The 142,923-nt window shown below is 42.7% G+C and overlaps 5 protein-coding genes and 1 long non-coding RNA gene across 16 annotated transcripts; 4 read left to right on the forward strand and 2 right to left on the reverse strand.

The window, feature by feature from the left end:
• Positions 1–265: 265 nt before the first annotated feature.
• Positions 266–19,153, reverse strand: LOC100564639 (ADP-ribosylation factor-like protein 3). 5 transcript variants are annotated; one of them, XM_062970163.1, is made up of 11 exons: positions 19,106–19,153; positions 18,097–18,280; positions 13,064–13,176; positions 12,889–12,982; positions 7,748–11,121; positions 6,446–6,551; positions 5,010–5,153; positions 2,717–2,833; positions 2,346–2,396; positions 1,530–1,715; positions 266–1,239 (listed from the first exon to the last, which is right to left on the reverse strand). In XM_062970163.1, the coding sequence occupies exons 6-11, from the start codon at positions 6,461–6,463 to the stop codon at positions 1,192–1,194; spliced, it is 564 nt and encodes a 187-aa protein (XP_062826233.1). In that variant the 5' UTR covers positions 6,464–6,551; positions 7,748–11,121; positions 12,889–12,982; positions 13,064–13,176; positions 18,097–18,280; positions 19,106–19,153; the 3' UTR covers positions 266–1,191. The 5 variants fall into 5 exon arrangements, with proteins under 5 accessions (XP_062826233.1, XP_062826235.1, XP_062826234.1 ...); XM_062970165.1 differs by lacking the exon at positions 7,748–11,121; XM_062970164.1 differs by having other exon boundaries at positions 10,871–11,121; positions 12,889–13,176.
• On the reverse strand, positions 19,139–44,054 carry LOC103277907 (uncharacterized). Its single transcript, XM_062969368.1, has 14 exons — positions 43,721–44,054; positions 38,876–38,987; positions 37,952–38,130; positions 36,941–37,146; positions 36,082–36,219; positions 34,626–34,809; positions 28,540–28,630; positions 27,103–27,201; positions 26,016–26,106; positions 24,214–24,420; positions 22,682–22,790; positions 21,571–21,667; positions 20,383–20,477; positions 19,139–19,222 (listed from the first exon to the last, which is right to left on the reverse strand). Exons 2-14 carry the CDS (start codon positions 38,976–38,978, stop codon positions 19,139–19,141), a joined length of 1,683 nt encoding a protein of 560 aa, XP_062825438.1. The 5' UTR covers positions 38,979–38,987; positions 43,721–44,054.
• Positions 44,055–50,755: 6,701 nt separating this feature from the next.
• Positions 50,756–78,265, forward strand: rgs14 (regulator of G protein signaling 14). Of its 3 annotated transcripts, none has more exons than XM_016991552.2 (15): positions 50,756–50,995; positions 53,884–53,905; positions 54,533–54,687; positions 55,080–55,172; positions 57,997–58,140; positions 58,332–58,481; positions 58,619–58,730; positions 58,950–59,071; positions 63,704–63,781; positions 68,588–68,664; positions 70,058–70,184; positions 73,211–73,292; positions 74,648–74,706; positions 75,568–75,679; positions 77,245–78,265. In XM_016991552.2, the coding sequence occupies exons 1-15, from the start codon at positions 50,951–50,953 to the stop codon at positions 77,529–77,531; spliced, it is 1,665 nt and encodes a 554-aa protein (XP_016847041.2). In that variant the 5' UTR covers positions 50,756–50,950; the 3' UTR covers positions 77,532–78,265. The 3 variants fall into 3 exon arrangements, with proteins under 3 accessions (XP_016847041.2, XP_008103184.2, XP_062826236.1); XM_008104977.3 differs by having other exon boundaries at positions 50,757–50,995; positions 63,578–63,781; XM_062970166.1 differs by lacking the exon at positions 54,533–54,687 and having other exon boundaries at positions 50,759–50,995; positions 63,578–63,781.
• A 3,793-nt stretch (positions 78,266–82,058) lies between these two features.
• On the forward strand, positions 82,059–90,390 carry LOC103277906 (uncharacterized). Its single transcript, XR_505759.3, has 5 exons — positions 82,059–82,216; positions 85,454–85,520; positions 86,469–86,546; positions 88,278–88,334; positions 90,141–90,390. It is a non-coding gene; the product is annotated as an uncharacterized LOC103277906 (long non-coding RNA).
• Positions 90,391–104,874: 14,484 nt separating this feature from the next.
• Positions 104,875–131,847, forward strand: slc34a1 (solute carrier family 34 member 1). 3 transcript variants are annotated; one of them, XM_062970167.1, is made up of 14 exons: positions 104,891–104,992; positions 105,544–105,601; positions 108,752–108,932; positions 118,363–118,466; positions 119,687–119,809; positions 120,772–120,915; positions 123,681–123,792; positions 124,807–125,002; positions 125,771–125,866; positions 126,619–126,721; positions 126,872–127,039; positions 127,175–127,291; positions 128,943–129,067; positions 129,723–131,847. In XM_062970167.1, exons 4-14 carry the CDS (start codon positions 118,457–118,459, stop codon positions 130,275–130,277), a joined length of 1,749 nt encoding a protein of 582 aa, XP_062826237.1. In that variant the 5' UTR covers positions 104,891–104,992; positions 105,544–105,601; positions 108,752–108,932; positions 118,363–118,456; the 3' UTR covers positions 130,278–131,847. The 3 variants fall into 3 exon arrangements, with proteins under 3 accessions (XP_008103182.2, XP_062826237.1, XP_008103181.2); XM_008104974.3 differs by lacking the exon at positions 118,363–118,466; XM_008104975.3 differs by lacking the exons at positions 105,544–105,601; positions 118,363–118,466 and having other exon boundaries at positions 104,875–104,992.
• Positions 131,848–133,701: 1,854 nt separating this feature from the next.
• LOC100555911 (alpha-2Da adrenergic receptor) lies at positions 133,702–140,871 on the forward strand. Of its 3 annotated transcripts, none has more exons than XM_062970168.1 (2): positions 133,702–136,828; positions 138,118–140,871. In XM_062970168.1, the coding sequence occupies exon 1, from the start codon at positions 135,511–135,513 to the stop codon at positions 136,798–136,800; it is 1,290 nt and encodes a 429-aa protein (XP_062826238.1). In that variant the 5' UTR covers positions 133,702–135,510; the 3' UTR covers positions 136,801–136,828; positions 138,118–140,871. The 3 variants fall into 3 exon arrangements, 1 of the variants encoding a protein (XP_062826238.1); XR_010002676.1 differs by having other exon boundaries at positions 133,703–138,266; positions 139,706–140,871; XR_010002675.1 differs by having other exon boundaries at positions 133,703–136,891.
• The last annotated feature ends 2,052 nt before the right edge of the window (positions 140,872–142,923 follow it).

The following is a 142,923-nucleotide window of genomic DNA, read 5'->3' on the forward strand; positions in this document are numbered from 1 at the left end:
GTGGGCACACTTGGTTTGTGGTTAACATTGAATTTATGGAAAACGTTGGAGCACCCTCAGCTGGCAATTTTTTTTTGAAACCTCTGTACAAACTGAGTTAACAAATTATGCCAATTAAAACAAGTTGACTTGCATAGAAGCAATCTTGGACATGGACCTCTTTCGAATCTTGGTTAGTGTTGAAATCCAGTTGATCATACACATGATAAGAATGACCTGGATAACCCACGTTTTGATCAACCAACTCAGAAACTGACAACAATCCTTAGGCTACAGGCCATTTTATTGAACCAAGTATGCTCCACCTTAGAACAGGAATAGAAGAGTATATTAAGTTTTAGGAGGTGCAGTCTCTCTTCCTGATTTTTTTCCCCCACGGGTCCTCATGAGTAGAAAAGGTTTAGAAAGTGGAACTTCTGTTTTCTGGTCCTGAAAAGTGATCCATCTGAAGCTTTTCTGTCACTTGCAAGAGATTGTATGTGTATTTACATCCCATATTTTTAAAATTCTTGAATTTTCTGCAGCATTTTCAAAGCAGAGGGTAATGAGCACCAGATGAAATGACTTTCCTAGAGATTTTATTTGTAGGCTTCTTTCTTGTTGATTTTCTATTCCATTTAGGAATGAAGGAAATCCTACACAATTTAGCTTGAGATAACGTCTTCTGTTATTAGTTTAATATGCCATCAGTAAATTGTGAATTGAGTAAATGAAGGCTGTTACGACTGGAAATATTATAACTGCACCCTTGGAGCTGCTTTGAAAATACAAATGCATCAAAAGCATACATATAAGCAGCAAACATCCTCTCTTAATATGTTGATAGATGAGATCATTATGTTAAGCTTGTTATAGAGTGAACTGCATATCTACAGTAACAATATTAATTTTATGCTTGGAGTTCTTATTGTGATTTTTTAAAATTGCTTCATGTGTGGACTCTGTCACAGGGATGGCTGTTAGATAAATCCTGGAATTCTGGCTTGATTTTCCAGTTTAGGGTTTTTCTTAGACAAAATAAATCTTTTGATGTTGTTGATCAGGTCAGGTCTCTCATGGAAATGTTAGGGTAACGCCTTTTCTCACTTTGGATTTTTGGGTAATTTTGTGATTACACCTTTTGTTGTGCGCCTTTTGTATGCCTCCAGGAATTTGGTAGAGGAAATTCAATTTCTGTGCTCACCAGCACTGTCATTTCTTCCGGCTTGTGATTTGGCTGCAAATCCAGTTCATCCCATCCTAGAAAAATCAGAGGCAAAGTCAGTGGTTTCTACTACCAGGTCCTACTTCCAGCATTGACTAGTGTCAGCTCTAACTAGCCATACATCCATATACTGATCTTAGTGATGTTCTATTGTTTTATTCTCTAGAACCTTTTTTATCTCTCCCAAGCTCTGTCCAAAAGGAAAAGTTTATTTCTGGATAACAGCTGCCCAACCTCCCCAGCCAAGCATGTTTATTGACATGCGGGTTGGGGAATTCTGGCAACTGGAATCCAAACCATTTCCAACCTCTGATTCCCTTGATACCTGAACTCCTTCACCAGACAGGGCAGAGCAGGCTTGAATTTGCCATGGTCGGTCTCGATAAGTGTGCAGGTTCAGCCCTTCAGCAATGTCCGCTGCGGAGGATGCTGTTGCTAGATCCTGCTTGTTAGCAAATACTAGTAAAGGAACACTAGTAAGATTCTCATCTTCCACCAGTTCTGACAATTCCTGTAACATAGAACACAATAGATTCTTAACAAGTTCATCTGAAAAACAGAATCAGGATCCATTGCAAGTGGTTTGAGGTAATATTGTCGAGGCTTACAAATGCTTTCTTTGTTGTCACTGTTACCTATAATCAACCTCTGAAAATCTGATGACAAACCTCCAGCTTCATAGCACAATTGCCACAGTTAAACTGGAGAGCCAATATAGTATAGTGGTTAAGGCAATGGGTTAGGACTTGAAAGAGCTGGGTTCTAATTCCCAAGGCGCCATACATTTACTGGGTGAGCATGGGGCAGTTGCTTTACCTCAGACTGACTCACTTCATAGGATTATTCTGAGGATGAGAGCTAAGTATCTTGCCTTGAGTTTTTTAGTTGAGACAGAAATGTAAATATGACAGTTTTAATATCAAATAAACCCCGAAGTGGGGAGTTGTGAGGTGAAGACATCAGGCAGGCTTTGGGCACCTGGTTCTAGTTTGAAACTGTTAATGACAATGATTTCAATTTTTCAGAGAATCCATTGCCAGATGTAGAGTGCAGTGCTGTCCAAACTGCTGAATGAACAGACTGCATGTGTTTGTTCTGTAGGGTGGGATTACGGTACAAAGGGGTGGGAGGTCTGTCCTACCTGCCCAGTCTCCTCAAAGCGTTTCTGGTCGGCACTGTCAATAACATAAATCTGTAAAAAAAATAGCAACAAAGAAAGAAGGCTTGTTACCAGCTGTAATACTATTAGAGCTAAAGCTCTTTTGGTTCTCTTTACATATAGTTCCTTAAAACATATCTGAGACAGACAATCAAATGCACCCATCCATCCATGTAGAAATAAAAGAAACTAAGTAACTGGAAAATTCAGTTTATAATGGTCGCCTTATGTCTACCATTAGATTACATTGCCTGATAATACTGTTGGTCGTCCTTTAGATTTTAATTTAGCCCACTTGTTCCTACAGACAGGGTATTGCAGAAGGAATTTGGTCTGCTGGTCTCAATGCTCACCAGCATGTCTGTGCTGCCCAGATACTTCTTCCAATAGGTCCGGATGGCCCGTTGTCCTCCGATGTCCCACACATTAAGTTTGAACCCATGTGAGTGGACACTTTTAATGTTGAATCCCTGTGGATAGGAAGCAAAAAAAACTGCTAAGAAAGTAAATTGCTAGCCACTGCATAGTCAATTGCAGGCTGAATTTATGATGAGTTGTCATTTCTAATGTGGAGACCTTGTGAAGGAGAGAGGTGGAGCACATACGGATTATGCCATGTGTGGAGAACTTATATTTATTCATGTGTTTGGATTTCAATTGCCAGAATACCCTGCCAATATTTCCAGTGGTGTGAGAATGTGGGAATTTTAATATCACATTTTGAAGATCCTAACCCTCCCTTAGTCCACGGGAAAGCTTGAAATCTTATACGTAGGTACCAGCAGCATTTATGGAGGAAACACCTTCTAACAAATGAGTAGTGAAATTTTCAGGTTATATGGCATTTCCATATCTATGGATGTATCTTCAATCAATGTCAGAGTCTTACTTTTAGTGTGAGATCCTAAACACCTTTCTAATGATTTTCAGAAAGAAATCTGTAACAGCTACACTCATATCACATAAGAGCAATATAGAAGGGGATATGCATCATAATGTATATTTGTGTAGAAATGCACCCCAAAGATGAAGTATTTTGGCCACATCATGAGAAGACAGGAAAGCTTGGAAAAGATCATGTTGCTGGGGAAAATGGAAGGAAAAAGGAAGAGAGGCCGACCAAGGGCAAGATGGATGGACGGCATCCTTGAAGTGACTGGCTTGACGTTGAAGGAACTGGGGGCGGCGACGGCCAACAGGGACCTCTGGCGTGGACTGATCCATGAGGTCACGAAGAGTCGGAAACGACTGTGTGAATGAATGAAGAAGAAGAAGAACCCCACTGATTTCTGCAGGCCTGGATGTCCAAATGTATGCATCCCAATTCAGATGGAAGTTTTAGTGAGTTCCATGGGACTTTTCCTCAGTTACCGGTAAATCTGGATGGGACTGCATATAAATGACTTAGGACCAAATTATGTGATGGCATGGAAACTAATAGTAAACAAAAACTACCAAAAGCTTTATGACACCTTTAAAATGAATAGATTTATGATAGCACGAGCTATTGCAGAGTAGAATCCACTCCCTGAGATACATATAAGTAAACTGTAGTTACAAAAGCATTTGCTATAAGCTATCTGTTGCTTTTAAAGGTGCTTGTAGATCTTTGTTGTTTTACTGCATTAGAGAATTATCACTAACCTGGAATTGTTCTAACAATAGGCAAATTTAATTGCTTCTAATGGAGACAATGGAAAGAAAATGTGTGTTGCAAGGTAGCAAGGTAATAAAGGTTGGGAGTCTCTTATCTACAATTCTTGAGATCAGAAGTGTTTTGGATTTCAGGTTCTTTTGGAAACCTGTATGTGCATATATGTACACAATAGTCTATCTTGGAGATGGGAGCCAAATATAAAATTCATTTATGTTTCATACATCTTACATAGCCTGAAGATTTTATATATATAATTTTAAATATTTTGTGAATGAAGCAAAGTTTTTTTAAAGAATATTCTTATTTTTTATTAGAACACACAATTGATGTATAAAACTACAAATACCTACATCTATATAGTGTTCAAAGTTTTAAGAATATTGAATCATCAGAAAGCAAGTGTATGACTTGCTACTCATATGGGCAATTTGGGAGTATTTTGGAATTCTGGATAAGGGATGCTCAACTTGTACACAATTTTTATTTTTGCTTTATGAAATAATAACCCTCTTAGTAGCTGCCAACCAAGTTTTAGCAAAGCATTTCAGAATGGGAAAATAATTTGTGGAAAGAGAGTAGAATAGTTATTAATATATCTTCATCTTCTCTCCCTATTGCAAAATGGAACGTGCTTGAGTGAACCATATTGTGGCTCTATTATAGTTTGATCCTGAGATGTCAGGGGAGCAACCTTTTAAATAACTAACATTTCTCACTCAGCCTTTCCATCCTCAATGTTCTAGAGGTAAGCCAACCTCAAGAATCACTGGCCCAGAGGATCTGTGGTGCTGTGAAAGCCAAGAAGCTTTGGCTGGCTGTGTTCTGGAGAAGTATCTTTTTTCCAGGTGGTAAGGAAAAGTGTGACAGCTGTGGGAAGAGATTGGTTGGGTTCCTTCTTGTTAAGTATTTTACAAATTTTATATAGCAAATTGTTCAACCCATCCACCCTTCTTACTATGAAATGCTGATCTCCTTTGCTGCACTCTTACCTGTGTGGGAGTGATGGTGTTGACTTCTTCTGATGCCAGGCGCTTTAGCAACGTGGTTTTTCCAGCATTATCTAGCCCTAGCAGAACAATCCTCAACTCCTGTTCTTCAGAACCTTTCAGCTTTTGGATGACTGAGAGAAGCCCCTGTGGTGCAAAACAGAGGTTGAATGACCGAGGCTCCTATTTGTTAAATGACTGAGTCTCCTAATTGCTTATGTTTTATCTTTTGTACTGTACAGCGGCATTGAATTTTGCCAGATTGTGAGCCGCCCTGAGTCCCTTCAGGTGAGAAGGGCGGCATAGAAATGATGGAAATAAATAAATAAATAAATAAATAAATAAATAAATAAATAAATAAATAAATGTCTTTATGAGCCAGATAATGAACAAGTGAATGAAAACTTATGGGAGCATACTTGGGGTGTTTTTGTGTTCACTGTAGAAATCCTAGTTGCTATTTCCTAGACAAACAGGAATATGTTTTGAGCCTTTACTCTGTTTTGTAATCTGCCCCCTCAATAGAATCATAGAGTAGGATGAGACCACAAGGGACCCCCTGCCATGCACGAACACACAATCAGAGCACTCTCAACAAATGGTCATTCAGCCACTTTCTAAAAACCTCCAGAGAAGGAGATTCCATTGGACTCCAAGGCAGCATATTCCACAGCTGATCAGCTCTTACCATCGTTCTTCCTAATATTTAGGTGGAATCTCTTTTCCTGATATTTGAATCAATTGTTCCATATCATAGTCCCTATAGCAGCATAAACAAGCTCTCACTCCATCTTGAATATGACATCCTTTCAAATATTAAACCTGGTTATCATGTCATCTCTTAAGTCTTTTTTTCTCTGTGTGAAACATACCCAACTCTACAATTCTTCAGAATGGACTTTGGTCAGCGCCAGCCATGAGCAGCTCTAAGAATGGACTAAAATATCTTAGACATTAGCTGTCTCTTTTTGAAATTACTTGTATTCTCTCCACTTAGCTTTCCATCTGACAGAACAGAATCTGTCAGTCTCCATCAGTGGTGTTATAGCTCTCTTTCGTGTAGAGAAAATCGCCAACGCAAAAAAGTTGTCACCTCGCTCAAGAGCAACCCAGAGTTCGCAGAAGTAAAATCCTGAGTAAAAGAGAATCCCTCACTAGAAGCATCCCAATGAGGTTTCAACATGTCTAGAGGGCACAGAATGCTAGCTGACTATGATGTGGGGTTGCTGAACCAGATAGAAAAGGGAATAGAAAAGTATGTCATGGAAGATGACATACATTGACTGAGTAGAACTGCAAACTGAAGTACTCCCCACTGCAACGTTTTTACACACCCTAGATATGAACAACAACACCAACACTTTGTTGTGGAGAATGGGTTGGCAGCAAGTTCTGTCCTATACAGTTTTGTTATGACAAGGCCATGAGAATATACTCACCTTCTGCACTTCACCCATGGTCAAGCTATCTTCATCCTCCACAGAACCAGGTACAAAAGCTGCCTAAGTTGGTGGCAGCTTGGTCCCAGCTGCGTGACTGACATGCCTGGCTCCGGCAGAGAAAAGGAAGAGGATTATGACTCCAGAATTAGCTTGTGTTTCTCCATTTACCCAGGGTGTTCAGTAATACCCTAGGCAAATCCTCCCATGCCAGCTGTCGCCCTGGTGTGACCCAGTCTAGTCTTCTCTGTTGAAGCCACGGTGAAAGAGACTGTGCCCACCAACCAAAGTTAAACACATTCTTAGGTCAAACATCTCTCTCTTATACAACTCAGAAATTATTTCCATCTCAGTGACTTAATAATCTAACCCAGTTGGGAGCAGTTCTTGTATATAGGGATGGGATCTGAGCCACAGAAAAGAAACCATTTGGGTTGTATCTAAGCAACTGTACATGGTTTTCTGAAACTTTGCAGATTTTCTGATGCCAATTAGGATTGTTTTCAGCTTGTGCCTGTGAGCTCCCTCTCTTGGAAAGAATGTCTTATATTATTAATGTGTTGAGTGGCTCCTATTGTAGATGAGCCTGTAGAATATAAATAGCATTTGTCCTTTTTTGGGGAATTTATTTTTGCAGGAGCATACACAATCAGTGCCTAGATTTTCCACATCCAGCCACCCTCTGTGCATGTTTGAATTTTTGGATCTTTAAGAAATTCTGGGATTTAAAAATATTTAACAGGTTTATTGGAGGCCCTGGCTTTGTAGCTCTATTTTTATGTTAAACTCTTATTTTGTAGCCTAAGGAGAATGCTTCAGAACTGATGCAGACTCATTCTGCTTCCCAATCAAAGACTGTTGCTTTGGAGTAAGCAATAAAGGAGCCACATTTGCAAATAGTATGTTTCATTGAATGTATCTCCGTAGTGGCTGACTGGAGGAAAATGACATCCATTCACTGTATATGTAAAATGATGTACATCAGAGTAACTTCTTTAAAATCCTAACTTCACATATTCACTAATGAAGCAATTGAACTAGTAGAAAGTAATCCTACCCCCACCCCTTCTCCCCTTTCCTACAGTGTTTGTCCCTTCACCTCAAACCCACTCACCCCCCCCCCCCCGCACCCTACTCATGTGTCTTCCACCAACTTAACCCTACCCCTAAATTATGTTTGTTTGTTTGTCCCTTTGTTGAGAAGAATCACAATAAAAATCATTTTCAAAAAAAAGAAAAGAAAGTAACCTTGACTTAGAGCTGGATAGTTTAACGAACAAGACTCAGGACATTACTGCATACCTGACATTATTCTGCACCATTCCTATAAAACAGGAATACCAACAACTTACTTTTTGTACTTTAATACTATCACAGTGATGGGTGACTTTGCACTGCCAAGGCATCACAATCATGTGATGTCACCGGCTTTGTGAAGCTGTACTTCTGGGCGGGCAGCATAAATGCTCTTGCTGTGTTGCTTCCCTTCTTTGTTTTTTTTAATAATTACTTCTTACAGGCATTTTTCATTTTTTAAAAATGTATAGTGAGGGAATACATAAATGCATTTTAATGTCCCTGATGGCTTCATTGTGTGGGGATGGTGGACCAGGAACAAGTATTGCACCATGTTCTGCAGTGTGGATCATCACCAAGTGTGATGATCCTGCTACTGTGTCAGTTCACCACCTCTGTGCCGTAAATTCCTCAGTGGCAAGGGAAGGCAAATTCTATTTTAAGCTAGATTAGAGAAGGGACTGAAAATAAATTTCCCAGTCACAAAATGTTTATTTATGTAGCACTATAAAGGTAAAGGTTTTCCCTTGACATTAAGTCTAGTTGAGTCCGACTCTGGGGATGGTGGTGCTAATTTTAATTTCTATGCTGAAGAGCTGGCATTGTCCATAGACACCTCCTAGGTCATGTGTCGAGCATGATTACCTTTCCACCGAAGTGGTATCTATTGATCTACTCACATTGGTATGTTTTTGAACTGCTAGGTTGGCAGAAGCTGGGGCTAACGATGGGAACTCACCCCATCCCATGGATTCGAACTGTCAGCCTTCCAGTCAGCAAGTTCTGCAGCCCAGCGGTTTAACCCGCTGCGCCCTATATAGCACTATAGTGCAGCCTTTTTGGGAATACTGTTCAAACTCAATCCTGCCCTCTCAAAAAAGATATTGTACAGCTGGGAAAGGAGCAAGACAAAGAGGAGCAATACAATGATTAACTGACTAGACTGGTTTTATACTATGAAAGTGTGAGCATGTTCATTCTTTAACCTCCTCCTCAAAAGGAAAAAAATCTGGAGGAGGAGGAACATGGTGATTGCTTATAAAATTATAACATTTGGGGGGCAGAAGAAATTCTGTTCATGATAGTTAACAGCTTCCCAATTAAACTGACTGGTATCAGGTACAAAGGGATGCACTATGCATAGTGTTATGAAATTCAGTGCCACAAGCCATGCTGACATCTCTTGGATAGAAAATTAATTCAATTAACGAAAGGGGCTATCACTATCTATTAACCATAGTTACTAACGAATAGGGCCATATCTCACTTAAAGCCTCTGACACAGAAACTCCTTTTATACACATGATTTTTCTGCCTACATGTGTGTTGTTCCTCTCTGCCCTGTCTGAAACAGATTTGGCATTGGATGGATAGTAAAGGAAGACGGGAGAAACATAAGAGCAATCAGTAAAGAGTTGCACTGACAAATCCGTTCTAAACAGTACAACAAAACATGAGCTGAGAAAGAATAGGATTCTACTTTGGCTGTAGCTACGCATTGCAAGCTAAGCAGCAACTGCACCCCAAATTGCTTACTGAGCATACATGAATAGCAACACAGCCCCACCAGCCACCCCCAGCATGTTAAAGAAGCACAGATATGTACGTTTGGTTACAAAATATGGAAATCATAAGGAAAATGGATCAGCATAGGGAGTAAGCGGAAGGAGAGTTTGAGAAGGACAGACTTTCTGTATTGGGTCGCCGGAGGTATCTGCATTAAACAATATAATAAATCTGGGAAAGAATAGCTTTTTATTTTAGTCGATCCTGCTGTAGATGTGTACAATAGGCAAAGTGAACTGCAGCTGCTTCCAGAATCCATTGCTGAACAGCAAAACATACGTTTGAATAGTAAAAAGTTGCAAAAAGGATAAAGTGGTTTAAGATTGCCTCATTTCCTATCTCCAGCTTGTTTTTTTTTTTTAAAAAAAATCACATCAATTTGGCTACAAAAATGGAAAACATACAAAAAGTGGAGTCTGCTGAAAGAAAGAAAAACATATTTCTGGATCTATTTGCAAGCAGTTTACAAAATGTTTTTGTTCTTTGTGCAAGCAATACGTGGCCTTATTTACTGTATTAATATACCACTTTTCTCACCCCTGTGGGGACTCAAAGCAGTTTACAACATAATATTGGCAAAATTCAATGCCGAACATACATGTAAAATCAAATCATAAAATCTAAACAAGAAACATATAACTGCGTTAAAATCAATAAGACCATTAAACATAAGATGTAACATTTAGAAATAAAAACCTAGAATTAAAACACCTAATATAAACATTAAAATCACATGATCCAAAATCGTAAAACGTAATTTCATATGGTTCATTTCATATATGGCTTTTGTTAATTTTCAATTATAAATTGCTGGAAAATGTTGAACTTATTTTTGTGATGCCAAAACCCATCCCTATTTTTTTCCATGTTATTTCTGCTTCTGGCACTAATTTTTCTCGCCCAGGAATATATCTATTTAATTAATTAAAGTATACCTGTAGCAATAAATTGTTTGGATGGAGAATTATTTTTTCTAAACATTAAGTGCAGCACATCCAGAAAAGAACACTGAAAACTGTCTGGATATCATGTAGCAACTTGGTAAAACCTGGAACATTTACGACTACAGTACTAAAAGCTTTGATCACTCTATGAAAAATTCCTTAATTGCCCAAATGCAGACATTTAATGCTGTATGGATCTAGGTTCCACTGTTTCTTGGGAGATGAAAGTATAACATGTATCCAAAGACATCTCTGTGATATGAATATATTTTACAAGCTTAAGGCTGTCTGAAAATACCCAATTGCTGGCTGTGGCTGATGTTTCTGAAGTTCTTCCATCTCCCTCAAGCTCACTCTTGTTTAGTGTAAGAGAATCTGGCCCCAGGCTGAGCTCAAAATTGAAGTTTTGAGAGTATTCATACTGGCTTTTATGTACTTAGCTGGCATAATTTATTCTCATTACAAACAATGGATTTTCACAAAACATTTTTATTTTATTTTTTATGTGCTCCATGACAGCAGAAGAACAGAAGAAGAAAGATAGGCAAAGGGGACATGGATTTATGGGAAGGACAGGAATCATCACTGTGTAAACCTCATCCTTGGCTGGAAACCCTACCCAGATATTTTCTTGTTTCTGAGTATCTCATAGGTACAGCTACTCATGGGTTTGCAGGCTTTCTTGTGCAGTCAGCAGGTGTGTAAATGTATATTTTCACTGATGTTGATGCAGAGAATCCCCGACTTCAGAGTTTAGATAGGGTTTATAGCAGGAGAAGGAAAATGCGACATGAACTGGGCCTCAGGCTATGCCCCTGGGTGATAGGCCTTCCAGATGCATGCTGTACCATCCAGGGAGACTGACACATACTGGAGAGAAGCAAAGAGAAGAACAAGTCATGGGGTGGCAGCCTCAACAATCCTTGCCTGGATCTGTCATTGGGGACCAGTGAGGATCATTAACTACGCAAAGTCCTCTTCAAAGCTCATAAAAAGTTACTGGCTGAGGATTCTAGCTGTATTCCTATATAGTAATACCTTCATGTTCTGGAACTTTAGTCTCTCATCTAGCTGCTAGTCAGAAGGGAATAAGAGGTGCCAGCCTGAATTGCACTGTACTATTAGTACAAGTCATGTTTTAAGATCACTCCAAGGTATCTCATCAGATCTTCATGGTGGGTATTTAGGCTTCTCCAAAGCGTATATAGATTTACACTAAAGCAGTGAACTAGTAACCTGTTTCGTAAGGGACGTTTTCCTGTATGTAGGATATCAGCCCAGCCTACGATCTGGTCAGACACTAGGGGGCAGCATGATTCAAGGCATTCTTTTCCCAGGCGAGGTGCCCTGATTCTTGCATTATGTCCCTGGCAAGACTGGGCACCCAGGCTCCGTAATCCTTAGCAACACTGAGAAGGTATTGGCTAATTGCCACTCTGCTCAGAATACTGTTAGTATGTGATGTTTTGATTTCTTTATCTGGGAAGGCACCGGAGGCTGAGAAGAGCAGAACTGTTCAGTGCCAACTCCGTTTACTTTTTGGCTGAACATTTTAAAGCCCAGAGAAATTTTAGCCTTCTTAGTAATTTAATATTTACTCTTGAGGATGTTATGATTTTCTCTCAAAATCTTTAGCTGTTTGATCAGGACATCTAAATACACTCTACATCAGTGAAGACATCATGAATTGAAGGGATTTTTATATTTCTAATGCATATTAACTGTGATAGGGAAATTTGAGTTTGACTTTGATTTTTTTTAAAAAAGAAATTGGTATATTATTTATTTTGTGTTCTAAGTATCCAATTTTGGGCAGTAATTAGGCTTTCCACCCTGTTGGGATTTCATGTTCAATTTGGAATTCATCTTGTTGCCAACTGTTGTTAAGGGAACCAAGCAGATTCTGAGAAAAATAAAATCACTTGTTCAGTCCACCACATTTCTATGCTAATGAAGGCGGATGTTTTCTGTCACATGGAAAAATCACCAACAAGAGCAATTGAAGGCATAACTAATAAAAGTGTTCACATTTCTTTATTTTTTCTAAATAATAATTTTATGTTACAATTAGGCGTTTCTTGACTTTAAGACATAGTCCTATAGTGAAAGAGCCTAGGATATGTAAGAAACCTCATTACTGTACCAGGTTAGTCCCTGAATGAGGGGACTGCCAATGAATATCAGTTGCTATGAACTATATTTCAAAAGAAGAAACTGCAAAATCACCTATCAGGATTCTTTGCCTTAAAAATGTTATGAAATGAATGGGGTCACCATAAGCTGATAGCCAACTTAAAGGCGGGTAGGCGCACACGCACACACTACTCTGGCACAATGCAAGACATGCCACTGCCACAGAACTGCTTGAATATACCACTAATGAAGATGCACTAATATAACAGTACTGTACTTCTATTTACAATGTGATCTGTTTATGGGAATGTGTGAGTGACTTCCTGGGAGAATGCCAATGTGGTGCAGGAGGAATGGTCCTGTCCTGGTTCCCACTGCCCAGTACAGTGAACATAAGAAGCCTATGCCTCACATTGTAACACCATGCACTCGTGCATCAACAGCGTATACCCATTTCTGTGTGCCTGGAACCAGAAGTGAGAAAATCTCAGCTATTATTCATACCTGCTTCATTTCTGGTACATGGATGAGACTCTTGATGGAGTCTTGATGCCCCGTGTAAGCCTGCACTTGTACCCCAGAACATGGGTCATAAACTCTGTAAGGAGAAAAAGAGGCAGCCAAAACACATTCAAGATGGGCTGCCCTATCATCCCTTCCCATATGATCCCATACGTACCTAATGGTGTCATGGACTCCAGCAACAATGCAGCCATTGGCCTGATCAATGCAAAGGCAAGTGATTCCCCTGGGGGCTGTCAGGTCTTGTGTACAGCATTCACCATCTTCACTCTGTGTGTGTGAACCATATAAGTAACCTCTACCAAGAACTGCATGCCACTGAGTCGCACTAGGCCTGGAAGGCTTCAGTCTGCTGCAGCTTTTCCACAAGAGGCCTGAGGATTCCATCCAGCTCTGCTGTCTCTGGACTACTTGTGAGTAGGCAGAAGCCGTAGGCTTCCTTCTTGGCCAGAAGACATTTCCCCTATTGCACAGCAGGGGATCAGTGGAACCCACTGACGATTACATTTTGTCATACTGTTGGATTAGTAGAAGACAAAATGGAAACGTATGGAAAGCAGAGAAGTACTGACCTATCTCACTTATGTGACCTGCTGGGAAAGTCAATTTGTCTCATCTTACAACATCTAAAGACAGTAAATAAGAAACTTGACCTTCTTTTTTCCGCCATGTCCTTAATCATAAAGTATCCGATTCAGACCTTTTCCTCACAAAATGAAGAGGATGATGTGTTCTCATGTCTTACTGAAGGACTGAGCCAGTCTGATGGGGAGGGAGAAGGGAAGGAGAAGGGACCAGAGTTGCAGGATAAAAAAAGGGATGTTGATTTGGAGCCACCTTGGGAAAGAGGGAATGAGGAAGGTTCATATTGCGACGATAATCTGTTTGGGAAGAACTATAGACAGAGTACTGGGGACCCTCTGTATAAGGAATCAACTAATATATCTCCAACAGCTTGGTCAAGAGCCAGATTCCTTACATCAGCAACACCAGCTCTTGCAATTTAATAAGTTAGTATTTGAAGTTGTTGATTCTCAGTTAAATAGAGGTAGATGGTGTTCTCAGAGAGCAGTAAAGAGGTCCTTGGGCCAGATTCTGAGTAAACATCCTATGGAAATTAAGATCAATACCATGAACTGGCTTCATAGGGAGTATCAATGTAAAGACCATACCCTTCGTTTATTAATTACCTTTGAAGACCACTCAATAATTGAAGAGGTATTGGCACACAATGTGAGATTAAATCATTGGGGTAATTATATTAGGAGGGTCTTATATGACCCAGTGGTTCGTCCTCTGCTTACAGGTTTGAGACCAGCCCCCAGATAAAAACTAGCTTAAATATCACTCCTAGGTCTTCCATCCCGACCTCTAGTTTAGCATCATTAGAATCCTCTTCAGAGATATCATATAAAGCTCCAGTCACCCCTCATCTGGCTCATGTCCCTATCCAGGAAAACTGTTGTATTAATTTTTATACGCCTCCTCTTTTTAGTTCCCCTTCAAACATTTCAATTGATTCCCCCCTATTCCCCTCCCATGAAACCCGCCTTTTGGGAATCTCTCAGGTTGGGTTATCCCATGATCTTTTGGGCTTAAAGAGCTGACTAGCAACTTCTGACTGCTCTCCTGTTCTAGGGGGACCTGGGGGGGTGATGTCTGGGGAAATGACTGGGGTCGGGGGGCAGCCATTGAGGTGGTGTGGGGAGGGGGAAGGCGCGGTTGAAACCATCAACCCAGGGAGAAGCGCAGCAAAGTCCTTGCGACCCTGAGGAAAGATAGGTCAGGTAGCCTCCATGACAGACCCCCCGGGTTCAAGGTCTTGCTGTTAAATGCCAGGTCTGTAAATGGTAAAACAGCGGTAATACAGGATTTGATCCTGGGAAAAAAGGCAGACCTGGCCTGCATTACAGAAACCTGGCTGGATGAGCTGGGGGGAGTTAATCTTACCCAGCTCTGTCCACCAGGCTATGGGGTGTACCAGCAAGCCAGACCTGGGGGGCGGGGAGGTGGGGTAGCGGTAGTCTATCAGAAATCCATCCCCCTGACCAGATGCCCCGTTCCTCAATCAACCGGGTTTGAGTGTGTCCACCTGAGGGTGGGGAGCCGGGACAGTTTGGGGATTCTGCTTGTGTACTGTCCACCCCGCGACACAGCAGTCTCCCTGCCTGAGCTTGCTGAGGTGGTGTCTGGCCTGGTGTTGGTCTCTCAGCGACTTGTTGTCCTGGGAGATTTCAACATCCACGCGGATGCCACCTTATCTGGCGCAGCTCAGGACTTCATGGTTGCCATTATGACCATGGGACTGTCTCAAGTGATATCTGGTCCCACTCATCAGGCTGGACACACTTTAGACCTAGTATTTGTGACGAATGGGGGAGATGTTGGTGTGGAAGATCAAAACATCCTTCCATTGTCATGGACCGACCATCATCTGGTCAGTGTTAGACTTACCGTCACCCAAAACCTCCGCAGGGGTGGCGGACCGATTAAGATGGTCCGCCCCAGGAGACTTATGGATCCAGATGGATTCCTGATGTCTCTTGGGGAACTTCCTGTCATGTTGGCTGACGATCCTGTTGAGACCCTGGTTGATCTCTATAACACCAAGATGGCCAGGGCTCTTGACTCGATCACCCCCGAACGTCCCCTCGCCTTCCGCAGAGCCAGGTCGGCTCCTTGGTTCACCGAGGAGCTGGCTTTGATGAAGCGGGTGAGGCGGGGACTAGAGTGCAAGTGGCAGAAGACTCGGAGCGTCACCAACCGAACACAGGCTAAAGCCTCCATTAAGGCCTACTCCGTGGCGTTGCAGGCAGCCAGGAAAACTTTCTCAACTGCCCGCATCGCATCTGCAACAAATAGACCAGCAGAGTTGTTCCGGGTTGTTCGGGAGCTCCTTCATCCTCATGAGGGGGAGGAGCCCCTTGACAACTCGGTTGCTCGATGTAGCGAGTTCGCACATCATTTTGCAGATAAAGTCGCTCGATTGCGCTCCGACTTGGATGCCAATTTTGATACAGCTCCAATTGACGTACCTAGTGCATCTGTTGAGTCAGCTTTGATGGATTCGTTTCAACTTGTGCGGCCTGATGACGTGGACAAGATCCTTGGAGCAATGAGACCAACCACATGTGCTCTAGACCCTTGTCCTACCTGGCTTATAAAGCTTGCCGGGAGGGGGGGGGGGGGTTGGTCGATTGGTTTTTGAGGATTATCAATGCCTCATTGGAACAAGGGCAATTTCCATCTAGCCTGAAACAGGCAACTATTAGAACAATTCTAAAAAAGGCATCCCTTGATTCCTCTATTCTATCAAACTATCGACCAATTTCAAACCTCCCATTTTTAGGCAAGGTTCTGGAGCGAGTGGTGGCCTCTCAACTCCAGGGATTCTTGGATGACACCGATTATCTTGACCCATTCCAGTCTGGTTTCAGGCCTGGTCATGGCACTGAGACGGCTTTGGTCGCCTTGGTGGATGACCTCCGTAGAGAGCTGGACAAGGGGAGTGTGTCCCTGTTCTCTTAGACATCTCAGCGGCTTTAGATACCATCGACCATGGTATCCTTCTGGGACGGCTTTCCGGGATGGGCCTTGGGGGTACTGCTCTCCAGTGGCTCCAGTCCTTCCTGGAGGGCCGATCCCAGATGGTGAAGCTGGGGGACACCTGCTCGGACCCCTGGCCTTTGACCTGTGGGGTCCCGCAAGGTTCCATTCTGTTCCCCATGCTTTTTAATATCTACATGAAACCCCTGGGCGAGGTCATCCGGGGTTTTGGAGTTCGGTGCCATCTCTACGCAGATGACACTCAACTCTACTACTCTTTTCCACCTACCTCCAAGGAAGCCCCTCGGATCCTAGACCAGTGCCTGGCCGCTGTAATGGGTTGGATGAGGGCCAACAAGCTGAAACTTAATCCTGACAAGACAGAGGTCCTCCAGGTCAGTCGTGCGACTGATCGGGGTATAGGGTGACTACCTGTGCTTGACGGGGTCACACTCCCCCTGAAGGCACAGGTCCGCAGTCTGGGGGTCCTCCTGGACTCATCGCTGTCCCTTGATGCTCAGATGTCGGCGGTGGCCGGGAGGGCCTTTGCACAGCTAAAGCTAGTGCGCCAACTGCGACCGTACCTCGAGAAGTCTGACTTGACCATGGTGGTCCATGCTCTGGTTACCTCAAGGATGGATTACTGTAATGCGCTCTACCTGGGGCTGCCCTTGAAGACGGTCCGGAAACTGCAGTTGGTACAACGGTCGGCAGCCAGGTTACTAACTGGAGCTGCTTACAGGGAGCGGTCAACCCCCCTGTTCAAGCAGCTCCACTGGCTGCCGATAATATTCCGGGCCCAATTCAAGGTGCAGGTCATTACCTATAAAGCTCTAAACGGTTCGGGACCTGCCTATCTTCGTGACCGCGTCGTCCCTTATGAACCCACCCGATCGCTGAGATCCTCCGGGGAGGCCCTCCTCTCACTTCCACCCTCCTCACAACTGCATTTGGTAGGGACGAGAGAGAGGGCCTTCTCGGCCGTGGCCCCCCGACTCTGGAACTCCCTCCCCAGGGAGATTAGGTTGGCTCCCTCTCTACCTTCCTTCCGGAAATAACTGAAGACTTGGATGTTTCGGCAGGCCTTCGGAGATAGTCATTAATTAATCAGCCCCAGTGGGTTTTTAATAATTTTATCCTGTTTTTATTACCGTCTTACCATTTATGTGTTTTAAATGAAATTTTTATCTTGTATTGTTGTTTATATTGATATATTGTATTATTGTTTTATCTTTTTATATTGTGATTGTATTGTGTTGCTTATATTTTGTTCTTATGTTGTTTGGGCCACTGCCCCATGTAAGCCGCCCCGAGTCCCCATGGGGAGATGGTGGCGGGATATAAATAAAGTTTTATTTATTATTATTATTAGATCTCTCCCGTGCCCAACCCCATCTTCTGTTCAAATAATATAACACATTGCAAAACAATTTGATAATAGCATCTCTCCTGGCCCTTGTTTTCTAACAATTCTGAGACAGGATGGTTTGCTACATTCTAGGAACTCTTCCCTCATATTATTTATTTATCAACTATACCCCAACTCTTAAGTGGTTGTGTATTATTCCTTTCTCTCTACCAATAAATATATTGTAATCAACATATAGAAGGTGAGATGAAGTCACCAGCTGATTTAGCACTTACCCAGATTTGAATGGAGCCATCTTCAGCCCCAAAGACCCACTTGTCCTTGAGTGGATGCCAGACCAAGGCCACAACAGTGGCTTTGTGCCCACCGAGCTCAGTCAGGAGTACCAGGTCAGTGCAAAAAGGGTTGAACGCACAAATGAAAATTCGGCCAGTGCTACAAGAGAAAGCAAATTCCCTCCTGCTAGGGCCAGGAGGGTCTGAGCTGAGGATGTTGGGATAACAAAACCTTTGGCAAAATCAATATTTCTGAACCCAAACACAGTGACGGTGTCTCTGTAGGAGGGAGCTTGGCTTTTCCTATGGCTAGCAGTGCCCCTATTGTCAAGAGTAGGGCCTAGCATGACATTCTTCAGGCTGGAGCCTTTTTAGGTTAGCTCTGCTGATTGAGAGTGGCTGTAGAATTGATGATAAATAGGGCATGCCTATCAAATTTTCAGATGACTCCAAATTAGGAGGGGTAAATAGGCCACAGGATGGCATCAGGGTTCAATGGAATGGAGAGCTGGGCCACAAATGAATTTCTGCAGGCATAAATCTAAGGTACTACATAGGAAAAAAAATGAATAAATATAGGATGGCTGACATCTGGCTTGACAGCAGTACATGTGAAGAAGATCTAGCTAAACCCGTACGAGTGAACAGTCTAATGTGGCAGCCAAAACAGCTAAAGCAATTCTAGGCTTTGCCAATAAGAGTACAATTTTCAAATCAAAATAGTATTACGTCCAAAGTTACACAGTGGGTTTTCATGGCTGGGATTTAAACTATGCTGTCCTGCTGTAGAACTAAAATACCGAGCCGCACTGCCTTTTGGGGGAAGTAATAGTATAGTAATAGTAATAGTATTAGTAATAGTATTAGTAATACAACGGTAAGTGGCTGAACTAGATGACCCTTCAAAACTCTCCTAACTCTTATTCCACAGCTGCCTTATGTTTTATTTGAATTATTAAAACATAATAAAATATAATGGTTCCCATGACAGACAAATAGACTCACCCACCTTTTGGGGGAATAAGCCACATCCAAGATGGCCTCATAATTCCCAGGAGAAGTCATTTAGCAAGGAGTGGTTTCGTAGGTCCCAAAGACACAGTCTTCCATCCCATCCTCCAGTGAGCTACAACAAAATGCAGCAGGGTTAATTCCTACTTCACAAAACTCTGCTCCTTCCAGTGCCTCCTCCCATTCGCAGACACCTTGCCCACTCACAAGAGCTCTTCCTGCACCTGTGGCCTTCCCCCATCCCAAAGTCCTCGACTCTCAGTGAATATATTTTATATAATCTTCAGGTGACCACATCTCCTGCTTTACAGAGGACAGTGGCCTTGCTGAAGGGCTGACCAGGCTAGGTCTATTTTAAAGATTCAAAAACACATATGTAGCAAGAGCAGCAGGATGTGAAAAGTTGCCCATCAGCAGTGAGCACCTGGTCTTTATATCGAGCAGACACACACCAGTCTTTCTTACCTCTGTGATAAATATTGTAATTCTGGTTTAATTATAGCAATTCACTGCAAATTGAATTCTATATGTATCTGTGTAGCAAATGTAAATACAGATTGGGTATCTCTTGTCCAAAATGCTTGGGAACAGAAGGGTTTTGGATTCTGAATTTTTTTCAGATTCAGGAATAGATGTGAATATTTGCCCATCGGCAGTGAGCATATATATAAGGAAATATCTTAGATATTTTTGTGTGTGTCAGGAGCGACTTGAGAAACAGCAAGCAGCTTCTTGTGTGAGAGAATTGGCCATCTGCAAGGACTTTGCCCAGGGGATGCCCGGATGTTTGATGTTTTACCTTCCTTGTGGGAGGTTCTCTCATGTCTCTGCATGGGGAGCTGGAGCTGACAGAGGGAGCTCATCTGCGCTCTCCTCGGATTCGAACCAGCAACTTTCAGATCAGTAACCCAACCTTCAAATAAGCAGCCCTGGGGCACAAGGGTTTAACCCTTGGAAATTGGATTTACATCTAGACATTAAATTCATTTATGAGCCTAGAAACTTGACCTGAAGGTAAATTTATACACAATATTTTAAACAATTTTGTGCATGAAACAAAGTATTTTTTTAAAATCTTGAACCATTAGAAAGCAAAGGTGCCACTATCTCAGCTAAATGGACTCAAATGGACAATTTTAGATTTTGTATTTCAAAATTTTGAAAAAGAATGCCCAAGCTGTATTATACAAATGTATGTCCCCTTTCCCATAATGCATTTATCTTTCTGTAGGGGTACACTATATGGGACTTTCCCAAATTACGATTTTCACTTACCAAACAGGGGAAACAGATGTCAGTATAATCACCTGCCAAGGTGAGTGCTGTCACCATGCCTGTGTGCCCACAAAGGACCATTCTGCAAGTGAACCCTGTTAGAGACAACAGTGGCATGAGAGACAGTAGCAGAGCAAGGAAAGAAAACAGGGGCAGATTTTTTTTAACATCAGGGAGATTCCCAAAGAATCAGATCAATATTATTTAATCCCAAATAGAGCTAGTCTAGGGAGAAGACATCATCACCACTGGAAAAAGACTATAGGAGTTGTAGATCACCTTTAGTCCAAAGACATTGGAAAGCAAAAGGTTCTTCATCCCTTATTGTGCTAATATGTTTCACCCTGTTCCACTGAGAAGAGGTGCAAAAGCCCCAGGAGTAGAGGGAAAAACAGGAAACAATGGAGTTTCAAAGGTGTGTGTAAATAAATACTGAATAGTTACAGAATCAAAACATTTAATGGACCAGGGTTGGGAGTGCTGACACAACAAGGTGGATTGCAGAGAATTTGTTTTGCACCTCTGGTGAACACTATGTAGTATTAAGATTTGTTATTCAATGTTTGAGATATGACTATAAAGAGGAGGAGGAGGAGTAGCAGCAGCAATTGATAATTTTCAAAACAACAACAACAACAACAACAGTTTCAATTTATGACAATTCTATAAATAGAGACTTCCAGACACGCTACCATGACCAGCCCTGCTCAAGTCCTGCAGACTCATGAGCATGGCTTCTTTGACTGAGCCCATTCACTTGTGTTGTGGTCTTTCTTTTTTCTATTGATTTCCATTTTGTCAAACATTATAGTATTTTCTAATGAGTCGTGTAATCTCATGTTATGCTCAAGGTATTATAGTCTCAGTTTAGTCATATTGGCTTTTAGGGATAGAGCATTCTTGGACCCATTTATTTATCTTCTTGGCAGTCCTTGATATCCACATAAGTCTCTTACAGCACACATTTTTTTTAATCCTTTAAATTTTCTTCACTGTTCAACCTTCACAACCACACATAAAAATAGATCCCATTGCTAACTTTAAAAATATAACTTTCCAAGCCTTAGTCCATTTAAGTAGTTCTGAAGAAAAATACCTTTGAAATATGGTAGACCATTTTACATTTATTTCTGTGCACCTTTGAAATTCTTTCGATGGTCCTATCCCATCCCAAACCAATGTCTTCACCTGCCATAGAAGAGGATGAATGTTCTTGGGCCTCCTTATCTTGGGTGTGGGTTGAAGCCAGTGTTCTAGCATCCTTGTCCAGCTCAGATAGGCATTGCTACAGCACAAGAGGAAAGTATCCATTGTCCACATTGGTTGGGGAATTCTGAGGGTTGTAGTTATTACTCTTCCATATCTTTATTAAGAACAAAAAATTATGTATCTTTTACATAGGCCTGGACCTTTTCCTAAGATGTTGTTCCCTTTTCTAAAACAAGAAAAACAAAACCCAAATCACCATTGCCAGAGGAGTAGAGATAAAAGTTGGGTATTCCTAATGAATTTTTTTTGGCTATCTTTTATTTGCATATATCTACATAATGAGATATCTTAGAAATGCAACTCAAGTCTAAACACAGTTCATTTGTCTTTCATATATACCTTATTCACATAACCTGAAAGCAATTTTATAAACAATATAAATAATTTTTAAACATTGTAGGCATGAAACAAAAGTTTGTGTACATTAAAAGCAAAGATGTCACTATCTCAGCCACCCATGTGGAAAATTTCTTGTAGCCAAGCCTGTGCCTTGAGCTGATAATAAGTACTACTATATTCCACTTGCCACAACATAGTTAAAGGATCTACACTTACCAACTCATCACATTGAATCTATTTTTGCTTCTCTGTGCTGCCAGAACGTTGCCGGCACCGAGTCCCCCAAGGGCCATCAAATGACACAGGGCTACTTATGGCGGGGCTCTTTTAGGATCTATGGCGGCAGTGACAAGAAGTGGAGCCCAGAGGAGGTGGGTGGACACTTGACTCCTCATACAAGAAGTCAGGGAAGAAGCCGGGGACAGAACGGAAACATGTTGGCATGGGATCCCATAACCATCAGTGGTAAGTGTCAGCTTTACACTGCCCCACGGTTTCCCCACTTTCCTCTGGCTTACAAACCTCAGTGTGATGAGGTCCTTACTTTATTGCTATTGTTTCAACTGGACATGTGGTTGATGTTAAGTAACTTCCCTCCCTGCAGAATATCTCCAAGCCCTGCCTTCTTCAGACAATAATATTAAGAGAGTCAGATGATGGGAAGGAAACTGGGATAGGGGTTTGTTCTCACTTGGACATGGAAATCATCATATGGAGTTAAGCTCTCAAACTCCCAGAGATAAATGTTCCCATTTGTTGCCGACATTACCAGAATATCCAGCTGATCAACAAACAGGGCCCTGTTAAAAGAGAATTCCTCTTGTTAGAAAGAGCTTTACATTCATACTTGAATCCTTAGCACCTGACTTCACATATGTATGTGCTCACTCTTCCCCACTTGCTTCTGGATAGCCCACTAAGGCCCCTTCTACACTGCCAAATAAAATCAGATTATCTGCTTTGAACTGGATTATATGACAGTGTAAAATCATATAATCCACTTCAAAGCAGATAATCTGGATTATATGGAAGTGTAGAAGGGGCCTAAAAGGTAGTTCCTTAAATGGGGTGACGTCATCCTAGGAAAAAATATTTCTCAGGGACAGAGGAATCTGCTTTATAATCAGAGGTTGGAATGCTTACTTTTTGCACTATAACTCCCAGAATCCTCACGCCAGTTTAAAGTGTGGTAGTTCTAGATCATGCATGGGCAAACTTTGGCCCTCCAGGTGTTTTGGATTTCAACTTCCAGAAATTCTAGCCATCTTACCGGCTGTTAGGAATTATGGGAGTTGAAGTCCAAAACAAAGTTTGCTCATGCCTGTCCTAGATTACATGGTGCTTGGGCTCTATTGGCCAAGGTTAGATGGTAGTTTAGAAAAGTGAGCTTTGGTCTAAGTCACCTTACACAGTTTAGTGCATGTGCTAGTATTGTGCTCTGATTACTGCACACTGATTTATGTGACATGTGCTTGGGGAAAGCAGCCACTAGGAGCACCAACCCCGAGAGTAGGAATGTGGGGCAGGGGCCTCTGAGCCTCTAGGTAAGTAGTTCCCAACCTGTGCTCCGTGGAGCCCTAAGGGCTCTGTGTGCACTTCCTGGGGGGCTCTGCGGCCACTCCAGGAAAATAAAATAAATAAAAATAAACAAATTGTTTTAAAAAACAATTTCATTTCATGAGCATTGCACAATTGTTTAGATATATGTTTACATTTCCTAACTATAGACCCTTTCCCTCTCCCTGCAATACTACTCCTAAAAACAATTAACTTATAAGACATAGGGTACACCTAAGGGGCTCCACCATAGAAACTGATTCTAAAAAGGGCTCTGCGAGTCAAAAGGTTAGGAACCACTGGTCTAGGTAATCTCTACTTCACCTCCCCAAAGCCCCAGGCTGTATGACCAATGAAAAGAGACTGTGGCTGGATCTACATGGTCAAATAATGCAGTTTGAACTGCATTATAATATGGCCAGCGCAGAAGCATATAATGCAGGTTTAATTAATTAAACTGGATTATATGAGTCTACAGCCACATAATCTGGTTCAGTGCAGTTAATATGCATTCTGAAACTGCATTATAAGGCAATGTAGATTCAGTCTGTGGGAGTTGTGATCCAAAGCCTCTGGAAAGCCTGAGGTTCTCCAAGGGGATCCCTGATGTGGAAGTGACTTGATTTTTTTTTGATATAGGGTCTCCACTGCTCCCACAGATCATACCTTGTGAAGCCTATGATCTCTCTTTGTGTGCCTTTGGCTGTGCTTTGGGCTCTAGTGTAACTACTCTGGTGATCACGAGGGCCTTTTCTCCATTTTTGAGGAGAGTCTGGACGAGGTTGGAGCTCCTTCCTGCAACCCTTGTCCCTCTCCTGAAGCCTGGGTCCTTGTCGCTCCAGCTGGGCTTCATTGAGGCAGAAGGACTCCCTGCTGAAGGAAAGAGAGATACCCAGGGTGACATGTGATGTACATCCGTAGGTGTGAACAACATACTTGTAGCCATAGCTAAGTGTCTCACTCTAAAAGGAAGATCACTATTATGACCAAAAGAAGCGTAGCAGATTTTATCATTCATTTCCACATAGTTCTGGTAACTAATAGCAGCCTTCTGGTCAGACTGTGATTCTTTTCTTGTCATCAACAGCACTCTTCAGCCTAGGCAGAGCCTGGAAAAGCTAGTGGCCATGTTGATTTGGAGAATGGTAATCCAAAATTTATTTATTTATTTATATCCCACTTTTCCACAGAATTAGCACTGAAGGTGACTAACAGGATACACTTGACTCTTCACTTTTGTGGCCTTGACTTTTGCAAATTTGATTATTCATGGATTTGATTAATATATTCCCTATAGGAATCTCTAAGTCCTCTCATGGAAGTTGAGCACAAAGATGCACTGGAGAACCTAGAGATTCCTAGAGAGAGCTGTTTTCTAGGCATTTGTAGGTCTTCCAGTAGAATAAAATTACCATAAATATGGTCACGCTGGAGGACCTAAAGATTTCTAGAGTTGAAACAAATAGCAGTTTTAATTCATGGTTTTTCCACAGACCTAGCCACAGAGAATGTAGAAGGCCTACTGTAAATAAAAACAATTATAAATATAAATACTATAATAAATCTTTATTTGTACCCCGCCACCATCTCTCCAGGGGGACTCAGGCAGCTCACAGAAGCACTATAGTGCCACGTTTGAACCACAATATACAGTATACAAGTACACAACATAAAATATATAACATAAATATAAAAGCTACATTGTATGTAAAATCCCAGTAAAAATATAAGAATTATTTTAAAAAATTCCTAAAATGCAGTAAAACCTGTGAATAAGCTAATTATCTGCAATAAATTGCCGCTTGGCACAATCGGGTCATCAGGCACAGAATTACACAGGCTCAAAGGCCAGTTGGAAGAGCCATGTTTTTAAACTCATCCAAAAGGCTTGAAGGGTGGGGGCAAGTCTAATTTCTATAGGTAAGAAATTCCAGAGCCATGGAGCTATTACCGAGAAGGCCTTAACTCTCGTCCCCATCAACCATATTTGAGCTGGTGGTGGGACCGAGAGAAGGGCCTCTCCAGCACATTTCAATGCTCACGCAGGTTCATAGAAAGAGATGCGGTCTTGAAGATAGGTTGGATCTGAAGCATATAGGGCTTTATAGGTAATCACCTGCACTTTGAATTGGGCCTGGAAACTTGTTAGAAGCAAGTGGAGCTGCTTTACGAGGGGCATGGTATGCTCCTTAAAGTTCGCCCCAGTTAGTAATGTGGCTGCTGACCTTTGCACTAAATAAAAAACTTCATACAGTATTATGAAAAACACAGTTAAAGAAATTATAGTATCAAGACACAATTGAGCTTAAACAGTTTAAAGAGACTTAATTTTTTTAAAAAAGATGACGTAGCAAAAGAGTAAGTTTTCCAAGCCTTTTCCTCTGCTTACTAGTATTTCTAATACTGGGGACTTACTTGCAACTGAGAATGGCAGATGTTATCTGAGCTTCAGAGAAAATTATTCTTACCTGTAAATAAAGGGAGATATGTAGCTCCTTTCCCATTTTTGCATTGTTCCACTGATGTCCCCACTGAAGAGCAAAATAGGTTCCTTCTTAGCTAATGGGAAAATATTCAAAAAGTCAACTGAAACTTCATTGAACTTTGAGAAGCTAAACCAGGGGTCCCCAAACTACAGCCTGCGGGCCATAAGTGCCCCCCCCCATTTATCTGGCCCCCACGGTGATGGCTCCAGCCCCCTCTGCCAAGGAAGGTGCGTGTGGCACGAAGGAGGGAAAGGCACACACTTTTCCCTGCTCCCTCGCCCCTCACACAGCTTTCCCACTGCCGCTGTTGCGGAAGGCATGCATGGGGCAAGGGAGGAGGGAAAGACGGGCACCTTTCCCACCTCCTCCCTCACCTGGTGCGCGTCTTCCAATGTTTTGCTTGTGCTTTTTATTACGGCATTTTTATTTATTTATTTATTTGATAATTAATTATTAAGGGGTGCTTTGCTTGTGCTTTTGGTGCACAAAGGAAGAAGGGGGTGGACTAAACGGCCCAAGGGGTCTCTTCCAACCCTCTTTATTATTTTGATTATGATTATTAACATTGAGGCTGGGTGGCCATCTGTCAGGGGTGCTTTGCTTGTACTTTTGGTGCACAAAAGCAGAAGGGGGTTGGACTAGATGGCCCAAGGGATGTCTTCCATCCCTCTTTATTTTTATGATGATGATGATGATGATTATTACAGTATTATTAACATTGAGGCTGTATTTGTTCCCATTTTGTTTTTTTAACTTCAAAATAAGATATGTGCAGTGTGCATAGGAATTTGTTCATAGTTCTTTTTTTTTTTTTTTTTAATAAAAACCCCACTATAGTTCGATCCTCCAGCGGTCTGAGGGACAGTGAACTGGCCTCCTGTTTTAAAAGTTTGTGGACCCCTGAGCTAAACCAAGGAATAATTGCTAGCCAAATAAAGCAAAGATCACCCCCACCCTCCCCAAACTACTATCTGGTTTGGCCCAGATAGATAAGGCTCACCTTGTGGATCTTACTGGTCCTGATCTGTTGGAGTTGATGTCAAGTTGGAAACAGAGCCCGATCACTTACCATAGGCTAGACATTCAAGTGGATGTTTGCAAGGCAGCACTGTCAGGCAGCCCAATTCACTGTAGCGCCACACCAGTATTTGCTGTGGCTTTGCTGTGCCTGAAATGAGGAAAGGTTCTGCTTATTCTACCTGAAACCAACAGACTGTTTGTTGTTTGTTTCTTAAAATGATTTATATTATTCTGTAAGTTCTTGCCACACCCCTGGCTTTGCCATACTTCCAAGGAGGATGAATACCCAAGCTACAAAATATGATATTAAAAAGAAGACAACAGCTATATTCTTGCTTGTACAAAATTGTATGTATCCATAAATATGGGACAGCAGTAGAAACTCGTCTCTGTGTCCCAACAAGAAATCTGAGAAAGATTCAACACCATATTCCTACATGCTCAATTAAGCTAATAAACAGCATCACACTGATATCCCCTTTCCTCCAAGCAGTTCATACTAAGGCCAATGTTATGATTTGGTAATTTATATTTCTCACTGGTTGCTCAGGGAGGTATCCAAGAGGCCCTTCTCAGCACCAGCGGAAAAATAGCAACAAATGGCAGTGGCAATAAACAGTAGCAGGCAGTCCCAGTCATACTCTCAACTCAAATGCACTTCCAGAGAAGGCATCTTTGACATAGGCTAGTAGCTGCTTCTTTTCTCAGCACCTGGCTCTGTGGAACTTTTGCTTTAATATCACTTTGGGAAGGGTAATCTAAGAGACAAAGTTTGTCTTTTGGACAGATGGTTTCTTAAGGTAACCCATTCCAGATTTCCTCCTGGTGTGTCAGGAACTGAAGAAAGGAGAAGTAATAAATGCAGATGGCCTAAACTCAGTGATCTGTTATGCACTTGCTCCTGTTTGGCAAGAACTGAATAAGATCCCATAGTTTTGTTTTCATCTATTAGCCACACAATACCTTATGAATCAAGTTAGGCTGGAAGATAGTGACTGTCTACAAAGGAGCCAGAAAACTTGAATCCATCCCTCTAATCCAGATACGGGAAACTTTTTACTCTCCAGAACTCAATTAACAGCCACTGCCATTATTCTTCAATGTATACCATACTGGCCAGGGCTGATGGGAGTTAGTCCAAAGGGACACAGCTTCCCTTATGTTGCTTTAACTCAGTGGTTCTCAACCTGGGGTCCCCAGATGTTTTTGGCCTTCAACTCCTTTAATAGCTGGTAAACTGGCTGGAATTTCTGGGAGTTGTAGGCCAGAAACATCTGGAGACCGCAAGTCGAGAACCACTGCTCTAACTAATGCATCCCATTATCCTTCTTTTTTCTTCTAAGCTTATTTTTCTCCAAAATGCTTGAAAGGACTTGATATACAAATGAGAAAGGATGGTGAATCCAAAAGTCCTGCACAGATCATTGGGAGGCCAGATGAGATCTTACATTGCAGTTGAGGAAGGTGGCTTTATTAGGGTGCTCACCAATCACATGCCGCGAATCTGGCAGGCTGAAAAGCTGTTGGAGAAGGGGGCCATCTTTCTTCTGCTGGAATGTGGATATGAATTGTGAAACCTGAAATTAACATAAAAGGAATATAATACAGATGGCCGTTTAATAATCATTTCGCCTTGTTCCTTTCCTAGCATGCAGAATTATAGACAAGTGCCACATCATTTCCCCTGGGAGTTGGAGAAAGATCAAACACGAACTTATGATGGACCTGTGGGAAGCTGTTGTTTGAATGAATAGTTTACATAGCAGCAGGGAGGAACTCACAGAAAATTCAGTTTCTGGTGCTGGGATGATTAAGAGTTACAAAGAAATGTCAACTGTGAAAATATTTTGGAGAAATCTGAAGATCCAGGAATACAGTACTAGTGACATTAGAAGCCTTTGAAACATCTATCCAAGTGAAATGGCAAATGAAAAATCAGCTGTTCAGCATGCCCCCAGAAAGGAGGATACAACCACTTGGGAAACTACTTGAAAAGAGACATACTTTAATCTTAATTGTATCTGCCACCTGACATTTGAGAAAGGCTGCATCTTATTTTTTTCCAATATAAAATAGTTATGTATAATCCTTATGTTAGCTATGCCATAACATAATGATCAGAAAAGATGGGTTTGAGCTGCCGCAAAAAGCCACTGGTTGCAAGAAAATGCTTCATCTAAAAGCAATCTCTGCACCCTAGGTCATTTTAAAGATGCCATTTAAGTAATGAATAGGAAAGATGTTCCTACAATCAGGCTAGCTGACTAAAGATAGAGTCATCCTTGCAAATAGATTTTATAGGAACAGAGGAATTTGCCTTAGTAGGAATGCTTCTTTTTTGGCACTATAACTCACAGCATTCCCATGCCAGCATGACTGGATGACTGGTGACCATATAGATTATGAGATTCTAGGAGCTGAAATTTAGCTTTGAGTCGAAGAGTCGAAATCCAGTTCTGATACTCCCAGTCAAGCATATTATTTGACTATCTAGCCCAATATTGTCTGTTCTAGCTGACAGCAGTGATCTGGCTTCACAGACAGAAGTCTTTCTAATAATCTAGCCCGGGACTGTGGCGCACACGGGAGAGCAAGCCAGTGCAATTAACTGCAATGAATCACTGACCAGGAGGTCATAAGTTCGAGGCCCGCTCGGAGCTATGTTGTTGTTTGTCTTTGTCCTATGTTAAAAGGCATTGAATGTTTGCCTAATATGTGTAATGTGATCCGCCCTGAGTCCCCTTTGGGGTGAGAAGGGCGGAATATAAATGCTGTAAATAAATAAATAAATAAATAAATAATGTGTTACATGAAATCTTTTAACCTGATGATGTTGGGGATTGAGAAAGGCAGTGTACTGTATTGGTTTGGGTTTTGGACTATGGCTCTGGAAATCAGAGTTCAAAGCCATGCAGACTAAGTGATTGACTTTTGATAAGTCACACTTTCTCAGCCTCAGAGGGAGGCAAAGATAAACAGGATATGACAAGTTTATTGTAGAGTCACCATAAGTCAGAAAGGACTTGAATGCACATAACAACTGGGAATTGATCCTGGGGTCATCTATATTCAAAGGATGTCTCTTTCATGGAACTGGGTACCGTTCTCCCCCCACCCCCATCCTCCTTCGGATAAGCCATTGATTCCCCATGCATCATCAGCGGGCATGCAATAATAGGCTCAAGAATGCCACTGACTGCAAGCTCAATGCAGGCAGAGTAGCACAGATTCAAAGGTTTCATTCTAGAGGTCTGTAAATATCTCAGGCAAACAGGCTGCTAACACATACAGCAGGCTGAAGTGATTAAGCCTTGCTGGAACAATATGTTTTGGGCTGATGTGGGGCAATGGGTGGGGGGAACAGAGAGCTCGAATGTTACCCAGGCAGCTCTTTGAAGTGGTACAGGCCCATGAAAAGCTTTATCATTTGAGCCTGCCTAATGATTAAATTAAGCAAGAAAATAATTCTGCTCATGAATGCTCTTAACAAAATGTTTGGGAGTCTTTTGCAGATGTAACCAAGTAGCTCTTGTTCCCCATTATGGTTATGATTTTGCTCAAAAAACAAGCTGGAAATGCACGATATAAACTCTGTGGATCAGAGAGAAATAGAAAGGAAGTCTCCAAACTAGTGTGGAAATCAATTAGTGAAGGCAGCTGTGTATGCAGAGAAAAATCAACTGGGTGATGACTTTGATTGCTACTCACAAAAAAGGGAATGGAAGGAAAACAGAACATATCTCTTTGCAATGAGGTACAGAGAGAGTGGGGGGGGGTTACATATGCATGTATGCATAAATATGTCTGGTGTATATTTATTTATATTTATTTATTTTTCAAACTTATATGCCGCCACTCCCCTAGGGCTCGGGGCGGCTTACAAGAACCGGCTAAAATCAACAATTTAAAAACATCTTAAAACATCTTTAAAACATCTTTAAAAATATCTTAAAAACATCCTAAAAGCACCTTTTAAAACATCTAACAGAACTCAAAGGCCTGCCGAAACAGGTGTGTCTTACATGCCCTGCGGAAAGCCGACAAGTCCCGCAAGGCACGGACTTCAGGTGGCAAGGTGGTTCCAGAGAGATGGTGCCACTGCTGAAAAGGCTCTGCGTCTAGTTGCTGTTAGACGCAAGGCCTTAAAACTGGGGACTTCCAACAGGTCTTGGTCCTCAGAACGGAGGGATCTCTGGGGTTTGTAGGGAGTGAGGCGGTCCCTTAGATACATCGGCCCTAGACCATGTAAGGCCTTAAAGGTAAGTACCATCACTTTGAAAGTGATCCAGTGCTCAATTGGTAACCAGTGCAGCTGCCGTAAGATTGGTGTTATGTGGCATCTCATCGGGACTCCCGCAAGGAGCCGGGCAGCTGCATTTTGCACCAATTTGAGCTTCCGGATCACCGACACAGGAAGGCCAATGTAAAGGGCATTACAGTAGTCCAGTCTCGAGATGACCGTAGCCTGGATCACCGTAGCCAGGTTGTCCCTAGACAGATAGGGGGCTAGCCGTCTAGCCTGCCGAAGATGAAAAAAGGCGGTTTTGCTAACGGCAGAGACCTGGGCCTCCATCGTCAGTGAAGGGTCCAAGAGGACTCCCAGACTCTTTACTAGTGAAGACGGGCGTAGCGCTTCACCATCCAGGATTGGCAACTGGATATCCCCACTGCCCGGTCAGCCCAGCCATAGGATCTCCGTCTTTGCTGGATTCACCCTTAACCTACTGGAACATAACCATCCAATAATGGCCTTGAGGCACTGATGAAAATTGTCGGGTACAGAATCCGGTCGGCCTTCCATCTTTAACACAAGCTGAGTGTCGTCAGCATATTGATAACACTCGAGCCCGAAATCTCGGACCAACTGAGCAAGTGGTCGCATATAGATGTTAAACAACAGAGGGGAGAGAATGGCCCCTTGAGGCACCCCACAAAGTAGAGGGGACCTTTCAGAGACCAGGTCTCCCCTCCCCACTCGCTGTCCACGGTTGTGAAGAAAGGAGGCCAGCCAATTTAAAGCTGTCCCCCTGACTCCAACAACGGCAAGGCGGTGGGTCAAAAGATTATGATCGACTGTGTCAAATGCTGCAGTGAGGTCTAATAACACGAGCAACACCGACCCGCCCTGATCAAGCTGGCATCGAAGGTGATCCGTGATGGAGACCAGCACAGTCTCTGTCCCGTGTCCCGCACGAAAGCCGGACTGGAAGGGATCTAATCTGGCTGTGTTGTCTAGGAACTGTTGCAACTGCTCTGCTACTGCCCTCTCAATCACCTTGCCCAGGAACGAGAGGTTCGAAACTGGGCGATAGCTGGAGGGAACCGAACGATCTAAATCTGGTTTCTTAAGCAGGGGAGAGACCACCGGCTCTTTTAAACCCTCTGGAAAGACTCCTTGCTCCAGGGAGGATCGAGGGAGCAAGTGGTCGGTCTAGCTACAGCTATGAGCCTATCGACAGCCTCTGCGTCCAGTGGGATGAACCAGTCGAGGGTGGGCCCAGCAAGTGGCCATGGAGTCTCAAGTTCTCTCCTTGTATCAATTGTGGCAGGGAGGTCCCGGCGTAGTAGTGAGATCTTGTCAACAAAATAGCTTTGGAAGGCCTCGGCTGAAGGGGCCTGATCATCACTTTTTGGGACATTAGGAACCGTCATTAGAGATCTAATTATTTTGAACAATTTTGCCGGTCGTGAGCTGGCGGATGCTATCAAAGAGGCATAATATACTCGCTTTGCTTCGATGATAGCATGCTCATAGGACTCCATAAATGCCCTATAAGCTGATCTCGAAGCTCTGTCATGAAGTTCTCGCCACACGCCCTCTAGCCGTCTCTTTTCCCGCTTCATCGATCGAAGTTCCTCGGTGAACCAAGGAGACCGATTTCGGCGGGGTTGGAGAGGGCGTCTAGGGGCGATCTCGTCGAGTGCATTGGACAGCCTGATGTTCCATGTGTCCACCTGCACATCGATCGAGTTGCTGACAGGCTCCAGATCCTTCAGAGCATTCTGGAACCTACTAGGTTCCATAAGTCTTCTTGGGCGGGCCCAAATTGGCTTGGTGCCCTTGTCAGGTGGGTAGGCATGCTCCAGCCTGACCTTCAGGGCACAGTGATCCGACCATGGAACCTCTATAATAGAGGCTTGGGTCACTTGAATTCCTGCGCTGAAGATCAAATCTAACGTGTGTCCTGCCTGATGCGTGGGCCCAGTACTACAGAGCGAGAGTCCTAGTGTCTCCATGGTGGACACTAGGTCCGTAGCTGCTGCTGAGCAAGAGTCTGTATCAGCGTGGACATTGAAATCCCCAAGGACGATAAGTCTGGGGAACCTCAAGGACCACTCCGACACAGTCTCGAGCAGCTGGGATAGGCTGTCTGCTGGTGCACTAGGCGCACGGTACACCAGTAGGAAGGCTATGCTCTCAGGGGAATCCCACACCAGACCAACACTTTCAATGCCAAAGATGTCCAAAACAGGAACTTCCCTAAGTGAAAAGCCTTCACGGGAGAGCATAGCCACCCCACCCCCCCGCCTCCCGCTCCGCATCTGGTGGGTGATTACATAACCTGGAGATGTTATTTCCTGGAGTAGGATCTCATTCCCCTCTTGGATCCAAGTTTCTGTGATACACACTAGGTCAGCTCCCTGGTCAGTAAGAAAATCTCTGATAGTAGCAGTTTTATTCCTTATGGACCTAGCATTCACTAACACCAGGGTAGGAGGGGAGGAAACTGGTAGCCTGTCATAAGTGCACTTGGGGATAAGCCGCAGGTCAGAGGGGGGCCGAGTCTTCCGTCGACTCAGCCTCCCTCTAGTATTCAGCCTGCGCCTACCGTCATACCTCCCCCTCCCAGAGATCGTAGGAATTCCCATACACAGACCTACTTCTCTTGGGGGCTCTAGGGTAGAAACTAGGTGCCCAATGTTCGACTGGCCCCCTGAAAAGGAGATGGGGCATGGCCAATTAACATGTGGTCATGGATGGGGACCTCAGAGTAATGAGGGGCAGGCGTAAAGGCTAGATCACCCGGCCAGCATTGTGGGTGGGGGGGTGGTCTAGGGGACGCCAAGTCTAGGTTCCCTCGAGAGTGTTGGGATAAGTTCTTAACTCCAGCACACTGGGAGGTCACTCTCTCTTTTATGCCCACAGTTCTGATATTCAAATCCCAGGTTCTAGTGTTTTGGGCGAGTGCTCCCTCCTCCATATTTACAGATCTAGAACCACCTGGGGGAACATTGGCCAATTTGTGGGAGAAGGTGGTAGTTGCAGGTCTTGTCCAGCTACTGAATCCTGCTCCCCAGAAGATTCTAGTCTTAAATTTCTTTTGATGACAGCCCCGTCTCTGAGACCTGCGATTTGGAGGTTTACTGGTTCCTATCGTTGTATATTTATCCATGTCTGGAGTTTCAGGTGCTCCTTTCCCGACAAGAAAATCCGATGTGCCAAGTCATCTTTCACTCTTTTTTCTTTCACTAGTTGAAAGGATTGCAAAGCCCATGTGCTGCCAGTAGAGGGCAGAGAGATAATAGGATGCTGTTGGGACAGGGAAATAAATGTCTCCTTGAGTCACTCACTATTTCCCCAGACTGAGGTTCATAGAGGGTGGGCTGGGATGTGCCGCTGGCGATCCAGACGATGCCAACCGATGCCACATAACACAGTCCAGTAATGTTACCGGTGAAGGGACCAAGGCGCTGCATCAGCTGCCCATCTTGGGACCAAACGCCAACAGTCTGGTCAAAAGAACCCGAGAACACTCTGCAGAGGAGAAAAGACACAGAAGAGCATAATGGAGCTTGGGAAAATCCTTTTTTAGTTCCCAGAATTACTTCAATAAACATGCCAGCTGGAGAATTTTTGGAAGGATAGACCGAGGAAACATATTTTCCAAGCTTCGACCCCATCTTTTTTTTGCATCAACTACCATTTCATTAATCTCTTCCTATGCCCAACCTCTCAACATTGCTCCCTCCACTTAAACCATCACTGACAGCTTCCCCTTCCTCTTTGTGCTAAATATTATCTTTGCAGGAGCTGCTAGAACTATATATTTGCTACAGCCCATTTTCTACAACAAAATCCATTAAAAGAAAACAGGAACCCCCACTGGCCCTCCACTTCCCCATCATTGTGCCAATTCTCCAGGAAGGGAAGGAAATTGTGGCTGGTGCAGAAGATGAGGGGAAGAGGGGGGAAAGACAAGAGAATATACCAAACATAAAACTAGTAGCAAAAGGAGGAAAAGGAAGAGAAACACACAAACCCATAGCCAGATTAGCCCCACAGGGGGATAAGGAGATAATTCTAGTTCTAGTTAATCAAAGACTGTAAAAGAAGTCATGGGGTAATGTGGCTCTCCAGACAATGTTGAGCTGGGCTCCCATGGTTAGAATAGACAGGAGTTGAGTTCAATAATATCCAGATGATCCATGCGTTCTCATCCCTACTATATAAAAGGGACTAGGAATCTATTCAATCCACACCTAATTTTATAGTCCTTATATAACCAGTGATGGTAGCTCATACTTATCTTTTGATTGTTGTCTCAAGCTCTTCATTCAAGAGACTATACAGTTTGAAGAACAGGATTCATCTTTTGGTCTGAAAAAGTGAGTGCTGCTCCCAACTCTAATAAAACCTTTGACCATTTTTATATTTTCTAAGCTCTTGACCCTGAAAACAGGCTGCAAAACTACAGTACAAATGCAACCTTCACTTTATCAACACTTGCCAATGTGTAATTAGCTGTTGTTTTCTACTATTTTGGAGAATGGGAGCTAACTTTAGCAAGGGTAGTTCACAGGTGATATGAGAAAAGGGCACTTTCTGCCAAGGTTGTTAACACTTCCAGATTCCACACATATCCTGGTCTTTCTCAGGGATGGAGAAGGTATATTCCTCTAAAACATTACTGGAGTGCACCCTCATGAAGATCCTTTATGATTAGGTGTGCCCCAAGGCCGATGGGAGACACAACCCAAAAACATCAGCACCCAGGTCTATTTCCCTCACCCCACACCAAGCTTTTACCTGGTGGTTTCTTGGTGACGTACCAGGAGCAGATGTGTGATAGCAGCATTATGGGCACTTCGGATGCAGTGCTTGGTTGTCAGGACTTTCCTACCCGGAGTCTGATAGGTGTCAAAAATCAATAGCTTACCATCATATCTGGAAAGGAACATGGAGAACTGGTCTTCTACTGAAGGTGGAAATGAATTCCCAAGGTTTGTCCAAACCTCTCAGTAGTGAGAGAGGTTTTATTGCACAGGAGAAAAGTGGCTTCCCTTCAGTTCTTGTGAAGATATTGTGATGGTAGGAAAAGGTCTTTTTATCTGGAAGAGGCTTTGTTTTTAACATGCTGTTGCAAATGAACCTTTTAATGGGGGATGTTGTGTTTTATTTTATTATGCTCTAAATGTGTTTTAACTTGTTTTTTTAGCTTGTACTTTAAAAAAAAAGAACTGAGGTTTAATTGTGTTTTAACTTTGGGCAAGTCATACACTCTCAACCCCAGAAAACCCATGATACTGCCTTAGGGTTGCTATGAGTTGGAAATAACTTAAAAAACATACAACAACAATACATTAATAGTTTTTTAAATTGAACTATATTTTTAAACAGCTGTATGCCACCTTGATTTCCATGCTAAGAGAAAGATAAGAGAATAAATAAATAGATAAATAAATAAATAAATAGCTTTCATTTTATTGGTGTCTACATCCCCTTCTTACCCCATTCCCTTCAAGGGCTGTTAATGTTCTGCATGACATAAAGGATGCAAGACAGCAACATTTTGCATGATGGCTAGAGGCGTAGTTTTGCATCTAGCCCTTTGGCAGTCACCATTATTGATAGCAGAAATGGTCTCCTCCCCCATCTGCCAGCTTACCCTGCCGTGTATATCTGGTTGTCCAGGCAGGAGATGCAGGACACAATGTCTGTGTGCGTTTGCTCAGAATAGCCCTGGGCCATGTGAACCACATGTCCAGATTCTCTCCTTTCATCCAAGGGGAAAGCCACGAGACGCCCCTTGCTGCCACAAAGCAGGAGATGCCGAGCCAGGCTAATAGCCAAGGTGAAGATGGGGTAGCCTAGCTGGACAGAGAGGCGTGAAAGGTTAGGATCAAGCACATGAAGAGTCTACACAAAAGAAGGATTGTAGGGACTAGGAAAGATAATACAATACTCCCCGCACGTTTGTGATTTTGACTTTAAAATTTAATTATTCATGAATTTGATTACAATTTTTTTTCTAGGCATCAGCATGATCTCCAGTGTGACTCTATAATCATCTTATTCCAGTCAGGATGGAGACTTAAAGATTTCTAGGGAAAATTTAGGAACCTCTAGGTCCTCCAATATGATACTATGATCAGTTTCCAGCAGATGTTGACCATAGAGTCATGCTTGTAGGCCTACAAATTCCTAGAGGAAAAATAAGAAAAGTAAGAAAAAAATAGAAAATTTTAAATTTGTGTTTTTTCACTTTCATTGAGGTCTTGTGCTCCTAGCCTTTGTGAATGTGGAGGGCTAGCTAGCTGTATTGACACAGTACCTTCCATCCATTCCCCAGAAAGAATGTCTGGGAGGGGTTAGTAATTCTCTGAAGCTGGCAAGCAGAGCATCATAAGCATCTCACCATCAACCTCGGAGGCCCACAATTATATTTACAAGGAATATTGGCAGATACAAGCTTTTAATTATGTCGGCCACCCTGTGTCAATGGCAGAGAGGAGGACTGAGCAGATCTTGGTCAAAGGAGAAATCCCAATGCCCTGGGGAAGACTTAAAGTGCCAGATCTGGGCACAGTATTTCTACAGCATGTGATTAATTTTATGCAGATGCATAAAAAGCATCATGTACCACTATTCTGCTATTAGCATGAGGTGGGATTCTTACCAGAATACGGTCAAGCACAGTGCCTCCTGCAGCCCATACAAGCACAGAGCTGTCATTGGAAGCAGAGAAGAGCAGCCGAGCTGGTGCCCAGGACAGGAAGTGGGTGACCCAACCAGAATGCTCTTTGGTGCGCAGAGCCATGCGCCCGCTCTCCATGTCCCACCACTTGATCACTCCATCTGTCAGAACAGGAAGAGCAACACACTGAATAAAGGGAGGGGCTCATTTTAGGAAACACCTCAGATTCATTCCTTTTCACATTTACAGAGAGAAGTCCAAGGAAAAGACTGTCACATTTTGGCTGAGCGTCTTGTGATACTACCCCAGCATTTCTTGGTGAGACAGAAGCTAGACATGATATGATATGTTGAAGCCATACTTTCAATGTGTCCTCCCTGTTCCACAACCAAGTAGGAGATAGGATACTGCTGCAAGACTGGAAATATCATTCTGTCACTGCTCAGTTGTGGATAGCTTCAAGGTCGCGTTATACTCATTCATTTTAAAATCAGAATTTTCAGGCTCTGCTCAAATGTGCTTTCAGAAGAAGTACTTGGATGTAGGACTATGTACTGATCATATGGACATGAATCAGAAAGCAAGTTACTGGTATACATCATATTAGGAAATGCTAAGCTCCAGATGTTGTTGACTGGCACCCTCAATAAGCCCTAACCAAAACAGCTCCTGCTAAGATGTGATGAGAGTTGCAGTCTACATGTTCCCCATCTCAGATGTACATGGGGAATTGGTATTTTATACTGTGCTTTGTGCTGAGGACAGAGATGATGGATTACACTATAAAAATGAAGTTGTTTAAGATTTGCACAGTTGTATGAAGCAGGGATGGAAGTGGATTAGAATATGATGACTGTAATGCTTTGGAAAAAAGACAGAAAAACTTGCCCTCCAGCTAAGACTCACCTGCAAAACCAGTGAGGCACTCTCGTCGAGCCGTATGATAGCCCAGAGCTGTTATGGGACTGCGGTGGCATTCCTTTATACGCAGATGTTCTTGCATCGCCATCCTTGTGGTCTGAAGAGAATGGAGATGGGGAAAGAGGAAAAAGTGACTCTTCTGGCAAGTTTCCAGGTTTGTCTTTCTCAGAACCATTAAAACTAACAATCACATTATCTTCACACGTGGAGTTTTACTGAACATAATGTGAACATGCTGCAAATAATCATGTTATATTTAGACACCTGCAGTCTGGATGCTGGCATGGTAATCACCCAGCAGTAATGTTTCATACCGCTCCTCCACAAATTGTATTGTGTGGGATTTATTCCAGTGTTACTCAATCAAAGTCGTGGTCACTGAACCAGTGCCAATCTGCGAGCTCTTGGCTTCTGGTCTAGAAACAGCTTCCAGGAAAGAAATATTTGTAACCAATGGACATAAACATGGTATCAGTCCCTTGCCAGTTAGGAAAAAAATGGCCCCCCACATCAGCTTGCATGAGAAGCCCTGATCTCTTAAATGTGTTAAACATTTCTGGAATCCATTGCCAGATAAACTCATTACACTCAAGTTCGCAACATCAGTGCTTCTCAAGATATTTGATATGGGGGATCATTATGTTTGTATCCATTTGCTACAACTCTGCCTGCTTGCCTGCCTTCCTTTCTAAGATATCCACCATAGGCTAGCAGCTAACATTTTGCAAACTGGCACTGGTCCACAGACTGGAGTAACTTAGATGAAGAGCTCAGAAACCCATCCCTTCTTAAGAAAGGGGAAGCAGGGTAAAAGTAAGGAGTGGCAAAGTGGGTTTCCTCAACTACAGACCTGAATAAACTACATTGCACACAGTAAAGCAAAGGACAACAAATGGATCCTAAGAGTCAGACAGATGAGCAGCTGTTTCCCTGCCAATTTCTGCATCAATGGGATGGGGCTGTGGTGCTACTGGGAAGTCCAAGGAGCTGGGTTGAGACCCCAGGAGGGTTGGACTCAGCTCCTTCTAGATGTTCTGTACAGTAACCCCAGGTAGAGTTTTAACAGCAGCAGACATACTTGGGCAAAAGGAGACTATACATGTGTTTTTGTGTCCCTTCAAATCATTTCCAAATTATAAGGCTTTCTTGGCAATAGTTGTGAAGAGGTGGTTTGTCACTGACTTCATCTGAAGTTGAGAAAGTGTGACTTGCCCAAGTTCATCCAGTGGGTTTCATGACTGGGCAGGGATAATATCCCTGGTCTTCAAAGAGTCCTAAGCAACTCTTAAAACCACTATTAAGGTAAAGGTTTCCCCTGACATTAAGTCTAGTCATGTCCAACTCTGGGGATTAGTGCTCATCTCCATTTCTAAGTCGAAGAGCCGGTGTTGTCTGTAGACATCTCCAAGATCATGTGGCCGGCATGACTGCATGGAGCACCCTTACCTTCCAGCTGGAGTGGTACCTATTGATCTACTCACATTTGCATGTTTTTGAACTGCTAGGTTAGCAGAAGCTGGGGCTGACAGCGGAAGCTCACCCCACTGTCTGGATTCGAACCTTTCAGTCAGCAAGTTCAGCAGTCAGCGATTTAATCTGCTGCACTAGTGGGGGCTCTAAAAACCACTATAGCACATCTATACACATAATAAAAGTGAAAATATGTATGTATGTATGTATGTGGCTGGGGTGTCCACTTCCACAGACAGACTCCCACTTCCACAAATAGCTCTAGCTCCCACCACTCAGGAGACACCAATGGCCCTCTCTCCAATGACATTGCAGGTTATAGTGAGCACCATGAACATGTACAAGAGCCTTGCCAATGTCCTCCACAAACACAATACTGCTCACAACCCAAGTGAAGGCTTTCATACGGGGACAATTTCAAACTAGATTTTCTGTTTTTCCTCCACCACAGACATCCCAGTGTTTCTTACTCTCTTCATTAGTGTGGAATTTGCATGACCCCGCCCACTGTCTCTCCCATAACCCTTTGCTACTCTTTTCTATGGCATACAGCAGACAGAGGAATTGATCAGCACCTTAACATACTAGAGAGGTTTGGGGAGAATTCACCATGATTTATAGGAGTTGTAGGTACTGGGATGTATAGTTCACCTGTAATCTAAGAGCACTCTGAACTCCACTGACAATGGACCTGGAACTAACTTGGCACACAGAACCCCCATGACCAAAAAAAAGATACTGGCCATCTTTGGATTTACAGTGTTCCCTCACTATTTCGCGGTTCACTTTTCGCTGACTCGCTGTTTTAAAATAAACACTAAAATAATATTATAAATCATAAAATAATATCATAAATCTCTCTTTCTACTTCCTTCCTAAGGAGAAACCGAAGGAAGGAAGGGAGGGAGGGAGGGAGGGAGGGAGGGAGAAGCAGAAGGGAGAGAAAAGGAGGCTGAAGCAGCTTTGTTTTCACCTCACAAGGCAGCAGCAGTAGCGGGCGCGTCCCTATATAGCATCCCTACTTCGCGGATTTTCACTTTTCGCGGGTGGTCCTGGAACGTAATCCCTGCGATAAGTGAGGGAACACTGTATAGGAGTTGTAGTTCACCTACATCCAGAGAGAACTAGGAACCCAAACAAAGATGGATCTGGACCAAACTTGGAATGCATATCCAATATGTCCAAATTTGAATACTGGTGGGCTTTGAGGGGAATTGGCCTGGACATTTTGGAGCTGTAGGTACTGGGATTTATAGTTCGCCTGCAATCAATGAGCACTTTGAACTCCACCAAAGATGGAGTTGGACCAAACTTGGCACACAGAATCCCCATGACTAGTAAAAAATACTGGAGGTCTTTGGGGAAGTTGTAGTTCACTTACATCCAGAGAGCACTGTGAACTCAAATACGATCAATCTAGACCAAACTTGGCACACATACTTGATATGCTGAAATTTGATTACTGGAGAGGTTTTTTTTTTGGGGTGGGGGGTGGGGGGGGGGAGATCTTCCTTTGAGGGAGTTGTAGTTCACCCACAACCAGAGAAACTGAGACCTCCACCAATGATGGACCTGGTCCAAACTTGGTACATAGAACCCCCATGACTAACTCAACCTACTGGAGGGATTTGAGGGGACTGACTCACCATAGTGGGAGTCAGACAGCACATTGAACCCCACTGATGGTGCATCTAGACCAAACTTGCCCAAAATAACAAACTTTTGAGTACTGATGGAGTTTCTGGGGGTTAACCTAGCATGATGTGAACTGTAGTTCACCCACAACGTTATGCATTTTGTACAATTAAAGAACTGACTTTTTCAAATAAAGCCCGGGCAATGCTGAGTATCCAAGCTTGTCTATCTATCTATCTATCTATCTATCTATCTATCTATACACATAATAAAAGTGAAAATGTATGCTCACACAGACAGCCTCCAGTCTCCACAAACAGGCTATAGTTCCCAGTGCTGAGGAGCCACCAAGTCACTCCCTACCAGAACATTGCAGGTTACAGCAAGCACATCCCAGTGTTCCTTTCTCTCTTCATTTGCAAGCTCACCCATTGCCTCTCTCTTAACCCTTTCCTACCCTATCCTATATCACACAGCAAACAGAGGACTTGATCAGCAACTGAACATACTGGAGAGGGTTGTGGAGAATTCACCATGATTTATAGGTGTAGAGACTGGGATGTATAGTTCCCCTGCAATCTAAGAGCACTCTGAACCCCATCAACAATGGATTTGTAACTAACTTACCACACAGACCCAACATGGTCAAATTTGCATAATAGCAGAGTTTGGGGGTGATTGACCTTCACATCCAGGAATTATAGTTCACTCGTATTCAGAACCCATCTGATGACGGATCTGGACCAAATTTGGCACACAAATTCAAAATGGCCAAATGGGAATACTGGTGGATGTGGGAGGTGATTGACCTTTATTTCTGGGTGTTATAGTTCACCTGTATTCGTGAGCTCTCTGAACCCCACCAATGATGGAAATGGACCAAACTTGGTAAACAGATCCAATGCTGCCAACTTGGAGTGACTGACTTTGGCATCAGAGTTATAATTCACCCAGAGTATTCAGAGAACACTGAACTCAGCAAGTGATGGATTTGGACCAAACCTGGCAGGGCTGTAGCCAAGGGGGGGGGGTGATGGGGTTCACCCCCCCCCCCCCAGATTTTTCAGGTTTTAAAAAAATCTGCTTTACTCATGAATTTTAACTGGTCCACTTAAGTTTATCTATCTTGAGTGTCCACTGAAGTTTAACAATCGAGCCTGATTTCTAAATTATTTTGCGTTATGGAACTACTCTTCATGATTCGCTTAAAAAAGTTTCACCCCCCCCCCCCCCCCTATTTTTCCCCCCTGGCTATGGCCCTGCTTGGCACACAGACCCAACATGGCCAACTGTGAATACTGGTGGAGTTTTGGGAGGGTTGAGCCAAGAGTTTTGGGAATTGCAGTTCACTCACATCCTTGTGACATTTTCAAATGGGAGCATTCACAAAAAACAAAAGCAAAGACTGAGTTTTTTCCCCTAAGAAATAGCGTAATATATGATCAAACTGATATTACCTAACATCCAAAAGCAAACAACGACCTTTTCAAATAACCCAAGTAACCAAGCCAGTTATAAATAAACTACAGTATTAGAAGACAACACTTGTCTGAGGATGCAAAGTTGCAGCATCTGAAAGATTCTCTCCCTTGGCAAAATGGATCTAGAAGCCTGCGTCGTGTGGACGACCTTTTGTAGCGGAACCTACGCGTGTCACCGCTTTGCAGCCTCAAGGAAGGCAACCCCCCCCCCCCCCCGCCTTCCCGGTCCGCTTGCCAGGCCTGCCTTTGCAGAGGGGCCTTTCCCCGCGCAGCCGCTGCCTTTCCTCGAAGCCTGCTTTCCACTCGCTTCCCACGCCAGGCGCCCTCCCCGCTTTTTCTCAAACTTGCCCAGAAGTTCAGAAGAAGTTACTGCGGAGCCTCCGGCTGCGCCGCCCGGGGAGGCCAAGTTGGGTTCCTCGTTTACTTCCTGCGCCTTCTGTCGCCATGGAAATGAAAAGGAGGAAAGAGGGAGGAGGAGGAGGAGGGCGGGCACTCCTCCCAAATCAGCTTTTTGGAGTCGTGAGAACGGAGAGCGCCGAGAGCCGGTGTGGACGCGCCTCAGGCTGCCTGCCGACTGATGGAGGGAGGCCTAGTGGGTCTTTTCGGCAGAAGCAGCCTTGGCAGCCCCTTCCTCTGTCTGAAGTGTAGCCTCCTGCGCCTACCAGTAGCAGTCTCCCATCCAAGTGCTCAACAGGGCTGACCCTACTTAGTTTCCAACATTAAGCAGGATCCCAACTAAAAGGATTGAATCATAGAGTTGGAAGAGACCTTATGGGCTATCCAGTCCAACCCCCGGCCAAGAAGCAGGAAATCGCATTCAAAGCATCCCCGACAGATGGCCATCCAGCCTCTGCTTCAAAGCCTCCAAAGAAGGAGCCTCCACCACAGCCCGGGGCAGAAAGTTCCACTTCCGAACAGCTCTCACAGTGAAGAAGTTCTTCCTTAGTCCCATTTGTTGTCAGATACATCACAAGTTGAACTTCCCTTATCCAAAATGCTTGCACTGTATTTCAGATCTGTTGAGCTTGTGGAATCTCAGCCTGCCACATTCACTGGTGCCCAAGACTTCAGGGAAAGTGGAAAACCGCACCTGAAGAAATTACTATTTTTTGTTAACCTAAGAGAAAACCTCTGTAGGAATGTTTTGGTCTTCCAGCCTGACTCTGTTGTTGACTTCCAGTGGAAGTAGACCCACACCGCTTGCTTGCCAGACAAGTAGAGGCTGATAGACAATAGAGCAGGCATGAATAAACTTGGGCCCTCCAGGTGTTTTGGACTCCAACGCCCACCATTCCTAACAGTCTCAGGCCCCTTCCTTTTTCCTCCTCAGTCGCTCAGCCCCACCCAGGCATTACAAAGGGGCTGAAGTGATATCACCACAGAGAAAGTAGAGAGGGTTGGTGCTTCTTTTAAGTTCTCTTGAGATGAATGAATCTCTTGCCGGGTTGCTGTGAGTTTTACGGGCTGTGTGGCCATGTTCCAGAAGCATTCTCTCCTGACGATTTGCCCACATCTATGGCAGGAATCCTCAGTGAGGTCTGTTGGAAACTATGCAGGTGGGGTTTTATATCTGTGGAAGGTCCAGGGTGGGAGAAAGAACTCTTGTCTGTTGGAGGCAAGTGTGAATGTTGCAATTGGCCACCTTGATTAGCACTGAATAGCCTTGCAGCTTTGCATCTCTTGCCTTTTGATACTCTCTACAGAGAACGAAATGGTTCCTTTTTTGTAAGAGTTAAGGTACAATACTCATATTGACCCATGGATAAAGTAACCCACGTTTTTGGGTTGATTTTGTGATTGAAATTTCTAGACTTGCATACAGGGTAGTCGTCTAGTGGAGCCGGGCTTGCAGGATCACAGCGTCTGAGCTCCACTTGATTACTTTTTTCCCCCATTTCCTGGTAAGATGAGAGCATCTGCTACCCCTTTATATGTTCCTGTTCCTGCTGGACTGCAATGTTCACAATAGTAAATGGGGGCAAACTTACCCAGTAAATATGTTGTTCTCAGTTATCCATGCTACTGTGCAAAATAGTTTTGAATGTCCTGTTCCTGCATGGCATTTAACACATTTAGCTTACAAAAGACATATTCTTAAAAGAAATAAGAACGATTAGAGCTGGTTCACTGATATGAATCAGCAATCTGTTGGCATTTTTAGATTCTCTTTTGGGGCACCTCTGTTGGGGACTGACATGATCATGGACTTCACTTCAAAATTTACCATTATACCTCAGCCAATAATATATGGAAAACCATATTTTTACAATAACGGATTCCCCTGTGTTCATTTCTTGCTGTCTCACATCCTTGAATCATACGAAAGTGATGCTGTTGTGCATAACAATCATGGCACAAATCTCTGATCATCTGGAAAGACCCTAACCGATGTTTTGTAACTTGACTCTGCTTAATCAAATGCACGAAGTACACTGAGAAGGTGGCAGCTATATATACACACATACAATCAAATGATCCTTGAAGATACATAGCCATCTAAGCAATTTCAATTGTCTTTGAGAACCAAAGACAGTTGAAATAAAATACAGAAAGCATGCCTTGATTACTGAAGTACTAAAAAGGAATGCAATACACAACTTAAGCATTTTCTGGAATGTCAAGCATGAATACTAAGTGCTTACTGAAGCACTATATATAGACAGCACAATAGCCAAGTGGGAGGGAACCACCCACAATCATTGTCCAAACCATGAAAAAATTTCTGCAAGTTTCTGAACAAATCCATCCCTGCTGCTTCCTTCTCTCATTGCATTCAATGATTTACAAAGAGTGTGCATATTTAATGACAACCTGAAGGTACACTGATTGCAGTTGATGTGACAGGAAAAAGGGCATATGGGCTAAAAGTATTACAGAGTCCATCTTAGGTAGTAGTCATGTCATGGTTCTGACATGGTTCATACAGAACCAAATGAGTCAGATTATCTTCCTCAGGGAGTCTTAGCACTGAAGTCAAACATGACCCCCTCCCCAGTAAAAGATGGTAACTTATAGTTTTGCTAAGGACAAAGACATCAGGTTGGATAATAAGGGTTAAGTCTTGGTCAATTTGCAAAGACAACAACAACAACAACAAGGACCCTTCCCATGTTAGATAGTGTGTACATTCTAATCAAAGCTTTATGTCCTATATTTCATATATTTATAGCAGAAGGTAACTGGAAACCATATCACAAAAGGTATTTGACCTTTGCCAAGCCCAGTTTTTTTCTCCCCCTTTTGCTAGCCTTTGGCCTTGAGGCCTAGAGATGTAGATTTTCTCTTTTGTTTTAGAGCTGTTGACTGAGGTAAGAAACAATTAACTGAGTCCTTAGTTCTCAGGCAGAAGGTCCTTTGTCAAAAGCTGGGCAGATGAGAGTTTGCATTTCTGGGCTTTTGGTCTGGGGGCTAGCAAGAGAAACAAAAAAGCCCAGTGAATGATATATCTTATAATCTTGCCCTCATTTCTCAAAATTGAAATGTATGTTTCTGTCTCTCTGTATCACCTTGACACACATATTCCTATAGACTAGATTCTACTGCCCATTTCACTCCTTTTCCCTTGTCATTTATTTCCCCTTTTATGAACTTTTATGAACCCATAGGTATCAGGGACCCCCCTTTTCCCCTTCCTCCTTGCATGCACCCATTTTCCTTGTGTCATCCCTCAGGGTACCCCAACCTGCCCCTTCGCCTGCCTGGGCAGAAAAGGAAAATTCTGGGATTCCTCCTTAATTCCTTATGAATACGCGCCATCTGTGACCTTACTCCCTCGCTGGCCAATGGGGGAGATGGAGGTGCAGCAACAAGAGACCTAGACCCCAATCATGGAACTATCAATCAATCCATTGTCCAAGGTCCGGTCAAAGATAATCTTGTCATTTCCACATGTGTACTTTTTGTCTCTCCTATTGCACGAGCCCCCTAGTGGTTCCTCCTCTGCTCTGACATCAGAGCCAATCAGCGCAGAGCTGGCCGGTGGGCGGGAAGCTGGAAATTCAAAACTAGAAATGTATAAAAAATGCTGTTTTCACTGTAAATGTATGCCGGTTTATTTCTGCATCACATTGTGGCCGTCATCCTGTACCAGTTGGATAGAATAAAAGGCTTTGGCGCTCTCTGCTACACAGAACTTGGGTGAGATAATCTTTTTGACAGGGGAATTCTAATTTGCTTCTCGGAAGGCTCACCAGGTGTTGTACAACCCTTCTTGCAGGATTCGGTGCGAGTCTCCTTCACTAGAAGAGACCCAAAATTTTGAATTCTACTTCAGCACTTCCAATGGTATAATTCAAGGACAAGTCAGAGTGGTGTTTGTGCTTTGTATATTGAAATCATCTCCCTGTTTTAGGCCTGAATCCATTTTCTAGTCCAGGCATGGTCAAACCTCAGCCCTCCAAGTATTTTGGACGTCAACTCCCAGAAATCCTAGCCAGCTATTGGCTGTTAGGAATTGTGGGAGTTGAAGTCCAAAACACTTGGAGGGCCAATATTTGCCCAAGCCTGTTCTAGTCCCAGGTAGAGCAGACCCATTGATTCAATTGGATTTATGTAAGTGCTGACTTAGTATCCAGCAGTAAACCTAATGGATGCATACAAATTGAATTTAGGCCAATGCTTCCTTGTACTTCTGCCTTAAATCAGAAACAAATTGATGTATGCATGTTGCCTTCAAGTTGGCTGTTGACTTATGGTGATCCTATGAATCAGGGAAACCAGAGTCAAATCCCTGATCAACCATGGGATCGCACGAGTTCACTTTGGGGAAGACACACTCTCTCAGCCTTTGGGAAAGACAATGGAAACTTTCCTCTGAAGAAAACTTGCCCAAAATCCCAGGATAGGGTTGCCAGCCATACATTGGAGATGACTTGAAACCACAAGCCAGTTATTCTGCAACAATAAATCTGTTCATAAGCTATGACTGGATGTGAATTGGGTTCTACATTTTTACAGATGAACAAAAAAACAAACATCTCCACTAAAAACACTAATTACGTATATTCACAGACAGGCAAGCCTGAGAATATTTACAATACAAGGAGGAAACCCTTATAGAGTTTTTAATCCAGTTACCTGATGTGTCATCTGTATTTAGCCCACATATGCACAAACACCCTGGAGGTAACACAGAGTGCTTTGTGTTTGTGTGACGTGCAGCGCATCCATATAGCCTTGTACTGAATCAGAAATGCCCAACTGTTTTATTCCTATGAGTCATAAACACTAGAGCAAATTGCTTGGGTTACATAATATGGTTTTCCATACTTAGCAGGAATGGCTTCACACAGCCATGACAAACATATACCTCTCAGTCTGAAAGCTAAATCAGCTTCCTCAGAGGTATCCCCAAGAGGCAAGCTGGATGTAGAAGTCATATACCTTTTGATTGTAAAGTATCCACAAAAACCAGCCTGGTGTAGTGTTGTGAGACTACACTTTTGGAAACAAAGGTGTGATTCTGCGTTCAGCCATTAAAACCTACTGGATGACTTTGAACAAGTCACACACTTTCAGTCTTAGAAAATCCTGTAATAGCAAGCTTAGGGTTGCTATAAATCAGACATGACTTGAAGGCACACAACAATAACAATAAATACACAGAGATCCATCACAAGTAAAGCTGCAGGCAACCATTGTTTTAATTCACACCTTGATTTAATTCTGATAGAATTGGAGGTCACTTTTACACTGCCATATAACCCAGATCATCAAAATGAATAATCCACATGATCTGTTTTGAACTGGATTATATGAGTCTACACTGATATAATCTGGATTTTATATAGGCTGGAAAAGCAGGAACTGTTGTTTTAGGTGCCAACCCATTCTCAGAAATTGCTATCTTTTCCCAGTAGATCTGTCTGGCTGGAATGCAGAATTGGGACAATAAAAGGCCAAGTTCAGTCAACATACTTTCTGAGGCCCCTTCTACACTGCCATATAATCAAGATCATCAGAACAGATAATCCACATTATCTGTTTTAAATTGGATTATATGAGGGCCCTTCTACACTGTCATATAAAATCCATATTACCTGCTCTGAACTGGATTATATGGCAGTGTAGACTCATATAATTCAGTTCAAAGCAAATAATGTATAGAAGGGGCCTGAGTTACATTGGCTTGGTCTTTTTTTCCAGTGAAACTGCCTATCTGTTGGCTGGGAGGATAAAATGGATGTGTGTGCAGAAACTATGAGTCTATTCATGCTATTCAGGCCCTATCTTCACTGCCATATAATTTGGTTCAAAGCAGATAATCTGGATTTTATATGGCAGTGTAGAAGAGACATCTATTATAGTGCTATTATTCTACTTTAACTGCACTGACAACACTGTATGGAATCCTGGAATTTGCAGTTTAGAGAAAGGATGCAGTTATGGCTATTAAAATTGAATGATAGTATAGCACTATACAGTTGGCCTTGTGTTTCCATGGATCCTGCATCTACAGATTCTACCACCCATGACTTGAAAATGTCCCTCCCCTCAAAAAAATATCTTAAAGCAATCCTCAGTTTTGCTATTTTACATAAGGGATACTATTTTACGATGTCATTGCATATGATCAATTTTGTTATCCACAGGATGTTCTGCAACCTTAATCCCAGCAGTTACCAAGGGCCTACTGTAATTGTGTAGTGTGAAATACCACCATGTAAGCCTCAAGAAATGAAGGATAAATATGTGATATGTGATACATAAGTAAATACAACTGACACTGTATTGAACAATGGTACACGTGGTATCACGTCTGTTCTTGACTGGCTGGACTAGAGACACTATGCAGACACAATAGCCCCAGCTTTGTTCCAGCCAGTTAATTGGTGTCTCTCTAGCTTGGTTGCCACAGTGGGAGGATTATGCTACAAAGGCCTGTGTTCCTGATGCCGTGGGTGATCCCTCCAGGCAATTACATGTGTCTGTGTTGAGACTTTGTCCTCATCGTCACCTCGTCTCCAGGCTTTCTCTCCTTCTGCTGCAATTTTGCCTGAGCATGCCGTTTACCTTGTCTTTGCCTGTGTTCAATTCCTTCCCCCAGGGCCCTGTGTTATGGGTGGCAATACATTTGCATGGCTTTCTTTCAGCTCCTGATGTTCCAGGTTTCTTATCAGGCAGAGACACAATCCTGCAGGGAAATGTATTGCACCAGCCTTGGACAGATGACAAAGCCTTGGGCTGTGGGTGCCTGTGTGGGGCTGGGCTCTCAGAAGGAGGGAGTCTCTTTCCAAACCCCATTTTGAGCTGTGGTTTTGGTTTCCATAGTGACACTTCCTGTGGTAGAGAAAAGAGGTAGTGAGTGCGGCACTGTGAGTGTGGCAGGCAGGCAGCTGCGCTCCTTCTTTCTCTCCTGGCCGGCCGCCGCCGGGGATGCTCTGAGAGGGCTGTGCTGCAGCCTCGGGGAGGGCCTTCTCCAAGGGAGGCCGGTGGTCCTGGCTTCCCGGGGCTACCTGGGACAGCAGCAGGAGGCATGCCGGGAAAACCCAAGCACCTGGGCGTCCCCAATGGCCGAATGGTGAGTGAGAACACTTTGGCTGCTACTTGGGGATGGCAAGGCCAGAGGTCACAGCTCTCAAGCTGAGTGAAAAGTCATTTTGCCTTCTTCTGCCCCAGTAAAGGATGCTTCAAGAAAGCAGCTCTTCCAAAGTCTGCCCAGTCTTGGCATCAGGAGACTGGGGACAATTGTTTATCCAGGAAAGAAGAGCCGCTTTTACTGGCTGGGTGCCCACTGGCACTTTCTAGGCCTGTGAAAGCTTTCCAGGGCCTTTTCCTTTCCAGGATTACTGACAACAAAGAAGGCTGCTATTATGCTGGGGAGATAGGGATACTTTCACATTCTTTTAGCTGGGTTACATCTAAACTCTTTTGTCCCACTTCCTTGGAGACAGAGGACATGGAGGGGAGGGGAAATCCTTCTGCCTGCAGTTAGTGTGTGCTGCAGAGAGGTTACTTGGAGGTTTTGTTTTTGTCACATTGGGTGTGAGGGTTTCTGTGGCCTGTGAAATCACAGTGCCTTTCAGGGACTCTGGCTTGCTCTGAGCTGCCTTGTTGTGGGAGCACACTAGCGCAAGGCAGGCGTGAGAGCCTCTGACATGGGGTTGCACAACTGAGCATGACTCGTAGCCAGGAAAGGGGAGGAAGGGCTGTTTGTCAGATTAGATGGGCTGATAACATGGTGTGCAGGAGTCTCGCATTGTAGTGAACTCAACAGAAGGAAGAAGTTGCAGTTTAGATGTTTACAAGTTGGCAGATATTTTGGGTAGTGGCCGTGTTGCAGAAAAAGAGGGGACTTTGTTCAGATGGAAGGTTAATGTGAAGCAGCCCTAATAGCCGGGCTAGTTGTTAGAATGTAAGGGTAGCCTTTGGTTGATGTGGTTCATGACCAGATTTCCTTGGACTGAAGTTCAAAACATGAAGTATTAACTTTCTGATAGGCAGCCAGGCATTGCATGTCTTGGAAATGTCGCTCTATGGTTTAATTCAGCTTTGTAGTTTAACAGAGGTAGGCTATACGTAGCCCTTGGGCTATAGCTATGGCTTTCTTCTGGCTGTCTCTGAGGCCCAGAAAGGGTTCTTCTGCCACCACCACATATTTGTGTTGACAGAAAAATATCAATTCTTGTAGTGGAACAAGGTGTCCACAAAGCATATGTCTAATTTAAGATAACACTGTATTCCAGAGAGCCAGTGTTTTGTAGTGGTTTCAATGTTAGACTGGAATACTGTGAGACCAGGGTTTGAGTCCCTGCCTGGCCCCACTAGCAAGTTAAGGACATTGGGCAAATTGTCAGAGTAAAATCCACCTCTGAACAAATTCTGCCAAGAAAACTCCATGACAGGTTCACATTGAGGTGCCATATGTGAGAAATGATTTGAAGCCCCTAGACCTCTTTGAGAAGCACAGGTGTCCTCCATTCTTTTCATTTTAAAGCCCCTTTGAAAGATGCTCCCCTTTCAGCGGTCAATATACCATAGACTTTTATTGGCATGCAGAGTTGGGTTGGCAGTGTGGCCAGAGCTAAGATGCAAGTTAGAATAGATATGCACTGCCCTTTATATCAGGATCTGATCCCAGATTATCTGCTTCAAACTGGATTATATGAGTCTCCACTGCCAGATAACCTGGGATAAACAGATAATCTGGGATCAGATCCTAGGATATAGGGGCAGTGTGGAAGGGGCCTGAGTGAAATTGGCCCAAGAACCCGCTGAAAGTGGCCATCCATGCAATAGAGCCATCTTAGACAGGTCCTACCATTAGGCAGTCATCTCAGGCAGATTATTTTGAAGCAAATTGTTATGAAATTCATTATTAGTGTATTATTATTAGTGTATTTTATCCCCTAGGCCACCGGAGCCTCGGTGGCCTAGGGGATAAAAGCCTTGTGACTTGAAGGTTGGTTTGCTGACCTGAAGGCTGCCAGGTTCGAATCCCCACCCGGGGAGAGCGCGGATGAGCTCCCTCTATCAGCTCCAGCTCCATGTGGGGACATGATGGTAAAACATAAAAAAAAACATCTGGGCGTCCCCTGGGCAACGTCCTTGCAGACGGCCAATTCTCACACTCCAGAAGCAACTCTGGTTGCTCCTGACACGAAAAAAAAGTGCTAAGGAGGATGAAGAGGGACCTGTAGGACTCAGGTGCCTCAAAATTGGCTAGCTCATTGGAACCTAACCTCTGAGGGTCAGAGGTATCATCTGCTTCTCTGCCTCAAGCAACAAAGTGTTTTGGGTTGTTTGTGGAATCCTGGAGAAGAAGGAATTGCTAAAATGGAAAATATCTGTGTCATTGTATTAGAAAGGCCAAGGTACCAGATATATTATATCACAAGGCTTCACACAAGTTATTTTCAGACCCGTGTGATTTGAAATGGCCCTCAACCAAGGAGCCTTGTACATCCAGGAATTATGACTTGGTTTCTTCTTAGCAGTAATATAATAGCTATTTGTATACTCACCCCAGTGTGTAATTTGATTGAATAGACTGGGGTTTTAACAAGGCTGGTCACTGTAACATGTCTGAACAATCCCTGTCTATGTTCCTAGAATTCTACCATTGCATAGGAAAGTAATACTTAGTGACAGATATCTTCTTGATCATGCCACCTGAGATGAGTCCAGGAATAGGGGCTAAGCAAAATCTGTGGCTCATTGCCTTGTCTAAGGCACTACTGCTTCCTATTTCTTGCTGGAGGTTCTAATGGCAACAGACTTTGCTAGCTGATGAGATGAGGCATCACCTGGCACTTTTCCTGAGGCTGAGATCCTTGTGAAAGGAAATGACCTGGAGCCACACTTGCAAATAATCCAAATGCCTGACACCCGAGCAGGGAATATTATCCGTACTATGTAGGATTATGTCAAATTGTGCTTTCTTTTATGCCTGTTGTCTTTCTTTTGCAGGGCCTGGCTGCGTCAGATGGGGGTAAGTAAAGCTTCTGGCTTGGGAAATGGTGGTTGATTTGTGGAGTCAGATGCCTTTTAATGGCGGGTTAATGAAGTGGAATGCTATGGTGGCTGGCAAAGCCAATTCAGAAGAGAAAGACGTGGTCATCTCTCAGTCAGTCAGACTGATACTTTGAATGTCATAAAACAGCATTGTGCTCCTTGATGATGGAACACAATTTGCTCAGAAGATCCTGGGATGTTTAGTTGGGGTGGAACTCAGGACATCAGACGGCTATGTCCATTCACTGGAAAGTGAATAGCAGCCTTGGTCAGTCAACATTACTAGTAGACAGAGGTGTGAGGCCATCTCAGGAAACAAGAAGCTGATATCCTTTACTGAGGAAGCAGAGCATAATGTTTCACATACAATACTCACTTTTGTGCCCCAATCCTGGCAGCTGATGCCTATGCCAGTCCAATTAGGTTTTGTCAATGGAATGGAAGAATGGAAGAACTGATGTCTTCCCATCCATCACCTCAGGCAGCATGGCTTTTGGGGGTTAACCATGGCTCTGAGTATTACCAAATTGTGTAGGCCTTGAGTCATACCATCACTGCAACTATTGGGCCTGTGAAGGAACTGAACTATCTCTCTGTTTCACAGAGTTAAACAGCTCTGGGGTCCGGGGCAGTAATGACAGTGTGGTCAGTCTGCCAAATACCCAGAGTATTTCTCACTCCTTGGGGCACTCCGTAGCCCGCTGGGCTGAGTCCTTTGAGACACTGCTGCAGGACCGACTTGGTGTTGCCTATTTCACTGTGAGTTTCATACTGCACTACTCCTTGTTCTGACTTCCCTCTGCACAGTCCTTGCCTTGTACGTGACACTTTCCTTGACTGATTTCTGCTTTGCTGTGTACAGACCCCCTATAGTACTGTTTTTTGTTTGTCAGGTGAACAGTGCCATCTCCTCTCTGCTTTCCAGTTCTTCTAACCTTGTTTGGATGGCAGCAAGTTTTCCTCTTTCCTTTCCAGTTCCTCCACTGACTGAAGCTATCTGTTCTTATCTGTAGTAGACATCATTGCCTGTATGGGCTGGACAACTTGCACTGTTAGCAAACAGCCTGGTCTTGGGCCTGTGACTCCTCCTGTCCTAAAATACTAAATTGGGACAGAGTGGGGTCATCTTTATTCTTATCATCTTTTTCTAGGAGTTTCTGAAGAAGGAGTTTAGTGCTGAGAATGTGTATTTCTGGCAAGCCTGTGAACGGTTCCAGCAGATCCCAGCCAGCTGTACGGAACAGGTAAGAGTATTTCCTGGGCAGTAAGTAGGAGAGAACCAAATTCTGCACCAAGAGGCTGCATTATGTATTAAAAGGGGAAATACATATAGCTTGGAAAGGAATAAATCAGGTTGGTTCCAAGCTGAGACTTAATCCTAATAAGACAGAGGTCCTCCAGGTCAGTTGTGCATAGGGTGGCAACCTGTGTTTGACTCCCCCTGAAGGCGCAGGTCCGCAGTTTGGGGGTCGTCCTGGACTCAGCACTGACACTTGATGCTCAGGTGTCAGCGGTGCCTGGGAGGGCCTTTGCACAATTAAAACTTGTGCGCCAGCTGAGACCGTATCTCAAGAAGTCGGATCTGGCCATGGTGGTCCATGTCTTAATTATCTCTAGACTGGATTATTGCAATGCACTCTACATGGGGTTGCCTTTGAAGACAGCCCAGAAATTGCAACTGGTCCAGCGCTTGGTAGCCAGGCTACTAACTGGAGCGAATTACAGGGAGCTCCATTGGCTGCCGTTTATTTTCCGAGCCCAATTCAAGGTGCAGGTTACCACCTACAAAGCCCTAAACGGTTTGGGACCCACCTACCTTCGTGACCGCATTTCCCCCTATAAACCTGCACGGTCGCTACGCTCGTCGGGGGAGACCCTCCTCTCGATCCCACCACCCTCACAGTCGTGGTTGGTGGGGACGAGGGGGAGGGCTTTCTCCGTCGTGGCCCCCTGGCTCTGGAACTCTCTCCCCAGGGAGGTTAGGCAGGCTCCTACCCTCCTTATTTTTTGGAAGAGCTTGAAAACTTGGCTGTTCCAGCAGGCCTTTGGTGACTGATCCCTTAGTTTGGGATCGCCCTGTTGCCTATTTTATCTTACTGCATTTCCCACTCCTTTAGTTGGACATAGTCTCTTTGTGTACGCCTTCCCTAGCACTATAACGGGACAATTGTTCCTGGTACCTACCTCTCCCCCAATTACAGCTGACACTACTCGCACTTTCTTTGGCCCAGTTCTTTTTAGGAGCCAACCCAGGATTTTATCAAAGTATGTTGTATATGTGATCTTATTTGTTTTATTGATTTGTTTTTATACTGTTGAGTTTTATATTGTCTGTTCTGCCTGGGCGAGTCCCTTTGGGGAGATGGGGTGCAGGGGTGGGGTATCAAAATAAAATTATTATTATTATTATTCCACACAGCCCTATATCTTAGAATATCAAGGCATAAAATCCCACATTATCTGCTCTGAAATGGACTATATAGCAGTGTGGGCTTAGACAACCCAGTTCAAAGCAGATATTGTGGAATGTTCTTCCTTGATATTCTGGGCTATAGGGCTGTATGGAAGGGCCCTTTGAAGTGAGTTTCTGCACAAGATTCAATACTGCAGGCAGGTGCATTTTGCAACTATCAGATGTAGAGGAAAGGTGAAATGCTAAGTTGTACTCAAGTGATTCTCAGAGGTTATCTGCACAACAGAGTTGTATTGGTTTCGTATCACATTAACTGCCATGGCTACAGACTATGGAATCCAGAGTTTAGTGAAGTACTTATGATTCTTGTTGAGACAGCTATAGTGTCTGTTTCTAAGGATTCTAAGTACCCCACAAATTACAAGTCCCAGGATTCTTTAAAATGTAGCCATGTCAGTTAAACTATCATCAGACTAGAATGAATATGCATGCAGATACATACCTGCAAGTTAGTTTCAGATAGCAGGACTATACATTGCACTTAAACAAAAACAATTTCTTTACCAAGAAAATAAAATTTAAATAATTAGTTTTCCAGAAGTCTAGACTAAAATTTTGATAATATCCAGCCAGTATGGATTCTGGTAAGGGATGAGGGAAGCTGTAGTTGAGTAAATCTGGAAGGAACCATATTTTCAGGTCACTGAAAGTGCAATACATGATACAAATATGCATTTTTGCCTATTTTTTTCTGCTGCTAGTTATAAAGGAGGCAAAGAAGTAATGAAGTGCACCAAACCCCTTCCCTTCAATGACAGGGATTATTCATACACTTTGAAATGTATGTACCTACACAGGCAGAAGGGCTAGGGATGTCATTTTAAAAGAGAAGAATTTCCCAGAATGCTAAATTCTGCCATCAGATTAATGCTGGTATACTTTTTGAAATCCCTTCCTCAGATATATCCCTGTTGAATGATATTAGTGTAGAAGATGAAGGGCCTTCTCATTTATAGAACTATCATCTCTGAAATGTTTTCCCAAATAAAATCCTTTTGATACTAGGCAAGGGCATTCCTCTGCTAGGTTTTTTAGATGATAATAATAATAATAATAATAATAATAATAATAATAATAATAATAATAATAATAATATATTTTTCTATCCCGCCACCATCTCCCCGAAAGGACTTGGGGCGGCTAACATGGGGCGATGCCCAAAACAAAACAGAATAAAGCAATTACAAAGAATATCAAAACAAAACAGTAATAACATAAATCAAATAAAATAAACAATGTAAACATTTTAAAACACATAAAATCAGAACAAACGAGTAATAATACAACATCAGCCACTGGAGATAAAAGGGGTTGGGCATATAAAACACAATATCCAAAGCTTAAAGTGCATAAACAAATGATTGAAAATGTAAGGCCTTTCATTTGTACTGTATGTAAACTCTTATTGCTGTTTCAATTTCTTTTGTTGTGTCAGCCATAAACATTTTAAATAAACGGACACATTCCAATTGTTCTCCTCTTACGTTTTGTATTTAGGAATGCAACATGGATGGCACTTGTATCATCTACACTAGTACTTCTGCTTCTTCTTTATAGTAACATTCTGTCTCTCATTCCACATGTTTTCTCCATAGCTGTCCCAGGAGGCGAGGAAAATCTACAATGAGTTCTTGTCAAGTCATTCCGTGAACCCAGTCAACATTGACAGACAGGCTTGGATCGGTGAGGAGATGTTGGCTACTCCCACCCCAGATATGTTTAATGTCCAGCAACTCCAGGTGAGAATAATCTACTATCTGTAGACTGGGAGTGGATGTGTTTGTGCAAAAGAGAAAAGGGCCCAGCAAGAATGAAGCACCACCTGTTCCTCTAATTAGGAGCACTGCTGCCACTTCCATCCATTATTGGTGGTTAAAGCCCAAATTGTTGCAGAGATGGTAGTTGACTAACACAACGCTTCTTGCTTCAGATCTTCAACCTGATGAAATTTGACAGCTATGCCCGCTTTGTCAAGTCTCCACAGTACCAGGCATGTGCAAAGGCTGAAAGCCAAGGGCAGCCCTTGCCGGAACTGAGGCCTCATTCCCAATGTGGCAGCCCCCCAGCTGACCTTGGCAAGGTACAAGGTCTCCTTTTCCAGCTTGAGGGTGTAGTAGCTGCAAGGTTTTGTGGAATTTAAGGGATTTCTGTTTCCCATTTCCTCTTCTTTTGGCTCCAGTATGCCATGAGTTAATAGAATTTCTTACTTTCCTCTAGAAAACAAAACTAAAACCAGGGAAGTCCCTGCCACTGGGTGTGGAGGCAGTGAGCAATGTGCCCAGCAGGAGTCCTCGGAGATCCTTCCGGAAAGGGGAACATTCCCGGCGAGGTGAGTATATGCAGGAAAACTACCATTGTAAATTTGAGTTTGGGGTGACACCAGGGGTGCTTCATGATTGGTCTTGGAAACATTACTATTTTGGACTACACTCCTAGAAAACCGGCAAGCAACATGATCATGAGGGTTTCTAGGAGCTGTAATCCCAAATTCCAGGCTGGTCTCTGACCAAGGGTTGCTGCGTTTTATAGCCTGGCTTTTCTATCATAGAGGAGAGAAATGGCAGTGAAGGACCATCCCACTGGCGTGAATCCCAAGGCTCTCTGAATTCCTCAGCTAGCTTGGATCTGGGCTTCCTGTCTTCCTATGCAACCAGCGGTTCCCAGTCGGAGGTGAGAGCTTCTGGAACCCATGTAGCTTAGACATTTGGGGTGCCACCCGCCAGCTTGATTGGTGCTCCCTGCTGTACTGTGTGGGCGCTTGGTTCTTGCTTAACATTTTGCCATGACTGTTGCTCCATGGGTCCTATGCAACCCCCACACAATCTATAATGAGCTATATGACTGTGCAGTGTGGAGGAGTTCTCTGCAATGTGGAAATCTCTTCATCTGCCACTGGCAGCTCTTATACAGCTGATACAGACCTAGTTCCACCCCACATGAACACCTTTCCCCAAAAGAGTTGAAAAGATTTGCTTAAATTCCCCTTTAGAGTCCCAGCTGGTGGGGATGAAGCTTTCCCTCCTGATTACAGTGGTGGATGAAAGGAGAGCACACATAGGGTGACATTGTCTTAAAAGAACTAGCACTGCCTCTTTTGCAAAATGGAACAGAAGTGAGGATGTGTGCATTATATATTGCTCTCCAGTGTAATTCTATGATATTAAAAGGTAAAGGTTTCCCCTGACGTTAAGTCCAGTCATGTCTGACTCTGGGGGTTGGTGCTCATCTCCATTTCTAAGCCGAAGAGCCGGCGTTGTCCGTAGACACCTCCAAGGTCATGTGGCCGGCATGACTGCATGGAGCGCCGTTACTTTCCTGCCGGAGCGGTACCAATTGATCTACTCACATTGGCATGGTTTCGAACTGCTAGGTTGGCAGGAGCTGGAGCTAACAGCGGCCGTTCACGCCGCTCCCGGGGTTTGAACCTGGGACGTTTCGGTCTCCAGCTCAGTACTTTAACGCACTTCGCCACCGGGGCTCCACTTCGCCACCGGGGCTCCACTATGATATTATTCCAGCCCATTTATAGTTGTAGGGTTTACCGTGTCCATGGTTTCAGGTATCCATGGTGTGTGTGTGTGTGTGTTGGAACATATCTTCCATATATGCAGATATTGTACTGCATTCCAGAAGAACAGATGCATGGTTTCTGTGAGTTTTTTGGGCTGTGTGGCCATGTTCCAGTAGCATTCTCTCCTGACATTTTGTCTGCATCTTCAGAGGTCTGTTGAAGGTGAGAACACTCCACTTGCCTCACCTTCAACAGCTCTCTGAAGATACCAGCCACAGGTGCAGGCAAAACATCAGGAGAGAATGCTACTGGAAAATAGCCACACAACCTGAAAAACTCACAGCAACCCAGTGATTCTGGCCATGAAAGCCTTCAGCCACATATAGAACAAATGCAGTTTATCAGGATAATCCCAAACCTGCTTATTCAGAACTAAGTCCCACCAAGTGAGATTTAATTTTGCCAATTAAATATATTCAGGACCTCTCCTTTAATTTCTTAAAACTGGAACATGTGCAAGGAATAAAGTACAAGGAAGAATATATACACAGGACTGTCTGCAGAGATGGGGATGATTTCAGAGAACTAGCTTTAGAACAGCTCAGAATAATAGTGGTAGATTCATCTGGCAAAATTCTCAATGTGATTTCTTTCTTTTCTAAAATGTATATTCCACTGGGACCCAAAGTGGGCTACAGCTTTAAAAAATACAATAAAACAATTTGTAGTCCAAAGTTTTTTTTTAAAAAAATAACCAATCCCACTAAAAGATACTAATTTAAAAGAATTTTAAAACATTTGAAAGATAATAAGGAAAATAAAAGATACAGCACAAATGTGAAAGCGCTTCTGCAACAGCCAATCATCAGCTGAGGCTCTGACTAGAGGAACACTGTCAAATTAATGCCATTTGACATCACTTAAACAGTCATGGCTCAATGCTATGAAATCATGAGAGTTGTAGGAGCCCCCAGTGGTGCAATGGGTTAAACCCTTGTGCCAGCAGGACTGCTGACCAACAGATCAGCAGTTCAAATCGGGTGAGTTCTCTCTGTCAGCTCCAGCTCCCCATTCGGGGACATGAGTTAAGCCTCCCACAAGGATAGTAAAACATCAAACATCTGGGCGTCCCCTGGGCAACGTTTTTGCAGATAGCCAATTCTCTCACACCAGAAGTGACTTGCAGTATTTCAAGTTGTTTCTGAAATGAAAAAAAGATAGTTGTAGTTTGGTGAAGCACCATTACTGTTTGTCAAAGAAGGCTAATGACCTTGTAAAACTCCCATGATTCCAAAGCATTAAACCATAGTTAACTATGTTAATTCTACAGTGACTTTTGTAAGGGTGCCTTTGGCCCTTCCTTGCAGGTCCCAGCTGCCATTGCACTAGCCGGAAAAGAAGCAAATAGGGATACCTATTGTACTGCATAGGTAAAGGTAAAGGTTTTCCCCTGACATTACGTCTAGTCGTATCCAACTCTGGGGGTTGGTGCTCATCTCCATTGCTAAGCTGAAGAGCTGGCATTGTCCGTAGACACCTCAACGTCATGTGGCCGGCATGACTGCAAGGAGCGCCGTTACCTTCCTGCTGGAGCGGTACTTATTGATCTACTCACATTTGCATGTTTTCGAACTGCTAGGTTGGCAGAAGCTGGTGCTGACAGCGGGAGCTCACCCGGAATCGAACCACTGACCTTTTGGTCAGCAAATTCATCAGCTCAGCGGTTTAATCTGCTACGCTACCGGGAGCTCCTAGTACTGCATAAATGCTTTTATAAAATCAAATAAAACTCCATCTATCTGCAACATTCTCTTGTCTTACATTTGCTCCCATGCCATAGAAAAGGAAATGAAACCAATAAAGGTTTTCTTTTCTTAGCCCTGTATACAGATAGGGTCAGTTTCCTCCATTGTGATAATGTCTCTGGTGAATGCAAAAGGCAAAATGGCTGTGTGGGACAGGGAGAAGATTTAGGGTGCTTCTGGTCTCGATTACTGACTTTGGAGTATGAAAATATATGAGTACTAGCTGTGCCCGGCCACGCGTTGCTGTGGCTTAGTCTGGTGGTGTTGGTCAGTCTACATTAGGTTGTATTTATGCTGTGGCCTCCACCTTCTTTATACTCACATTAGTAGTAGTATTTGAAGTCTGTTACCTTCTTCAATTTTTGTGTTGATTGATAATTGCTTGAGATCCCTGTTGTCTTTGGTTTGTTGTTAGTTGTAATGTCTGATTCTGCTGAGTGCGGTTTATATTTTTATTGTGGTACAATAGTCCTTTTTTTGTTTTGCCTGTGTAGGTGTTTATTATTATTGTTGTTGTTGTGGTCATGAAGGTTGGATAAGTTAGATGCTACTGTATTGTTTTTTGGAGGCCCAGTGTAGCACTGACTGGCCTCTCAGCCTCAGTGCCTGGCTGTTTCTTGCCTGTGATGGTGTTGATTCTTATTGTTTTTGTTGTTGTCATTGTTATTATTGTAATTGTTTTTTTGGAGGCCAAGTGTGAATGTAGGGATTGGGGAGGTGGATGAGTTGTGTTGTCAAATTTTGTATTTGTTATAGTCACAATGCGTTGTTGTGAGTTTTGTGGGTCCGGATTGTGGTTTTGTGGTGTAGTTGTGTTGTTACAACCGGGAGAAAAGGCTTTTGTGTTGTGTTGTCAAGTTTTGTATTTCTGGGCGTTTAGTTGTGTGCCAAGTTTCGTATTTCTGGGGCGTTTAGTTGTGTTGTTATAGTCACGATGCACTGTTGTGAGTTTTGTGGGTCCAGTGTGGTTTTGTGGTGTGGTTGTGTTGTTAAAATCGGGAGGCAAGGCTTTTGCATTGTTTTGCCAAGTTTTGTGTTTCTGGGGCGTTTAGTTGTGGTGTTATAGTCATGATGCATTGTTGTGAGTTTTTTGGGTCCGGATTGTGGTTTTGTGTTGTGGTTGTGTTCTTACAACTGGGAGGCAAGGCTTTTGCGTTGTGTTGTCAAATTTTGTATTTCTGGGGCGTTTAGTTGTGTTATAGTCACGATGCGTTGTTGTGAGTTTTGTGGGTCCGGATTGTGGTTTTGTGGTGTAGTTGTGTTGTTACAACTGGGAGAAAAGGCTTTTGTGTTGTCAAGTTTTGTATTTCTGGGGCGTTTACTTGTGTGTCAAGTTTCGTATTTCTGGGGCGTTTAGTTGTGTTGTTATAGTCACGATGCATTGTTGTGAGTTTTGTGGGTCCGGATTGTCGTTTTGTGGTGTGGTTGTGTTGTTACAACCGGGAGGGAAGGCTTTTGCGTTGTGTTGCCAAGTTTCGTATTTCTGGGGCGTTTAGTTGTGTTGTTATAGTCACGATGCGTTGTTGTGAGTTTTGTGGGTCCTGTGTGGTTTTGTGGTGTGGTTGTGTTGTTACAACTGGGAGGCAAGGCTTTTGCATTGTGTTGCCAAGTTTTGTATTTCTGGGGCGTTTAGTTGTGTTGTTATCGCATGATGCGTTGTTGTGAGTTTTGTGGGTCTGGATTGTGGTTTTGTGGTGTGGTTGTGTTGTTGTAACCTGGAGGCAAGCCTTTTGCATTGTGTTGCCAAATTTCGTATTTCTGGGATGTTTAGTTTTGTTGTTATAGTCACTGCGCAAACAACTTTATCATTTTATATATATAGATTGAAATACCAACTAGTGTAATAAGCTCTCTTTCCAGAATCACCGTAAAAGCCTGACAGGCCCAGAATCTGAAAATCAAAACCAGCCCATCAAGTACTGTTGTGTTTATCTGCCTGACGGGACTGCTTCATTAGCTCCAGTGCGGTCTGGTCTCTCCATCCAGGATATGCTGTCTGGAATATGTCAGCGCCGTGGCCTCCATCTACCGGATGTCAAGATTTACCTTGTGGGGAATGAAAAGGTATGTGTGCATGCCTTCAAGTTGCCTGTCAACTTATGGTGACCCTATGGACTTTATAAGGTTTTATTGGGCAAGGAATACTCAGAGATGGTTTTGCCAAATCCTCCCTCTGAAATATAGCCTACCACACCTTGTATTTGTTCGCAGTCTCTCATCCAAGTACTAAAAGACCCACTTTTTGTAGAGGAGAAAAAGAAGGTAATATTTTAAGAAAAAGCACGACTGCAGGATCCTAAGAGAAGGGAATGCTGTGCTGTGTTTACTCATTGGTAAAGTAAAAAGTGTTTGGAAGTCCAATATTCTGTCAGCTTCAAACCACCACAACCTTCCACTTTCACTTGCAAATATTTGCTTTGAAAGGTGGATTGTTATAAGGATTATGAAAACAATGAATCTCAATGGTTTGGAACATTTTCAAAGTAAAGTTTGCAACAGCTCCCCAGCTCCATTCCACTATTCCATAACATGACAATAAGCATGGACTTTTGAGCTGGGAAGCCAGCAAGTCAAGGCAACTGTATGCCTAAACTTTTGTAGGAACCGGAGCCTTGGCTCCTCTGCTCTTTTTAGTACACGGATAGCTCTCCAGGTGTTATTAGACTATAAATCCCTGCAGCCTTAGCTAGAAGTGAGATGTGCTGGAAGTTACAGTCCAACTGGATCTAGAGTGCTACATGATTCCCATCCCTACTTTATTTCATTTTTTCTGATAAGAAAGCCCATGAGGTTTAAAAAGCTGGGATACATCTTTTGAACTTCAGTTGATGGTATATACTGTTAGGGCATTTTCACATCACCTTAACAGTATCTTAGATTCGTGCGTGTGTTATTTGAATGCATGTATGGGTGTGGATGCTAGATATGACGCAGAAGAGAGTTGTTTCTAAGCCAGAAGTACATTTTAGGAAATGTAGTTTCTAAACTGTCATTAGAATAGCTGGCATAGCAAATGGTAAGTTAGAATACTCTTCCATATCTACAGACATTAGGTTTGTGACATGCTGTCACTGAGTGGGTGGGTAAGGGAGTGGACAAGAGCAGGGACAGGCAACATGTATCTTTCTAGGAGTTGGTGGACTGCTCTAATATCTCATCACTGACTATGCTGGGCAAGGCTGATGGAAGTTGTATCTCAATATCACCTGAAGATCACAGAGCGCAAACGCCCAGGGCTAGAAATAGTGAGCAAGACAGTGTGAATTAGCAAAGGTCCAAGGCAGGAGACTTTAGCCAAGATCCTATATCACACTGCTAGGTTGTAAAGTTGAGCCGGGTGGAGCTTCCACCTCCCTGCACACTTGACCACCTGTTTTCTGGGTGTGTGCCTCTACACATCCATTCAGGAGCCAAAGAAGGATGGAGGGCGAGTGAAGACAGACAGTCAGTCAGACAGACAGCTAGATCTGGCAGCAGGAAGATGCCATCCTCCTGAACTTTTTGAAGGACCTTCTGGTGGTCCAGGAGGATGCTTTGTTCTTCCTGTGGGCAGCTACAGGAATGGATCTGACTCATTGCCTGGCTACACCTTTGTCCTCTCCACCACATCTTTTGCCAAGCAGCCAGAAAACCAGTAGGTTGCTTGTGGTGGCTCCTAGTAGATTGAAATACTAAATTGCTCAACTCATGGCAACCAAAAAATGTTGTATAAGCATTAAGCTTCCATATTTCACTAATGGGATGCTCTGCATACTCACAGGCAGGCTGAAGGTTAGGTATCAGATTGGACAAATGTGGTTAGACAGAGTGTGGTCTGGCATGTGGCTCTGGGTTTATACATGATGTAATTAGTTACTCAGACTATTGGACTAGTCTAGCGGAAAGAGTTTTCATAGGACCTTATGTATCTTCATTGGGTTGGTAGGTCAGCTGGTCAAATGATGGGGTCAGCTTTCAGGCTAGCTTTGCTTTCAGAGTAGCATCCTGGGGCCAAGGCACTTAGTTTGACTGGCTGATGGAAGGCCCATAGCACTTTTTTCTGCAATGCTTCAAGGTATACAAGCCCTGTTTTTTTTACGTGACCATGTTGTAACTGGATTGTAGATTACATTTGTAATTCAACACAACTGATAAGCATCTTATTGGGAAAAGGTGGCCTAAGTACAGTACAGTTTAAATTTCTTTGACTTTTGATTTGCTTTATTAGCATTCCTCTTTTGCAACAGATAAATATTTATCTAGCAAATCAGATGACCACCCTGATTAGATACAAAAGATTTATTTGCACTGGACAAATACTTTGCAGTTTGTCAGCTGATTACAAGATTTGCATATGCTTACTGGTTATTCCTAAGAAAAATAAATCAAGTTTCCTGTTTCCTAGATTAGATATGTATTAAAAGTCTTCCTGTTGAATCATGCTACTCAAAAATAAGTCTCATGGAATTAAATAGGCTTGCTTACAAGTAAATACATAGGACTAATGCCTAAGGTGTTTGTTAGAGAATAAATCTTACTGCACTTAATAGAATTTAGGTAATCTTACAGTGTACTGCATTCATTGCATAGTTTATAAGAATACCTAGCATTTATGTAGCCTTTTTGGTCAGAATGTTTGATCTCAAGACTTTTCAGTAATCCTTAAAGTGGTTTTGTAAGTGTTTTGTGGCCAATAATACGGTATTACTGTCTTACTTGTGGAAGAAGAACTGAGACTGAGATTGTGAGTGACCCTCAGGGCAACCTTGGTCCAAGGTTCCTTCTGATTTCTTCTTGAATCTGTGCTTCACACTGGAAAAAGAATCGAAAACATTTTCCACAACAAGGACTACATTCAAAAAAGGAAAGAAAGAAAAAAGGAGTCCTGTGTATGCCTGTGGAATAAATGAGCTTTCAAGCAGGCAAAGCACAACTGTAATATGCACCTTTTTTCAGAAATATAAGTCACAGAAACACAGCAGAATGTTATGTTAGGGAAGGCAAGCTGGAATAAAACAAGCCTGTGATCTTCACACTTCATTTTTCCTATTTTAAACTTTACTTTTAAAATTCTAATATACACATAATAAACAGTAACAAAGACAGAAAACAAAAAATAAACAAAATCTACAATAACAAAACATATTTAATAGTTAGTCTAGTGCCACACTCTGTTTAAAAAAAATTAAAAGAACAAAAAAACAGAATTAGGTGCTCTAGAATACAAAAAGGGGTTACAAATACTACATTATATTTACTCCCTCTTTATGTCCTTTTGGTTTTAGGGTAAGCTAAAATACCTTTCCAACATTTCAAGTGATATTTTGGTGAATGACACATAGAAATTTCTTTATTTGCAGATGAAATAGAGGGAAACCAAATTTCATCAGAAATGTAAATCAGTCATTCCAAACTGTTTATTAAATCTTTAAAGAGCAAATGTTTACAGTTTGATTACTTTTAAATTGCTCGTATCTGTTGTAGATGATTGGAGAAAAGAACAATGGTTCCCTGTGAGATTTATGCCACCTATAACCACATGCTTGATCTTGCAGGCCACAGGTTAATGCCCCACTGCACTAGTTCTTCATCGTGTCAATGGATTGCTGTCATTGCTGTCCAGGCACATAAATCCAACCTTTTATTCTATAGTGTCAAAGACTGATATATACGAGGAAAAAGAAAAACTAAATTTGCATTATGGAATGAAATCTTGAAAGATTTGTGGGCAATTTGAGACATTTTAGGGCAGTGGTTCTCAACGTGGGTCCCCCAGATGTTTTTGGCCTACAGCTCCCAGAAATCCCTGCCAGTTTACCAGCTGTTGGGATTTTTGGGAGTTGAAGGCCAAAAGCCTCTGGGGAACCCAGGTTGAGAACTACTGTTTTAGGGGGATACTTGAATGTAAAGCTATTGCAGATATGCATGTTACACAAAATAAGGAAAGTAACCTCAGTGTGCATTATTTGGACTCACATTAGGAGGTGATTGACACCTACCGTGTTTCCCCAAAAATAAGACAGTGTCTTATATTAATTTTTGCTCCCAAAGATGTGCTAAGTCTTATTTTCAGGTGATGTCTTATTTTTCCATGAAGAAGTATTCACATTTATTGTCAAACAAAAAAAAAAAAGAACATTTATTATATACTGTACAACAGTTGTCATCACAAACCAACATAACCAGACAAGCTGTGAATCCTATCAATAATTTCTTGTTACTACCATTATTTCCATGTACAACAATCTATGGTATGTACATTTACCGATCCTGCATGCTCTGGTGTTCTGTTCGGCGGGCATGCTTCCAAACAAAAACTTTGCTAGGTCTTACTTTCGGGGGAGGCCTTATATTTAGCAATTCAGCAAAACCTCTACTAGGTTTTATTTTCAGTTGATGTCTTATTTTCGGAGAAACAGGATTTCATTTTACATGTTTTTTTTAAAGATTTTTTTAAAAAACATGTAAAATAGGAAAAAAGACCAGTCCTCTCATTAGACAAAGTGAAATGGCTGATTTGAGATGATACAAATATTGTTAGTCATTTCACTTATGATTACTGTATTTTTCTGTAAGGAGGTGAAAAGAAACTTACGAGATTTGCTTCACAACTGCTTGAAAACTATACGACTTGACTTGGTTTTGGTATCATTTCAAGCAATAAAATGTCTCCTGGAAATATTCCAATCGCCTAGTTTCTCTTGTAATACAATGCTTTTAAATTGGTGTTTGGGAGCTATCATTTGAGAATTGTATTCTTGGTCTAATTTATGAAGAGTGTACATGTAGCCTTGTTCCATAGTTTTACATTGCCATGCAAACATGTGCACATAGATAAGCATTAATACTTCAGTGTTCTTTTCCACTTTATTAATATGTCTGCCTTCATAGAAGCCATTGGCACTGAACCAGGAAAGCTTAGTCCTGGTGGACCAGGAAGTTAAACTGGAGACCAGGATCAGCTTTGAGTGAGTATGGCCGCTGTGTATTTGTGAAACTTCTGAAAAGCCTTCTTCTATTTGCTTTGGCCACATACTCTATAACTAGCAAACCGTGCTTCATTCATTTCAGCATATGGACAGAGTTTTCTATCCTATACATCCCCTCAAACAACATAAACAGAGCTCTATGTCTCCCCAAATCTCCTGGGAACATGCATGATCCACTGAATGATCTTCCATATTCTAGTTTTCCACTGAAGGCTGACTGAGCAGATTTTCAGGGTTGCTAGCAGTCAGTCAATAAGGCCACTGTCTACATCACACTTGGAGATATAATTGCTGTCCCCACTCTGCCTCATTGGATTCTGCAGTATCACTTCCACAGTGGAAAATGTGCCAGGAAGTTGTGGTACAGTTGGCCCCCTGTATCCATGGATTTTGCATGCACAGATTCAACCATCAACAGCTTGAAAATATTTTTTAATCCCCAAAATATAAACCTTGATTTTGCCATTTTGTATAAGGAGCACCATTTTACTATAGTATTGTATATAATGACATGTGAGTACCCACAAGGGTCCTGGAACCAAATTACAGTGAATACAAAGGGCTCATTCTGCTTCTTTCTGTAGTTCTTGGGTATAATTTAAACATCCAAACCATGCTTTTTTTATCTCAGAGTATATTCTGGAAATTCTCAGAACTAGCCACAATACTTTATTTCCATCCTTAAGTGAATTTAAAAAAAAAAAGAGTGGAATACTGTGCAAAGAGATATAGAAACCGTGGTTGCCTACTGGGTGGCATGAGCAGGGACAACTAAGATGACTACAGTATCTTTAGGGATGGAGAGAAATTGAGCTAACACTGTCCCCTGTAAGAAAAACATGCGGCTTGGAAGGATATACAGAGGAGAGATCAACAAGCAAAACTACTTTGGGAGAAGTTATACATCTTTAGCCCAATCTGGAAGCACCTTTTAAGTCAGCATGGCTGTCACCAGAGAGATTCTGCCTCTCGGTGCACAAATCAAAAGGATAAGAAAAGTTCTCATTACTTAATTATGTCTCATGAGACTGAGCATTAGGTGTTACTCCAGCTGACCTCGGTGAATATTCTTCTCACTTTACCAACCAGATTGATCTCTGTAACCAGTAATGCAGACTACTAGCCTGGATCCTTTTTTGGGATCTCAGTTTTGGTGATATCACCAATAGGTTGTGAAAAGGGGCTCACCATTAAAGACATTCATTTGCAAACATAAAATTGTACAATGGAACAGGGTATTCTGTTATCCTTCATCTGGAGTTGGTTAATATAAAGCATGGCTCCCACATAGTGATAGATGGCATATTTTACATGGAGATACTGTAAGTGCTATCAGCAAGGACTGAATATGTTTATTGTGATCTCTTTGCAGGCTGGAACTCATTCCTATCAATAAGAAAGTGCGCATTCTGGCAAAATCTACTAAAAACCTTCAGGAGGCATTGCAGCCCATCCTGGAGAAGTACGGCCTGGATGTTAGACGGGTGCTGCTTCGACGGGTGAGAGTGGTTTTGGAAGGAATGGAGTTGTATGTGTAAATAATGTCTCAGTGAATATAACCTCTGGGTTGTTGTATGTCTTCCGGGCTGTGTGGCCATGTTCCAGAAGTATTCTCTCCTGACGTTTTGCCCACATCTATGGCAGGCATCCTCAGAGGTTGTGAGGTATGGATAAACTAGGCAAGGAAAGGAAAAAAATATATATCTGTGGAGAGTCCAGGGTGTGGCAAGAGTCCTTTGTCACTGGGAAGCCAGCATTAATATTTCAGTTAATCACCCTAATTAACATTGGAAAGGTTTTGTCTCTTGCTTGGGGGGCATCCTTTGTTCAGTCATTACCCGTCCTTGGGGCTCCTCTGCCCTCAGAGTGTTGGTTCCCATCTACTGTTTTGATTTTAGAGTTTTTTAATACTGGTAGCCAGATTTTGTTCATTTTCATGGTTTCCTCCTTTTTGTTGAAGTTGTCCACATGCTTGTGGATTTCAATGGCTTCTCTGTGTAGTCTGACATGATAGTTGTTGGAGTGGTCCAGCATTTCTGTGTTCTCAAATAATATACTGTGTCCGGGCTGGTTCATCAAGTGTTCTGCGATGGCTGATTTCTCTGGTTGAATTAGTCTGCAGTGCCTTTCATGTTCTTTGACTCGTGTTTGGGTGCTGCGTTTGGTGGTCCCTATGTATACTTGTCCACAGCTGCATGGTATCCGGTAGACTCCTGCAGAGGAGAGAAGATCCCTCTTGTCTTTCGCTGACCGTAGCATTTGTTGGATTTTCTTTCTGGGTCTGTAGATAGTTTGTAGGTTGTGCTGCTTCATCAGTTTGCCTATGCGGTCAATGGTTCCCTTGATGTATGGTAAGAACATCTTTCCTCTGGGTGGATCTTTGTCTTGACTCTCATGGCTTGTTCTTGGCCTTGCAGCTCTTCTGATGTCTGTGGTGGAGTATCCATTGGCCTGTAGAGCCCAGTTTAGGTGGTTTAGTTCACCTTGGAGGAGGTGAGGTTCGCAGATTCTTTGTGCACTGTCTGTCAGGGCTTTGAGTGTGCTTCTTTTTTTGACTTGGGTGATGGTTGGAGTTTTTATGACGGTATCTATCTGTGTGCGTAGGTTTTCTGTAAACTGTGTGGCCCAATTGTTGATTGGGTTTGCGGATGACCAGAACATCTAGAAATGGCAGTTTTCCTTCCTTTTCTTTTTCCATGATGAATTGGATGTTTGGGTGGATGCTGTTAAGGTGGTCCAGGAACTTGCTGAGTTCTTCCTCTCCATGGCTCCAAATTGTGAAGGTGTCATCTACGTATCTGAACCCAAACAATTGGGTTTTTTGGTGCTGTTTCTAGGGCCTGTTTTTCAAAGTGTTCCATATAGAAATTTGCTACTACTGGGCTGAGAGGGCTCTCCATGGCCACTCCATCTTTCTGTTCATAGAATCCATTGTCCCACTGAAAGTAGCTAGTGGTGAGGCAATGGAGAAACAGGGCTGTGATTACTTCTGGGAAGTTTTGTTTGATTAGTGTGAGGGTGTCAGTTACTGGGACCTTGGTAAATAGGGACACCACATCGAAGCTGATCAGGATGTCCTTGGTGCTTAGCTTGAGGTTGCTGATCTTTTCTATGAAGTGTGTTGAGTCCTTGATATAGTGTGCAGTGAGCCCAATGTGGGTTTGTAGCTGTGTAGCCAGAAATTTTGCCAGGTTGTAAGTCGGTGATCCAATGGCACTTACAATGGGTCTGAGTGGGATGGATTCCTTGTGGAGTTTTGGGAGTCCGTAAAGCCTGGGTGGGAGGACTTCTGATTTGCATAGCTGTTGGCGTATGTCAAAGTTAATGGAGGAGTTCTTGATTAGAGTGTTTGTTTTTCTGGTGATTTTGTTAGTAGGGTCTTGTTTCAGTTTCTTGTAAATTGTGGGATCTAGAAGTTGTCTGATTTTTTCTTTGTATTGTTCTATTTCCATGATTACCATGGCATTCCCCTTGTCAGCTGGGAGAATGATGATTTCTGGATCTGAGTTGAGATCTTTGATGGCCTGCCTTTCTTTTCTTGTTATGTTGCTGGGGGGAAGTTTTGTATTTCTCAGGATCCTTGCTGTTTCTATTCTTACCTCCTCCGCTTCTTCCTCAGGGAGCCGGTAAATTGCTGATTCAACATTGGCAATGATGTTTTCTACTGGGATCCTGGTGGTGGTGACCGCAAAATTTCCTCCTTTTTGCTAGAATGGATGCTGGGATCCGTAGAATTGCTATTATTAATTAAGCTTGACTCATAAACATTGCTCCTTGCTATACTTAGCATTATTCCCCATAGTAACCTATGGGTGCGAGGGCTGGACCATAAAAAAGGCTGAGAGAAGGAAGATAGATGCTTTTGAACTTTGGTGCTGGAGGAAAATCCTGAGAGTGCCTTGGACCGCAAGAAGATCCAACCAGTCCGTCCTCCAGGAAATAATGCCTGGCTGCTCACTGGAGGGAAGGATATTAGAGGCAAAGTTGAAATATTTTAGCCACATCATGAGAAGACAGGAAAATTTGGAAAAGATCACGATGCTGGGGAAAAGGAAGGAAAAAGGAAGAGAGGCCAACCAAGGGCAAGATGGATGGACGGTATCCTTGAAGCGACTGGCTTGACCTTGAAGGAACTGGGGGTGGCGACGGACGACAGGGAGCTCTGGCGTGGACTGGTCCATGAGGTCACAAAGAGTTGGAAACGACTGATTGAATAAAGAAGAATACTTAGCACTTCTTCAGCTTTAGGGTCATGATTTTGCCTTCTAATTAATGGAAGGTTGAAAGACATGCTAAGAGACTAGAATTGCTGTCCAGACTAGAATTCTTAATAACTTCTTGCTGTCCATTGAATGCATATCTAAGTGTTGTCTAGGAGGATTTCCACGATCTCAGAGCCCATTAATACTTCTTTGTGAGAGGGGCAGAAGATGTACAATATGTGAATACTTCCATTCATTATCTTGATGGGGAGACCTTTCATTGTGGCTTTTTTAAAACTTCTAACTCTGGTTTCCTTCTGCAGCCAGGTGAACCCCATGCTCTGAATATGGAAGAGAAGGTGAGCGCCGTCTCTGCTCAGAGGCTCGTGCTGGAGTCTGATGAAGGTATGTGAAGGTCAAATACAGGACTCATTGTTACATGTAGGATCATGGGCTCTTGGCCTTGATAATTCCCCTTAGGACATCTGTAGCCTACACAGCTCCATATAGTATGTCACGTGGATCCTGGGGAGAAAGAAAGGCAATGTATATGATTTTCTTACTTTTAAAAATAATTTCCACTGCTTCAGGCTAATCAGATGTTGAATGAATGCTGAAGGTTTCTGTTGATATTTACTATCAATTTAACTTTGACTTTTACCAACTCTTTGAATTGTCCCTATCATCAGCTGTTCTGCTTAGGCATTGGACCTGCAGAGCTATGGCTTTTGTAATTGATTCTAATTTCCTATATGCAGTCTTCCCCTTTTCCTGCTGCTTTACATTTTTACCAAACATTACCATCTTTTCTAATGAATCCTGCCATCTCACAATATATCCTGTTTAATCATTTTGTCTTCTAAGAGAGACCAGTGTTGATTTGCTCTCAGACTTTTTTTGGAGGCACATGGTATCCATAGAACTTTCCTCCAACATCACATTTCAAATGAATTTATTCTCTTCTATTAACTTTCTTCAGTGTCCAGTTTTCACAACCTACATAGAAATCTTGACTGTATTGTCTTATTTATTCACGGTAAGCTGAAATGTGGACATGTTTCTGCCCTGAATGCCTGTTCAGGTGTAGCAGAATGATGTGCAAGAACACATCCAATGAAGTCTGCTCCTGGTGAACATGTTAAATCAAGAGAAGTCATTTGCCACAAGTAGGGCAACTGCTACAGGCAAACAAAGGAAGAGCTCTTCTTATCCATCCAGGGCATTTATTTGCTTAGTCAGTGTGATATTTCCCACACTAAAAAAGGTCCTGTATTTCAGATGCCTAGCTGAGTGGAAATACCAAAAAAATATGTCTTTCCTCAGAGTTGCTGCACACAAACAAAATTTGCCTGCTGAGTTTGGTAGTTTCATACAACTGTAAAAACCATGAAGCCTGATTAGGGGGGAAATGGCGGCAATTCTATTTCTATTTCCTAGAACTATTTCTGATCCACAGTTTGCCTCATAACAGGTGGAACAGTGTTTCCTGGAGATATCAATTGAGACATGGATCAACATTCCCCCATTAGATCACTCCAGCAAGGGTCAATCTATGTTCCCAGGACTAGTTTGACAGTTTCCAACCGCCTTTCATTCTGGTTCCTCTAATAAACAACCCTAACCCATTCTTTGCCGAGAATTGCATCCATGATCCCAGTCCTTAGTTCCTGTCAGACCTCTCACAAGTATTGCCAGAGTTTTAGGTTTGCTTCTTTGCTCCCTTGCTCTTCTAGACGCTAACATTCATGTTTTTCTTGTAGAAGTGAAACCTGTTGGTGTTGGAAATGCTTCAGCAAACCTTTCTTGTGAGCAGAGCGAGGTAAGCTTTGGGAGTGGAAATGTTAAAGTTAAACCTATGCAGTATTTACTTATGTCATCTGGGGAAATCACATGATGCTTATCCATTATTGAAAAAGAAACCTATATTTGAATCTTCATAAGGGTTGTATCCTGACTCCACTGGATAGTATCCTGCCCACATTTGACCTCTTTCCTATCACACATAGCTGTTTTAATCAAATTGAAATCAGTTTGGAATGGTACATGGGGCTTCCATCATGCAATCACATGAGTACAAGGGGATGTTTCTACTGCATAAATGTTATTACCACATTAGTTTATGTCCTGTCATAAGATAGCTGATAAGATTACAGCCGCTACAGTGTTTTCTTTCATTCCTGGCATACTCCCAGAGGGTGTGATCCAATCTTAGACAGGTCTGTTCAGAAGTAAGTCTCATTCAGTTCAATAGTGCTTATTCCCAGGTATGTAGTTTGTAGTCCTTGCTGCACGAGAACATTACCATAATCATGCTATTCAAAAAATATCTAAAGACAAGCAAAATTTCCAATTCCATGCTTTGGATAAATTTAGAGTGCAGAGCAAGAAAATTGTGCTATTCTTTTCATGGTGCCATGTAGATACAACCAGATCTCCTAATGTGCCCATCCCTCACATTCATTTTGTCCTGATCCTAATTCTGATTGCAAGATACGTAAGAAAGAAAGAAGATATACCAGTTCTTTTTCAAAAACATGGACTAAAATTATGTGTTCGTTTTTTTAAAGAAATTCATTCCAAAGTCTTTAGGCATGTAAAAGAACTGATTTTTAACTGGCTTGGGAAGAATATCATTTTCTGGATCTGTCTCAAATCATGCTTTTTCTCACAATGGTCCCAGGATGACAGCTGTGCAGAGATGGAATCTGAGTCTGAACCACTCCCAGAGATGTCTACTTCCTTTGCCAGACCTGCCAGGTCTAACCAGAATCGCCGCACATATGACTTGGAAGGTAAGTAGTGTTACTTGGAGCCCACTTACATACCCGAGACCAAGGAAATGTGGATTACCTGTGGGAAGTAAGCAGTGTGCTCCTCAGGAACAAAGCAAAACTATGTTAATTTTCATCTTGAAGGAGGATGTGTTCATATATTTGTACATCCCAATTCCTGTGAATATACCATAAATAGAATGCTTAGAATTATTGGGCAATATCTAGCCATTGCAAAGTGCTTTTGGATCCCTTCTCATCAAAGCTTGTGTGCTCCACTTTTGATCATTTCAGTGATGGAGCAAACAGTTTGATCAAAAAGTTATCTGTGACCTGACTCATTTCCATCACGTGTGGCTGCTCCGTTGTAGGGCTACCCACAGCCTGGATAAATGAAAGACTCGTTGCAAACTCTAGGCACATAACATATACTGAAGAGTTTCCCTGTATCACTATGTATTCTACAGAATTTGATCAAACTAAAATTTTAGTTATGGGTGCATGGAACAGTATGCACTCTCTACTCAAATTATTCACAGTAATATGAACTTGATTAGAGAGGGCTATAGTGAGCGACTAGTTTGATTTTTACAAATAATCAGTGGGAATAAGACCAGGGATATCTTGAAGTGAAAGTAGCTAGTTCAAAGTATGGTGGCATAAATAAGTCTCCAGCAGTGCAGTCTCCCCCTCATTCATATCAAAGTATGAAGTTTAGAACTCAAGATATAATTAATTATCCTGAGAAGGTTTAATCTTTCCCCCCAATCCTTGTGGGTACAAAGAAAGTCTTCAGAATACATGTGCACCACCTGGTGAAGCATCAGAAGCCAGAAGGGAGGTTTTGCAAAATGTTCTAGTGAGATGGTGAATATTTTTCACTCCTCAGCTACCTCTGCCCATATTGCCATTTTATGTGGGGGGAAGAGTTCAGAAATGAAGCATTCTTTTGCTACATAAAAAAGCAAGTTATTAAGATAGGGGAAGACTCATCTATGACATTTTCTAGTTCCTTAGCTTCATGTCCTTATCCCTGTGCATCAGAGCTTTATATTTAAAGGAGAGCTACGACTGAGAAGGGTGGGTGAATAGCTAAGGATTATTTAGGCATTTATTTATAATAATGTTCTTTATCCAAGAAACCCAGAGTACTTTCATTCCATTTTTATCCCATGATTATCTACAAAACAAATGCAGATAAACTCAGAAGTAAGCCCATTGCGTTAAGTGGGACTTACTTGCAGGTGAGTATGTACAGAGTTGCATCCATCCATATATAGATAGATAGCTAGATCGATAGATAGCAGTTCCCTCTCCCCAAACAATTCTAGGAATTGTAGTTTTTTCTCTCTGAGGAGTTCCAAGGATCTCTGAAGAAAATAGGTATCACCACCAGGAAGTCTTGTTGCATGGCATAATAATTAGATAGGTAATAAATAAGCAGTTTTTATGCGTAGATAAGTCACATTGATAGCAATAGAAAAACACTGAATGGTGAAGTTTGTTTGGAGAGTTAGAGTGTAAAATAATTCCTAGTAAGTTATCAAATCAAGTTTTTGTGACCGACCTTTTATCCCACCTCCTAGGGCTAGTGGATCTGCTGAACCGGGTCCAGAGTACCAGAGTTGATGACCAACGTGGACTACTGTCCAAAGAAGATCTAGTACTGCCAGACTTTCTCCAAAAGCCTGAACAAGACTCCTGCAAAAAACATTCTTTACCCAGCCCTGCTCCTGACAAGAAACACACACCAGAGGCCACCACTTGCCAGGCCCAGGAGCAGCTCCCACAACCCCAGGCTGCTCCCCCACCAAAGCTGCAAACACGAAGTCTATCAACGTCAAGTGCTTATGGGAAACCTTCAGCTATATGATCTACTCTGTGGACACAACCCCAACCTAGCCTCCTCTAAAGACAGGGCTTGGAAAAGACACTTTGTTGACTACAACTTCCAGTCTCATCTACCCCCAGGAAAGGGAGATTCTTGGGGCCCTTCCACACAGCCATATAATATCAAGGTAGAATAACTCACAATATCTGCTTTGAATTGGAATATCTGAGTCCACACTGCCACATATCCCAGTTCAAAGCAGATGTGGGATTTTATTCAGCTGTGTGGAAGGGGCCTTGGAGTTATAGTCAGAGAAGTGACATTTCCAATCTTTGCACAACAATCCTGCCCAACGTTATCTCTTGTTCCTTGCAAGAAGGCCAGGTCCTTCCTGTTCAGTATCTGTTGTGATATCATGGTCTGCCCCACACGCCATATTCCTTATGCTGTAGGAATATGGATGAGGCTCAGCAAGGACTTATGTCCACCTCTGAGGAGGTCCCTTCACCTACCCAATTCTGTCTTCCAGGAGTAGAAATTTGAACTCCTAGGTGTTTTGATGAACTCTCTCCGTTTCTTGGAACTGCCCATGCTGGCTGGGCAGAAAACCACCCGTGTTGCACACTTGCTCTACCACACTACTGTATATGGTGTTGCTCTTGTGTTGTAAAACAACTGCCAACAGGTGACCACGTCTTGTGGCTGCAGTGATGACCATGCCTGTACATAGTTTGTAATTTTTAGTCTTTGTGTGTAAAATATACTGCTGAACACGCCCAGAGCCTGTGAGAGTGTGTGTGTGTGTGGGGGGGGGGGGGGAGGTAAGTGAGATGGGAAATTGTCTGCTTAGGCAATGATGTTCAAACAGAAGGTGGGGGAAGAAGACAAAACACTTTGGGAATCTACACTTTCTCTTAATATGAGGTCTCCATCATCCAGGGCTACCTCTACTCCCTAGGGATCGTGGAACTGTCACCAGGCAGCAAATTTTGGGTGTCATGGAAGTTGTTCTTGCTGTTGCGTTTTTAACTACCAGGCAGAGTAAGGGATGCTGGTGAGATTATGTTCCTCAGGAACCAAAATAACTTGACTAGCTTTCAGCATTTTGGGAGTTTTGTTTGTTTTGTTTCAGGGAGCAAAATATGAGCTTATCTTGTCCTTCCACACCTAGTGCTTTGTCTATGGCATGACTCACTGGGCACCTTTGAGAGAGACCAAGGCTGATTACTGTGGAGAAGAGGGAATAGAGGCTCTCACTGTTCTATCTTTAGGAGTCCAATCTATTTCAGTGGTCCAGGATGGGCATGTGCATTCCTATGCACATCAGTAGGTAAGTGTGTCCCATCCATCAAGCTCAGTGCGAGGCCTGGAGGATGCAAGCTTTGCTAAACAGAGCATGAAGGCTCATCACAGCTGGGAGCCCGCTCTCCTAAAAAAAATTGAATGCCACAGTGAAGATCCTTCGTGTTATCTTATTTCCAATGGCTGCAAAAAGACAGACTTGTGAAGAAAGCTGACAAGGCGAATCCATCCATCCATTGAAATGGGGCACTGGAAGAGAGTTCTATAGATAGCATAGGCAGCCAGAATGACCCATAAATGGGTACGAAAGAGCAAATCAAGCCTGAGCACTCACTAGAAGTAAAGATGATGGAGCTAAATCTGTTATACTTTGGCTGTATAAGGAGAGATAACTCTGGCCAACACATATTTTGGTACCTCAAATGTTAACCTTGCTTCTGGGTATATTTGGTCTGTTGATTCCAAAAATGGCACTAATTGCCCCCTATCAGGACTAGTTTTTGTGATAGAGAACATATAGGTAAAGGTGAAGGTTTTCCTTTGACATTAAGTCTAGTTGTATCAGACTCAGGGTTGGTGCTCATCTCCATTTCTAAGACGAAGATCCGGCATTGTCCATAGACGCCTCCAAGCTCATGTGGCCAGCATGACTGCATGGAGCACCGTTACCTTCCCGCCAGAGCAGTACCTATTGATCTACTCACATTTGCATGTCTTCAAACTGCTAGGCTGGCAGAAGCTGGGGCTAACAGTGGAGGCTTACCTTGCTCCCTGGAATTGAACTGCTAACCTTTTGGTCAGCAAGTTCAGCAGCTCGGTGGTTTAATCCGCTGCACCACCTGGGGGGCTCAGAGAACATATACCACTACATATACTACTATGATAACCATATCTAAGAAACAAGAGCTGATGTGGTCTATCCAATGCAATTTTATGAATCAGTACCACAAATAATCCCAGGAACAGGCCTAAAAGCCAAGACACCAAGAAAAAGAATTTTTTGGTCGGCCTGTGAAAATCCTTGATCAAGTGGAAGGCAGTAAGAAACAAGGCAGATATGCATTACAAATGGATAGATTCAAGCAAGGAAACCACAGACCTGGGTTAACTGGACCCAAGCACGACCATTGAGTGCTAGATCTCTCATATTTAGGGCAGCTTGGTGTAGTGCTTTACCCGCTGGATTCAGGAGGCCAGTTTGAATCCTAGCTCAGCCATGAAAACCCATCAGAAGGCCCTGGGCAAGTCACGCTCTCTGGCTCTCCAAAAACTCCTGGGATAGGGTTGCTATGAATGGGGAAGGACTTGGAGGCAATCAACAACTTGAGGGCAATTGTCAAAGTACCCTGTGGAGCTCCCTTTCAAATGAATAAATATGTAAAGTAGATGTAGGTGTGCCCTATGGGCAGGGAAGTTCTACCATTAGAGGGTTCTTGTGAGATTTTGGGGCTGTATGGCCATGTTCCAGAAGCATTCTCTCCTGATGTTTCGCCCACATCTATGATAGGCATCCTCAGAGGTTGTGAGGTATATTGGAAAACTAAGCAAGGGAGGTTTATATATCTGTGGAAGGTCCAGGGTGGGAGAAAGAACTCTTGTTCTTGTTAAAGAGCTGGATGTGCCGGTTGACCTTTGGTGAGACTGCCATTAGCCAGCTTCGGACGTTATTCATAATTTATCCTATATTTTACTAGGTCCTTTTCTGTGCACTTTAGGCATCATTTTATCTGCATTGTTGCTTAGCTTTCCCACCCATGGAGTTGATAGAACTATGTCAGTTGTCGAACGATTTATTATTAACTGTTGTGATAATATTCCAGTTTTATATTATATTGCTGTTTTTATTGTTTATACAGTAGAGTTTCACTTATCCAACACTCGCTTATCCAACGTTCTGGATTATCCAACGCATTTTTGTAGTCAATGTTTTCAATACATCGTGATATTTTGGTGCTAAATTTGTAAATACAGTAATTACTACATAGCATTACTGTGTATTGAACTACTTTTTCTGTCAAATTTGTTGTATAACATGATGTTTTGGTGCTTAATTTGTAAAATCATAACCTAATTTGATGTTTAATAGGCTTCTCCGTAATCTCTCCTTATTATCCAACATATTCGCTTATCCAACATTCTGCTGGCCCGTTTAGCTTGGATAAGTGAGACTCTACTGTATTGTGAATTGTGTATCATGTCTTTGTTTATTTTATTTTATTATGTTGTCGGGCTTTGTCCCATGTAAGCCGCCCCGAGTCCCCGCGGAGAGATGGTGGCGGGATATAAATAACGTATTATTATTATTATTATTATTGTCTGTTGGAGGCCAGTGTGAATTAATCGTCTTCATTGGCATTTGGTGGCTGGTTCCTGCCTGGGGAATACTTTGTTCGGAGGTATTAGCTGGCCCTGATTGATTCACATCTAGAATTCCTCTGTTTTCAGAGTGTTCTTCATTTACTGTCCTGATTTTAGAATTTTTAAATACTGGCCTCCAACAGAGAGTTCTCTCTCCCACCCTGGACCTTCCACAGATATATAAACCTCTCATGCTTAGTTTTCCAATATACAGTAGAGTCTCACTTATCCAACATAAACGGGCCGGTAGAACGTTGGATAAGGGAATATGTTGGATAATAAGGAGATATTAAGAAAAAGCCTATTAAACATCAAAATAGGTTATGATTTTACAAATTAAGCACCAAAACATCATGTTATACAACAAATTTGACAGAAAAAGTAGTTCATTACACATCGATGCTATGTAATATTTACTGTATTTACGAATTTAGCACCAAAATATCACAATGCATTGAAAACATTGACTACAAAAATGTGTTGGATAATCCAGAACGTTGGATAAGTGAGACTCTACTGTACCTCACAACCTCTGAGGATGGCTGCCATAGATGTGGGCAAAACGCCAGGAGAGAATGCTTCTGGAACATGGCTATACAGCTCGAAAAACTCACAACAACCCAGTGATTTCGGCCATGAAAGCCTTCGACAACACATCTGCCATTAGAGTTGTTTCAGGGATAGAAGTTCTGATGACCTCCACGTCAGTTGAGTCCTGCCCTCAAACCCTGCGACCCTTGCCAGGGCTTTTGCTCTCCCAAGACCTCCTTCCCTCGCAGTCTTGATGGTTAGGGGTCTGCTGGGAAGGGGAAAAGAAAGGAGGGTGGGCTGGGGTTCGCCGCCCCTGCCGCCCCCTCCCCAGCTCCGGATCCATCGCCGCCGCCGCCGCCGCCGCCGCCTGGCATGCAAAGCACGGCTGAGGAGGAGGCAGCGGCTGCTCGCTCATTGGCTGCCCCCGGCCGCATGTGCCGCCTGAATGGGAGTGGGCGCCGGGAAGGGAGCGAAGCCGGCGAAGGCTGCTGCGATCCTGGACGGAAGGCCACCGAGAGACCCGCACCGGCAGCCAGGTAAGCCGCGCAGAGGGAGGGGCGCCTCGGGGAGGGGAGGGGAGGGGAGGGAGGCGCCTTCCTCCCCGGCTGAGTGGGGTCTCCCTCCTCGCCCGCCCTGCGGAACAGGGGGCGCTGTGCTGCCAAGGAGCCAAGTGGGAGGGGCCCTGCTGCCTCCACTGGGCGCCAGGGGGCGCTGTGGCGCAGGGCGGGACTGGCCTGGACCCCCTTGCGGTGGCTTGGACCCTAATGAGCCACCTCTGCACCGGTGATGTTTGACACCCCCTTCACCTCTAGGGCTCCATGCTATCCAATCATGGGAGTTGTCGTTGTGTAAGGTCTTCCACTTTCTCTGCCATGGAGTGCTGGTGCCTCTCCAAAATACAAATTCCACTACAGTAGAGTCTCGCTTACCCAACCCAACCTTCGCTCATCCAACGTTCTGTATTATCCAACGCAGTCTGCCTCTCAGTAATCAATGTTTTTGTAGTCAATGTTTTCAATACATTGCAATATTTTGGTGCTAAATTCGTAAATACAGTAATTACTACATAACCTTACCGTATATTGAATTCTTTTTTCTGTCAGTTTGTTGTAAAACATGATGTTTTGGTGCTTAATTTGTAAAATCATGACATAACGTATTGACGTTTAATAGGCTTTTCCTTAATCCCTCCTTATTATCCAACATTTTCGCTTATCCAATGTTCTGCCAGCCCATGTTGGATAAACGAGACTCTACTGTATTCATAGAATCATAGAGCTGGAAGCGACCTCATGGGCCATCCAGTCCAACCCCCTGTCAAGAAACAGGAAAATCACATTCAAAGCACCCCCGACAGATGGCCATCAACCTCTGCTTAAAAGCCTCCAAAGAAGGAGGCTCCACCACACTCTGGGGCAGAGAGTTTCACTCCTGAACAGCTCTCACAGTGAGGAAGTTCTTCCTAATGATCAAGTGGAATCTCCTTTCCTGTAGTTTGAAGCCATTGTTCCACACCCTAGTCTCCAGAGCAGCAGAAAACAAACTTGCTCCCTCATCCCTATGACTTCCTCTCACATCTTGATACGTGGCCCTCAACATGTCTCCTCTCAGCCTTCTCTTCTGCAGGCTAAACATGCCCAGCTCCTTAAGCCGCTCCTCATAGGGTTTGTTCTCCAGACCCTTGATCATTTTAATCACCCTCCTCTGGACACATTCCAGCTTGTCAACATTTCCCTTAAACTGTGGTGCCCAGAACTGGACACAGTATTCCAGGTGTGATCTGACCATAGCATTTACTCATACCAGTTAAAGAGGTGTCAGATTGCATTAATTCAACAGTAGATGCACCCCAAGTGTCTCAATTTTCCATGCTTCTAATGCTCTTCAACTGGGTTGGTTGGTTGATTGGAGACAGTCCTATCTGTGGGATGTCCTGCCTACCCAAAGGTGATACAAAGGTGATACACCTGGGGACCCAGTTTCTAGGACACTTCTACACTGCCCCAATATCCCAGGATCTGATCCCAGATTATCTTCTTATCCCAGATTATCTGGCAGTGGAGAGTCATATAATCCAGTTTAAATCAGGGATATAATCCTGGGATATAAGGCAGTGTACAATGGGCCTTAATTTACAGGAGCCTAATTTTGTAGGTGAGTGAAACGCTTAAAAGCTCCCTGCCTTAACTCCATTTCCCACCTCTTACTCCGTTGTGCCCTCCTTGCCCATGAACAGCCTTCCTGATATGACTCCTGTGTCCTGCTGATTCTGAGGAATCTGCTGGTAATAGAAGACATAGCCAGATAAACCTCATTGGGTGAGGTCAGGATATTAGTGAGAAAAAGACAAGGGGCTGATTTATTATCAGAACCCAAACATTTACTGATAATAAATCACAATTTGCCAAACTTGTTTAACAGCCTGATTTTCCTTCTTGTGGAGTACAGCTGAATCATTTTCTTTAGAGTCAACTGTAAACACGCACAGCTACCCAGGGTTATGTAAAAATTCTCAGGCCGAAAGAGATTGTGAGTAGAAAAGTTTAAGAAGTGCTGTTCTAGAGGAATCTCAGTGCAGGCAGAGGCCAGTCCCCTTCTTGGTCATGTGGGGTCCTAGGACAAAGAATAATTAAAGTCAGGTAGTGACATTTCAACTTCTTTAGCAACAGAAAATTAACTTCCCGTAAGATACAGGTTGCCCCTGTCTTGTGTGAAGCTAACTGGCCCATTCTTTTGCAGAGAATAAACTTCCCCAGAGAACAACAGGGGGAAGTTTAACAAGAGGAAGCTAATGGATTGGAACTCAGTTCTTTTGAGACTTTTACCTCCAACAAAAGTAAAACTCTTTCATTTTGACTACAGTTGGAAAGTTTTGCCTATACAACATCTGATCTCCACCCCGGATGTAACAGCACAGGGACTTCAGAAGATGTCCCTCTATACCAGTGTTTCTCAAACTCTGCTCCTCCAGATGTTTTGGGCTTCAGCTCCCACAATTCCTAACAGCTGAATAGCTGGCTGGGATTTCTGAGAGCTGAAGTCCAAAACATCTGGAGGAGCAGAGTTTGAGAAACACTGGTATAGACAAGTGGTTCTCAACTTGTGGGTCCCCAAATGTTTTTGGATTACAACTCCCAGAAATCCCAGCCAGTTTACCAGCTGTTAGGATTTCTGGGAGTTGAAGGCCAAAACATCTGGGGACCCACAGGTTGGGAACCACTGCTCTAGACCATATTTTCTGACAGCAGAGTAACATCTAAGAGAAAATGTAGGCCTGTGACTCTAACATTTCTCTAACGTAACTCACTTTTCTTCCTCTGTATGACTTTCCCATCTCTGTCCGATGAAGAACCAGTGCAGTTTCAAAAGCTTGCATGATGTGTTGTCTCCACTTTAGTTGACCAAAAATGTATCACTCTTTGGAAGATTTTGTTGGATTTTGCTGCATGGCTACCCCTGAATATGTTTCCTGTAGAGAAGAAGAAGACTCCATATGTTGATATCAGAAGGATAGATTCCCCTTCAAGGATGTTACTTTTGAAGGGAAAAGTGAGGGGGCAAGGGAGGGGAAGAATCAACTACTTTTCTTTCCTATAGCAGCCTTCATACAATCTGCTACATGCTGTTACTGGAAGGACAAGGTACTTAATCCATATTGCCTTTGATGTTAGCACTATTATTCACCACAAGATTGCCCTTGCATGTGTGCTGGGTCCCAAGAGAGAAGGGGGTGGATAGGACTGGTAGTTTCTCAGATGTGCATCTTCTTGCAGAATCGTCTGGCCAAAGTGAGATCTCAGAATTACTCACCAGGAAGGAACCATGGAGCAGAACTCAAAGGTACGTCAGGAAAAATACCACAATGGGGAGTGTCAAGTTCATGAGCTTGTTGGGTTGTGCAGTACCATGATCTCACAGCTTTGACCATGCTGGCTAAGAGTGAGGGAAATTGCATTCCAAAAATATCCAGAGAGCCACTGACCATCCCCAGTGTTTATACCCCCAGTATATATGCTCAACATCTCAAAGGAAAAGGCATGCAACAATATCAGGACACCGAGCCTCAACTTTTCTTATATTAATTTTTGCTCCCAAATATGTGCTAGGTCTTATTTTCAGGGGATGTCTTATTTTTCCATGAAGAAGAATTCACATTTATTGTTGAACAAACAAACAAACAAAAAGAACATTTGTTATATACTGTACAGTAGTTGTCATCACAAACCAGCATAACCAGGCAAACTGTGAATGCTATCAAGAATTTCTTGTTACTACCATTATTTCCATGTATAACAATCTATGGTACGTACATTTACCAATCTTGCATGCTCTGGTGTTCTGTTCAGCGGGCATGCTTCCAAACAAAAACTTTGCTAGGTCTTACTTTCAGGGGAGGCCTTATATTTAGCAATTCAGCAAAACCACTACTAGATCTTATTTTCAGGGGATGTCTTATTTTTGGGGAAACAGGGTAGGAGGTGCTTCCCTGCAGTGGCAACTTTTGTCACTATGTTATGATTTTGAACATGGCTCATTGCACAGAACCATCATGGTGATAAAGCAATAAAATAGCTCCACCCAATATAATACAAATATAGACTGAAGTAAGATGGAATCCCGCTTTACAGAAGTGTCTGCTACATTACTAGCTATGTATGTGAATGACGTGCTTCTTTGATTCCTCACATCTGTCTCTGAAGTGGCAGCATCAACCTGGGGATTGCAAAAACTTCCAAGGATGATTAGGGGCATATTTCCTCCATCTAATGCGTCTTTCCTGTACCACAGGAACAGTCCAGCTCCCCTCAAAAGCAAGGAGTGAAAGCTCGGTCCAAATCCACAGAGGAAATGCAGCCTGCCAAGAAGGTAATTCTTCCAGCCAGCCTTTCATGATTAAAGAGCCTGTATTGCCTAGTGAGATCCACATGTTCTCTGTTGGATAGCTGAGAGCTCACAAGGTTCAGTATGGAAAACTAGCAATGCCAGTGAAGTAGAGTTTCAAGGAAGCAGACTTGTACCAGGGGTTGGGCACAGCCCAAAGATCAAGTCCATTGAAAGCCAGCAACTTGGTTTAGAAAGGATGCGGCACACCTACTGCTTCCTTAATGCTGGCTCTCTTAAAGGGCCGCACCGCTGCTCTACCAGAATCTTGGAAGTTTATTTATTTGAGCAACAATTCCCAGAATCTCCCTCCTTTCACTGCCATGGAGGTTGTGGGAGTATAGTCCAAAAAGTAACGTTTCCAGGCTGTATGCAGAGAGTACTAGACCTCTTCCATGCACTGTTACTCTCCCTGTTGGTGAGAGCAGCCATGATCCTGAACTTCTTGCTGCTTGCCAATTCACTAGGAGAGGTTTTAGCTTCCTTTGTGATAGCCATTCATTTTAAACAGATGTTGGCAATCTGGGTCCTTCCAGATGTAGTGCAGCCTTTATTAGGTACTCTTCCCTTGGCTCTAAGAATGTTCTCTTTGATGCTGTTTGGGGAACTGGTAGAATTTAGCCTATGGCATGGGATGATCATCGTTGTTGTGGTGGTAAAATGCTATCCTCCAGATCCTAGTGAGCTATAGTTTATAGTATGAGGTGATAGCCGTTGTTATGGTGGTAAAATTTTATTCACCAAATGTTGGCGGGATAAAACACCCAACATTCCTTACCATAGGCTGTACTACCTAAGGCAGTGGTTCTCAACCTGTGGGTCCCCAGATGTTTTGGCCATCAACTCCCAGAAATCCTAACAGCTAGTAAATTGGTTGGGATTTCTGGGAGTTGTAGGCCAAAACACAGGTTGAGAACCAATCTAGAGGGCCATATTTCACTCATCTTAGTATGGGGAATTTCATGACCAGAAGAACAATAACTTAGCTTCTTCTGTAGTCACAGAGGCTCAGGTGAGGGATCCTGTGGTGTATCTTTGTCATCTGAAGATCTGGTCCTCCTTACCTGTGGGACTCAGAGAAAGAGAGGGCTGCAGCTCAGTGACAGAACCCCTGCTTTACGAGTAAAGGGAAATGTCCTTGACATTTCCTTTTAAGAGGGTTATAAGATCACAAGAAATACTCATCCCTGCCTCGGACTCTTTGGAGAGGCGCTTTTCATCAAAATTTACAGGCTGGGTGGACAGGATGGTCTGATCTTGTTTGAAGCAGCTTCCTGTGACTCCATTATTTGCCTTTTCATAGGATGGTGGTCTCTTGGGAGATATAAGCTTTTCAGAAGTTCAAGGACCCGTCACAGCTTTGGATTTGCCCATTACGACTTTTGTCCAGATATTGTGCATGAACAATAGTTAAGGATGGGAAAAGTTTCAACTCCCAAGCCGCCCTGCCTCAAGGCTGGGAGATTTTGGGAGCTGTTATCCCAAAAAGCAATTTATCCATGTTCTGAAGGGAAATGCAACTGTATTCTCAGGAGTGCTGTTATAGGCTCCACATTCTAGAGTCAGACTGTCTATAGAGACTCTTTATCCTGGGTAAATGTCTGCTGTCCTATAATTTTTGTGTGAAGGAGTTTCCTGTGTTTCATGATATGCTATTATCGCTCTGGACTGGATTGTTTTAAGCTTAACCAAACTTAGTTCTGGTTCTCATTACAGGCATTCCAAACACCGCAGAAGTCCTTACCAAACCAGATGGATGAAGAGGAATCCAAGGTGTGTTCATTGATTCATCCGAGGAAAAAGTCAGTTTCCAGACAGATGTTGGCCCATTGACTAAGGGAGACGTAGGGCTCCTCCAGACAGAGTACAGTATGTGTTACTGTAGTTCACAGGGGCTTGTTCATATATATTTGAAATAAAATGTTACAGCTAGTACCAAGAATTTCTGGAAAATAGTAGAAACATTTTGAATAGTACAAACATACAAATATTTTCAAAATGTTTGAACTATTTTCCAGAAATTCTTGGTGCTAGCTGTAACATTTTATTTCACACGCTTGAATGTTGTTGTTTTTTATTTTTTTAAAAAAATAACAACTCCAGGACATCATTAGGGAGAAAAAAGGCCTGAGGACACATCTTTTGGTGTCTCCAAACTGATTGAAAAGAGTAGAAAGTTCTAGATTTCCTTTCTGATCCTTCTGAATTTGTTTTGTTTATCCCAGAATATTTTGTCAGCTCCATGTGTGATCAGAGACTTCTTATACTAAGTAACCAGGCTAGTTTATTTTAACCCAGCATAACAGAAAGAGCAGGAACAAAATCTGGAACTTTTTAGTCACTTTGGATGTGCCCTGGATCAATAGTTGTGTTTATAGCAGTTTTGGGAAGCAGTCAAAACGAAACACAGGGAAAGATAAAGAGAGGGCGATGAAAGGGATTTTTCTTTAATTGTCCCCATCTCCTTCTTTCATTCCTTTCATTTTTTTGTAGAACTACAGTCTAGCAAGGCAGTAGTAAAATCACACTTTTGTACTATAACACTATATGACTTTAAAAAAATCAGAAGGGAGAATATTTGCCCTTCAAAATGTAGGATCATTTCAATAAACAGCCCCATAAAAAGCCTTTCAAAGAACCCTAGTGTATATCTGAGAAATGGCTGCATCGTGACAAGTAGTCTGGCAAAAACCCAAGGAACTATTTTGAAAGAATTCACACTGCTTTAGACTATTCCGGAAGGGCCCTTACTTGCTACTTCCAAATATCCCAAGAATGGCATCTTCTGTGTATTTTGAAATATGGTCCTTACAGAAACAAAGGTGTGTATTTTCTCCTCGATTCCCAAGAGAAACGTTCAAACTCTAGGTGAGAATCTTATGAGCACCTGAAATATTCATAATAGGAGGAATGGGGTGATAGGGTGAGAAGGATAGGAATAGGGTTGGGGCTAAGCCTGCCTTAAGGCAAAATGAGACAACTGCCCCAGGGAGCAGGGGTTGGCTGGTATGAAGGGCAATGGTAATTGCCCCCGGCCCTTCCCTGTTATTAGAGGACAGCTGTAGCATGCAAGTTACCTGGCCTGCCCCTCCCCTCCCCTGCCTATCTCCCTCAGATATAATGATGGATGTAGCACTACCCCATCAATATTAAAGTATGATTTGCCCAATGGTCCTGAAGACTAAAGTGTAATTGTGTGAGCCACCATCTTTTCCTGGTTTTTATGTTACAGTTTTATTCTTATTTTTACTTTTTAAAAAAGTTTTTACATTGTTTTAAATTATTTTGTGGGTTTATATGATGGCTAATGTAATTGTTTGTAACTTAATTTTTAAAGTTGCATTCTGTTTTAACCTTGCTGTCACTTAGGTTGGGTACCTTACATTAATAAGCACATCATTCCTGCAAGGCAGCCAGATCTCTTAGGCTAGTCCTGGAGATGTCATGGCAATTGTGGCACTGAAATTCTTAAGAGCTAAAAAAGAATAGGTTTGCCTCAATGAACATCCTTCAAAAGATGACGATGAGGATTCCTGGCTTTCCCTCCATAGTCATGTCCCATTCTGCTGTGCTCTCCAGGGTTCCTGTCCTGTCCCTGGCTCCACTCAGCAAGAACAGCAGCAGACCTGAAGAACAGGAGCTGATTGAGCGTCAACTACCAAGAAATGGAGTCATGACCATTCCTCGTGCTGTCCCTTGGCTTGGCCTTGTTGCTCCGTCGTTACGCCCTTGTGGATGTCCCTGTAGTTCCTTCTGTCCAGCTGTTGCTGTCTGATTGTCTGTCTTCTCTGTGGAATGAATCTAGGTCAATAAAGTTTGTTGGAACATCTTTGCTCTCATCTCCTACATATATGCAACTGTCATTTTTACCACCAAACCCTGAAGTTTGAGGCAGGGTGAGAAGAACTGGAGGCCAAATGTTATGAAGGAGCTTGACTCTGTCATATTACGTGTGGGTGGATATCATGCTAATTGTCTCTGTAGAGAACCCAAAGATTGTTCTTACACTGCATCAAAGTGCCACTGGATTATGTTTTGATAGAGCGAGCCTTCCGCGTTTAGCATGCTAGACATCTGCCTTGTGGTGGTGGCTCTTGTGCCTATTAAAGTTCTGTCTATTGATTTCCTTGTTGGTAGCCCTATCATTTTGGAGGGGAGGGTCCTTCATTTCATGCATCTGTTACTTGCTAAAACTGATGAGAAATTCACTTTTTCCATCCCTTGTCAGAGCCAAGGAAATACAACCATATGTGGAGCCAGTCATGTTCCTGAGAGTCCATATGAAACACCCCCATTTCAAAGTGTGTGTGTCTGTGTGTGAAGTTATCCTTCTGAAAGAAAACTTGAGCAAAGGAAACATTCCACTTGGCATCCCATGATGATGATGTGCTATGAAAGGGCTGTACCACACACCCTTCTTGTACATAAAAATCAGCTCTCAAACATTCATGCCAAAGATAACACAAATAGGAAGCTTTCTGTGCGGTTTGGGTGTCAGATGTCTCTGGGACAAAAGGCTCTGAATGGGAAGAAAATAGCAAACATTTTGTTCTAGTTTGAAAGCCACAGGCCACAAAAAAGGATGATTCACTCTGCGCCCACAACCAAGGGTGGGAGAGAAAGTGAGAGAATGAGCGAATCTTCCTCTTTCTGCAGCAAACACTGGCACAGTTAACCACCTACCTTCTCAGAAACCCATTGACTTGGCATGCTAGAGGGGGCAGGAGGAAGAAGACATGGAGCGTCAATAGGACGTCACATTATGTTTTGGTCGAGGACTTTGGTCTAGCACAGTCAATGAGTGATAGGCCAGGGATGGCTGAGTAGTTTAATGATTGTAAGTTGTATTGAAGAGAGGGTTGCTGGCTCTCTGCTAGTCTCTTTTGGCCAAAGTCTCATCCCCCTTCTATAAAGAGCTCCAAGGGATATCACAAGGCAAGAGTCTCAAGAGTTCTACATAAATAAGTCCTTGAGATGATTGAAGCAAATGGGAGAATCTCTGTACCCTTGGGGAAAATCTTTCTGATGTCAGGCATGAAATCCATGACTTGAATACATACTTTTGAGCAGTTTTTACGTTGCTCAAAGCTCAGAACATGAAATGAGCCACGTTTTAGGATTGTGTAACCTGAATGTCCCTAAGTAATATTTGCCTTAAGAACATTTTTTCCCCCATTTATCACGGTTCCCTTCTGCATTAGTGGTGCCCAGAGTAATATCTATTAGAAAAGGATATCTCGGATTGCTTCAGCCTGCCTACATGTACTTTCAGCATTTTCATCTGATTTTTTGTAATTCTGTCTTTTATACACCAATGATCTCTTTCCAAAATTGTTTTATTTTGTTTATTTTCTAGACCACTAGTTTTGCAGACCACAATAATACCTTTCGGAATTCTTTTCTCATTCTTTTTCAGATAGTGCAGTGAATAAACAGGAACATGTCTAGGAAAAGGCAGGCTCAAATGTGTTGCACTTAAAAACAAAACTCTAGAGCAGGGAGAATGATCTTTTGGACTATAAATTCAAGAAATCCACCACCATAATAACTATTTTGAGAGTAAGAGCTAAAAGCCTGAAAAAGTAATGTTGCGTACTCTGAAAAATGAATTTGGAAAGTTAAAAAAAAACCTTAGTCGTTATGGAAGTATGAAGCACATGTGATATAAATAGCAAAGTTATGACACTCATAAAGCCAGGTTGCCTATAAATAACAAGAACCATAAAATATTTTTTTAGAAGTTAAAAACAGATTTTAGCAGATGTGTCTATCTGGCCCTTGTTTATGTATGTATCTCAAGTGGTCATTTGTTGATTGATTTATATTTAGATTGATTTTTATTTAGACTACTCTCAGCTAATGGGTCCTCAAAGTGGTTTGCAATCAAATCATAATAAAACATACTAAACACTTGTTGAACAAGACAACTAAGAAGTCAGATAATGTATGTCCGTATGATCATTTTTCCTTGTTTGTCTTGACAAAAAAGAAACCCCCCCTCCTTTTGTCTTTGCCTTCTGTTTACTGGAAAGATCAGCACAGCTTCACTCAGCAGTCCCTGATCTTTCTCTCTAGAAGAGATGCATTTAGAAGGGTGGGTTCTTTTTTTCCCATAGCAATAGAAGTGAAATAGGCATGAATACAATTGAGAGTGTTCCATGCATCTGTTAGGAGGACAGAAGTCAGGTCTACTCTTTAGTAGAAATGTCTCTCTTCTCTCCCCACTGTCGCTTTGGCTAATTTAGAGCTTCTTGAGTAGGTGGAAAATTGGCTGGAATAGCATGGTTATTTATTTATTTTAATTAAAGTATTTCTGTTTCATCTCCAAGCCCACAAGGGTTCCTGGGGCGATGAACAAATAAAAACCAATTAAAACAATACAAAGATAAATGCATTTAAAAAATCTGATTTAAACACTTAAAAAACCTAAAAACAATCAACAAACAAGCTTAGAATCAAAATTTGAAACAGTTAAAACATTTCAAACATTGAATGCCATGTAGATCAGCCCTGTTTTGGTTGTCCACAAAAAGCTTAAAAGAGGTGGGCCATCTTAATTTCCTTGGGTAGGGAGTTTCACAGTTCAGGTGCTGCTACAGAGAAAGCCTTGTTATAGTTAACAAGTGATGATAAATCACCGAGAAAATGGCTTTGGGACACAGAGATGAAGACTGAAGACACTTGGGAAGTATTTATTGTTGTGTGCCTTCAAGCAGTTTCTAATACATGGTAGCCCTGAAACAAACCCATCGCAGGTTTGCTTGTCAAGAAGTTTCCAGAGGAGATTTGCCATTTCCTTCCTCTGAAGCCGAGATAATGTGGCTAGCCCAAGGTCACCCATGGCCACGTGGGGTTTCCAACCTTGTTACCTCAGAGTCTTACTCTCAACTCTTCATCACTCTGACTTTGGCACTATCCTGAAGAGATATCCTACATAGAGGAAATTAAGGTTCCCAGCTTTAAGGAGGACAGAGAACAACATGCACACAACTCAGTTAGTTTGAGGGAGGTGGTGTCGAGTGTCAAGCAAGAAAGTGGGTATGCAACTTTCTATTACCAGGAGCCCTCTAAATATTTCAGATTACAATCTCATCACCCCAATCATTGGCTAAACTGACTGGGACTCAAAGAAGTTGCAATCCAACATGCCTGGAGGGCATCCCTAGATGAACAGACAGTCTTTGTACTGTTTCCTGATTAATCCTGTCCAAACTATTGGGCTCTTCCCTCAGATCTGGCAGGAAGTGTCCTCTTCCTTCCAAGGCCTTCAAAAATGATGAATTCTATCCTGGCCTGGCACACACATCCACATAGCACACATATACTTGTGAAAATATAACTATACAAGTAATAACATGTACATAGAGAGTGTACTGGGAAAGATAATGAGGAAAATAAAGCAAGCTGGATCAGCATCCATTTCCCCATAGTATGCAACCAGATATTTATGGGGGTTATGCAAGAAGCACATGAAAGAATCAACCCTGTTTGTTCCTAATACGTGGCATCAGAGATTGTCTTTCTGAACATGGATTTTCCCCCCAGAATTCAGTCTTGTGTGACACCTTCCTATTGTCTCTTATTTGTTATCACTGGTCACTGATCCTAGAAGACTGTTGATGTATGCACAAGACGTAAGGAAGGGGCATAAGGAAGGACCCTGATATCAATGAGGTGGTGAACCTGCTCTGAGTTTTAGTCAGAATTTTAAAGGAGCTATCAACAATGCCAAAGCAATTGCATTAATTCTGACAAGGATCTGATGTTCTACTGATTTTAGAGACAGCAGTCCCTACTACCAGTTGGTTAAATCTAGACTGTAACCCAAGGCCTTCATCACTTCAGTATGTCATTACAACAAAACTGTTGTTGTTGTTGTTTTACACCTTCAATGGTTTCTCATTTTCTTGACAGGATTTGTTTAGAGGGGGCTTGCCATTGCTTTCTTCTGAGGCTGACAGAGTGTACAGCTGTGCCCATTCTGTACCTCTTCCATCAAAAGGCACCTTAATGTGACAAAACGGAGGTGATTGTCCTATGGCCCTATTATGACTCACTGAGCATGACTCACTGGAAAAGTGCTGAGAAAAGCAGCAGGAGAAGAGGAAAGGCTCATTACAGATGGATTGACTCAATCAAGAAAGTGACAGCCTTGACTTTGGAAGAGCTGAACAGGGCTGTTGATGACTCTTGGAGGTCTCAAGCATTGGGTCACCATACACTGAAGATGATTTAATGGCAAATAACAACAACAACACCTATAGAATGATCGTGGAGCATCTTTCACCACATATAGCCACGTGGTGAAATTTGCTATAGCCATCACCACAACCTGTGCAAGTAAATTCAGAAACGAATTATGCATTGTGTGAAGAGGATTTTTTTTGTCTGTCCTAAAGCTACTAAAGAAGTAAATGAAAGGTGAGCATCAATGCAGGGAGAAAAATAAATGGCAGTATCAATCAATATAAATGTGTCACTTCAATTTCTAATCTCCAATTTTATTCTGGGTGAGAAAAGATCAATCTATCCACTTTCTCCATACTATGCGTAATTTTGTAAACCATTATAATATTCCCAATCTTTTGCTGGGCAGGAAAGATGCTCCACGATAATTATAGTTGTCCTTTCTTGTCTCTCTACTAGCTCTGTGAGAACCTATTGTGAGCTGGAGTAGCTAGAATGCTGCAACGCAACAACACCACCTCCATGTCAATTTTATTTTTTGATAGTTTCATTTCCACTTCCCAGCCCCACATAGGATAATAATTTTCAGTGTGGATTCCAACTTTTTGTACTGCTGTTTCATGCCAGGTTCCATCTGATATTTTCATAAAGCCCTCCACCACAGACTGGGGATCCTTTTCCTGTTTGGCCATTGTGAATACAGATCTTAATTGATTATTTCATGGCAGAGCTCACACTGTTGTGGAGAATGTAATGCCATTCTGTTAGCTGTCAGTCCACTCAGCTTCTCTGTGTAGTGGGACAGTGATAAAGTCTCAAGTACAGCCATGTTCTTTTGAGAATTGAATGCAGATGGTCATCTAAAGAGATCTATCTGTCTGTCTATCCATCCACTTACTTAAGTGGCACATTTCTTTTTCAAAGCTAATACTTCTGACCCGCTCAAAACCAGGCAGTCCACAAATGCTTTGGATTAGTACAACGGTGGTATAATAGAAAAATACATCCCTATTGGTAAAATCCATTTGTTATGGCCTATGGGGTTTGCAGATAAACCCAGAAAGTACAGAGGAATCCAAGGGATAGTTGAATTGTCCCTGCCAATCAAAATGTCCTGGAGCTTTGACTCTCTGGACCCCAAATCCACTACTTCTCTATCTACATGTGGAGTGGAGGCATCTCTTTGTCCTTTGCCTGACATAGAAAATATCTTGCTACCTGAATTGTGTCAGACATTCATGAGAAAATGTAACGCTTGTCAGGAAAAATGGTGACTCATGCCAGCTGCCTAAGGACATATTTTTTATATATATGACATTTCTTGCAGGTGTGTTTGTGTGTGTGTGTGTGTGGCCAGAAAATGTCTACCCTAACTCATTGTTGTCTTTGCCTTCGGATTACCTCTGTTTTTCCTCTCCTTGGCCACTGAAGTGGAATTGATGCTGGTTCCCTGGCATTTGCTCTTCATGAGAGCTTGTATTATGCCAGCAGGGCAGGTGTCCTTTCTATCAGCACAAACTCATTTGGTGTGTGGCCCTGTGATTAAAAGGCACTATCCTTGCCTTCCCAATGCTGGTTTAAGTTTTCAGGGGCCTCAGGCAGGCAGCTGCTACCTGTCACCTTGATGCAGTGGCTAGGTGTAAATTTGCCCAGCTGAGACTAAGACTGGAATGTGTCACTTTTTTCTTTCCTCTGCTATGGGCAAGGGCTTAGGATAAATATTATTCTGCCTTATAAGACCATCTACTCTAATTCTTGACAATCTGTTCTTTTGTAAAGAGGAAGATTTATGTGTCTTGGGAATTTGGTAGCCATTCCCAGAATTATACATATTTAACACATACATACGTATTCCTTTTGAAACTTGTGTAACTCTTCATGGACATATTACCAAAAACAAGTCATGCCAGACTAATCTGATCTCTTTTTTCGATAGAGTTACGAGTTGGGTCGATACAGGGAATGCTGTGGATGTAGCGTACCTAGATTTCAGTAAGGCCTTCAACAAAGTCCCTGATGACCTTCTGGCAAACAAACTAGTAAAATGTGAGCTAGACAAAACTACGGTTAGGTGGATCTGTAATTGGCTAAGCAAACGAACCCAAAGGGTGCTCACCAATGCGTCGTCTTCATCCTGGAAAGAAGTCACGAGTGGAGTGCCGCAGGGCTCCGTCCTGGGCCCGGTTCTCTTTAACATCTTTATTAATGACTTAGACGAAGGGTTGAAGGTACGATCATCAAGTTTGCAGATGACACCAAACTGGGAGGGATAGCCAACACTCCAGAAGACAGGAGCAGAATTCAAAACAATCTTGACAGGCTAGAGAGATGGGCCGAAACTAACAAAATGAAGTTCAACAGGGATAAATGCAAGATACTTCATTTCGGCAGAAAAAATGGAATGCAAAGATACAGAATGGGGGATGCCTGGCTAGACAGCAGTACATGTGAAAAAGATCTTGGAGTCCTTGTGGACAAGAAGTTAAACATGAGCCAGCAATGTGATGCGGCTGCTAAGAAAGCCTCCATAAATAGGGGTATAGCATCTAGATCCAGGGAAGTCATGCTCCCCCTCTATTCTGCTTTGGTCAGACCACACCTGGAATACTGTGTCCAATTCTGGGCACAGCAGTTGAAGGGAGATGTTGACAAGCTGGAATGTGTCCAGAGGAGGGCAACTAAAATGATCAAAGGTCTGGAGAACAAGCCCTATGAGGAGAGGCTTAAAGAACTGGGCATGTTTAGCCTGCAGAAGAGAAGGCTGAGAGCAGACATGATAGCCATGTACAAATATGTGAGGGGAAGTCATAGGGAGGAGGGAGCAAGCTTGTTTTCTGCTGCCCCGCAGAGTAGGACGCAGAACAATGGCTTCAAACTACAGGAAAGGAGATTCCACTGGAACATCAGGAAGAACTTCCTCACTGTGAGAGCTGTTCGGCAGTGGAACTCTCTCCCCCGGACTGTGGTGGAGGCTCCTTCTTTGGAAGCTTTTAAACAGAGGCTGGATGGCCATCTGTCGGGGGTGCTTTGAATGCGATTTCCTGCTTCTTGGCAGGGGGTTGGACTGGATGGCCCATGAGGTCTCTTCCAACTCTACTATTCTATGATTCTATGATTCTATATTCACTCCCCCTTTCCCTCTCTTCACACTCTTTCATTGTAGTGCACACAAAAGCATTCCTTCTTCAGACTGTGATTCTTCCTGATACCATGGCTTTAAGCAGTAAACAACGCTTTCAGGTCCTTCTGAAAGTGTAGAGGATTAGGTAGTCATTGGATAGAAGTGACACGTGTGTCTCTTTGGGTGGCAGCCTTAAATGTTTGCCCAGAAAAGTGCTAGCCTGCAGCACTGCCACCTTTTCTGTGATAATTTGGCCTGCCATTTATTGATGGCCCAAGAAACAGACTAAAACAGTTGCAATTATTAGGAAGTGTTGCATATATGTGTGTGTTCATGTGTGCACATGCAATGGTTGAAATGGTTGGAAAGACATGGTTATGGAGTGGAATGTGATGTGGAGATACAATTTAAATGTACTTTCCCCTCATCTTCTATGTGTACATATATATGTCCTCAAATTACCTGTTGACTTATGGCGGCCCCAAGAACTTCATAGGGTTTTCTTAGACACAAAAAGCTCCGAGGTGGTTTTATCAATTCCTTTCTTTGGAATGTTGCTTGCAACAACTGGTATTCATTGCTTGCTCTCCATCCAAGAACTAACCAGGGTCACCTCTGCTTAGCTTCTAAGATCAGATGGGCTCTGGTACCTTGGAGGTATTTAGCAATGCTTTAGGGCACAAAACTAATCAACTTGGCTTAAGCAGTGTCTATTAAGGAAGCCGGTAACAGCATAGGCAGAGGGAAGAGGAAGGTTTTTTTCCAGAAGACAATTGGAAAGGAGAACTAGAGTTGCAGTACAGATAAGCAAAGAAGCAGTCCATTTGAGCTGCAGGTATACTACAGGCTACTCCTGAAGTATCCTGCAGATGTTTTAGACCATAAACCTACCTTACTGAACCTATACATTCTTTCTAAACATCTTTTTATGTTCTCAAAGCCTTCTTTTCTGCTCATCCTGTCTAGATGGACATTAAAAAGATGTTGAAGAGGGGTTGGAAAGAGACAGACTTTTGCTATCAGGTTGCAGCAGCATACCTGCAGTAAACAATACAATAATACTTGAAATGGGAGAGGATGAAATTCTATGCCAGCTGATCCTATTGCAGCTATTTGTGCCTGTCTCCAAGAATCAAGGTACACAGCAACTGCCACCAGAATCCCTTACCAAGCATGCGTGAATAGCAAAAGAGAAAGAAGGAAAAGGGGAAAGCCAATAAACCTGACTCTACAGCCACCCCAGCATATCAAAAAGGTGCACATCTGTAAGTCTGGCTACCAAAATGGAAATGGAAATAACGAAAGCCGTGGCTGGAAAAATAAAATGTTGTGCTTGGATGAGTTTTGGAAGAAGCTTTCAAGTGATCTCTAGAAGTGTTGTCGAACACAGGACCCCCCCCCCCCAAAGATTTATAATTTTCAATCCCTTTTATATGAAGTCTTTGCCACCCTTCAACAGACCAGTAGCAAGTCTCCCCCAAAAGGCTCATTTCTCATTTCATATGTATCTTTTATGAAAGATAGATAGATATATAGATATATCAAAATGTGTTAAAAATATGATTTCTGCCAGAATGAGCTACAGGGTCAATCACCTTCCCTAGATCTCTCAGAGGAATTTCCTCAACTCCAAAGGGTGGGGTAACCCTTAAACAAAGATTTGTTGTGTATCTGGGCACAGCCCAGCAAGAGGTTTATAGGCCTCATTTTGACACCCAAAAGCTGGCGTACAAAACTAAGATCAGCAACAGCTATCATGCTGTTGGGGTTGTTGTGTGTTTTCCGGGCTGTATGACCATGTTCCAGAAGTATTCTCTCCTGACGTTTCGACCACATCTATGGCAGGCATCCTCAGAGGTGAGGTAATGTTGTTGTTTTTTCATTCAGTTGCTTCTGACTCTTCGTGACCTCATGGACCAGCCCACGTCAGAGCTCCCTGTCAGGCGTTGCCACTCCCAGTTCCTTCAAGGTCAAGCCAGTCACTTCAAGGATACCATCCATCCATCTCGCCCTTGGTCGGTCCCTCTTCCTTTTTCCTTCCATTTTCCCCAGCATCATTTTCTTCTCCAAGCTTTGTATCTATTCTTTATGACTTTCTATACATTTTTATTTTTATATACTGTATCTATTTCCTAAATTTGAAATGTATAAACTGTTTTGTAACATGTATAAAGATAGCCAACTCTACATGACCCTGCAAAATAATCCCCTGGGAACACGAAGGTTAAACAAACTCCTCTGGGATTTTTTCCAAGACAGAACAATTAACTAGTCCCATTGTTCATAAATATGCAGAGATAGGTTATTTCCTGCCAGAAAGCTGAGAGATTGCTGCCTACAAAAGCAGAAGGTCAGAGTACACACCTTCATCAACCTCCTTTATTCTAGACTCGGACGTTGACTATAGAGACCATCACCCTTTCTCCCTTGAGCCTTACATCTTCATTTTTTGGAGCTTCTATCTTTGTTTGAAATGGAACTAGACATTTAAGCCCATCAAAGGCCATCAACATATCTTTACTCGTTGTTTCCCAGACTGTGTTCTGCAAGGGGAGCGGCTCTGCACCTGGCTGGTCCTTCACTCTTGACCAATTCCCAGCTGCCTTTCTCCCTGCCTATCAATCCTGGGATGGATCCTAGCCAGCCTCTTTTTTGGCCAGTTGGGGACAAGGGAGGGAAAAATCAAACTTAGATGTTAACAAATGGAAATGTTGCTGTATAAAAATGTTTGTACTTCACAATATGGTGATGCTTGTACTTTTGGACACAAGTCCACTTGCATCCGTTTTTGGCCAGAACGTAATTGAAGCCTTTGTCTCTGCCTTCAGCCTTGGTGGGTATGTTTTTTTAACTGGGAACTCTGATTGTATTGGCATAAATACTTGCCAGGCAGGACCCTCATTATCTGAGTTCAAATTTGTCCTTAGTTCAAATTTGACTTTAGAAGGGGTACTTGTGTAAAACTTACCTGATTTGGTTGTTTCATTATTCATATACTCTGCTGCTGAATACGCATACCCAGTGTGGAATACATCCCACCATGTTAAAACAGTGGATGTGGCTCTTAATGAGACATGCCGTATTATCACAGTATGTCTACACCCTACACGGCTGGAAAAATTATACTGTTTATACTATTGAACCACCTGGTCTGTTGGGAAGTAGCCAGTAATGAAAAGACCAAGGCAGTGACATCTCTGGCTCATCCTCTACACAGATATCAACCAGCATGCCAATGTCTTAAATCAAGAAATAGCTTTCTAAGATTGACAGAGATACACGCAGGAACACTTCAACAATCACGAGTCCAAAAGTGGCAGGCTAAAACTCAAAACCTCAATCAGTGGCTGATGCCAGATAAGAAACTCCCACTTGGTTGCCTGGAAGACGGAAATTTGGAAAGTGCTGAATAGACTGCACTCGGGTGCCACAAGATGCAGAGCCAGTCTTAAGAAATGGGGCTACAAAGTGGAGTCCACAACATTCAAGTGAGGATAAGAGCAAAGCACAGACCACTTACTACAATGCAGTCTGAGCCCTGCCACAGGCACAATGGAGGACCTTCTTACAGCAACACCAGAGGTACTCAAAGTGGCCAGCTTCCGGTCAAATGAAATTTAGTATAATGGCAAGTTTTTAACTTTGTGTTTTTTTATACATTATACCTGTATTCTCAATTAGCTTCTGACACAATAAACAAACAAACAAACAAACAAACAAATCCTATGCATATTGTGAGTTATGGAGAAAACATGTGCAGAAACATGTTGAACTGTTCTTCTTTATTTGTGGTACAGGAACCTCCATCTATTCATTCCATATTATGTCTGCCATTGGTACCAAATTAACAGAAAATTTGGTCCTGCTCAGGAACCCATCTTTGTTAACTGAAGTATATTTGCATAATCCCTGTCATCCTGGGTTAAAGCACCAATTGACCATGTCAGCTGGAAAGGGGATTATGAGAATTGCCATCCAACAGAAAGAGAGTTAACACCTGGCTTTGGAAGCAAGCCTTTGAGAAGTAGTTGTGCAATAAGTTTACTTGAAATCGTGCAACTGACTCTTGATCGCCCTTCGACCTTGCTTTTGGGATGCTGTGACTTAACATTGGATTGTTTTTAAATATGTTTATGTATGCTTATTTTAATTTTAATATAAATTTCTCATGTTTTATACTGTAGGCACTATGTAGTGCTGTTTGTAAGCCGCCTTGAGTCCCTACAGGGGTTGAGAAAAGCGGGATATAAATAATGGTAAATAAACATATTTGGCCTGATATAGGGCCAGTCTTCTTGTTTATTTTTTTCCGCTTGTACCTTGCTCCTTCCCCAGTAGAGGAAACATGACTGGACTGTTTAATTTCATTACAAGACTTCATTGTCTGAATGAATTTAAGTGGAACAGCTGTCTGGTTGTTCTATTTGTACCTTACAGCCTACTTTTTGTGAGTCTGAAGACAAGCCCTGTATGTTGTTTTAATTTTATGTGAAGCACTTAATTTTTAAAAGACAACATAGAAATCAACATCATAAATTATACACAGCTTTATTGAGGATGTAACTAGGTGCTTGGAGTGACCAAATAATAATAGTCTATGTGTGCATAATTACACAATATTTGTGAACTTACACCTATTTGTATTCATTGTTTTCCTGATCTTGATGATTATGTTAAAACAGGTTGAGCATCCCTGTTCCAAAATTCTGAAATCCAAAATACTCCAGAATCATTCACATGGGTGGCTATGAAAGTGACATCTTTGCTTTTGAATGGTTTAGTGTACCCAAACTTTGTTTCATGCATAAAATTATGAAAAATATTGTGTATGTGATTGCTTTCAGGCTATGTATATAAAGTGTACATGAAACATCAACTATTTTTATGTTTATACTTGAGTCTCAACTCCAATATATTTCACTAGCTGTGCCCGGCCACGCGTTGCTGTGGCGTTGTCTGGTGGTGTTGGTGAGAACTTGTTGCGGTAATGGTGGTATTGAATGTCTGTTGTATGGTTGTCTTTATGTTTAGTATGCATTTAGTTGTTTGTGTACTGTGATAGAGGGGGTCTATGTCCCTGTGTAGTATTGTATAGTATTTATACGTTGTCCATGTGTTGTGAATGCTTGGATTGTGTCCTGCTGCATAGTAGAAAGGGTTGGGCTGGATGGCCCTTAGCCGTCTCTGCAAACTCATGGATTCTATGTTGTTATTATTATTATTATTATTATTATTATTATTATTATTATTATTATCATCTTCATCATCATTATTATGTAGAGGCTGGATGGCCATCTGTCAGGATAATATAAGATTATAAATGGGTAATATAACTGTGTGGAAGGGCCTTCAGTCTACATTGCCATATAATCCAGTGCAAATTAGATAATCTGTAGAAGAGGCCTAAGTGAGGCCTAACTGTGCCTGTCCTCTGGGCTGAGTAGGTTGCTAGGAGACCAAGTGGGCGGAACTTAGCCTTGTAACTGGCAGCAATTGGATAAAAACAATTATTACTCTCCCTCTAATTAGGACTTTATTTTTCTTTTCTTTTTGTTGTATCAACCTAGAGCCGTGGATGATGGGTTGTGTTGTCAAATTTCGAGGTTGGGGGGCCTGTAGTTTTGTTGTTTTGTCCGCTGCCCTGATGCCATCACTCTTTTATATATATAGATTATGCATATGTAAGCATTCCAAAATATTTTTAAAAACTGAAATAAGAACACCTCTGCACTCAAGCATTTTGGAGAAGGGCAACTCATTCCCACTCCCAGCATAGTTCGTTGCTTTCTAATACATTGAAATATGGAGTAACTGGATTGTCCATTCCTGATCCAAATGGGACTCCTGTGATTTTAACAGCTATTGGTTTTCCTGTCTTTGCAAGGCTGTGTTATGGTAAAGATAAATACCTGCCAAAGGGCCTGATTTGGCAGGGTCTGCCCCGATTTAATTCTCTGTCTCTCTCCTGTGCCACTCACCCTCTGTTTACTCCAGTTCCTTCAAACTGAGCTCAATGTGCAAGTGGAGTTTGAACTTAATGAATTCATCAGGAGCGAGGAGAGAGAAGGGCCCGGGGAAAACTAAACAGATGCAGCCTCTCCTGGTTTGTGTGCTCTTCTCATGAATAACATTTGCAAGACCAGCCACTTTTGATGCTGCTTAGACGTACATGTGTGCCAGTTTTCATCTGTGAAATGTTGAAAGGTATAGAGCTCTTATCACCCTGTCATGATTAAAAGTGCTATGTTTTTCTTTCATGAAGCTTAAGGAAGCCAGGAGGAGGATCCTTATTTGGATTACAAATTGGGTATCATGGGCTCAAACTAGATGGAGAAACAAACAAGTGATTAAATAGAAATATGTGTTATTTGTATTAACTAATTAGCTAACATTGTTTCAGCCTGGATGAAAATTACCATGGTTTGCTTGATTTGCCTGAGGACACAGAGGCTGAATCTACACTGCCATATATTCCAGATTATCAAATCAGATAATGTAGATAATCTAGATTTTATATGGCAATGAAAATGTGGTCATAATAATCAAATTCTACACTGACTATGGTGTTTATCTATTATATTTGCTTACACAGGTATTGTTGCGGCCGAAAACACTACATACACATACAGTATCTTCATCTTCCTATTCATGGATACACCCTTTGAGTTCATATGAAATGAAAAGTCTGAAAAGACTCTGGTGGTTTCCCAAACCAGCTGATAGTAAGGCCGCTAGTACTACCTAAAAAGAGGGGTTTCTCTTATAAACAGATGGAGTTGCCATGTTTGGGGCTCCATTCTACCCCCATTCAATCTGCACCATGAGTATAAATAAGAACTATGGGCAAACCGGACTTGGTTTGCATTCAATGTCTTGGCAACCTTGCCTAGGCTACTCTGGTCCATGAGACAGAGTAATGCAGAAAGTTAGCAATTAACTAAAAGAATTTCTAGGGAAGAGGGAAGCATGCAACAGATGGTAGAAGCAGCACAAACCTCTTTAGACTTTGCTCCTGTTCTGTGTATAAAGGACGCATAGTAACTTTTCCAGACAGTTTTCTTACAAAAGAGGTATGGATGTACATGACCTTGAGATCTGTTATTGAATGGCTCACCTGCAGCAGGTAAGGGAATAAGGAAACATAGGGAACCAAGATTACAGTTTCAATATTGCATTTCTTCAAATCTGAGTATCTAATTTGCTTATTATGCAAATTATTATAATTATGCATATTTCTCTAATTTTTGTTTTAGTTATACAAATTCATTTTTTATTCCAGTACATTTTAATTTTTGTACCATTTTTATAGTAGCAACTAATTTAACATAACCAGAACACTGGAACAGGGAGACCCAAATCTCTCCTTGCTTGTGAAATGTAATGTTTGACTTGGGCCATCATCACTACCTTTTGCCACACCTACCTTAAGGTCTTGTTGTGGGGATTAACAGGAAGTAGGGGACATGCAGATTGGGCACGCACATTTAGAATGCTGTATAAATAACAGAACAGCAATAATGTTGTAATTTTGTAATTTATTGACACTTCCAGTGGTATTTTAATTGGAGGTAAAAAAAAAAACATTACCACTGCTTTGTTGCTAATGGCAAAAAAGTACAGATCTATGAAAATGCCTCAGAAAGCCCATGAGAATGACTGCTATTTTATTCACAGGGCAAAATGCAGAGAAAAGTAAGGACAAACAGCAGGAACTGAAAGGAAATTGCATTGTGTGAGTTTCTCCAGGGATACAGCTTAAGTATTTTATTACAACTAGGAAAAAGTTTAGTTTAACATTCTTTCAACTATTTGACTTTTCATTATAATGAATATGCTAACCCATGCTTCTGTATTACAATGTCTATGCCTCTCACTCAGTTATTGCTTGTTGATGTCAACTAAGGTAACAATGCTTGCACTTTGCCCATTTTCCATTCCCTCCTGCCACCTTCGCCATGAGCACAAACACCTGGCCACTCAGGCAATGCTCCATGCCTCTGATGAAGTGGATGCAGTCCACAAAAGCTCATGACAAATCAAATTCATCAGTCAATAAGGTGGAGAAAGGCAGATAATATAGATTAATATTTTGGATGCAAATAACTAACATAATAATAATAATAATAATAATAATAATAATAATAATAATAATACTTCTTTATTTTTCTATCCCGCCACCATCTCCCCGAAGGGACTCGAGGCGGCTAACATGGGGCCAAGCCCAAAGGAAACAGAACATAACAAGTTAAAACAAGCATGAATAATTAAAACAGTATCATCACAGCAGTCAAATAGAATAAACAATTAAATAACTCAATTACAAATTAAAACACAGGATATAGTATAATACCATCACTACTAAATAAGAATGAGGTAATAAAACCAGCATCTTCACTGATGGATCAAAAGGGCTGCTTTCTTTAAAGCTTTGAAAGGTATTCTTTTGTGTGAGAAAAAGTTCCCTTCCAAAGTGATAGCCCTGTTTCTTCCCTCTTTTCCCCACCCCTGCTCCTTTCACTCCCCTTGCAACATCGCAAATGCCCCTTTGCTTCTTTCATGCATTTCGCCACTTCTGTCATTCACTCTCCCTTCCCTCCTCCTTCCTCTCATACCTCCATTCAGTCATTCCTTGTTTCTTGCATTCCACTGGTTACACTGCTCCCATGCCCTCATCCCATCTCATCTCCTTGCAATGCCTCTCTCCCTTGCATTTTGCACTCCATTGCTTGCAGCTCTCCTTCACCTCACTTTTTTTATATATGAAAGGCAGGGCTAAAACTTCTTTTTTTGCAAAGCAATTAAACAGGAGAATGACAACCTTTTGTCTCATCTCTCGATTTCTACAAGAGCTAGAAACTAGCTTTTCCTGATAAAAGCCTGGCATCTAGGCCAGATGATGGCCCAAATAGAGAGAAGGTAACATGCTTAGAATCCAGATAAAACCTGGCCGAATAGGCGGTATGGAATCCTAATCAAGCCTAAGACCTAGAACAAGTGTGGAAATCAGGTGGGGCTGTTGGTATTAATGGACTACAACTCACAGTGTCTCTTACCATAACCTATGCTGGCTAAGGCTGCTGGGAATTGCAATCCTGTAACATTGAAAGGGCTCAGCATCACTGTCTTAGCATAAGAGGAACAATCAAAAGGGGCAGTCTTCCTCAGAACATATGCATTTGGCAGCTGGTTCCAGATGATTTTGAGACAGCTTTTTGGCTCTCAGATGTAATGAAACCCAGAGATTCACATAGGACAAGGAGTGGATAATGTGTCGACCTTTAGATGTTGGACAGGTTTTGATGGTCCATAGCTGATGGTGAGATCCACTGAAGGGACACACACACCCTACTTCTGTTATAAACAAACGAACGGAGGCCCAGTATAATATTAGGCAAGATTACACCAAAAATATCCAACAATCTATTTGCCATTTTGGATTATTTGAGAAGAGCCTTGCTTTGGCCAGTCTCTTGAGTTGCCAATCTTTCAAGAGCATATTCCTGTCAGATACTGGCATACAGTTTATAAGGCAACATGGAACTAGCCTGAAACTATAACTACACAGCTCTTTGCATTAGCAATCTGAACCAGGATGGTGGTGAGGATGTTTGACTGAGAACCACAGTTTTTGCAGGCATGTTTATAATCTTAACGTATTCCATTGGGAGGCAGAAATGAGACACTATAAAGGAGAAAGAGACCAGTCTAATGCCATCAGCCTTGAGGACAAGGAGCACATATTTTGCAGGCATCACCTTATTCCTTCCCTCCCAAATCCCAAGGTACTCAACAAAGATGTCTACTCCTGTACCTGGGTATTTCAGCACACAGTACTCTTGATGAATCTGCCCTGGTGCTCTATCTCATCTTGTTTTTATGTATTTCCTCTCAAAAAGTTTGGTATTGTTTTATTTTCTGTACATTAAAGCCCTCTTGATTTCCTGCTACCTGAAGAGGGGCAGGGAAGGTTTTGGTCTCTTGATTTGAGTATGTGCTGTCTACTGGTAAGCTGCAATACTAAACAAAGGCCAATAGAACAGAAGCCAGAATATTATTTATTTATTTATTTATTTATTATTTACAACATTTCTACCCTGCCCTTCTCACCCTAGGGGACTCAGGGCGGCTTACAACAACTGGCAAAATTCAATGCCAAACAATCAATAAAAACAGCAACACATCTAAAATCATTTACAATAATCCATAAAATACAATAATCAAGCTTAAAGCATATAGTTACTTATTACCATTCTTCCAAGGAACCATTGCACATAAACCTAAGTCCAGACCATGTCAATACAGTACTTATTCATTAAATGCTTGCGCACAAAGCCATGTCTTAACCTTCTTCCTGAAGCCCAGGAGAGTTGGGGCCTGCCGGATGTTACTGGGGAGGGTGTTCCACAGCCGAGGAGCCACCACCGAGAAGGCCCTGTCCCTCATTCCCACCAACCGCGCCTGTGAGGCAGGTGGGACCGAGAGCAGGGCCTCTCCAGACGATCTTAGTGTTCTTGATGGTTCATAGGAAGAGATACGTTTGGACAGGTAAGTTGGACCAGAACTGTTTAGGGCTTTGTAGGTCAAAACCAGCACTTTGAATTGGGCTTAGTAGCATATCGGCAGCCAGTGGAGCTGGCTTAGCAGGGGGGTTGTATGCTCCCTGTATGTTGCCCCATATGGTGGGAAAGGGGGGAAATGCTATGCTAGATAGTTTGTTCCTTGAATACCATAAAGTTCTCTTTCCATTGTTGCTCTATACTCTGATCAGGGCTAAGGATGATGTCCAAATATACTACTTTTTATTTTAAAACTGCTTTATTCACAGTAGGATATCCTAAAGCTCATGTATGTGACTGAATAATTAGTACTTCTTTCTGCACAGGGTACAGTGGACCCCTGACCTCAACGTATAGCCGCTTCTATTGTCAATACGATGAATCATCTTGACCTTAACTACATCTGCCCAGGTTCTCCTGGGAGACTGGCTGAAAAACTGAAAAAGTATAAAAAGAAGACTCATCCTTCCACAACATGGCAGAACATGGATGAAGTACAGAGACCAGGTAAGAGAAACATAATAGGACATAGGCCATTGCATGTGAGAAATTTGCATCATCTTGTCCGAAGTAGTTTATGCAAAACATCCCTGAATTTAACACAGAATAAAAATGTTCAAATAAAACAAAGACAAAACACAGCAGCATTAAAATAAAAGGAAAGTGTATAAACATAGAGACCAAGAGGAAGCATGGCAGACTTGCCTAGAGAATGCATTTCTGTTATGCTGCCATTGAGCTGGACCTATACCTGATGCCCACCTGTCAGCTTTATTAAGAGAGGCTAGAGAACAAAGCCCTGGGTGCTGAGGATCTAAAGGGATGGGCAGGTTTATAATGGCAGAGACAATTTTAAGAAAACCTGCTGTAGCTTCCTTTTTGCATCCAGAGTGCACACTCCAGTCCTGAAGAAATGGGCTTCAATTGTTCCTTCCAGCTTTTTGCGATGATCAGTCTGACTCATCTTTCCTCTTCAGAATTATAACTGCTGGGGAATATCTCAACCCTCAAGGACACTCTAAGGGAGGAAATCAGGCCCATCATATACAGAAATCAGGCCCATTTATTTATTTATTTAAAACATTTATATTCCACCCTTCTCACCCCTAAGGGGACTCAGGGCAGAGCACAATACATATATGGCAAACATTCAATGCCGGAACATAAAATAAACCATAAATATACATAAACACTAAAATCAGTTATCTTCATATTAAAACCAATTTTTAAAACCATCACAAGTCAGCCATACTCATGATATACAAATTTCACCAATATTCTCAAGGAGAATGCAACAAGACCACAGTTTATTAAATCCTACCATATAGATACTCATAAGTTGCTAATAGGGGTAGGGAGAGATCTGTTGACCTCCTCCAGTATAAAAGGCTTTCATGAAAATGTTGTCATACAAGGAATACTAGTTTTGCCTTTCTTTGTTTGTCAGATGGGATCCAGACATAACGTCTGCAGCATTTTAGGACTTTATCACACTAGCCTGCTGTGTTGTAGCAATTTTGTTAATTGAAGCAAATGGAAACATTTCAGTATGGAAACAATCATTTTCACACTTCTCCATGCTGCTTTGGTCCTGTGCTCACTCTTCTGCATCAGATTACTAATTCTGTCTTGTTGCCCTTGTGTGTCTTTTAATTTTTAATATTTTTTACTGTGATTGCACAATTCTGGCAACATGATTAAAAGGAAAAAAAATTAAAAAGAAAATAAAAATGGAATAAAAGCAACCTCATCCTGCTTTGGAATTGTGAGGGGCAGACAAGGGGAATCATGTCCACTCATGCCACATGACTGCTGGAATATTGTAACTGCAGTGGAAGGGACCCATGCAAAGGATCATTAGCTTATCGTAGTGCTGGGGCTTGAGCGCCTCGATGATGCCATGAGCTATACCATGCAGGGCCACCCAAGATGGGAAAGTCATGGCAGAGAGGTCAGACTCAATACGATCCCTGGGGAAGGTAATGGCAACCCACCCCAGTATTCGTGCCATGAAAACTAAATGGATCAGTGCAACCAGAGAAATGTCAGTATACCATCGGAAGATAGGACTCCCTGGTCGGAAGATGGTCAAATGTTACTGGGGAGGAACAGAGTCCAACTTGCCCCAGATGTGATGACGCAGGTAGCTCAAAGCTGAAAGGAAGGCTAACAGCCGACAGTGCTGGAGGTGAATGACAAATCCAGTGTTCTAAAGATCATCACAATATAGGAACCTGGAATGTAAGATTTATGAACCAGGGCAAACTGGATGTGGTTATTGGTAAGATGTCAAGATTAAAGATAGACATTCTGGGAGTCAGTGAACTGAAATGGACTGGAATGGGCCACTTCACAAAAGATGACTACCAGATCTACTACTGTGGACAAGAAGAACACAGAAGAAATGGAGTAGCCTTCATAATTAATAATAAAGTTGCTAAAGCAGTGATTGGATACAATCCAAAAATGATAGGATGATCTTAATTTGAGCTCAAGGCAAGTCGTTTAACATCACAGTGATCCAAATATATGCCCCAACCACAGCTGCTGAAGAAGCAGATCTGTAGCACACCTACTGGATAATACACCAAAAAGAGACATTATTTTCATTACAGGAGATTGGAATACTAAGGTGGGTAGTCAAATGACAACCGGGATCACAGGCAAGCATGGTCTGGGACAACAAAATGAAGCAGGACGTAGGTTGATAGAATTTTGGCAGGAAAACTCACTGTGCATAACAAACACCCTCTTCCAACAACCTAAAAGACGGCTTTATACATGGACTTCACCAGATGGTCAACACCGAAATCAGATTGACTACATCCTTTGCAGCCATAGGTGGCGGGCATCCATCCAGTTGGTGAAAACAAGACCTGGAGCTGACTGTAGTTCAGATCATGAACTTCTTATTGCACAATTTAGAATAAAACTAAAGAGAATGGGGAAAATACACAGACCAATTAGATATGATCTCACAAATATTCCTAGTGAATATGCAGTGGAGGTGAAGAATAGATTCCAGGGACTAGACTTGATAAATAGAGTCCCAGGAGAACTACGGACAGAAGTTCACAACATTGTTCAGGAGGTGGCAACAAAGTACGTCCCAAAGAAAAAGAAAACCCAGAAGGCAAGATGGTTGTCTGCTGAGACACTGGAAGTAGCCCAAGAAAGAAGGAAGGTGAAAGGAAACAGCGATAGGGGGAGATTTGCCCAATTAAATGCACAATTCCAGAGGCTAGTCAGAAGAGACAAGGAACTATTTTTAAACAAGCAATGCATGGAAGTGGAAGAAGACAAGAGAATAGCAAGGACAAGAGATCTCTTCCAGAAAACCAGAAACATAGGAGGTAAATTTCAGGCAAAAATGGGCATGATCAAAAACAAAGATGGCAGGGACCTAACAGAAGCTGAAGAGATCAAGAAAAGGCGGCAAGACTATATAGAAGATCTGCATAGGAAGGATAATAATATAGAGGATAGCTTTGACCGTGTGATGAGTGAATTAGAACCAGACATCCTGAGGAGTGAGGTTGAATGGGCCTTAAGAAGCATTGCTAATAACAAGGCAGCAGGAGACAACAGGATCCCAGCTGAGTTGTTTAAAATATTGGAAGATAATGCTGTCAAGGTGATGCATGCCATATGCCAGCAAATATGAAAAACACAAGAATGACCATCAGATCGGAAAAAAACAATTTATATCCCCATACCCAAAAAGGGAAACGTTAAAGAATGCTCAAACTTCCATACAGTGGCACTTATTTTCCATGCCAGTAAGGTAATGCTCAAGATCCTGCAAGGCAGACTCCAGCAATACATGGAGTGAGAATTGCCAGATGTCCAAACTAGGTTCAGAAAAGGCAGAGGAACGAGAGACCAAATTGCCAATATCTGCTGGATAATGGAGGAAGCCAGGGAGCTTCAGAAAAACATCTATTTCTGCTTTATTGACTATTCTAAAACCTTCGACTGTGTGGATCATAATAAACTGTGGCATGTTCTTGGTGGTATGGGGATACCAAGTCACCTTGTCTGTCTCCTAAGAAATCTGTATAAAGACCAAGTAGCCACAGTAAGAACAGATCACAGAACAACAGACTGGTTCAAGATTGGGAAAGAAGTACAGCAGGGCTGTATACTTTCACCCTACCTATTCAACTTGTACGCAGAATACATCATGTAACATGCGGGGCTTGACAAATCCAAGGATGGAGTTAAAATTGCTGGAAGAAACATTAACAACCTTAGGTATGCAGATGATACCACTTTGATGGCTGAAAGTGAGGAGGAGCTGAGGAGCCTTATCACCAAGGTGAAAGAAGAAAGCGCAAAAGCCCGGCTGCAGTTAGACATCAAGAAAACCAAGATTATGGCAACTAGAATGATGGATAACTGGAAAATAGAGGGAGAAAATGTGGAGGCAGTGACAGACTTTATATTTCTAGGCACGAAGATCACTGAAGATGCAGACTGCAGCCAGGAAATCAGAAGATGTCTACTTCTTGGGAGGAGAGCAATGGCCAACCTCGATAAAATAGTGAAAAGCAGAGACATCACACTGGCAACGAAGGTCCACATAGTGAAAGCAATGGTATTCCCCATAGTAACCTATGGTTGCGAGAGCTGGACCATAAGGAAGGCTGAGCGAAGGAAGATAGACGCTTTTGAACTTTGGTGCTGGAGGAAAATCCTGAGAGTGCCTTGGACCGCAAGAAGATCCAACCAGTCCATCCTCCAGGAAATAATGCCCAACTGCTCAATGGAGAGAAGGATATTAGAGGCAAAGATGAAGTATTTTGGCCACATCATGAGAAGACAGGAAAGCTTGGAAAAGATCATGATACTGGGGAAAATGGAAGGAAAAAAGAAGAAAGGCCGACCAAGGGCGAGATGGATGGATGGTATCCTTGAAGTGACTGGCTTGACCTTGAGGGAACTGGAGGCAGCGACGGCCAACAGGGAGCTCTGGCGTGGACTGGTCCATGAGGTCATGAAGAGTCGGAAATGACTGCGTGAATGAAGAAGAAGAAGAAGAAGTGGAAGGGACCCTTTGCACCAGAGGCAGCATCAAAACAGTAGAGATATTGGGAGCCATTGGCTGGATTTTCTTCTAAATAACAAAAGGTACTCCACTAATGCCTGTCAATCAAATCTTTATTACGGTCATAGACCAGCATAAGGAGATTGGGGTACAGTCTCATAAAAGCATAATACATTAAAATCATTAGAATCTAGCCTAAAAGCTGAAATACAGAGGTATATAAAAAAGCTAAAACACAAAATACTAATTAGAGAATTATAATTTTTTTAAAAAAATAGAAGGAAATGAAAAGAGAAAAGGATCTGGAGGGATGGGTAGGAGCATTCAGAGAATACGAGAGAACATAAGGAGGGAGGAGTAATGACTGAAATGCAAAACAACAACAGGAGAGACATGATACGAGAAGTCTCAGCCAAATATGCTATTATCTTGCTGTAATTTTGATTTATCAGCCTCATATGATAAACTCTTAAAGATTTTGATAGTGGAAAAAGGATTCCCCTTGAAAGGGCTAACAGGATCCACTGAGGATGCTGCACAAACAGTGCTTGTAAGTGTTAATAACCTATCCAAGGTGCTAAACTTATTGTGAGAATAGGGTTCAGCCTTTGGATAGCTCCTTTCAAAATCTGGTCTAAAGGTTAGGATGGACTCACTGTCTCACAGATATGGATCACACCAGCCATCATTGATTCTCTGTGTATCATTAATGGCAGTGTGATAAGTGATAGTTTCTTTATCTACATCATTCTGCGACTTTCAAGAATGCTTTAAAACTTTTCCACTTTTCCACTATACAAATCCAGCATGACTGTACAAACCCCAGCAGGGCTCCCGACCAAATTTATTTGCCATTTTGGACAACGATTGAAGTTTAATTATTCCTTTGCAACAAGTATTCAAAGGCATTCCTTTTTTTGCTGCAAATACATAGCATTGGCAAACTGAGCAAGCAAGCATAGATAATTGCTCAGCTGCCTTTGCCAAGAGCCCCTATACCTATCCTACAGATGATGAAGACATCTGTGAAAAGGGAACAAACAAGGGTGTTGTAAGCATTCAAGCTAGGGGTGCTGGCAAATTTTCTGCTTGAATGCTACTGAACAGGATTGAGGAAAGAAAGGACCTATTTACTTTTAATCCTGTAAGCCACCGCCAACACCATTGCCTCCTGCTTTCTCTGGCCTGGGGCCCAGAAATATACTTAGCACAAGCAGGGAAGAGGCAATGGAGTGATTCCTCAGGCCCTGGCAGAGCGTCTTCTTCCACCAGGGACTGGGATTACAGAACAATGTCCTCCAACATTTCACAGATGACAACTAGGACATGTGTAGCCAAGCAATATTGGAGTGTGGTCAAGATGGAAATATTATTAACGAGGAAGAAGACACAATCTTGACGAAGTTGTGGAAGTTTGTTTTGGCCTGACCCTATTGGGAAGAACAAGATTGTTCCCTTTCCTTTCCTTCCCTTTTTGCTGAGGTAGAGTTCAAAGTACCTTTTCACTTTGAACTCAATTTCTAGTTAATCCAAGATGTAGTGGGGGAGGAGAGAAAAACCAGGAGATTTGAAAAGCAGCTCAAAAAGTGGGATTAATCAGACTGTATCTGCCAAACTGGGATTGTTGGAAAGGAGGCAGTTGTTTAACTTTGTTAAAGTTCTCCATCCCTAATCCGTACCAACATTCACTCAGAAGCAATAAATTGGGCTAAACCCACAAGGAAGGAATTTGATAATGACAGAAGTGCTTGCTAAGTGAAACTTACTAGCAAGCAGAGGTATGAATAAAAGTTAGACTGCAACTCTCAAAATCCCCATTCCTTTGGCTGGGAGATCAGTTTAGAAAGTAGTTTTCTACATCAAACATTACAAAATAGCTGACAACAAGGACATTGTGAAAAAACTCTAAAATCGGGACAGTAAATAAAGATAACACTCAGAAGACAGGGGAATTCCAGGCAAGAAACAATCAGGGCCAGTTAACATCTCCCAACAAAGGATTCCCCCAGGCAGGAAACAGCCAGGCTTTGAAGCTGCCAGGCTATTCCATGCTAATCAAGCTGGCCAATTGCAACATTCACACTTGCCTCAGGCAGACAAGAGTTTCTTTTCTCAACTTGAACATCCCACAGATATATAAACCCCACTTGCCTAGTTTCCAACATCTCACAACCTTTGAGGATGCCTGCCATAGATGTGGATGAAACATCAGGAGAAAATGCTTCTAGAACATGGCCATACAGCTCGGAAAAACTTACAGCAACCCAGTGATTCTAGGCACGAAAGCCTTTGACAACATATTAAGAATTTCTAAGACATCTCTTTTCTTAATTCTTTTATCTAATTGCAGCAAAGCAATGCCAATAGCACTAAAAAGCTTTATTGTGAAGGACACACACTCCAGGAATTTCAACTGATAGACAATAACTGAATAAAAAAAACTTGTTCATAGACTTCTCCAATGAATGAGTGTGCCTTGAGTTTTATGTACATAAAATTACATGTTGTGGAAGTAGTGTTAACAATTTAGATACTGTTTCTTAGTCACTATAACAATGTCAGCCAAACAAAAAGTGCCAATCACATCTGACTCTCAGTAGGCTACTGTTTGCCACTTATTTATTTTTATTGTATGTAAAGCTTTGTATGTCAACTCCTTCATATCTGACTCTTTCAAATCCACATAAGGAGAAGACCACCTACAGTAACCATATACTCCTTTTCTCCTTAGATATGGATCAAACCACCATTATAATTTGTGCTGTACACATACAGAGAGAAAAAAGAAGGTTTTTTTAAAAAAGGATTCACACAATTGGTCTTTCAGGACCTTTTGTCCTCTTTTATGAGGCTTGCACTTGCATAGTTTTATAAATGCCTGCCAGTGCATCTCAGCAGAGGATGTTTGTTGTTTACAGCATAGTAAAGCCCCAAGACACTTGGGCAAATCTCAGGCTCTGAATATCTATGGATTATGATCTTTTATAGGTTTTTAAACAATGCAATTCACATGTATTCGCAAATTCTGTAATTACTGGTAGTGTTCAAGTGAAATACGTATGCATTATGAAAAGATATGGATTGGTTATAGAAAAAGTGCCTTCCTCATTTGTTTCATCCATTATTTTCTCTTCCTTCCCTCATTACTCACTCTCCCTATTTATTACGTAGAGACAAGTTGACCTCATGTTCTCTGACTTCCTTCAGAACCAAAAACTCATGATTTCTCCAACTTATCATGAAGCCTTTCTGATTAAGTTTTTACTTCTTTGGTTTAGTCCCAACAGGATTGCACAATGATGCTATAAGGACATATGAAGAGCTTTGCTGGACCAGACTAAAGGCCTCTCTAGCCCATCATTCTGTTCAGAGAGTGGCCAACCAGGTCATTATAGGAAGAGAGGAAGTTTGGAGAGATGGTAATAGCACCCTCCCAAGAAAAGATGTACCAAGGCAAACTACCATACTTGAGTCAAAGAGCTAATGCCACACCAACAGAATAAGCAAAAGGATATTGAAAAACCTTATAATTAACAAAAATGAAGTTGATAGCATAAGCTTTTGTAGGCTAAAGGCAATTCTACACTGACCACTTGGGTCAGTTTGGGATGAAAGGGGGTTTGCCTGGCTGGCCTTTATGGTATCTTCCCATTTTGATTCTATGATTCTATGGAACTGGTTTGGCAATAACTATTTTCACTGTGCAGATGATTAGACTGTAATTTTTGTAGCAGGTTTGATGGAAGGTGGCCTCAGACTGGTTCCAGAATCCACAATATCCACAGGCTGATAACCACAGAGAATGTGGGTTTCTGCCCTCCTTCATTTCCAGATGAGATGCACACAAGCAATTCTGTGACATATGAGGTGGAAAAAAGATGCGGAAAAGTGACAGCACTGGAGGTAGTCAGTTGCCTTCTGCTGCCCAGCCATGCCTCTGGGGCATTTTGGCAATCCCCACTCCCCCGCATTCTGATTTTTATGATGCTCATCAGGACATTGAAATGTGCTTTGCATTTGCCATGCAATGTGGTTTAGATTTTGCCCACACTGTGTTACATTCAGGGGCTTACTTCAGCGTTTCCTGTGACTTTGCTTGATCTACTTTAATCTCCTTAATGTGTGCTGCAGTGTGTTTTGTAGAATGAGTTATCTAGCTGCTGCAGCTTCAAACTGCATTATATGGTCAGTGTAGATGAGCCCTAAGCCTAATTCCTCAGATGCCATTTAGTCTACAAAAGCTTAGGCTACTAACATATTTTTCTCAGTCTCTAAGGTGCTACAAGAGCCCTTTGTATGCTGATATTCCAGATGGCTGTGGGTGTATTAATGCAGTTAATACTAAGGATACATCTACACTGTAGAATTAATACAGGTTGACACCACTTTAACTGTCATGGCTCAGTGTTGTTGAACCTTGGGAGCTTGGCGATATAGCAGCATTTTTTGGCATAGAAGGCTGAAGACCATATAAAACTACAACTCCCATGAGTCCATAGCATTTAGCCATAGCAATCAAAGTCATGTCAAACTACGTTAATTCTATAGTGTGAATGCACCCTGAGGCATGCAATGGTTTGGTGTCCTCTGCTTTAGATTTATTTTTAACACCTACGGCTTGGGGAGTGTTTTCTTCAGAATAGTGGCATGTACAGTAAATACACTGTTGTGCAAGAACAAAAAATAACACGAAGAAAGCCCCCTAATGCAAACATGATACAAAAACAGGCAGCTCTTTCATGTCCAGGTCAGACAGTATGACCATGGTGACCATGACTGAAGTGTGGAAGATTTTGTTCAAAAATTCTTGAAAGAGCCATAGGTCAGTTTGACCTGCAATTCAGTGTGAAAGTGACTCAGCTTTTTAATAGCAATTGTTTCTTCTTTTAGAGAAGCTGATCTGTGCACAATTTCTTGGAAGAGGGTCCCCTTTCTACTTAGTAAGAAAATTCTGAGGGAAAAGCCGAGCATTAGACAACACACCATGAGCCGAGGTTTGAAAAATTACTTTTATGGACTCCAGCTTCCAGAATCCTGCAGCTAGCATAGCCAGTGTGTTGCAGTCTTCAGAATTAATTTGTCCAAGCTTTCAGTATGGGGTGTAGTAAAACATATAAGAAATAGGGAAATCTATTAGATTTCCATTATCATCATAAATCAAGGATGAGAAATGTGAGGCTCTTCAGACTACAATTCCCAGTTTTCTTCACCATTGGCCATGCTGTCTACAGCTGGACAGAGGTCCTGGGCAAGAAATCTAAAGGGTCCTATGATTCCCTCCCCTGCCATAAAATCTGCCCCAGTGTATACATTAACACTCATCACAAACTTTGAGATAACTCAGGCATTTGAATAAAATAAACTAAAGGGCCAGAGTATCAGAACAGTACCATATACAATAAATAAACTCTAGCTGGACTTTTGTCATAAATCAGTAATGATTCCCTGCTTGTTAGAATGAAAGCATCGGGGCTGTGTTACAGCAACAAGTATACCCAATCTGTTCCCAGCTGATAAATATTGAAAGGGAAGACTTCCCACAGGGAAAGTCTCCCTTAAGACAAGTGGCTGAGTCATGATATCGTGCACATGGGCTCACGATGCCCCCATTTTCACAGTCCTTCAATCAATGTTAAGGTGTTCGTGTTATGTCAGAACACACTACTTGGTTCTCATTTGCCCATTCCAATTATGTGGGTGGCTTTTGCTGAAGGATTATGGTTGCCACTTCTGTCCATTTTCCCTGCTGCGAGGCACTAGGCATTTATAGATGGATGACTGGCAGGTTCTGGCACTGTTACTAAGCAACCCAAGCCAGGGTTGAAATAAAGTGGGCTTGTTTTCAGAATGGGAATACCCGTCTGATGGATGACTGCCTCTTTGCCATCTTGCTTTCACTGCAGAAAGTTTTTTTTTTTTTTTTAACGGAGGTGAAAAATGATCATGTCATAGTCCACCTTTGCTCTTCTTAACTCTAATGTGATGTCTGCTTCCACTATACTTATACCACAGAGAAATCTTCCCTTTGGCTTCAGTTGGAGCATTACAAATCCTTGTAGTCTGAGAGATTTAGTGGGAAGACCAATGTTGAGAAAGAAGAACAGAAAAGGCAAGGTGCTGAGTGATCAACTGCACAGTCTTGGGAGCAACAAACTGAAGTGGGTGCATTCAATCTAATGCCTAACTGGGTTTAATGCTTGTTGTTCCATTGCAGAACTTGGCAAAGGTGCAAGAACCACCCTTACCACCCTTCTCAAGGTGCCCCTGATGCTTGGCTTTTTGTACCTGTTTGTGTGCTCCCTTGATGTACTGAGCTCCGCATTTCAACTGGCAGGAGGTGAGAGTTGTGTTGGAGATTCGCCTGCCTATATAAACTGCTTTCTTTTAATTTTATCCTGTCTCCAATTGCAAAAATAGAGTATCCTTCCTTTTAGTCTTACTAATCCCACTTTCATGTAGTTACCGTGGATCCTTCTAGGCCCACCTTGTTATGAAAGAAAGCAAGGCCAAAGCAGGTTCCTTTCCTCCATATGTCACTTGCCTGCTGGATAGAAAGTCTAAAATACTCATCAAAATCTCTTTTCAAAACAAAGATATTTTATTTATCACAGGGGCAGCTAAAAAGAGAGCCTTTCAGACAGGGAATATTCTGAAGCAGCTGCACTGCTTTATAGCAGTGATTTTGACAGGCTAATGATGGGAATTATAATTTCTGCCTTTTACAAGTTCAGGACGCAAAGCAGCTTGCAACAGTGAAAATAAAACTTTTTTTAAAATCACAGCATGCAAAAGTTAAGAAGCAAAATACAGCCCTCCAGATGTTGTTGGGCTGCAGCTCCCATCAATCTTAGTTAACATAGTGAAGGATGAGGAATGCCAGAAGTTGCAACTCTGACACTTTTTGTCACCCTTCAGTTATCACTAGTGACCAATGATGGTAAGGGGAATATGCTTGAACAGTTTCTGTCCTTTCTTTCTTGAAAAGGACCTGAAATTCCCATATCTCTCTCTTTTCTCATGTTAGAAAAACAGTGTAGAAAAGATGAGTCTCATTGGGAAGAAGAAAGAGAAGTCAGGTCATACAGCTTGCTTGCTGATTTTTATTTATATATATTGTTTATTTGTTTATTCTGCCCTCTTTTTGGGAGTCTCGGTGTTCTGTATAGTAAAATCAATTTGAACCCCTTGAAACATTTTAAAATAATAAATACATTTACAGGCTAAAAGTATACAGTGTTAATGCATTTAGTACTTAAATTGAGACTGTTTACAAGCTGTTAAACCCATGTGATTGTCCAGGTAAAGTAGCGGGGGACATTTTCAAGGACAACGCTATCCTCGCCAACCCCGTGGCGGGGCTCGTGGTGGGAATCCTTGCCACTGTCCTGGTCCAGAGTTCCAGCACCTCCAGCTCGATTGTCGTCAGCATGGTTGCCTCCGGGCGTGAGTATTGGCTGGACAGGAAGAAAAGTCCAACAGGAGGGATGGGGTGGGATAGCATGAGTGGCCGGATGGAATGGAGCAGAAATGAAGGGATCTTTCAGACAGAATAAATGTTGGTTGTGTAGGTTGAGCATCCCTTGCCTGGAATTCCAGAATACTCCAAAATCTGAAATTATCCACATGGGTGGCTAAGAATGTACCACCTTTATTTTTTGCTAGTTCAAAGTACACTAACTTTATTTCCTGCACTAAGTTATAATATGGCTCAGGAGTGAAATGAGGACTAAAGGAGGAACTCGTCTAGATGAAAGTGTTGAATTTTGAGCAATGCTGTGAGAGAATCTGCAAACTGAGTAGGTTAATGGAACTTTAAGTCACTGAATTCATGTATCTGGAAAGGCAGCTGGATCAGACTGGGCATTCCTTCTGGTAATTGGCCAAACCCACACCCAGCAAAGTTAAAGGGACAACAGAGAGTGCTGAACAAGTACTCTTTGACCAATTTATTCCTCTTCTGCACAGAAAGCTCTGTGCTTTGACACACCATAATCTCTTTAACCACTGGCACTCTGGAGTCCACATAGATTCCAGGACGCAGCTCCAGCCTCCACTGAGATCATCTCAATTCAGGATGCGCTTGCCTCCTTCTTGTAGATTCTAGATAGAGGCATTTGAAAATAAAATGTGTTTTGAGATCCACATCCAGCAACCAAACCCGGGGCTTCGGTTTACACAGTTACATTTGCCTCTAGATGAGAATAGTTGAACAAGTGCTGCTGCCATGTTAAATTCAAACATGACTTCTAGACACTGGATTTTTTTTTTCATTTTCATATTTCATGTAAGCACAATAAACTGCCTGCTGATGAGGAAAAAAACACATGAAAATAAATGAAATAAATGAATTTTGTGTTTAGACTTGGGTACCACCTCCAAGATATTTTATTATGTATATATATAGAAAGGCAAGTATTCCAAAATTTGAGAAAAAATCCCAAATCCAAAATATTTCTGTTCCCAAGCATTTCAGATTAGAGCCATGTAAGCTGTATTTTATTTGAATAAGCAGAGAGCATCCAATGTCAATTCCTGGCATAAGCAGACACATTTTATTCCCTTCCAGAATCCCTCTCCCCCCCCCCCCCCACAGTCTGTGATATATTGAAAAAATAAGCCCTTATTGACATGTGTGGTTCAATACTACATGGTTTTTCAAATACACAGTTTCTACATAGATATTGGCTTCAATGTTCACTGGGGTGAAGAACCAGGCCTTCCAGGAGAACAAGCTCTATGAGGAACGGCTTAAAGAACTAGGCATGTTTAGCCTGCAGAAGAGAAGGCTGAGATGAGGCATGATAGCCACGCATAAATATGTGAGGGGAAGTCATAGGGAGGAGGGAGCAAGCTTTTTTTTCTTCTGCCCTGGAGACTAGGACATGGAACAATGGCTTCAAACTACAGGAAAGGAGATTTCACTTGATCATTAGGAAGAACTTCCTCACTGTGAGAGAGAGCTGTTCAGCAGTGGAACTCTCTGCGCCGGACTGTGGTGGAACCTCCTTCTTTGGAGGCTTTTTAACTGAGGCTGGATGGCCATCTGTCAGGGGTGCTTTGAATGCAATTTTCCTGCTTCTTGGCAGGGAGTTGGACTAGATGGCCTGTGAGGTCTCTTCCAACTCTATGATTCTATGATTCTATGTTTTGGCCTAAAATGGCTATCCAGCTGAAACAAATAATTGTGGAAATCATAGTCCAAAACATCAGGAGAGAAAATGTCTCCCTACCTTGCAGTGAAGATACAATTATTGCTTTCGACTGAAATTCCAGCCTTATAATATCTCCAGATGGCACGTGGAGCTGGAATGAACCTGAAATGGAGCGGAAAGTCAAGAAGGCAAAAGGACAGCAAACAATAAGTTTGAACAAAGGATCCACCAGGACTCTGCACTGTTTTCAGTCCTTCTAACTTACAATACTGATTGTGATGGATAAAGTTTATTTCAAGCATCAGTATTTCGTAGATCTTCAGAGTTATGCAGACAATCATAGAACAATAGAGTTGGAAGAGACCAAATGGCCCATCAAGTCCAACCCCTTGCCATGCAGGAAAAGAACAATCAATGATAAAGTGCACATGAACAAAACTGTTTTTCTATTTCTCATGCATACATGGCAATCCTTATCTGAAGTCTGTATGACCAGTACAGCATGCAGCAAGAGATCGTTTAAGATGATTCTGAGAATCTGGTATGGTATGCCTTAATCTTTGGTTATCGGCCCCCTAGCACGTGATATTTCAGTTGCAACATTTGTATCATAGCACAAATGACAGAACTCAGCAAACAATACAGGCCACAGGGAAACGTCAATTATTGTCAAAATAGAGTTGACCAGGCTCATTAAAACAGATTAACTTGTAGTTTGCCATTCTCTTTTGATATAACGCTTAAGATATAGAACATATATTTAGCAAGATCTGTATTCCTAGTTGTATTCATGAAATATCTTTGAATATAACTGGAGAATGTTGTGTGGGATACCTGATGAGTACTAAGTGGTTGTTAAGCACAGGATGAAAGAGAGAAAACACCTGAAAAAACTGTCTGAACTTTCATTGTGTTTCTGGTGCTCCAGATTACAGAAAGACTGTTTCCACACATGCACTCACATGTGTGTTTTCTCTGATCAAAATGTTTCATGAAACCACACCTGGAGGCAATATTTGAACATTCAACATTTACCTCTTGCTCTTTACTTTTTAGTGCTGGATGTAGCTTCTGCCATCCCCATCATCATGGGTTCTAACATCGGTACCTCAGTCACCAATACCATTGTGGCACTGATGCAAGCCAGTGACAGAAATGATTTTAAGAGGTGAGCATTATACTCGTATTTGAAGGGTGCACTGAGTGGGGTTTGAAAATTGGAAATAGCACGGTTGGAATGGGGGTAGCCTACATTCATGCATTGGGTTACAGAGAAAGGTTGTTGTGCAGTTATGCAACCAACATAGTGGACAGAAACCAGAAGTCAGAGGGTGGAAGGCACTCAGGAAACTCTAAGATGTTGGAAGTAGACCCATATCCCCAACTACTTCTCAATTGTCAATGCTTTGTGTCATGAATTTTGATGGTAGTGGTTCCTGGATCCTATAGGAACTGGGGGAGCAGGTCCATCTTAAATGGAGGGTAATTTATCCCTTTAGCAAGGCAATGCAAATGGACAAAAGTGTTAGGGATTCCTCTTCTTCAGAAGAGGAAGGGGAGCAGGAAAGTGCTCATGAATCTGAGAGTGAGTTGGAATCTGAGGAGGAGCCTTTGCAAGTACCCACTTTTCAGGAGAGGTGAAAGGAAACAGAGCAGAGACGTCTTTCAGCTAGAATAGCTGCCAGAAATGCAGCTGAGTAATTAGGAACTGCCCTAGCAGCTGGGAGGAGACTCAGAGCTATAAAGAAGGAGCAGGTGCAGCCAGCTCTTGCTGGTAACAAACTGACTCTAATGCCTTCGCTCCCGGTGTACCTGCTCCAAGTCTGCATCTGGATTTATTGCTGTTTCTTTGTTTGAAGTAAGACTGCTATTTGATTTGGGACTGTATCAGAGACTGCGAACTGCATTTTCCCTAAGACTTCCTTGCTTCCTTTTGCATTATTCCACTGAGTGTGCTGTATTTTATGTTTTGCTGTAGTAAAGCAGTTTTCATTTACTTACCACAGTGTCTTAAGGCTGTTCTTGAAAGACAAAACAGGACAAAAAGTGAGGTGGGATAGAAGTGCATAAGAAATTTATATGCAGTGACTGGTGGGGTGGCTGATATTTTGGAGATTGCCAGGCTGACCTGGCCGTTTCTCTTCCCATGCCATAACGCCTACATCTCATGGCTTCTCTACAGGGCCTTTGCGGGGGCCACTGTTCATGACTGCTTCAACTGGTTGTCAGTGCTGGTTTTGCTGCCGCTTGAGGTGACCACCAGCTATTTGTACCGAACTACCAAGGCTGCTGTAGAGGCCCTCAAGTTCCGTGTTGGACAGGATGCTCCAGAGCTCCTGAAAGTAATCACAGAGCCCTTCACTAGCCTTATTATTCAGGTATGTGCTACAGAATGACAAGTGTGACCACTTAGTTCTGGCAGTGGGTGGAAAATCTAGGCAGTCCCTTCCTGTGGTTGACATCCTGGTGAAGGGCCCAAATTCCATTTCACAATCACAGCTACTCCTTTGTCTGCCGAGGACTAAAATTAAAATGTCATGATTTCTTCTGTTGTCCTCAGCTTGTTTCAGGGCTGACAACCTAGAAAATATAGCAGAGAGTTCCCAGACAACAAAGAGGCCAAGTTTTGAGCCAAACATAGTCTAGGTCAGTGGTTCTCAACATGTGGGTCCCCAGATGTTTTGGCCTACAACTCTCAGAAATCCCAGCCAGTTTACCAGCTGTTGGGATTTCTGGGAGTTGAAGGTCAAAACATCTGGGGACCCAGAACCACTGCTCTAGGTGATCCAAGGAAAAGTGATATTTTTAGATGTATGAACTTAACTACTTTTCAGGGTATTACTCGTACAATATGCTACAAATGCTCACAACACTGAGATATTGGGAATTCATAATGCAATAGGAGACTGTGATGGGGGAAAGCGTTGCTAAAGCAGATATCTTAGAATCTAACCCAACCCTTAGTTTTAGGATAATATATAGTATCTCTGGCCTAGGATTTATTTAGAGAAGATGATTTCCCTGACACCCTAGGCGGGGGGGGGGGGGGGTCTTCTTTTCCTCCATCCCTGTGAAAGTCTTTGGTGTCTGTATTTTCCATCTCTGACAGGGGTTACATGACCCGCACCTTCCTTTGTTTCCTACAGTTGGATAAGTCAGTAATCACAGGCATCGCCACAGGCAATGACAGCTTGTACAACCAGAGTCTGATCCAAGTGTGGTGTGAAACACCATCCAGGCAGGTGAGAGTTCTGCCAGGAGAGACAGCAGGGGTGGAGAGGGGGGGAGAGATGCTGAGTGAACTATGCTATTGGGCTGCATTTAGTTGTACTGTCATTTTTGACCACCTTGTTTTGCAATTTCCTCAGCTCCACGACATCTTGTGTAGAAACAGTTTCCCACTTCATGTGATGTTCTGCCAGTCTTAGCAATTATTTCCAATAGCCATCAGGTAGATATTTGAAATCAGGTCCTGCGATCTTCTCCAAGATTCCAAGTCCTACTCTTTAAAAATACATTTTTGATAGATTTTACTTTCCTTTCATTAACCTACTTGTGTATGGATAAGGAGAAAAGATGGAAACAGCAAGGACATAAGAGGAGAGAGTAACAAATATAAGGTGAAATCATGTGCACAACCTGAAAAGGTTAGGGGACTGCAATTCCCCTTGTTCCTAGTCCCCATATAGCCAAGAAGGGTAACGGTTTTTGCCTATATTGTGACCTCTCCCAAAACAATTGAACTACAATAGAAACAATATCTGATTCAAAATGTATACTTGTGACTCTACCATCATCATGTTTCTTCTCTTGTATGGTTTTAAAACATCTTTTGCCTGATGAAGAAGCCCAAGGAGCTTTGAAAAAATGTGTGATGTATTTGTACATTTTGATTGGTAAATAAAGGTTTCACTTTTTTGTGGGTTTTGTTTTAAATGTCTTTCTAGTGGCTTTACCGACTTTTTCACTTTTGTGCTTTCCTTCATCTCTATAGGTTTCTTCCAATGACAATAGAGGAGGACTCCCAAATTGCAGCTCCCTTGTTCCATGCCACTTGGGAAGTTCTGGCAACCTCAGCAGTGCCATGAAGCAGAAATGTAAGACTTACCTTTAGGCAGCAGACTTTTGTGAGGACTGCCAGCTAGAAATGGGTCCCACATAAGCAATTTAGAAGTTAGGATGGATAAAAGGAACAGAGTAAGTCCCAACACGTTCTCTGCCTTGATGTGCTCTGTTCTTTCAATCAGGCAACCACCTCTTTGTGGACTCTTCTCTGCCGGACTTGGCTGTTGGGCTCCTGCTGCTGGCTGGGTCACTGATCATGTTGTGCACCTGTCTCATCATGTTGGTTAAACTACTCAACTCTGTGCTCAAAGGACAGGTAGCCAGAGCTATCCAGAAGGTCATCAACACAGGTAGGACTCCAAGTCTTCCCCTCGTCCATCCATCCCCCGTCCCCCCATCGTCCTACAAAGGGGCTGTGGTTTTGCTTCTTGGCCTCTCCTATGGCAGAATCCATGTGTGGAAATCAGTCTTGCCTCCCTGAGCAGATCTGCCATCCCCATTTGGCTGGGTCACTGGATACTTTGCCATGCTTGTCGGTGCTGGAATGACCTTTGTGGTACAGAGCAGTTCCGTCTTCACATCGGCAATCACGCCACTCATTGGTGAGTCTGCTATTACTCCCCTTTCTTAAAGAAAGAGATACCCAGAGACAAAGGCAAGTAGAAGCAGTGCTTGGAACAAAGTAACAAGTAGTTGCAGTTACAGTACTTGTAAACAGTTAGATATTCTCTTCACTCTCCAACAAGGGCATAATGAAGCCCAAATGTTAAAAGCAGATGCAAAGGGTGGGAAAAACTTTATCTTGCTGTAATCAGTAAACTAGTATATTTTCAATTTTGTAAAAAATAGCAGAGGTGTTATGAGGAGCCCCCAATGGCGCAACAGGTTAAACCACTGAGCTGCTGAACTTGCTGACCGAAAGGTTGGCAGTTCGAATCCGGAGATTGGGGTGCCCTCCCACTGTTAGCCCCAGCTTCTGCCAACCTAGCAATTTGAAAACATGCAATCAATAGGTACTGCTCCAGCGGGAAGGTAATGGCGTCATGCCAGCCACGTGACCTTGGAGGTGTCTATGGACATCACCAGCTCTTCAGCTTAGAAATGGAGATGAGCACCAATCCCCAGAGTCGGATATGACTAGACTTGATGTCAGGGGAACACCTTTAATTTTATCTATCAATCTTTTGTCCCTCTGCAGACGATCATAGTAATCAAGTACTGAACTTTCTTAACCATTACTTTCCCCGTTCCACAGTAACCCATTTTCCCCAACTCTGGCACTCAAGGTTGCCGACAAAAATGAAAACAGATAGAGATAGAAGTTCACATCACTAATACATTAGTCCTGATCTTATTACAGGGGTTAGGGGTGAAAGATAATTCTGTGGTCAACTTCTGCCAAGCACTGGCCATAGAATCACGCAGGTGGGCCTGAAGATTCCTAGAGGAGGGTTCCTCTAGGAATCTCCTGGTCCTACATATCAACTCTATGGTTAATTTCCATTGGAGGATCTAGACATTCACAGAGAGAACATTAATAAAACCTGTGAATAATTAAATTCACAAAAGTTAAATTTGAAAAAGTAGGAGCTGAGTACATAAAAAGTTAAAATATATGTGAGCTATCAATAAAGTCAACTTAAAGCATATCCATTGGGAAAGCAATAAATACGAAAAATACAGCACATTATTTCCTCATAAGCAGTCGTACTCAATGATCTGTTGCCAGAAGTACACAATGGAAGGAAGAGAATTCCAGAGCCTGTAACAAGTATCAGAGAAAAATATTTTTAAAGGAGGTTTCAAAGTTCTAGATGCAAGTGCATGTGTAGTATGTTTGCCTGTGCAACAGAAAACTAAAAACTCCTATTCTTTACTCATCACATGAAGAGGAACCAACCGTGACTCCCAGAGCTTTCAGTTTTACCTCCCCAATTCAGTGTGATATGAAGGGGGACATGGGTCTTGAGATTTTTGCTTGTCTGGCAATGAACATTAAGGGGAAGCATAGCTCTTCCTAAGAGTCCCGAGGCACAGGATGTAAAAGTGCTCCCTATCTCAAAAGGCTCTGATTAGGTTTGGAGCTTGGAAAACTCACTTTTTTGAACAGTAACCCATAGCATGTCCAGAGAGCATAGTTACAGTGTACTCAAGATATTTAAAAAGCTTTGGTGATGGTGGTGTGTATATGTGTGCTGTGGAGAAACAATATGCGGTTTTCCTGACTGCTGTCTCTCATTCTCTGTGGGACAGGCCTTGGGGTCATTAGCCTGGAACGTGCCTATCCACTCACTCTGGGTTCAAACATGGGAACAACAACTACTGCTATCCTAGCTGCCTTAGCCAGTCCAGGAGAGAAACTGGCCAGCGCTTTTCAGGTGAGCAAATAAATGGCTTCTGCCTGTTCTGCTGAAATAGGCTTACCTTTTGAAACTAATCCTTCCAGACTAAAGATAGAAGCAAGTGCACATAATGAATGCCACCAAACAATGTGTTAAACAAATTACACTATGTAACAAAATTTGAAAAAATTGAAAGTGTTATTCCTGTTTAATTGTGTGGAAAGTCATTGCTATACTCCAGAAACATTTGTTTTTGTGGCTGTCACAAACTGTGTTGAATTGGTTGAGACTCAGTGAGATGCTCATTGAAAAACTATAGCAAAATGTGCTGCGGGATGTCCCGCAAAAACAAAGTTTTTGCAGTTTAATAATCTTTTTCCATAATCTCTTAATAATCTCTTTCTTCGGAGTGAAGAAGTTTCAAAAAGAAAAAGAGGGAAAGGGCATATGACACCCTTTGATATGCCCTACTCCAAGTATGTCTTAGGAACCATTCCAGATATTTTAGATATTAACATTGATGGTCCTTCACCAGCATCTTTACTGGATGATGCTGATGGGAGCTGCAGTCCAACAATATCTGGAGGGACGGGTGGGTATGTTTCTTATCACTGCTCCTATGGCTCTCAGCCTGGTGAGATATTTGTTCCCCTTATGAGGTGTTTGCTATGCTTTTGGTTTCCCTCTTTAGATTGCTCTCTGCCATTTCTTCTTCAACCTCTCTGGGATCTTGCTGTGGTATCCTCTGCCCTGCAGCCGCCTCCCCATCCAAATGGCCAGAGGGCTCGGAGAACAGACCGCCAAATACCGCTGGTTCGCAGTCTTCTACCTGATCATCTGTTTCCTGTTGTTCCCATCACTGGTGTTTGGACTCTCTTTGGCTGGATGGCATGTCCTGGTGGGCGTGGGAGCCCCCTTCTTGAGCCTTCTGGCTTGTGTGGCCTTTATCAACTTCATGCAGTCACGAAACCCTAGCCGACTGCCTCGGTGGCTTCAGAGCTGGGACTTCCTGCCCTTCTGGCTACGCTCCTTGCAACCCATGGATGGGCTGATCACCAGGACCATGCGGTGCTGCACTGTTTGTTGTTCATACAGCCGAGAGAAACACAGTGCTACATCTCCCCAGATGAAAGCCAAATTGGGCCTGTGTAATCCTTCACTCAGCTTCTTGGGGGAATTATCTCTCCCACCGAAACCCTCATCCTGTGTGAATTCACAGCCAACACAGAGAGCTACCTACCTGTAAACTGGGCAGGAATACAGTTCCCATTGCTGCCTACAAAAAGAGGATGCTCAGCAGAAAGAATGATAGAGCTTGACTTCAGAAGGCAAGATAGTACATCTGCATTGTGTATGAGACGTTCTGTATGTGGTGAGTCTGAATGTTTGGTGTTATTTGTATCACTGCCACGTGTGCCTCTATGTGCTGGCCACTTCATGTTCACCTGCTGTTCTGTGTGATTTTGCGTGGGATGCATAGTTTAGCCTGCAACTGCAAACAATTCTCACTGTGCATATCTGTGTGTATGGTGTGCATCAATGAACAAGTGTAAAATCATATCTCAAAGTAAGCCATGTTTGTGTGCAGTGTACTGGATACTTGCCTTGAGCATGCGATGAAATCTGAGCAATATCCGAGCTCCCATGGAGGCAGCAGGAAAGTTATTCCTGCAAAAGTACTGGTGATTCTCCAGTGTGGCATTTTACAAGTTACGTAACCGTTTTGAGACATTAAACATAATTAAATAGTGTTGCTTGAAGGGTATTTCCCATTGCTCTGGTATGACAAAAGGACAGAGCTGGAATTCCTATGGTGCTCTAGAAATTCCCATACTGCCTGGTGCTGATTGGAAGTCTACAGGTTTCTGCCTCTGCAGTATGGTGTTGATAGCCTCCTGCCTCAAAGGTTCAGAATTCTCTAAGGGGCAGAATATCATAGCTGCTGGGATCATAATTCCTCATCTGTCACTTAGTAGTCTAGGAACTTCTTTGCAGCAAATATATTTACTAAGGTATTTGTTGTAATTACTTAAGTAATTGTTTGCCATCTCTTTGTTCACACTGGTTTTATTTTTACAGCAGTGGTTCCCAACCTTTGGGCCTCCAGGTATTTTGGACTTCAGCTCCCAGAAATCCCAGCTAGCTTACCAGCTGTCGGGAACTGTGGGAGCTGAAGTCCAAAACACCTGGAGGCCAAAGCTTGGGAACCACTGTTCTACAGGATAGGTGTGAGGGGTCATTTTCAAGGTGAAGCTGTCATTAAAATAGCAGCAGAATCTGAGAAATGGCTACATGGTGTTTGTTTATTTCTATGTGTCTTTTGATATGAGATTTTTCTCATTCATATAAACTGGATAACAGATGATCATATACAAATGAAAATTCAAATTCTGAAGTACCTAATTATTTCTAAAGTTTAGTATACATTATCTCTTTTTCCACCCCCATCTGAGCCAAAGTAAAGCAGAGTATTAGAGTGCTGATAAACAGCTAGGAGCCATTCTTACCTAATTAAAATGTGTCTTCATTTTAAAAAAGAGAAATTTCCTACATATTTTTAGAACACAGGTAGCCGTGTTTTATTAAAGAGAATTCAAGCATCTTAGGAGATGCTCTTTTGGGGAATGAACGTGATGCAGTGGCAGGTTCTCCATGGAAGGCTGTCATGTAAGAGCATCATTAAAATCTTCCCTTGAGCTCTGATTGCTATATTATTTTTGGAGAATGGGTGGATATTAGCAATGTTTATTAATTGTTTCTCAAGATGCTTATAATTAATTATTTTTGACACATATAATAAAAATATTTTCTCGGAAGATTCATAACTGATTATAGGTCCAGGTGTCTTAGCTGTATAGAACAACAGGAAGACTGTTCTCAATTTCCTTTAATATATATGGCAATGGGTAAGTATGTGCAGCTGAACTGAGCCAAAATCTGAGACATGGGATGACCCCCTCGTGATGTCACAAAAGACAGTTCCAGTGGTGTGAGAAGAGACAGACCCTGAAGACACCATTAAGCGTGCTACCAAAAGCATCAACAACAGAGTATGTCATTTAAACAAAAAACACCAGGTCTAACAAATGAAGGAAAACAGGGTTGCTGTGAGTTTTCCGGGCTCTGTGGCCATGTTCCAGAAGCGTTCACACATCTATGGCAGGTATCCTCAGAGGTTGTGAGGTCTGTTGGAAACTAGGCAAGGAAGGTTCATATATCTGAATATATATACATAAAGGAAAATATATATAGATATATGCACACACTTTTCAAGGCAGCATCTCACCTTGCAATTCTCACCCTGCAAGATAAGAATTCGGTACTCACAAGTCATAGAGAGGCTATGCTGGAATTAGCCAGATCTGTTGACTCAAGTACTCACTTCTCCAAGAGACATTAGTGCATGGGCTTGCTACTTGTGGCGGGACTGCAGCCCTCCTCTGCCCTGGCTACCATAGCAAATGTTTATGGATCATGGGATTTACAAGACAGCATCATCTGGAGCACACTATTTGCTGCTACATTTGACACAGCAGTATTTTGTTTTCTTGTAGGCTCGTGATATCCCAACGTTGTGATGCTATTCTGGGCAAATTAATATTTCATGTGAATATATAAATAATTCTGTGAGATCTTCTATGTGCTTTCCTGTCTAGCTGGAAATATGGAACAAAGGTGCTAATTCGCACACTGGCAATGCAGCGCCTGCAGCTTGCCTTTTTATACCGCCACACCCTTCCACAACGCTGGCTGCACCGCGTGTTACGATGTGTTAACCCAATTCCTCCTTTGAAGCTGGTTAACACTTCAGCACAAGACGAGGCGACCCACCACGGCTCAGCTAGCAGCTTACGCAAGCGGGAGTGGAAATTGGCTGTCATGGACATAGTTGGCCACTAGGCGGCAATGAAGAACCGAACGGCGCTGGGTTCTCGCTCGGCGAGGGAGGGAGGGAGAGAGGGGCAAGGAGGGCTTGGGAGCCTGGCTCCAGGAGAGTCTCTCTGGGACAGCCAAAGGGAAGAGTCCCGCCTGGCGCAATGGGTTAAACCAGCGGTTCTCAACCTGTGCGTCTCTAGATGTTTTGGCCTTCAATTTCCAGAAATCCGAGCAGCTGGCAAACTGGCTGGGATTTCTGGGAGTCGTAGGCCAAAGCATCTGGGGACACACAGGTTGAGAAATATTGGTAAATTCTTGTGTCGGCAGCCCGCGGTTGGAATCCAGAGAGTGGGTGAGCTCCCTCTGTCAGCTCCAGCTCCCCATGCGGGGACATGAGAGAAGCCTCCCACAAGGATGGTAACACATCAAACATCCTGGCCTGGGTTATATGAGTCTGCACTGCCAGATAATCTGGGATAAACAGAAAACCTGGGCTCAGATCCTGGGATATAGGGCCTGTCTGGAAAGGCCCTGAGAAGGCAAGGCACAGGAGAGGCGTCCGGGGCCACAAGCCCCATCATCCCTTTCGGGGCTGCACTGGAGAAGCGCCTGCGACCGAGGAGCGGCCCCAAAGGACAGTCCACAAGGCGGAAAGAAAATCGACCGATCCATTGGGCCCTTCCTCCAGCCACTTTCTCCACCCGTTTTCATCGTTTCAAAACAATGGACCCAAGTGTCAAATCAATGTCAACTTGATAAACTCATTAAAACTGTTTGTAACTTTATGTGTGAAATGTGTCACATGTTACCATTTCACACAAAAAGTTACAAACGGTTTTAATGAGCTTATCAAGTTTGGGTTGCTGTGAGTTTTCCGGGCTTATGGCCATGTTCCAAAAGCATTTTCTCCTGATGTTTCGCCTGCATCTATGGCAGGCATCCTCCGAGGTTGTGAGGCCTGTTGGAAACTAGGCAAGTGGGGTTTATATATCCGTGGAAGGTCTAGGGTGGGAGAAAGAACTTTTGTCTGCCTGAGGCAGGCGTGAATGTTTCAATCAATATTGAATAGCCATTTAGTTTCGAGGTCTGGCAGCTTCCTGCCTGGGGGAATCCTTTGTTAGGAGGTGTTAGCTGGCTCTGATCGTTTCATGTCTGAAATTCCTCTCTTTTCTGAGTCTTGTTCTTTATTCACTGTCCTGAGTTTAGAGTTTTTTAAAATACTGTTAGCCAGATTTTGTTCATTTTCAGGCTTTCCTCCTTTTTGTTGAAATTGTCCACATCCTTGTGGATTTCCAAGGTTTCTTGAAGCTGACAGGCTATTCAATGCTAATCAAAGTGGCCAACTGAACATTCACACCTGCTTCCAACAGACAAAGCGTTCTTTCTCCCGCCCTTCCACAGATATATAAATCCCACCTGACTAGTTTCCAACAGATCTCACTACCTCTGTTTTAATTATGTTATAAAGTTTCACTAACTATTTTGAGCCAGAAAAGCATCTAATAAAAACAATCCCTGTATAAGAGGCATGGGCAAACTTGGGCTTCCTTTCCCCCCTCAGCCGCTTAAGCGAGGAGAAAGAGAAGGAGACGCTTAAGCGGTTGAGGGGGGAAAGGAAGGGGCCTGAGGCTCTGAGGAAGGGTGGGAGTTGGCGCCCAAAACACCTGGAGAGAAAGCCCAAGTTTCCCCATGCCTGTTGTATAGTCCTGGGGAGTTTTTAATGGAGGCGTGCTGTTCCCTTTGCTTTCTGGAGCCGAGAGGCTTTCCTAGCGGGGCCATGATGAGGATTTCAGACCCCGCCCTCCCTCCTGGCTCCTGGCCGGTCTGCCGCCCTCTAAGCAGGATACGGGCTGGGAAGTTTCATGGGCGGGAGCCCGACCCCTCCTGCGCGGAAGGGCCGGGCCTGGGCACTGCCCTTCCTTCCCTTCCCTTCCCTTCCCTCCCCTACTTGGGAAGGCAGGTGGGAGCCCAGGCAAGGGGCAGCGGGGCAAGCTCGCCCTCTCTCCCCTCCTGGGCTCCTCCGCTTTGGGAGCGGGCGGCCCCTGCATGCCCCGCCAGCCGGAGCTGGACGGGCGGCTGCCTTCCTGCCTGACCGGCCACGCACCCACCCAGCCGCCCGCCCAGGCACTGGAGAGCCCTCCCCTCCCCTCTTTCCCTCCCTTCCTCCCTTTCTGTCTCTTCCCGAGGGACGGGCGCAAGGAGGGCGCGCGCAGAGGACCCGACGCCAGTTCGCGGAAAGGGAAACTGCAACCACAGCAGAAAAGAGAGGCCCCACCACACCGAGGAGCCGTTGGAGGGCCTAACCGCACCGACGCGGCGGGATCTGGGCAGCAGAGGCAGCCGCGGGCGATGCGCGCACTTTCAGGGGCAGCGGGGTCATCGCCCTTCCAGCCCCTCCTGCAATCTGCGCCTCGCTTCTGAACCCTGATGCGGTGCCCCCGTCCAGGATGGCTCCTGGCAAGAGGAGAGCTGCTGTGGGCGCTGCCCTAGAGGGTGGAATGGGCCCAGCGCCTTAAGGGGGCCTGAGCAAGGCCGGCGCCTGTCCTGTGAGCGTGCGCAGGCCTCTCTCGGCTCTCCCATGGCCTGGGCTGGGGCCGAAGGGGATGGAGCCGCAGCACAATGGATCGAGCAACCGGAGTGGGCCCGGAGAGGGGACTCTCCTTCCCTACACGCCCTTGGAGACGGCGCTCATCCTGTTGGCGGTGCTGACGATGGCCTTTGTGACACTGATGGGGAACATTCTGGTGGTGATGGCGGTGTGCACCAGCCGGGCGCTCCGGGCCCCGCAGAATCTCTTCGTGGTCTCTCTGGCCGTGGCGGACATCCTGGTGGCCACCCTCATCATCCCTTTCTCCTTGGCCAATGAGGTCATGGACTACTGGTGCTTTGGCAACCTCTGGTGCCGGCTCTACCTGTCGCTGGACGTGCTCTTCTGCACCTCCTCCATCATGCACCTCTGTGCCATCAGCCTGGATCGGTACTGGGCGGTCACCCGGGCCGCCCGGTACAACCTCAAAAGGAGCCCCCGGAGGGTCAAGATCACCATCGCATGCATCTGGGTCATTGCCGCCCTGGTCGCCTTGCCGCCTCTTTTCAAGACATCTCCTGAGGACAATGTGTGCTTGCTCCACGATGACACCTGGTACGTGCTGGCTTCCTGCACGGCCTCCTTCTTCGCCCCCTGCTTCATCATGGTGGCTGTCTACTGCCGGATCTACCATGTGGCCAAGCACAGGAACTCTGCGATCATTGCAGCAAGGCGGGCCTCCCATCCCACCTTCAAATCTGTGGGCAAGCATGACACCAGGACGGTGAGCACCCAGCAGTACTTTGAGGAAGGGCCGAACAAAGTCTTGGAGCACAGCCAGCTTGCCCGTGTCCAGCCAAACCTGCCCCGTCTCTCTTGGGAAAGGAGGTTGGAAGAGATGGGCAGCAGTGGGGCCGGTCCATGCAGGACCCCACGGCTGTCTTGGTCCATGCCCAACTGCCAACAGAAGCGCAGAAGTCGGGACATGTCCTTTTCCTCTGGCCAGCAGCGGCGCAGAAGCCGGGACATGTCCTTCTCCTCTGGCCAGCAGAGGCGCAGAAGTCGGGACATGTCCTTCTCCTCCCACCGGCTGATGCAGGCACGGGAGCGCAGGTTCACCTTTGTCCTGGCTTTCATCATTGGAGCATTTGTGCTCTGTTGGTTTCCGTTCTTCTTCATGTACAGCCTCGAATCTGTGCTTGGGAAAGACTGCTGCATCTCCAGGACTCTCTTCAAATTCTTCTTCTGGATCGGTTACTGCAATAGCAGCTTCAACCCTATCATTTACACTATCTTCAACCGGGACTTCCGCAAAGCCTTCCAGCACCTTCTGTGCCAGGCTGATCCACTTCGGCATCTAAAATGAGGATCTTGGCAGAGAGTTGGTGGAGCGTGTAAGTGAGAAAGACAGTAGTGCACAGAGCCTTGCAGGCCGGGGATTATAAAACAAGTAACTGGTAAGCTCTGGCCAATGAACTGATAAAGCAAGAGTTGCACGCCAGTAGCATAGGTGTGCCAAGTAATACACTTTGGTTATTTGGCCTGCCAAGTGATATATCAAGTTTATTTGGTCTAGTAGTGGCCTAGAATCCAGTTTACACTTAGGTCTGCCTCACCAAAAAGAAAATGGCATGGTGATTGGAGGGATGGGGCACAAAAGTCCTCTTTTGATTTCTGGAAGAATTCCCACAAAGTGTAGCGATTCCTGCAAGCAAAGTAAGCATGTTTGTGATTTGCTCTCTGCTACCTCAGCTCAGGGGCTTTAGTTCAAACACAGAGATCCATGTTCCTGAAATTTGTAGCTTTTTCTTAATAGAAAGCTGTTCTCAATCCTGGAAGCTTCATACCATTTCTTTGTCAGAGTTGTTCTGTTGTACTGGGGGGGAAAAGCAGGAGGACTGCAAGTAGAAAGATTAAAGGCAGTGATTTATTTATGCCTTAGGACTGATGATCTCAACTGCTTCTCCTCCTTCAAAATTCCTTATCAAAATAGTTACAGTGGCATTTTTTTGTTTTGTCTGCTCAAACGGGAAGTTTCCAAAATCTACAAAGGTTTTCATAAACAGGATAGAAAAGATTGGCTATAAGCAGTCACTGAGTTACAAACATCCAACTTACAAACAACTCATAGTTAAAACCGGGGGGGGGGGGGGGGGGGGGACAACATGAAGTGAGAGAAATCTACCATTTGGAAAGCAAATTCACTCTTGAAAGAGTCATCATGGGGAAATGGGGAAAGGTGAAGCTTTAGCACCAATCCTTGTTTGCACGACAAGCCAAATTTTTCAAAATCCAGTTCTCACAGGGACAGAAAGTGAGGTGAAATCTTCTGAACAGGGACACAGACAGCAAAACAAACAGCACAGGGGTGTTAATCCTTTTCTATGCTATCCTAAGGATAAATAAATACACACACACATATACATACACACACACGTTCAACTTAAGATCAAATCTACAGAACCTATCATGTTTGTAACTTGGTGACTCCCTGTTTTGAAAAGAAACCGAATGTGAGACAGAACAGAATGGAAAGATCCACTCACATGTTTAAAAGAAGTGTGGGCATATGAAGAATATAAGAAGTCACTTTCCAATGGGAGATCAGGGTGACAACCCACTATCATTAGCTTTAGCAGTTTGCACACTGGAGATATAGCCATATTCTCTTGTTTGACTTCAGTGCCTCACAGGTTTCTGTATCACCTTTGGGCCTGAATTGCAGTATTTGTGACCGACACCCTCCTCAGAGAGAGCAGCAATACAGGGAGACTTGGCAAAGTCATTCATCTCCAGAGGGCACTGGACACAGGAGCAGAAAACAAGAGACTGGTCAGTCCCATCTATGTAACTTTGCGGAATATGTAGAAGAAGCCTGATAGAAAGATGTATTTTCCTTGGGAGCAGATTTACTGCAAGGACAAGGGTGGTTCTGGGAGAAAGCTATTCTGTTCACTATTTGCTCAGCCTGTCCCTAGCTTCAGGGACAAAGCTCGGGCCTTCAGGATGTCTGCCTTGTGTCTCTGACTAGCCTGTCTGTTTCGAGATCAGAGAGGAACTGGGTACCGCAAAAGGGAGATCTGACGTTGATTGAGTCATTCAGCCATCTGGCTTCGGGTCTGGGAAACATTGCCCCAGATCCCAATATGCTGGGCAGATGCCAGCAAAAAACTTTGAAAAATGGCTTTCTGTCAGTCACACTGTGTCCAGGGGACTTGTTGACTGTTTTGGGTGAGGCAAGGGCTCTGCCTTGTGATAGGATCCTGGGATATTTAACTTTAAAGATACAACATTTTCCTAGACTCTGGCTCCTGGATGTTTCCAGCTGGTTATTTTGCTCCAACTGTATTGGCTCTTCTAATTTTGGTCACACTGGGCAGACAATTGGTCATTCCATGATGTTAGGTAGAGATTGCAAGCAGTCCCTGCATCCAACTACTTGGGGTGCACCTATACTGCAGAATTAATGCAGTTGGATACTATTTTAACTGCCATGGTTCAATACTATGGCATAATGGGTCCTCGAATTATGCAAGATCTTTAGCCTTCTCTGCCAAAGTGCAAATCTTACCAAACTACAAATCCCAGGAATCCATAGCATCAGGCCATGGCAGTTAAAAGTGCTGTTAAACTGCATTAATTTTACAGCACAAATGCAGCCGTGGAGATGTCTGCCTTTTCCTTTTACTCTAGTTTGTTTGTAGCAGTATGTTCCATTAGTCGGAGCTGAATCCTTAGCACAGGTGCCTGTTCTCTCTAATGTGTGCCCCCCAAACCTCAGGACCGAGGACCTGTTTCTTGTTTCTCCCCTCGCCTACATTGCATGTTTCCATACACAACCCTCCTAAATACTGCAAGAGGTGGAGGTGGACTCAGTTATAAGTTTTAACTGCTCCATACCTGAGTTTGTATTTAGATAACCTGTCCCATTTCCCTGTCTTTAAATCACGGTGTGTCAGGCACACATTCAACAGAAGCAGCTTTTCTTCACATAGCAAACAGGGGTGGGGAGCTATTGCTATTTAATTTCTGTTCATTCTGTACTCATTAAAGATATGGTGCCTGTTTAAGAAGGAAACAAAATGTGACGACTGTAATGCTAAACGCTGATCCACTGATTATGCATTGTGGTCACAAGCTGCCTCTTTTATATGATCCCCACTTAGCTAGATGCCAACAACTCTTGCGAAGTAGGATAAGAAGAAGACATGAAAACATTATTTTTGTAATTTGCTTTTCTGTAAAGCTGCTTCCTGTTTGTTTTGTTGTAGGAGTGATCTTGTGGCGGGGAAATGCAATGAGAAAGTTTGGCCACATGTTGGAATGACAAATGCCATTTTTCTGCAACACATCTATACCAAGCCCACCAATAGAGAGGGTGACTGCATTTTACATACATCCAGCATCAACAATTCTGTGTTTATAGAGATCAACAAAAACTTCTTTATGACAAACATTTTAAGTAACTCACACAAATGCACTCGGTAGTTTACTTTTTCCAGAAAAGAAAGAACTTCAAAGGAGATGTAAACATTGGATAGATTTGCATGGAGACAGAACATTTAATTCAATTATTATTTTACTGTATATACTCATGTATAAGTCTAGAAGAAAAACAGACAAAAACCCTAAGTGAGATTACCTATGGGTCTTTGTAAGTACTATACCTTGATTCTTATTACAAAATGAACCTTTCTCTGCATAGAGTGCTGAACGGTGAGAGCTTAGTCCATCCTGGGAGAACCTAAGCGAAGCACAGTCCGCCTGCTCTCTCTGCCATGGTGCCATGCCTGGCCTTTTAAATGCTTGGCTGCCTGCCTGAGGTGCTGCTGGCACATTCCCCTCTGCATGGAATGACCCTCAAATTGCCCACAGGTCATTTCAAAATCCATAATTTTAGCCCCCAAACTCACCCTCAACTCTGTTCCAGAAATTAAAGAAGTGGCACTTGGTACTCGGCACTTGTCAGGTCAGCAGCACTCTTTTCCAGACAAAGACTTGTTGAATTCAAGTTTTGATTGCCCACTCAGGTAGATGTAAGAAATAGACTGCAAACAGAATGCACATTTCTTTAAACATCCAACGTTCCTGCCACAACAGCTAAGCTTCCCCAATATCTGACATGTTTCAAACGTCTTCCAGATTACAAGACAGAATATTCTTCCTGATGGTTCTTGTCTGCTGAGATTAGACTGGAAATCTCTACCCGCTTATCACATTTAATTTCTTCCTTGTTTTTTTTTTAAATGCCAGTGGTCTCTTTTCCTTTGTAAATGTATTGAGTGTGATATGAACTGAGTGTCAAAACACATGGCCATACTTTGTTGAAGTTTCTGTTGCCCCCAATCCACCCATTCTCGATTCCACAGGTTTAAACATTTCCAAAGATGTTGTGAACTTTCAATTGATCTTAATAAAGCTATTGCCCAACTGTGAATTTTCAATTTTTCTATCCAGAACACACATATTCCTAAATGGACTGTCTTAACATGCCTGGTGATACTTGGACATCTCTATAGACATATACCACGGAATATACAAAGAAGCCAAGTACAAATACATCACACTGAACTGGGATCAGAAAAACAGAACACAGTTGTGAGTAGTGGTGTGCATTTGTATGGAATTGCTGTTCGTTTTGTTTAGTTTCATTCGTTTTAGCTCATTTTCATTTTCATCTCCACTTCCAATGAGATTTTCCAAATGGAATTTTCATTTCGTGTCAGACCATTGGTAGAAAATAATTATAGTTCTTCTAAGGGCCAGTTTTAGAGAGAGACTGAAGGTTTGAATAGAGACAGGAGCCCAACAATGTCTTTGCTTTCCAAAATACACTAGAGTCTCACTTATCCAAGCCTCGCTTATCCAAGCCTCTGGATAATCCAAGCCATTTTTGTAGTCAATGTTTCCAATATATCGTGATATTTTGGTGCTAAATTCGTAAATACAGTAATTACAACATAACATTACTGCGTATTGAACTACTTTTTCTGTCAAATCTGTTGTATAACATGAAGTTTTGGTGCTTAATTTGTAAAATCATAACCTAATTTGATGTTTAATAGGCTTTTCCTTGATCAGTCCTTATAATCCAAGATATTCTCTTATCCAAGCTTCTGCCGGCCCGTTTAGCTTGGATAAGTGAGACTCTACTGTATATGTAATCTATAACAAATAATAAGACTATGCTGCTGTATTTGTTCTCTGTATAGCCCAACAGAGAGGGAGGACCAAGCCACAGGCAATACAGAGAGATAGGGAGAAATAAAAGAGTAGTTTTTCCAAGGGCCAGTTATCAAGAGAGAGACAGGTTTGATTTCTAAACAGAAGGGAAGCCCAACAATTTATTTCCTTTGAAATGTATTTCTTCTTCTTCTTCTTCTTCTTCTTCTTCTTCTTCTTCTTTTTAAAAAACACAATAAGAGGGAGGAAGAAGGGGGTTTTACACTAAGAATAAAGAAGAAAAGCCCCCCACACACTCCCCAGCCAAACCCACCCCTACCACTTCAAAAATCCCTTCAAAGAAAAAAAATTAAGAATATGCCAAGGCAACCAGCAAGCCATGCCAAACGGAGAGAGAGAGCAAGCCAGCCAGCCCCCCAATACCCAGCAGCAGCATCAAAGGACGCAACCTCAATGGCCGCTTTAGGGGCAGTCCCCCCCCCCCCCCCCGCAATATATGCTTCTTGTCCAGTCCATGTCACTGTTTCCTTGGCCTCTGCTTGGCCAAGGATCATCTCCTCCCACCTCCTGCTCTGATGCATGAGGAAAAAGTTTGCAAGAGTGGATGCCACACAGCCCGAAACTGAAAGCAAAGCATGGTGGTCGTGCAGCTTTCTCTTTCGTGTCGCCTTTTGTTTAGTCCGAAAATGGTGTCTTTTGTTTCGTACATCCGAATGGGTGGTAAGAAATGAATACACAAATGAAACAAATGAAACAAATACTGCGCACAACACTAGTTGTGAGTCTGGCACTGAGGCAGCCTCTGCTGACGCCCACTGGAATTGGCAGGACATGTGATGGGATCACCAGGGATAGAAACAACTATTTTTTCATCCAACCAATGCAAATGTTTGGCTTGGAGAAGAGAAGGTGGAAGTGACGTGATAGCCATGTTCAAATACAGTATTTGAAAAGATGTAATATTAAGGAAGAAAGCTTGCTTTCTGCTGCTCTAGAGACTACACCATGAAGCAATTGATTCAAACTATAAGAAGATATTCTGTCTAAACATTAGGAAGAACTTTCTCATTGTAAGTGCTGTTGACAGAGAATAAAGTTCTCATTCATGTCATCGTTATGTAGGATATACATTTTAACAGGCATGTATGTTGTCTGTGACTCCCATAAATGAAATTCCCTCTTGTTTCAACTGGATCCACATTGCCCTATATCCCAGGATCTGATCCCAGATTATCTGCTTATCTCAGATTATATGGCAATGTAGATTCATAGATACCAGTTAAAGCAGATAACCTGGGATCAGATC

This window comes from Anolis carolinensis, chromosome 2, assembly GCF_035594765.1.
Source record: "Anolis carolinensis isolate JA03-04 chromosome 2, rAnoCar3.1.pri, whole genome shotgun sequence".
Taxonomy (NCBI): Eukaryota; Metazoa; Chordata; class Lepidosauria; order Squamata; family Dactyloidae; genus Anolis; species Anolis carolinensis.

What these genes read in the sequence shown, in the direction of transcription:
- rgs14 (XM_008104977.3), top strand. Translation starts at nt 50,951, where the DNA reads ATGCCGGGAAAACCCAAGCACCTGGGCGTCCCCAATGGCCGAATG. An exon ending in GCGTCCCCAATGGCCGAATG is followed by an intron (nt 50,996 to 53,883) that starts GTGAGTGAGAAC and finishes TTTCTTTTGCAG; the next exon opens with GGCCTGGCTGCGTCAGATGG. An exon ending in GAGACCAGGATCAGCTTTGA is followed by an intron (nt 68,665 to 70,057) that starts GTGAGTATGGCC and finishes ATCTCTTTGCAG; the next exon opens with GCTGGAACTCATTCCTATCA.
- LOC100564639 (XM_062970165.1), bottom strand. An exon ending in ACACCATCACTCCCACACAG is followed by an intron (nt 2,834 to 5,009) that starts GTAAGAGTGCAG and finishes TCCTATCCACAG; the next exon opens with GGATTCAACATTAAAAGTGT. An exon ending in TGTCTGGTGAAGGAGTTCAG is followed by an intron (nt 1,240 to 1,529) that starts GTATCAAGGGAA and finishes TGATTTTTCTAG; the next exon opens with GATGGGATGAACTGGATTTG.
- LOC103277907 (XM_062969368.1), bottom strand. Translation starts at nt 38,978, where the DNA reads ATGGCGATGCAAGAACATCTGCGTATAAAGGAATGCCACCGCAGTCCC. An exon ending in AACCAGATATACACGGCAGG is followed by an intron (nt 36,220 to 36,940) that starts GTAAGCTGGCAG and finishes GTTCCTTTCCAG; the next exon opens with ATATGATGGTAAGCTATTGA. An exon ending in AGATTCGCGGCATGTGATTG is followed by an intron (nt 27,202 to 28,539) that starts GTGAGCACCCTA and finishes TCCTCATTTCAG; the next exon opens with GCACAGCAAAGCCACAGCAA.
- LOC100555911 (XM_062970168.1), top strand. Translation starts at nt 135,511, where the DNA reads ATGGAGCCGCAGCACAATGGATCGAGCAACCGGAGTGGGCCCGGAGAG.
- slc34a1 (XM_008104975.3), top strand. Translation starts at nt 108,803, where the DNA reads ATGAATCATCTTGACCTTAACTACATCTGCCCAGGTTCTCCTGGGAGA. An exon ending in CGCATTTCAACTGGCAGGAG is followed by an intron (nt 119,810 to 120,771) that starts GTGAGAGTTGTG and finishes GTGATTGTCCAG; the next exon opens with GTAAAGTAGCGGGGGACATT. An exon ending in TCACTAGCCTTATTATTCAG is followed by an intron (nt 125,003 to 125,770) that starts GTATGTGCTACA and finishes TGTTTCCTACAG; the next exon opens with TTGGATAAGTCAGTAATCAC.